This window comes from Canis lupus, chromosome 37 (assembly GCF_011100685.1).
Source record: "Canis lupus familiaris isolate Mischka breed German Shepherd chromosome 37, alternate assembly UU_Cfam_GSD_1.0, whole genome shotgun sequence".
In the NCBI taxonomy this organism is placed as follows: Eukaryota; Metazoa; Chordata; class Mammalia; order Carnivora; family Canidae; genus Canis; species Canis lupus.
Window position 1 is genome coordinate 26815573 of NC_049258.1, and position 144179 is coordinate 26959751.

Here is a 144179-nt window from a genome sequence, read left to right on the forward strand (position 1 = left end):
TTTCAAGATATACCATAAACTGCAGTAATCAAGACAACGTGGTGTTGGCAAGTGGATAGATATATAGATCAATGTAACAAAATAGCTAACCCAGAAATTGACCTGTGAAAATATATCAGCTGATTTTTGACAAGGGTGCAAAGGCAATTCAACAAAGAAAGGATGTTTTCAATAAGTGGTGTTGGAACAATTAAATACCACATGTAAGAATGAATCTCCACACTTACTTCATGGTTGATATAAAAATTAACTCAAAATGGATCATGGATCTACATGTAATCATTAAAAAATAAACCTTCTGGAAGAAAACATAGGAGAAAATCTGCATGACCTTTGATTTGTCAAAAAGTTTTTTTTTTTTTTTTAGATATGGCATCAGAAGCACGATTCATAAAAGAAAAACTATAAATTATACTTTACCAAAATTAAAAACTTATGGTCAGCTAATTACACTAGTAGGAGAATGAGAAGATAAAGCATAGGCAGAGAGAAAATATTTGCAAGTCACATAACTGATAAAGAATTGGTATCCAGATTATATGAAGAACTCTTAAAACTCAACGTAGGAACAAATAAGCAAAAGACCTGAATAGACTTTACCAAAGAAGATATATATATATATGACAAAGAAATGCAAGATGCTTAGCATTATTTGTCATTAGGGAAATGTAAATTAACACCATAATGATATATCACTGAACACTTATTAGAATAACTAAAATAAAGCATACTGACACTATCAGGCTCTGGCAAGCCTGTGTGGTACAACTGGAATTCACAGAAACTAAACTTGAATATTATATTATGATACTCTAATAGCATTGTTGTAAAATTCCAAAGAACAAGATCGAGGTGCAAATTGATATGAAAGCTTTTGGATAAGGTTTCTATGAACAATGTTTATTCGCAGGTAGATACTGTGAGCAATTTCCACAAGATTGATAGCAATTAACATTTTAAAATATGGTAATGTGAATTCATCATAAATATATTTTTCATGTGCTTTTAAGTCGAGTAATCATTGTAATTCTCCTTTATTGATCGAAAGGAGACTTTGGGTTATTTTTTTCTATATGCTAATATTCTATTTTTTATTGTGGCATTTGCTACATTTTTCAAAAGTTATAGTTTTCTGTTTGACATCACATCATTTTTCAATTACTGAATCCAATTTCACATGTACTTATGAACTATTCTATTTAAGAGAGTTCAGATATTTTGATATTTGATATACAGTTCCAATGGCCATTTGATGAAGTCACTTTGTTCACTAACCACATAATTACTATGGAAATGGATAGAAATATATAAAAATAAATGATGATTTTAAATGACAATGAAGACAAGAAGTTAAACCATGTGACTGAAAAAAAGTTTCTTAGAAATTATTTTGCATGGGTCACAGATGAATGATATTATCATTGAATGTGTGCTGCTCCTTTCTCCTGCATATGGTTCTTCAATTATAACAGGCAAATGGGTTTCCTGGGTTTCCCCATCCGTCTTTTTCCCCCAAGTAGCATTATAAGAATAAGTGTGGTCAGTGGAATTAATTTATCTACACCTTTCTGTGAAATTTCTTCTTTTAATGAATTTCTTCTTTTAATTTAGTTAGAACTGGTTTTGTTACCTAACAGCTTTGTAACCTTGAGCATCTACTATCTATCTGAAACACAGTTTTCTTTTACATCCAAATTAGACTACTTACAGGCTTATGTGAAAATCAAATAAAATGATGAGAAAAAACATAATGTCTAGCACATTTCTTAACTAACATTAGTCAATAGTTTCTTCTCTCCCTCCTTTCCTTTCCCTGGTTCTGCTGAAACTATTGTTTTTATTTTTTATTTATTTTATTATTTTTTTATTTTTTATTTTTTGACACCCAGGAATGGTGGAAGCCTAGTAGAATGCATTTGGGAAAGAGTAGAAGTTTATGATCTATTTGATCAGCCGACATGAGTTGATACCATATAAACTGATGGCTAAAGCCTCTGTTATGCAGCAAAGTTACTGATGTTATATAAAATGATTCTGGAAAAAAATCAAGTCAATTTATCATACACTGAATGACACTTGAATCTTGTATAAACCCATATGTTACGTGTGTGCTTGGAGACACAAATATGAACAGGGCATAGTCCTTGCCCTGAAGGTGCCACTGATTTCATGGAGATATAAAACAAAGTATAAAGCATCTATAAAACAGTGGAAAATAAAAAAAAAAAAAGATCCCTGGTTGAGGTATAAACAGTGTTTTCTGAGGCAAGAACAAGGAAAACTTCTTTTTGATAGGAATTTTAGTGAGAACTACTCCAAACAATTTGATAAACAAAATGACAAAAACAAGTTCCTGAATTTTTCCCATTGTTCCACATTCTCATTTCACACAATTTTGATGTTCTACTATACTATACATATTAAATAAGGTGCCAGGTTCAGGCTAAAAGATGGCATTGTGAAAAACAAAAGAAAAAAGTACCTCTATCCAAAAACATGTTAATACTTTGCTAAGAAAGTCATGTAGATCACTTGGCATATTGGTCAATGAACTCGTTCACTTATTTGAGAAAATCTGTGCTGGGGTGACTTAGAGGCGATATATACCATGTCCAGTATAGTGGTAGTACTAAGAGTAGTAGCAGCAGCTGTGTGTGTGGGGGTGGGTGGGTGGGGGGTGTATAGAGTGCCACTTCATAAATAAATCACCTGCATTTGTTTATTCAGCGGGCGATACTATTTTTCTCTTTAAGTTATGTTTTGTTAAGAGTTCCAATTTTTTTGCATTATATTTTTGTTTAGATACAATTTACATACAACAAAGTACACAGATATTAAATGTATTGTTACATGCATTTTTCTGAAAAAAACTTTTATTATTTTAGAGCAGTTTTCATTTCACAGCATAATCAAGAGGGAGGTAATCACTGAATTTTGACAAATGCATATATCTGTGTAACTTACATCAACATCAAGGACAGGGGATCCCTGGGTGGCTCAGTGGTTTAGCGCCTGCCTTTGCCCTAGGGCGCGATCCTGGAGTCCCAGGGTCGAGTCCCACGTCAGGCTCCTGGCATGGAGCCTGCTTCTCCCTCTGCCTGTGTCTCTGCCTCTCTCTCTCTCTCTTTCTCTCTCTGTGTATGTCTATCATAAATAAATAAATAAATACTAAATAAATAAATAAATAAATAAATAAATAAATCTTTAAAAAAAAAAAACAAAACATCAAGGACAGCATGTATCCATCATCCCGGAAAGTTCCTGAACCACTTCTGCAGACAATGAATGTTCTGCAGTTTATGACCAGAGATTCTTTTTTTCTTATTCTAGAGTTTCTTATATGAATAGAATATTGTATTCTTTTGTGTCTGGCTTCATCTACTCGGCATGATACTTTTGATATTCAACTATGTTGTTTGGATACTAGTTGTTTTGTTTTGTTTTAGAGAGATAAAGAGAGCATGTGCGCTCCCACGTGTGATTGGGAGAGGGGGCAGAGAGAGAAAGAGAGAGAGAACCTTCAACAGGCACCATGCCCAGGTTGGAGTCAGATGCGGGGCTGGATCTCAGGATCCTGAGATCATGACCTGAGCCAAAATCAAGAGTCAGACACTATCAACTGAGCTACCCAGGCGCCCCAGCATACTAGTAGTTTGTTCTTTTTATTTTTGAGTTGTATTCAGTGATATGATGATAAATGTTTAACAACTGACTCTTAAAAAAACAAAAAAACTGAATGCTAGGATTTGTCAATTTTCAGTTCTTAAACACTCTGAAAGTAGCAAATTTCATGCTATTCACATATCCTCATTTTGAAAAATTCCCGAAAATGAACTGTCAGTTCTTATGACCCAGCATGATCTGCAGCCAGCACAGCAGTGGTCATCTTCCTTGTATGAATATAGCATAACCTGCTTATCAGCTGAACTCTTGATGTAAATACGTGAGTTGTTTCTACTTTTGCATTGTTATGACTCTAGCTCCTATGAACATCCCTATGTAAGTCTTTGGACGAACATGTGTTTCCATCACTCCTGGGTAAATACCGTCCAGTTGAATCACTTATTTGTAGACTAAGTTTAACTTTAACTTTGTGAAATAGAATTGACGGTTGTCCAAAGGTATTATAACATTTTATACTTCCAACAACAAAATATATGGGGTCCAGTTGCTCCAAATCCTTGCCAGTATTTGTATTGGCGATCTTTCATTTTAACTGTTTTGATGGAAGTCATGTTTCACTGTTTTCTCTTACGACTAACGGTTATGAGCAGTACTTCATGTACTTACTGGCTCTCTCCATATCTTCCTTTGTAAAATGTCTGTTTAAGTCTTAAGGAACATTTTCTTTTCTTTTCTCTCTTCTTTTTTTTTTGTCTGTTTATTATTGAGCTGCAGGAGTTCTTTACATACTGTTGACATCAGTCCTTTGCCATATACCCATCTATCAAGACACAACGTAGGAGAGAGTTTTAGTATGTATGGGTTGTATCTTGGTTATTTTTCTTTATTTTAAATTAATAAACTTAATTTTTAGAGCACTTTTAGGTTCACAGCAAAGTTGAATGAAAAGTGTAGTTACTGTATTATTTGTGTTTCTTCACACACTCAACTCTTCTTTTTTTTGGATATCTCTCATATGATTTTTTTAAGATTTATTTATTTTGGAGAGAAAGAAAGAGGGGGGAGGGGCAGAGGGAGAGAGAAAAGGACAAGCAGACTCCACGCTGGGTGCAGCCCAACCTGTGGCTCGAATAGGACCCTGGGATCATGACCTGAGCCAAAACCAAGAGTTGGACATTAACCAACTGCACCACCCAGGCACCCTGGTACTTTTTGATAACCAAAAGTTTTTGAAAAAGTCCTATTTATAATGTTTTTAAGAAGTACTTTCTGTGTCCCAAGAAATCTTTATTTCAAATTAACATAAATCTTTTATTATGTTTTCTCTTGAAATTTTATTCTTTTAGATTTTATATTTAGGTCTATTAATTATTTCAATTTAATGTTTGTGTAGGGTGAAGATTAGGGATTGAGATACACATGACTACTGACTACTTTTGATATCCAATTGTTCCAGAATTATTTGTATAACAAGTTTCTTTACCTCCATTGAACTGCTTCGGAACTTCTGTTGAAAAACAATTGACCACATAAGTGTGGGTCTAATTCTGGACTCTTTATTCCATTCAATTAATTAGTTTGCTTTGTATCAATATCTAATTCCCTTAGTTACTATGGATTTATATGCAGAGTTGAAGTCAGATATTATGGATCCTCCAACTTTGTTTTTATTTTTTTTTTAATTTTAGGTTATTCGATGTTTTCCTTATACTTTAAGTCTTTATATTCTATATATTTTAAAATCAACTAGTTGATTTCTACAAAGTGATCTACTTGACTTTGATTGGGAAATGTGATCATCTTCAGATCAATTTAGGGAGAATGACCCATTAACAATACTGAGTATCCCAATCCATAAATCTGACATATTTCCTAAATTTTCATTTGGGTCTTTAATTTCTCTTAGCTATGTTTTGTACTTTTCAGTATATTTACCTATATTTGTTAAATTTATCCCCAAATATTTTTCATTTTATGATGTTATTGCAAATCAGATTGTTTTAAATTCTGTTTTCCAATTGTTGATTATTGTTATGTAGATTTGCAATTGGGGATTAATTGATATTAATCGACCTTATATTCTTTGATCTATCTAAATTCACTTATTAGTTTAGTAATTTTTTTGAAGGCAGTTATTTTACTGTTGGATCAGCATGATCATATCAAGGCTTGGATTTTAGGCTTTGATGGGTTGGGTTTCATGGAGTCCTTACTGTTGGGCATGGACTTTGCTAATAAGGAATGGTCTTTCTAGTGTTTTAGCTACAGGATGATTATCTTAGTAAGTCTAGTTCACTCTGACTGGTGGAACTCTAATATTTCCCTATATCGTGCAAGCTCTAAAATCTCCCTTCTGCTCATAGCCCTCAGCAGTCTTGAAGATTCTTGTGCACTGTATGTACAACTTAGTATTTGGCCAAGGGTAGAGAGCACAGCTTTATACTTGGGTAGTTGGAGCATCTTCTCTGTACAACTTTTTCCTCTTTATTCTCCTGCTCCATAAATTTCAACCGCCACAGTTGAAACTCTAGTCTCAGTTTTCTCTGAGCGGTGAGTCTACCACTATCTGTTTGGCTCCACTTCCTTGTACCAAGGTTTGAAATGTGGTCCCAGGCAGAAAACTCAGATAAATGTGACATTCACCTTTTATATATACTTTCTCTTAAGGGTTAAAGACCTGCATCTCTGGTTTTCAATCCATAAAAACGATTGCTTCATATATTTTCATCCAATTTTATAAGTATTTCCTGTGAGAGGTCTCTTGTGATAACCTCTTGTCTGTCAAATCCAGAACGAGAAATATGCTAATAGAAGCTTTAAAAAAAAACCCATAAATTTTATGGTTGTTTTCTGCAAGAAAATTGTAAATTTTTAAAAACCTTTCTCTGTTACTCCTTCTGCTATGGTTTTAGAATTGTCTTTCAAATTGTGCCAACTTCAAGTAACATCTGTGAATTTTTTTCTTTTTCTTGCTTCAAATCTTCCATATACACTGTAATTCTTCCACAAATTACTCCCTCACACAATGAGTTTCTATATGAACTTGCCTTGTTTCATGCATTCAGTTTTTTGAGACCTCAATTGTTCGCTATATTATGATGAGCACATTAGGAACTATGTGGAGAACTCATTAGGATTTTAGTGCTTTCCCAGAAGAACTGTGATGGTAGAAACTTGCAGGGAAAAGCTTAATAAAGTATATTTTACAATTTATAATTTTATGAAGCTGTAATAGGATTTATTGTAAAGTTCCATAGAATATGATTAATGCTAGTCTGCACAGACTCAGTAATTATTTTGAGATAGATTTAGTTGATTTCTTAACAATTAATTGGTTCAGCATAGGATCTGTTTGATTTAATTGCTAATAGAGTCTAAAACAATTTGACCATATTTCAGAATAAGGAGATAAGGTTGATTATATGTAGATATGATCACAATTCGTAGATCACTAAATTGAGAAATAGCTGCTCTAGTGTTTCGGGCCGTCCTAATAGTTAATTGGGTCACTTTGTAGTCAATTCCATTGAATGATGGTTGCTCAATAATCATTGATTGAACCCAATACCCTACAAAAAAGACTGAACTCAGAAAACAGGAGAAAACAAGAAAATCAAGGTTACACTTAGTATATTTGAATGAACTTTCTAGGGCTACTATATAAAATACCATAGACCGAAGGCTTACACAACAAAATTTTGCTTCCCACAGTTCTGGAGGCTGGGAGACCAGTCAAGGTATCAGTAGGTTTGGTTTTGCTGAAGGCCTCTTTCATTGGCTTGCAGACTTAGCACTGAGTCCTCACCTGACCTCTTCTCTGGGAACACACACATCCTTGGTGTCTCTCTCTTTCTTATAAGGACATTAGACATGTTGGATTAGAGCTCCCCACTCTAGGACTCATTTAGCCTTCATTACCTCCTTATAGGCACCATCTCCAAATATAGTCACATGGGAGTTAGAGCTTCCACATATGCATGTAGAGGGGGACATAATTCAGTCCACAATAATACCCATGTTACAGTATAAACATATACAGGAATACACATGTTGTGGGGAATCATGGAGATGACATAACTTCTGGTTGACCCAGGAACTGGCCCCCGCAATTAGAGGCTCTTCACCTCCTCCCTTACTTGGAATGTGAGTTCTGCTTACCTTCCCCACCCCCAGAGGCTCCTTTAAGGACATGGTCTTGTGATAGTGATGTGGTGTTGAGAACATCTGTGTGGTATATATGACTGAACACAGTTAGGACCTCTATGTAGGGACACCTGGGTGGCACAGTGGTTTGGCGCCTGCCTTCAGCCCAGGGCGTGATCCTGGAGACCTGGGATCGAGTCCCGCATCAGGCTCCCTGAATGGAGTCTGCTTCTCCCTCTCTCTGCCTCTCTCACTGCCTGTGTCTCTGCCTCTCTATATATATCTCTCATTAATAAAATCTTAAAAAAAAGACCTATATATAAACTTTTAAGATGTGGTGGGCAGTGCTGAGATCTATTTACTTGCCTTGTGGTCACCTGAGATATGCCTAGTATGTGAGTTAGCTTGCTTGTTAAATCTCCCACCTTACAGCCTGGAGTGGCCTGCCTCTTTTTCCAGTCTCTGCTCTCTTGATTATGTAGACATAATTTAGATCACACCTGGGGAACTCTCTAGGATCTTAGAACCAACAACACATTAAATAAACACACACAAAAAAAATACTAAGCTATTCTGCTCTTAAGTTTTGTAAACAAAATTGAAAATATGTTTATAAAAAGGACATTGAAATCTCACAACCAGGTGACAATGATTTTAGGATCAAATGAGATAAAGTAGAAAATATGTGAACAACTTTGAAATTTATAACACATGATAGAAACATAAGGTGTTAATTCATAAGGCATTCACACTCAGGCCTCCTATGTTCACTTCTAACTTCCTCTCCAGAGATACACTCTAAAGGAAAGACCTTTCCACCTTAGTGTGGATCTAAGTTCATTTTTTTCCCTTTAAGATTATTTCTTAATCCATATTACTAGCTATAAGCTTTTGCCATCTGGTGACAAGTTTTGGGAGCAGGAGTACTTCCAAATTCACATAAATATATTTTGTGTATGGTTAAGTTTAGTCCATGTAGCAGAAGTCTCAAAGGCAGCACATGACCTAGAATCCCAAGAAGGATGGCTAGCAAAGAGAATCTAAGGGTTTTTTGTTTGTTTGTTTGTTTTTTAAGATTTTATTTATTTTTGAGCTAGAGAGGGGCATGGAGAAAGGCAGAGGGAGAGAGAAACTCAAGTAAATTCCATGCTGAGCATGGAGCCTGACAGAAGGCTCAACCTCATGATCCCTGAGATCATGACCTGAGCCTAAATCAAGAGTTGGATGCTGAAATGACTGAGCCACTCAGGCACCCTGAGAACCCAGGTTTCCAGAGTCTCTGGCTATTAGAAAAGTGTAGTAGGAAATGTAATGGAAAATAGGCAAACAAAGAGCAATACGGGATTTTCATTCTAGATTATTTTGAATCCCACTCTTGAACACTACGGTCTATTTATTTCAGCACTAATTCATGCTTGAATATTTGCTCATGTAGATTTTGATCTTCTGCAAAGGTTACAAACCAGTTGCAATCTGGTCCATGGTCATGTATGTCTGTCTAGGGTTTAAAATTCCTTTTATTTTCTCCTTACATTTTTTGAATTTGGGGAATTACCATATAAACTTAGATATCTGGATTCTCTTAAAAACTTGAAAATATCTGACCACCACACCACAGGCTCAAGCATGTGGAATTGAATGGCAGTTATATTTTAAAAGGACATACACTCCCCTGTTCATCACCATCCTGATATTTCTCTTTCACTCATGTCTGTTCTCTGCTCAGACCCAATAGCTGTTTGAATCCCTTTATGTCTTAATGATAGAGAATTCCCATGTCTGAACTCAGATCTGAACCATTCTCCTCATAAGCACATCCTTTCATGATTTTAGACCTTCTATTCCTTCATACCAAAGAGAAGAGATTATTGGCTGTTTTCCCCAGGTTGGCCTATCTATTGAAATATATTCCTTATTTGGGGAAATTTCTATAGTTGAAACATGTTGATTAGGGAGAAAAGATTGCCAGTGTCTTCTCAGAGTCAACCACATTGTTATTTGCTATTCACCCATAACAAGCTCTTAGAAACTTTTACCATGGTCTAGAGCACCTGAACTGGACCTTGCCAGTATCACAATTGGATCTGACACAAAGGATCCACACTAGCCTTTCTCTAGCTTTCACCATTGGGTAAGAGGTTTTCAGGGTCAAGGATACATGGCTACTAGGCCCAATCATCCTACCCATTTCTGCTATTCTAGATCATGCTCCTAAAATCCCTTACCCCAGTGACCCAGAGCCTATTTGTTGGGCCTATATAAGTTTTATTCTCTGGTTTGTCATCTCAAGGGGAGACTGACACATCACTGTGAATATTCCTAGGATCAAGGAGTGCCAAGAGTAAAATATTTGGGAGGCAACTCTGCCACCTATATGTGCTCTGGGGTGTTCACATACATATGCATAAGGTCGCTTCCAGAAAAAAATGGAGGGCTGGTTCCAGCCAAAGATCTCCAGTTATAGTCTTCCCCACCAGGTTCACAAATGTTAAGGATAACCTCTATCCCCAAGCCTTCCTACCTTTCTAACCTCCACTCCTGTGTCCCTGGCCCACTAAACTCCGTGTTCTTTCTGTCCCTCAAGCAGATCCAACTTAACTGAATTTGTACATGCTGTTTCCTTTCCTTGGACTGTACTTGCCCTGATTATTTCTGTGGCAGGCTCCTTCTAGCTATTCAAACCTGAGCCTAGAAATCATCTCCTTTCCTAGACCCTAACCCCAGTCCTAATCATTTTCCTTCATTTTAGCCTGTTTTCCTTATAGGGCATTTTATAATCTGCAATGATCTTTTAAAGGCATTTACCTATGTAATGTTTACCTCTTCCTACTAGAATACAAACTCCCTGAGAACAGAGAGTTCGTCTTGCCTACTGTGGTCTCCTCAGGATTTAGCGGAGTACTGCTCAATAATATTTGGTTAGTGAATGATTGACTGAGTGACTGAGTGCATGAATATTTGCTGTCTCTGTGCCATATTAAGTGAACTACATGTAAAGTTAAAAATAAAGTTTCCTTGCTAGTGTTAATCAGGTTAAGTACAATAACTCTCTGGTTTAAGACTAGGTTTAGGGATCCCTGGGTGGTGCAGCGGTTTAGCGCCTGCCTTTGGACCAGGGCGCGATCCTGGAGACCCGGGATCGAATCCCACGTCAGGCTCCCGGCATGGAGCCTGCTTCTCCCTCTGCCTATGTCTCTGCCTCTCTCTCTCTGTGTGTGTGACTATCATAAATAAAAAAAAAAAAAAAAAAAAAAGACAAGGTTTACTTATCAATGATGCTATATCACCACTGTGGGTTGTTGGGAGCTTGATCCTACATTGTCCTCATTCTGGGATCCAGATTGACAAATTCTTCCCTATCTGAGCAATAATGATCACCATGGCATAGGGAAAGAGAAAAAATATCAAAGCATTAGCTGGCTCTTAAAACATCTACTGGAAGTACCATCTGTCAGTTTTGCTCAGATTTTATTGGTCAGAGCAAGTCACAAGATGGTGCCTGACTTTAAAGGGGCTGCTTTGACGAGGACAAGAAACATGTGGTGAACAGCCCCAACCATGACCACATGTCTACTTGACAGATCCTTTCCTCCCACTTTGTATAGGATATTTAGGATGTTATATTTATAGTATATTTTTCTTAGCATAGACACAGCTTATGTTTGTGATACATGCCAACATCTCATTCATGAGTGGTCATTAGTATTATAAAAATATATATATTTTAAAAAGTTGAATCTTATTAAAAGTAAAGGCTACTTTCATACATATTTATTTTTCCATATTGTAGTTTAAAAAGATGTTTATAACTCTTTAAAATTGGTCTTAACTTTGCATCTGATTCTTTTACCCTTTTAAATGTGATTGCCTCTGACATATCCACCAATACATTTAAAATAAAATGACAGAAAATCAAGTGGGTTATTTCCCTGCATACATATGCTTCCATAATAAAATTATTCCTGCCGAGAAAAACAAGTTTGCATTTTTCAGTTGGTCACAATTGGTGAGAACAGAGGGTCTATACATTTTTAATGGAATGTTATTTCTCAAATTTTCTGACAAGTGCACTCTCTCCCACAATTAAGTCAGCAATCTTTGATTCCAAGCTTTCATTAAGAAGCCATGTGATACATGGCACACAGAAACAGCATCCTGCAGGTTGCTTTAATCTCTTATCTCTGGCTTCTCCTTTTTCTCTCTCTGCTTGCCTCTTCCTAACTTCCAATTATCTGCTCATCAGATTCTGTGTAAACAATTTGAGTGTATGCAAGAGATTTAGATAAATTTCATTCAAATTCCCGCATGGTTTGCAAACAAAAAGAATTAAATCAACATTGAAAGTTTGCTCATTTGAGATCTTTATTTTCCTATCTTTATTATTCTTTTTTAAATTTAGGAGATAGTTTACCTATTTTTAAAGTTAATATAAGCCTTTGGGTCCAAGTAAATAAGAATTTTTTGGTTTTTTTCTTTGAAAGAAGAGTCCTTTAATAAGAGTCTGTGTCATAGAAGATTGGCTCCACACGACAAACTGCCAAATGGTTCCAAGAAACATCCTAATTTTTGTCTTTAATCAAATAATTGGATGTGGTCTATTTTTACAAGAATAGTCAGTAGAGCCTAAAACTATTTTTAATCTAAATAAGAAGTTGGAAAGATAGACCATAATTTCATAGTTGTCATAAAATGTTCAAAGGGAGGTAATTCCTCATAATATTCTAAGGAATACTTGCTGTCCATGGCAAATTGAATATTTGTAAGTATGCCTCAGGGATTTCTATGGAACATTTTCTCATCTCTATAAAAAAGCAAGGAGGAAAGGATGATTAATATGTATTTGAGCCTCCATATATGCTAATCACCATACTATATACTTTACTTAATTCATCTCATTTAGTCCCTCACCCAGTAAGCCATGAGATCTAGATTATTCTCATTTATCTTTTTTTTTTTTTTATTAAAGGGGTAAGTGTGTCACAGGTTTGCAGGTTTAGGAAGCTAATGGAAGCCCATCTCATAGTCTTAGACTTAAGAAGGTTGGTGCCCCTCGTGGTGTCAAAGCTGTTAGGACATGCTCTCTTGTGCCTTCGTCTTCAAATATTAGACTGACCAAGGATTTCAGATATAATTTAAATTACTTTATCATGTACAAGTTCCACGGTGGTTGTATAAAATTGTAGCCTGGTAGAGACAAATATTTATTGTTCTGTTACCATATTCATTTATTTTTATTGATGACACTTTAAAATATTTAATTTAGAATAGTTAAAAATATTGAAAATACAATAAACAAACAATATCAGTAATGATGGGCAGCCCAGATGGCTCAGGGTTTAGCGCCGCCTTCGGCCCAGGGCGTGATCCTGGAGACCCGGGATCCCCATGTCGGGCTTCCTGCAGGGAGCCTGCTTCTCCCTCTACCTGTGTCTCTGCCTCTCCCTCTCTCTCTGTGTGTGTCTCTCATGAATAAATAAATAAAATCTTAGAAACAAATATCAGTAATGATGCTACCACAAGAAAGAACTGAGTTTTACATATTGATGTATTTGCTTCCAGTCTAATTTTATGTCTGATATATAACGTTGATACTATGCTTATTTTAGTTTTTACAAAAGCTAGATTTTGCCATACATAGTTTTATGCTTTCCTTTGTTTATTTAAAATTTCATAGTTAAGATTTTTTTGGCATTATTCATCATACTCAAAAATGCAATTTTAATAGCTATATCTTTTTTGTTGTTTATGGGTATGCAATGTGATACTAAATACAGCTTATTCCCCATTGTTTCAAAGATGCTATAGTGTATGGGTATGTGCGTTTGTGTGTGCTAGAGGGACAAAGAGAGAGGAGAGAGAGAATGTACCTGTTCTCTACTTAGTCCTCCAGATTTTCTCAACTTCATTCCTATAACAAGTCAGATTATCAAACCACATATTTTAATTCCCCATGAAGGATGTCATTCCTGAATCATGGTTTAGTATTATCTCTGCAACAATGATTAGAATTCTACATTAAAAAACAGCAACATGAATAACATTGCTGTGTCCTCAATAAAACTCGCATCAAGGCATTATTCACCGCATGGATGAAGCCCATGAAATATATTCATGTTGGATACTGGGACTGCATGAGAGACTGCTTCTCCTGAATCACAAGGATGCTTTTTTTGACCAGTTAGTTGTGCTCAGTGCATCTTCCTTTTCCTCTTGGCTATTAGGAAATGAACCTAAATTTAATGCTCAACTATAGAAAATATTTATAGTCTAGATCTGCACTGTCTAATATGGTACCCACATGTGGCTATTTAAATTTAACTTAATAGAGATTAAATAAAATTTAAAATTCCATCCCTTAATCAAACTAACCACACGTCGCTATTGTTTACCATATGGAAAAGCACAGATACAGAATATTTCCATCATTATAGAAAGTTCTATTGGACTGTACCGGTCTAGGTTAAGGATCAAAGCATACATTTCTAGCATGCCACACAGCTTTATATTTAATTTTAACTTATACAATGTAGATGATTAGCTGCTTTTTATTGCATGCTACCTTCTATTACTTTTAGAATTATGTAAGGACAAATAATGGGATTAAATCTGTCCTTTCAGAATATATTACCATCCTAACCTATATTCTTACAATGTTGACACCCAACCATTAGGATGACTGGATAGATGATCAGGCTTACAAAGGAACTTAAATCCTTTAATTATATATAGGTGTTTTAGATTTATCTGACCACATTTGCACAGGCCTTGTTCACATATATTATTATGACCCTCCTATCCTTACCCCTCACCACCCAGGCTCATTTTCTACATTGTAATAAATATACTAGTACGGGCCTACCAAGGACCATTAGGATAATGCTGGTAATGATGAAGGTGAGTAATTCTGCGCTTCTCCTTCTGCCGTGCTACCTGTGTCATGGTCACCAATAGTGGACATACCTGTAGGAAGAAAGAATTCAGGGAAAAGCAGTGTCAGTTCTGGCTGGATGACATAGAATGTTTTGTATACAATTTGGGGCACTAATGAAAATCAGAAAACCACATTCATATTTAGGAATTTAAAATTACTCATAATTTCTACTGATTTGAGATGGCTCTAAAATAAATCAATAGCACATCTTCTTTAGGGCTGATGGTGGCACTTTGAAAATGCTTGGATATAAATAAAGCAAACGTACATTTCCTTGGTCTGACTATGTAGTCACAGAATGCTTAGCCATAAATCAGCATAGGCCACTTTAATTTCATTCCTTGCCTACATAATCAAAACATGAAGCTCTCTTTTCTTTAACACATAATTCTCCTCAATCATTACATAAATTGCCATATATCTTTATAACAAAGTAAATGCCTAGGCTCAGCTATGATTTACAGATTGTGTAAATTATTAGCCATATGCTTGTTATATGCCATTCTGCTTATAAAATATGCATTTTAAGTAAATACACCTATGACTACAAGAGAGAGGGTTATTCATTACCATTTAGATGTTTTAAGTATCTTCTCCATCATAAGAGCAAGCAACTTCCAGCTGGGTTGTATTATTTGTCTCCAATACATTTTTTTTCTTATGGTTTCATTATTATAATCTACAAAAGTGGATAAGGGTGGGCCTTTGTAAGGATAGCTTCCTACCATAGCTATCATTCACTATGAAAAAATCTACTGTTTTTTGGTTGCCACTTTTCACTTTCAGCAAAGTGTCATTTGACTGAATTATTCATTTGTTATACTTTCTGGGTGCCAAGATGCTTTTTATTATTTGATGCACCACTAATAATAATAATATTATTATTATTACTATTATTATTATTAATCATATTCATGAGGCTTGAGAAGGGATCAGTTTCAAAAGAGTAATGTTGATTGGTAATGAAGTGGCATTATTCAGTTATGAGCTGGTACCAGAATTTTTCTGAAGGGCAGTGATGTTTTGGGTGGTAAACTACTTTGTTGAAGACTTCAAACCGTTGCTCAACAATTCAGTTTATATGGATTTCTCAGAAGGCACCAAACCTTCTGAAGTAGACTCTGGGGCAGGTAGAAGTTAGGGTTGGGCATGGATGGCTAAGGAAGCTCTGCATAGAGACAAAAAAAAAAAAAAAAAAGGGAAAGAAAGAATTTGGACCTTGGGGTGGGACAATCTGGGGGACAGCAAAAAAAGCAGGAAAAAGATACTGAGAAGGGAATATTGAATGGGAATAGCCAAGGGCTTCTAGTCGGACTCCTTCATATTGCCCTAGAATCTTCAGCAACTTCTTCATGCTCTCAAAAATCCTAGCGGGAGGAAATTTTTTTGCATGTGGAAATTGGTGGAGAGGCCAAAGAGTTTTTTATGGACATCAGTAGACATAGGGGTACAACTGAATAAGGCGTAGAGATGCAAAAACCAGAGTCAGGAGAGCTACGGAGAATCAGCCCAAGAATCAGTCCATGTTGATACCCATAGATCTAATCCTCTCATTGCATGGATGCACCAGTTTACTTAGCCAGGCCTCTACGGGGAGAACTCAGTTCTTGCCAGTATTTCTCCAGTATAATCAGTGTTGCAAAGGACACCTACACATGTCTCCTTGACCATGCAGAGCTTCCCTAAAGAATGTAACTAGAAGTGCCAAAAACGGCAAAAATGGTTCTTGAGAAATTCATGAGATACACTCAAATTGCCTTCCAAAGTAGCAGGGCATGGTGTGTTCCAACACACAGTATAAATGAACATTTTGATTTTCAGTGTATGGAAGTTCTCCTTTACCCTCACTTTTGTGAACAAATGATATTATTACTCTGGGTAGGGAATGCTACCTTATTGTTTTATTTATTTGTTTACTTATTTTTTATTTTTATTTATTTTGCTGATTACTAGTGAGATTGGGCAACTTTTAAAAAATGTATTGGTCATTAAGTTTTCTCTTCTGTGTTTTGCATTAGTTGTTCTTTGGAAGGCACTTTAATTATCTCCTTCCTATCCATTTTCACATCTTTACCAAAAGACTCCGATTGAGATCTCAATATATCCAGTTAAGCTTATTTTTTATTTTCCCGTGAGGCTGGAGGTAGTCATGTTACCTAACTTTGGCTAATGGGGAGTGAAAGTCACTGAACCTTCCAGACAAATTTTTCAAAAGATGTATCGTTTACTTTTTGTCCCTGGAAATTCCCTTCTGTGTTTGTCTGGAATACAGGCTATGCCTGGAGAAGGAAAAATAGCCTGTGATATGTGAGAAGTAAGGCTACTGAACAATAAAGGAGCGGAGTCCTTAATGATTTCTTCAGGTGGCTATGCCCACCCAGACGACCTCCTTCTAGACTTCTGATTTTGTGAGGAAAACCAACCTATTTGGCTTAAACCTCTCTAACTAAATTTCTGTAATAAGTAGCAGAATTTCATCTCATTAAAATCACTTTTTCCCATTTATAATTTGTTTTTTTTCTCATTGATTTCCAAGAGTTTTGTTTGTTGTTTGCTTGTTTCTTTCATGTGTTCTCGATACAAGTCCATCATCAGTTATATCTGCCAAAATACCTTTTCTCAAATACTGTTATTTCATTCTCGCTCTTTCTCTATCTTTATTATGGGTTCTAGAAAAATCACTTTCCCTTTCTAGGCTATGGGGCCATCTTCTATAAAATGAAGGGTAGAGAGTATCTAAAGATTTGTCTAGTCCTGGTGTTCTGAGTCCACGAACACATGCCTAATAGACCTGTTGCCGTCCAGCAGGACAGAGCAGTGTGGTCTGCCACAGTCCTTCATCTTGATAAAGCCCTTTGTATCCTGCCAGATAGATCACACAATCCAGACTGATTACTTCAGAGAGCTTTCTAGTTAGCTTTAGAATGATCCATTTTTTGAGCATGTGCAGAAAATACTCTTATAGGCTTAGAATTGAAAATTTCCTTATGCTATCCAAGGGGGGAAAATGGGAAAACTTAAAAAAAAAAAAAACAATATTATAATATTGTAGAATATCTCCTTTTTAAACTAAATAAACATATGTTGTCAATAGAACTTGAAAACAGCATATTCCATTGATAAGTAATAGAAGAAAATGGTGAGTGATTTTTTTTATGTATTTCAGCAATACTCATTAAGTTATTATAAAGGGAGATTTATTGAAGTAAAATAGTTTGCTAGCTGTCAAGTTTGGATTTTATTTAAGAACATATTGTCTGGAGAAATCTTGAGAGACAAAACAACAACAAAATAGCAAAACACAGCAAGCAGGTAGATCATATTGAATGTTCTTTCAAGGTGATCTGTTTTCCATGATTACTATGAAGAGAAAATGTTGATTTTTAAACCTCCTCCTAAATTTCATTTTTTTCCCCTTCATGCTTGCATAAAAGCTAAGGCAGAAAGGATCATGACAAATAGTTGAGATGAAACTAAGAGAACACCTTTGGATGGAGTCAAGGCCGTCTTGGACATTAGCCTGAGGATGTCCGCACTGACATATTTGGTCTGTCAAAGGGCTTTATACTACTCATTTCTCAGGATGTGCTGTGGAAGGGGGAGGAGCCTGCCAAGCTGTCTGGAGCTACAACTCTGAGGTTGGTAATATTTATGTGAGAACCTCCTGCATAAATCTACTAACCCGATTCAAGCAAATGATATGTGTGACTAATGAAGTCTTGAATTTACTAAATGAGGAAAAATTACAACAAACAAGAAAACTCAAAACTCAGCTTGTTAATTATTCCTGTTCTTCCCTTACAACTCTGCCTATAAAAATTCTTCTAAGAAGTGCCTGCTTTATATCATCCTTTATCCCTGGAGTCATTATTTTTCTTTTTTTTTGTAACACAGAGTTCCCCTGGACCCTAAAGTTTTCTGGAACCTAATTAAGGAATCACTAACATTGTTCCTAACTGAGCTGGGTAAGCAGTTCCTGATTTTCAAATGATAAGACTTGGGCCTTCCTCTTTCCCTTGCCTCCCAATGAAACATAAAGGCTTCTTCCTTGGCAGACTGCAGCCCCTGCCCCTGCCTTCTCCCTGGTTGTGGCAATGCTGTACCTCAAGCCGTGTCTTGGCCCTGCCCCTTCAGCACTAACCATGAACAGCAGCCACATGACTGAGACACCTCTTGGGATATCTTATCTCTCCACTGTGGCCACTTGAGTCTGGATTTCATACACTTACAATTCTCTTCTGCTGCTGGTAAAATGGCTTTTCTTATCTAGGCACACCTCACTTCTTTGTTTTGTTGAGAGGCAGCAGTAGGTGGAAGAGACCTGATGTTTATTTGTGTCTCTGATAATGCAGTTAAATCCAGCCCTTTCTTCCACAGGCCTATCTGGGGAGTAGTTGGACAGAGCGGAGCAACCTTCCCTACCAGGTCTCAGGCCCTAGTGCTACTCTGGCCCTCATCCCAGGCTCCTTCCTCACTGATGAAAAGGACTGTCTCTGTACACTTCTACCCACTACATCTTTCCAAGAATCTTTCATCCTCTCCCCTTTCTTCCTATTGTCTATCAAATATGAATATATTTATCTGAACTACAGTTTGGGGCAGGACTCAATGATTTCTTCTTCTGTGTATGTTTTTGTTTGTCTAGTAGAGTAGTAATGATTTCCATACTGGCTCATAGAGGTCTTTGAATGAGTTTTTGAAGATAATGATTCCTTTTACTCTAGGAACAGTACAACAGACACCACTGGTGCCCCGCCCTATATCCTTGAACCACCTCAATTTACGAAGAGTGCTGGTGAAGTGTTCTCAGTCCACTGGAAATTTAATTGATGTAAGTTCTGAGATGACATCTCACATGATAGAAACCAAACAAAGCAACATACACAAAAAAACTGCTTAGTCTACTTTGTTGGAATAATTTGCTGAGTAATTAATCCTTTCATTCCTTCTCCACGAATTAACAAGTTATAGATGCTAGCTTTGGTTTCTATGCTATCTGTTCTGTTCACTTATGGAAAAACAAACAAACAAACAAACACCTGTCCATCATTCAAATTTTCCATCATTCAAATGTCCATCATTTGAATGTCCATCATTGTATGCCCATCATTCAAATTGTGCACCCAAAGAACATGTTTCCATCATAGTATTTTTATTGTCTTTTTTTATGTCTGGTAAGATGCTCAAATTCTTTTTTTTTTAAATTTATTTATTTATTTGAGAGAGAGAATGAGCAAGAGCAAGAGAGAGCACAAGCAGGGGGATCTGGCAGGCAGAGGGAGAGGGAGAAGCAGACTCCCCACTGATCAGGGAGCCCAATGTAGGGCTCAGTCCCAGGACCCTGAGATCATGAACTGAGCTTAAGGCAGAGAGTTAACTGACTGAGCCACCCAGGTGCGCCCCAAGATGTTCAAATTCTTAATCTTTATTCAAATGATCCTAAATAGCCTTACTTGTTGAATTTTAAATATGCATTTAGAATAGTTTTGCTTTCAGAGCCATCACAACAAGATATTACTGAGAACTAAGTTGAAACCATTGTATTAGAGTGATCACTTGTAAAGTTTTATCTTTTCATTCTGGTACATGTACATATTTGTCTTCATTTATTCAAGTTTCTTAGTAAAATAGATTAGTCAGAGTTATCCAGAGAAACAGAATCAATAAGATATGTATATATGTAGAAAGAGATTTATTTTAAGGTATTGGCTCACAGGATTTTGGAGGCTAGCAAGTCCAAATCTGCAGTGTCAGCCAGCAGGCTAGAGATCGGGCGGGGGGCGGCGGGGGAGGCTGTGGTGCAGATAAAGTCTGAAGGCAGCTCTGCAGAAGAATTCTCTCTTACTCAGAAAGACCAGTCTTTTTGTTCGAGTCAAGATTTCTTCTGATAGGATGAGAGGCCCCAGACATAATGAAGGGCAATCTTCTCACTCAAACAATTTTAGTCTCACCCAAATACATTCTCTAAATTGACACATAGAATTAACCACCACAGTAAACTTTTTCTAGTTTTCTTCAAATCTTGTGCATGATTTTAAAATTCATTTCTTAATTGTTTTATATTTTTGTTTGCTATTATAAATTGGGATTTCTTTCTCACATTTTGTTTTTAAATAAGACATTCTGGCTTAAGTAATGTATATAAAACTTGTAGCAGAATGCTTGACACATGGGAAGTACTTAATGAAACCTCCTAGTACATACATTTATTTTGCATTTGGCACCTAGGTACTCATGTACTAGTTTTAAAATGGTTTTTTTTTTTGTTAAATCTTTTTTTTTTACATTCATAAACATTATAATCTTCAAATAATTTTACTTTTCACTCATCCTTTCAATAAATGCATTTATTTCCAACTTTTCACATGTTGCTTTGGTTGAATCCTCACAAACACATTTCAATAATATTAATTAGGGAAGGCAATTTAGTCATATCCCCAAGAATAAAGGGGATCTCACATAGTCAAATGTTCTTTTTCCCCCAAATTATCTTTGTTTTTTAAAGAACAGTTTTTCTTTTTTGGTTTTCTTTGCCCTTTTTATATTCATATTTTTCCTATTATCAGGTGATCCTTAGTTGTCTATTTTTAGGAATGTGATAATAAAAAGCTCCGTGGCAACTTTTTGTAAATAGATGAGGTTTTTTGATTGATGAACTTCATTGTAGAGTGAGGAGGATATGAAATTTTCATGATGTTATGGGATCGATCTTTGAATGTCAGAAATGAGGGCCTTTTAATTTAACCAATTTTCTGTTCTTTTTGATCACTTAGCTTAGAAACATTAGCCAGCCTTCTAGGGGTTTTGTATAAAGAGAAAATGTGGAATTAACTGTGCAAATTTTCAATTCCTCCCTTTTGCTGTCATTTCCATGTCTTTTTCTTTTCTTCCAATATACCTATAGAGTTTCTGAGTCTCAACTTTCTGAGATTCTGGAGGGTAGAATAACAGTTTCTCACTATAAATTTCTAATTGAAGTATTTTCAGCATTACATTCCTTTGCCTTACTTCTTAGATCCATTTCTCCATCTCCATGATTTGATTCATCTAGAAATATTAATTTCTAGAAAAACATCTTTTGCCTTTAAACTTCCTTCAAAAATTGGTTTCATTTCAGTATGATCTCAGGAGGTAAGGTAATAAATCATATGGAATTAGTATTATCATATTAATTGTTTTTTTTAATTGAGTATTGTTAGTTGTCTATTTAAGAGAGAATATTTTAAGATGTGACAATGTCCTTTTGTTTCTAATTTTTTAAAAGTTTTTATTAGAAATGTCAACATCTTTTGGAAAATCTTTTGGAATACTTTGTTTTATTATTTTTCATACTACTTTGATATACCAAATCATTAGATTTCCTTCCTCATTTTCTTAAACTCTTTAGAGCTAATTGAATATTGCTATGTTCTAGATCCTTCTTAGATGATACAAAAATAAATAGAAGACATCTAAGGCTATCATAAAGCTCCTAATATCATTGAGAACCTTTTTAAACAACAAAGTTATAATGGAACAAGTGGAAAATAGATGTACAGGGAAATTGGGATCACAAGAATTAATTAAAACTGAGAATAATAGGACTTTTACAGAACTGTTGCCATTGGAGTTGGAATTTGAGGGCTGAAAATGAATTTTCCATAATGGAGAGCAATGATGGGCTTGCAGTGATATTCTTGGTTAAAGGAACAGCAAACAAAAAACAGAAGTGTGAAAAAAAAAAAAAAGCAGGATCCACGGAAAATAGCAAATAATCTCTAATTGTTTTCTAAGGTGTATGGAAGAAGAGATGTATTACAAAGTTGAATTGGGGTCAGACAATGAAAGCCTTAAAAATTTTTGTCTTTATACCATGGGCACAGACATTTAGACTTGTCAAATAGTTTAAAAAATAGTAACATGATCAAAACTCTGGTTTACAAAGATAAACCTGGGGAAAGTGCAAAGGATGGCTTGACAAAGTGACAGATCAGAGGCAGGGGCCTGTTAAAAGTCATTGCAAGAGTTCAGAAAGAGATCAAAAGAGTCCAACCTAAGGTATCAGATGTAGTAATTGGAGGGAAGGAATAGAGCAGAGAGTCACTCTGAATGTACAAACGATAGGAATCATAAACTAATTGGATATAAGGATTGAGAAAAATGTAGAAATGAGAAATACATCAAATTTTTCAGCAGAGTAACTTGGAGAGGGCTATAGAGTTATTTCCTGGGAGAGCAAACACATGAAGTGAACAGAATAGTCAAAAATTTCCCAAGTGAAGTAGAGTTCTAGCTTCATTTTATTCCACTATGCCTAGGAGGTTCTAGAATTTGATGTAGAACAGCTGAGATTGACCTAGGCTAGAGCGAGAAACCATATTGTAGAAACACAAATAGTGAATGTGATCAGAAACAGTGGCTCTTCAACAGAGGTGGTGAAGCCTGAAGATAAGATCTGTACATGCACACACACACACACACACCATGCACACACCATGCACACATGAGTAGTATGCACGAATAGTATGCAGTTTTATTAAAAACTGAATTAATAAGAATCTGGATATTTTCCAACCCAGGACTGAAGATGTGCAATTGCCTTTGCCTTGGAATCACCACTGCTTTAAAATGATGCTGAGGGCACTGGGGTGACTCAGTCAGTTGAGCAGCTGCCTTCAGCTCAGGTCATGATCCAGGGGTCCTGCGATCAAGTCCCACATCAGGCTCCCTGTGGAGCCTGCTTCTGCCTCTCCCTCTCCCTCTGCCTGCCACTCCTCCAGCTTGTGCTTTCTGTCAAATACATAAATAAAATCTTTAATAAAATAAAATAAAATAAAATAAAATAAAATAAAATATGATGCAACTGTGTCTGATTATGCAAGTTAGGTTTGGACTAAACAAAGGCAACTCAAGCTTCTTTCTTCCATATACTCACAACAGAGACTTCTTTGGAAGTCTTGGGTTTTGTTTTGTGTGTGTGTGTGTGTGTGTGTGTGTGTGTTTTGGTTAAAAAAACATGATATTTATTTATTTATTTGATAGAGAGAGAAAGAAAGAGAGAGTGGGGTATGGGGTGAGGAGCAGAGGGAGTGGGACAAGCAGACTTCATGCTGAGCATGAAGCCTGATGCAAGGCTCATGATCATTATGACCTAAACTGAAATCAAGAGTCAGATGCTTAACCGACTGAGTGACCCAGACATCCCTCTTTGGATGCTTTAATAACTATTATAGATCAGTCCACTGTTCTGGGCTACTGTAGAGTGAGTGATCCTCTCTGGCTGACTCTGGTCAGTAGAACAAACTCCTCAAGCAACAGAAGGCTGCCTTGTGCCATCAACGGCTAGTTCTTCCTAGAGGCATTGGTGCCTGGTAAAATAAGGGCAAGTGAGGCTCTTCTTGTGACTGGAATTTCTGTAGAAATTAAGCTTTGTCACTCTGATTCCTAAAAACCCTATTTCCTCAGGGCAGTAATGTGGCTCCTAGAGAAAATAAACAAGGGCAGGAATGCATTCTTTCCAAAAGAAAAATTTCTAACTCTCCATTCCACTTTAAGTATCTGTTTTCACCAAATGATCCACTCACCCTATCTAGATTGAGCTAACATAACTGTAGCCATAATTTGTTAATTTCCCTTTATTTAATTCCTGACCAGAGTGACCATCCCCCTTTCCCTAAAAATCCTCAAGCCACATGTTGTTCTTTAGATATATCAACTTTCCTTTCTTTTACTTTCCATCTACTACTCTTCTTGAAATTTTCAATCTCTAATTAGATTAATTAGTGAAGAATTTCCTTGATGTTAATTTTATAACCACACTATAACTTTGTTAAAACATTCTTGTTCGATATAATTCCCCTTGGGTCCTACAGTGGCCTGGAGAAGACCCTGGAATAAAGAGATTCTGAGTAAGGATAACAACAAAATTTTGCTAGTCAGTCCAAAGACTTATGGGTGAGAAGCTTCAGGAAATATTTGTGGTTACCCTGTGGTGTTAAGCAAAACCTGTGTTCTCCAGAGCTCTGTGATCTTTATAGGGTGACTATTGGGGCCAGACAGATATTATACAGTCACTTGGTGTTGAAGCCAGAGATTTGCATGAGGCTCTTCCCTCCCTTAGGTCCTTGACATATTTTAGATGAAGGCTTCCAGAACAAGTGTCCCAGTTGGTGTGGCATCATGAGAAAATAATATGCTTGTTGTGTAACAGATCACAGAGTTTCCTTAATGATATCCAATTTAATTTTCACCAGAAAGTACTTTATATACTGGAAGAATTAGTCACTGTAATCTTTTATAATCCTTTACTTTTGTATATTACTTTTCAATTCATAAATCTTGGCACACACCTGATCTCATTTAATCCTTCTATGACCCTAGGCTTTATTAACCTCACTTTGCAGATGTGGAAGTTCAGAACCACCGAGATTAAAGCAACCTCCCCAGGTCTTCTTCTCAAGTACTTTGTCCATTCAGCCACAATTACCATGTGATCGAGGACCTACCGAGTTGGTACAAGCCACAGGTTTGGCTTCAAAAAAAACATTATTAGATTGAGGAGCTCTTAGTATTTCTTTAGAACTCTGCTGTATGTTCCTCAGTCATGATGTTCTTATATCATGCATACACATCCTTTCCCTCCTTGCCTTAGTTAGAAACTGCTTACCCTTCCAGTCTCAAGTGGGTTGTTGGTACCTCTCAGAATATTTCTCTGACTTCACTGACCCCATCTCAATCTACACTCTCCTAGTATGATGGATTTCTTTTTTGTGTGATTATATGTTTAATGTGTATATCCCCTTGGAAGCCACTGTATATCCATTGAGCAAGGGAAATGTGTTTTTACTTATTATTATGTCCTAGTCCCTAGCACTTTTGAGCCCATAGTAAATGCTTAATATATATTTGTTGAATGGATGAATTAATAATTAATAATTAAGTCTTACTTGAATAAGTTGACCTGTTTGTGATAAAAGCACTAATTTTATAATCCAGAGCTGGAAATGTCTTTAAAGCCTTTTTCCCCTACGAAGCACATTTTCTTATTGTGAAACAGACCATGATCCAATTCCCCTGGTACTTACACTATTCCATGGAAGTAAATGGAGCTACATAAAATTAGTTAAGTCAAGCAGAGGAGTATTTAAGATATTTCTGTTTGAGCACATAAAACTAGTTTCATCCAGAATGAATTAATGAATCTATCAAACATGTCAAGTTTTTTTTTTTCCCCCAAGAAGGTTAGCCAGAGAAAGAATCTCATACAAGGATCAAATTCATTTCCAAGTATACATTTCAGCTCAAGTTAAGGGTAAATATATCTCAGCTGGCCCAAAACATAAATGTCAGCTTGTGAGGCATTTATATGACATGCATAAACTTCTCTCATGAGGATGCTAAATTATGAACTGACAATCTGATTTTTCAATTTTGTCTTTGATGCTAATGCTGTAACAGAAAAGTACACATATATTGTTATTTACAGGCAATCTGTCACGAAGCAGTTTGAGTGGTGAGACTGAATTTATCGTGGTCCATTCTTTTGATAATGCTAATAGACCAACCGATGAAAGCCAGTTCTAGTCCCACTCGGCAGACAGAATGAATGAGGCAGAGAACACTGATGAATTAGATGAGTTAGCAAAGTGTCTCTTGTGAAATGACTTTCTTGCATTGACCTGTGATATAGGCTCTTCTGCGAAATTTTGTCCTCATGACAAAGTAGATTTGCAGCGATAGAGTCCTTGTGGAATCAGGGAAGAGCTGTAGGAGGCGGCACGTAGATTGCTGCATAGAAGCCCCATTGCTCTAGCATAGGCAGCCTCCAGGCAGGGAAGAGCTAGAATTTGGGAGAGCTGGGTTCCAGTTCTGGTTTGCAGCAGGTTTCTGCATGAGCATCTGAAAATTACTTTACTACTCTCAGTCTCAGCTTTTACGTCTGTAAAATGAGGAGGATAGATTCTGAGTGATTCCAAATGTGAATTTGTTGCTGGGTTGCATCAGGATGATCTGGGACACTAAAAGGCAGGTTCCTGGATCTTATCCAAGACTTAACAAATCAGAACCTTTGGGAGACGAGTCAGAACCTGGGAATCCATATTTTTAATAGCTCCATAGATGATTCTTAGAAATTAATGAAATACAGATGGAATAATTTCAGCCACAATGATAAGCTTTGGCTCCCATGTTCAGCAACCTAATCACAATCCATGTCCCCAGGGCAGCAACAAGGATGGCTGGAGGTATCCCTGGGTTTGATACAATACAACTGTTCTCGGGATGTACTGCCTGGATTTTCTAGGCAATGTATGATTTGAAGGATACTGAAATATACTGTTATTAGTCTCTTCAAGGTCCATAAATTCCGCAAAATGGAGATGGGACATAATTCTGCCAACAAAGGTAACCCCTGGAAAGCTTCTGAGAAGAGGGCCCCCCAAAGTAACTTGAGTCTTAGGAGGTTATCTCTCGTAGCAGACTGGTGGCCCAGCTGGAGGGAAGAAAGACCAGAGGCTGTTGCTACTGTCCAGGTTACCAGGTGATAAGCACCAGAACCACAGCAGGGACCTACTATGTAAACTGACCCAGAGTCTGTTAAACAAATATTGCCATTTAGAATGAATATTGGTGCCGCAGAGGCACCATTTGTTTTTCTACACATCTTTATATTCTTCTATACCACTGGGTTTCTTATTTATACATTTAAAAAATATATGTGCTCTCTTAATATACCCAGGTGTGGTGTGTGCCTGTACATGTGTTTAAGTAAGTTTTACCGGTGTTTTAGGAAGAAGAATCCAGAACTGGCAGGAATTTTAATGGGAATTTAGGATTGGAAAAGTGACACTTTGAAGACTTGCATTTCTTCCATTTAAACAACAGATTCATGGTTAAGACATACTTTTCAGCATACTGTGTATAATTAGCTTTGTTTCCTCTGACAAGCTTTAAATATAGAGCCAAGATAATGCTTTTTAGTTAATACCTTTAGGCACAGCATTTAAAAAATCAAAATAATTTTCCATTTAAAATCTTTAAAATTACAAAGCTTCAAGAGGCTAGAACTTTAAAAAGTCAATTAGGTTTGGATATTTAGCTCAATTTGGCTTTTTTCTCTTTGTATCTCTAATTGATAGCTTCTGATTAAAAAGAACAGTTATACAGGCTGATGCTAATCTGCATATTTATACCTCAATTTATTCTCCCAAAATCTCATTTTAAAAAATTTGTAAGTAGTGGAAATCTCTGTGAGATAGCTTTAGCCTAACCTACTTGGCCACCAAGATGCTAGTTCAACTGGTAACAGTTGGTATTTATGATTATACCTTTTGCAGTCAATAGGAATCCTAGCCATGGTTCCTTCAAGATGTTCCAAAGGGTAGCCTTTTAGGGAGTATTGCTCACTCTGTTAGAATGTCAATCAAAGAAGCTCCTGCTTTTACTTTTTGGTTCTGTGGCCATTTATTGAGATACCATTGTGAACTCACTTCTATACCCAGTGGTTTCAGACAAAGATCTATGAGCTGCTTGGAAACACAAAGCCAGGAGCAGGGTTCATTTGAAATTTTCTAGTTGAAACATGTGGTATATTAAAGTTCACTGTGCAGGTCGTGAGCATTCGGATCGCCAGCACTGTGACCTCGCTGTGTGGAAGAGAGATGCTACAGGAAGGAAGCTGACAAATGAGCAGCATGGATCCCACATTCTGTTAAAATCAAATAGGACCTTTCCCCTTTGTTGGATGCCTTAATACATGAGAAATAAGCCAGCAGGATGCCCACGTCTGAGTTACTCATCCATTTCACCTGGCTCAAAGAGAATCAGTTCTCATCACTTTTATTCAACAAGAAAAAATTCACCACGAGGCAGCTCATTTTTCCAAGAGAAAGCAAAATCTTACATAACTTAAGAGACTAAAAAGTAAAGTTTTTTATGAATTTTAATGAAGGATTTCTCTTAAAAACCCTTGCTTTTTGCCAGCAGGTGTCCCAGTATAAGAGAAATAATGTGGGCCATGCCATCAAACAGACTTCAGTTTTAATCTCTAATCTACCACTTACTAGCTTTTGACTGCACATTACTTATATTCTGACCTTCAATTTCCTCATTTATTAAATGGAGATAATGATAGCACCTCACAGGCTGTTCGGAGGATTAAATGAATAAAGTACCCATGCTTAGGTTGTGTGAGCCTGTGAGTAGCCCCTAACAAATCCCCGAATTGTCTCAGAAACACACGTGTGTGTGTGTGTGCACATGCACACATGCATGCACACATGAACTTTCTGTCATAGGGAAGTATGAGCTGGCAGTTGAGGACCTTGTTTTGTGTTGTCTCAACCTCTTTTTCTTTTTATGACTTTCAGCAGAATTTTTACATTCATTCTCTTTTTCTCTAAGCCAGTTTCCTTATTAAAATGGACATAAGACCTTCTACTCCAGGTGGATGCTATGATAACTAATTGAAATAATCTATGTAGAGTGCCTAGGCAGCTACTCCGAGAATGCTTGTTTCCTTCCCCTTTTCCCTTTAGGCCTTTTTTCTTTTTTTAAGATTTTATTTATTTATTTACACAGAGAGAGAGAGAGAGAGAGAGAGAGAGACAGAGATGCAGGCAGAGGGAGAAGTAGGCTCCATGCAGGGAGCCCAACGTGGGACTTGATCCCAGGTCTCCAGGATCATGCACTGGCTGCAGGCGGTGCTAAACCACTGCACCACCGGGGCTGCCCCCCTTTAGGCCTTTGAACATAGAGAGAAAGGGACAATGGAAGATTAAATGTAGTATGTTTCATGCTTGCAAAATTATTCCCTGGTCATACCAATGATGATTATATTGAATACCTATTGATTATTTGGTCTGAATAGTTCAAAGCACTTAGATGTATTACCTCATGTAATCTTCACTGCATCCCTTTCTGAGAGATACTATTATTATCCCCATTTGAGGGATAGAAAGATCCAGAGATTAGGTTGCCCTCCTAAAATCAAACATAGCTCTCCTGGATTCCAAAATCAATGTATTCAATCACTTGCCCTTCTACTTCCCTAACCAAGTATATTTGTCCCTTCATCATGAGTACTATTTTTTTTTCATTTTTATCAATCTCTGGATTTAGATCAGAAGAAATACTAACTTATAAAATGTACAAAACTTTAAGTAAAATGTCTTTAGACTTACTCTAGTCAAGGAGGTATCATTTTTCAGCCTGAGTATTTGGTTGTTACTTATGTAGTACATACTTGAGATGCACTTAGGAAAAAAAAAGAGAATTGCACCCTCATTTGCATTGCAGTAAAGGTATATGGTTTGAAGAAGCCTTACCCTTAAATGATTAGACAGCTTGTGTGACTAATAAGAACATTGTCCCTTTAGAAGAGTGGGACATCTTACAAATACAAGAACGCTCAATTAGAGTTTTAAATTAGAATGTAATTATGTGCTTGGATTTCTTTATTCTTTCTTTCTTTCCTTCCTTTTTTCTTTTTTTCTTCCTCTTTAGGAAGAAAATGAGAGAGATTTTAATCTTTCAGGTGGCCTCATTTTGGTGAAAAAACAATTTTAGGAAGTCCTTAATTTTAATAAGCTGCTCTGCATCTTACTTAATTTTGGACCTAGTCCAATCCCTGAAGGACTAAGAGCGGATAAGTTTGCTTATACCTGGATTTATAAATAACTGCATTTTATAATTCAAAACAGGGATGAGCTGTTGATATGGATTATTGCACTCAGTAAAATGAAATTGTCAGTACGCTTAAATATGCAAGGCATGTAATCAGGCATGTCGGGAAATAGCCCATGCAACCTCTGAAACAAAGGATTTGCCTTTGAGACCATGACTGTACAAAAGCAACCATGCTCTTTATTTAGGAAATAAACTGGAATATGGATAGTTGTCTTAACATGGAACCAAGGGTACCCTTTGTCCCTAAACACTCTCTTTTATAGAGAAGAACAACATGGACGGTACAGAACAATGGGGCTGTCTGTCAATGTATTTGTTTTGAAGTTCTCCATTCTACCACTTGGAATGGCATGAAAACAACTACTTGGGGTCAGATCATGTGAACAGTGATGCAAGTTTTAGCACATTTCAACAACAATTTAGTCTGAAGAGGACATGAATAGCCATTTGTTCAACTTGGACCAGTTCTCTCCTCTTGGTAAGTCTTTAATCCCATGACATGGGTTATTTGTTGGCTCTAGTCTATCCTTTGACTTTAGACACTTTCTGATAAGAACACTAGTAAAAGCTAGAAGTTAGATTCTGCAATGTTCTGGATATGGTTGCAAATACTAGAAGTTTGTTTCAATCTAATGCTGTCAATATTATTAGGGTAGGTCTTTTCTCTATACTATGGATGATTGAGGAGATAAAGTGACTTTTAGACCCCACAGCTATTATGTGGTAGAAGAGGGGGTTGTCTATCTGAACTCTTGGTCACACAGGTATATTGACTCACTAATAAAGGTGGAGCCTCACATACTCCGTCAGCCTTCCTTTGCAGTCAGACTCATTGTAAAGCTCTAGCGGAGTTTTTCTAAAGCCAGTTACACCAAGGTATGTTTAGTTAGGATAAGTTTCCTAGAATCCTAAAAATTCAGAGTTTGGAAAAATGCTAGAGGACCCACCCAATACCTAATTCTCTAAATGTACACGTAAAAAACAGAGGACCAGGAAGGCAACAAACAAATATACCACCGCCACCAACAACAACATTTTTGCCGAGATTGACTCAGAGAGTTAGCAGCAGAACTGAAATTAATGCTCACTCCTTCCCACTGTCTTTGAAACACTCTATCTCCATATTCCTTTTTTTTTTTTTTTTTTTTTTTTTAAAGATTTTATTTATTTATTCATGATAGTCACAGAGAGAGAGAGAGGCAGAGACACAGGCAGAGGGAGAAGCAGGCTCCATGCACCGGGAGCCCGATGTGGGATTCGATCCCGGGTCTCCAGGATCGCGCCCTGGGCCAAAGGCAGGCGCCAAACCGCTGCGCCACCCAGGGATCCCTATCTCCATATTCCTAGTGATGTATTTGCATCTTACTGGTTTCTAAGGACACATCACAGAATTTTCCAGAAAGGGAAAGAGAAATCACATTTTTCAAAAGCTGTTTTTTTTTTTCTTTAAAAACTACTTAGGGATTTTAAAAATCCTTGTTGAGAAAATAATTATAGATGAAAACACAAATAACTGGGATGCTATTTAGAGACATCTGAAACCATAGGAGGAGGCTGAAAGTAACAGAATAAACAAGTCACTAAATGCAGGAGCTAAAAATGGTATTTAAAATCATACTGTTTAATGTTTTCCAAGAAATGACAAACATAATGCTCAGGTAGTGTGATGGTTTTGGTGACATAAACAAAATTTTATAATTTATTTTATTGGTATCAGTATATATATGCATATGTGTGTAGCCAACTATGTATATTCCTCTGTGCATATTTTCTGAGCTCTTACTGTATATCAGGTATTGTACTGAGAAATATGCATGAACAGAAAGGACAAAGATTCCTGCCTTCAGGGAGCTGACATTGGACTGTAAGGATTGTCCATATAGCTTAGAGGCTGTTTTAAGCTTGAAATCTTCTGGTCCCCGAACACACTGGCTCATCTCACTGTTGCCTTTAACTATAAAAGCCAGGCTCTCTCCACAGGCGTGAGTGGCTACAGCCCTTAGCTAGGAAGAGAGAAAAAGCCTTTCAGCATAACCCAGGTTCTATTACAATAGATGGGCCTCATTAGCCATTCTCAGCTTCATAGATAATGCAGTCGTGGATGGCATCGTTTGGTCTAGTGAAGAATTGCCCAGGAGATTGTGTTGACATCTGAGATTTATTTTAATCCTTTTTTTGCAGATTTTATAATGAGCATTGTAACAAAGTACACCAAAGAATCATTACATGTCTTATAAAATCTTAATAATACAAAAATTAGAAATGTTTTTCATGCATATGTTCAATTTGTTCAGAATCTACAGATTTCACTTGGCTGATTAGCACATAGTACCCTGTTAGGGGACATTGCCTTTAAGAGGTCACAATTTCTGAATTGCTACGCATATTTGTGTTATGAATATTTGCTTATGTTTACAGGCTGTTACTGTAGAATTTTACAGTTTGGACAAAGGAGATATAGAATGTACATATACCTGTGTATGAGGGTTCTTTTATTCTCATGTATTCACTGTTTACTGATTGATTTCTTCAAGCATAGTATTAAATATAAAGAAAGTAAAAAACAAAACAAACAAACAAAAAGGCCTTAAAAATGAAGAGGTTTTCCTGATTACATGAACCAAAAATATAATGTTAAAAATATCCTAGAATCTCCCAAAATTCTTATTATGATTGTATCAAGACTCTATTATATTTATGGGTATTATTATTATTGTATTTTACCCCCTACCTCTCTCCATATAGTCCAGAGGATGTGTACAAACTTTATACTCCTTCGGATATTCAGGATTTTGTTTCCTAACATTAAAGTCACTAAAAATTTATATTAAGGGAAAGTGAGAGAGGCAAGTGCTTTAGGAACATGCCAGGTATAACGGGAGCACAGTGAATGAGAAGAAAAAGTTATAGAAGTGCCCTGTCCATTATGGCAGCCCCTGGCCACATGTGGCTGTTAAACACTTGGAATGCGGCTAGTCTGAATTGAGATGAATTGTATGCATAACACACTTTGGGTTTCAGAGCTTGCATGAAAAAAGAAATGTAAAATATCTCATAGATAACTTTTTATTGATTACCTGTTGAAAAGATAATATTTTGGATATATTGTATCAAATAAAATAGATTATTAAAATTAATTATATCTGCTTCTTTTAACTTTTTCCAGAAATTTTTAAATTGCACTTCTGGCTTTCATGCGGCTCAATTATATTCTGCTGGAAGCACTGCTATAGAAGATAAGATATGAAAGGTGATAGAAGGCCCCATCTTTTAAGGCTTTGTAGGCCATTGGAAGGACATTTGCATTTGCTCTAAGTGAGAGGGAAGCCATTAAAGGATTTGAGCACAAAATGGGCATTTTCTGCCATTTTTCTAACAGGATTGCTCTGACTACTTTTATATGGGCTGTCGCAGAACAAGGGCAAAATCAAGGAGATCCCTTGAGGGGCATCACAGTAACGCAGGATAGAGATTTTCCTGGCCTGGGTAGCAACATAGAAGGTGAGAAATGGTCAGATACAGAGAGTTTTCTGATATGTTCAAAGTGGAATGTGAGAGAAAGCGAGAAACTGAGTATTAGTCCTCAGGGTGTTTGTCCTGAGAACCTGTTAGGATTCAGTTGTCATTCACTGAGATGGAGAAGATGGGACAGAGTGGATTTGGACAGAAGCTCAAGCATTTAGTCTGGACATACCAAGTTTGAGATGTGCTTTGGGCATCCAATTGGAAGACTAATGAGGTGGTTTGATAAAAGAGTAAGGGAGAGGCCTTGATAAAAGATAAACTTTGGAGAATCTTCAATATAAAATTGGTATTAGTGCCATGATTTTTGGATGGTATCACCAAGGGGTTGAGTAGAGACAAAGAAGAGCAGAATTTAGAGGAATGAACGTGAGGTCACTCAGAATTTATGAGCAGAATCATTGATATAGCTACTCTGCAGCATACTCTTTCATGGGCCCATTCGTGGTGCTCACTGGAATAGTCTTATCCAGAAGGAGATACACCATTATAACTTTTAAATCTCCTGTTTATTTTGAGCGGAATAGCTATAGCAAGAAGTATGTTATTCGATGTGAGGAAGTCATATTTAAGGTGTACTCCTCCATATACGGATATGAGTTATCATTTAAATAGACAACTTACATTGCAATTAATTCTGAAAGATGTTCTGATTTTGAGAAATAATTTGAAATTCCAGTGATCCCAAAACCATAGCGTGTCATCAATTATCTCAAAAGTTACCATCCTCTGATTTCTTAGTAAAATTCTTAGTTTTATGTCACTTTACTTTTTTAAAAAGGTTGTACAGTGCTCTGAGATTCAAATAAAATGACAGGGTCTTACAATTCTAAAATAGTGACATAGACTTTCTGAATATGCATTTTAAAGTGATTTTCAGGAACTCTTGACCTTGTCTTCTAGAAGATAGACTTCTTTATGTCCACTTGCTGCTGAAGTTTGAATCATCACTTCTGAGGTTTTTTTTTTTTTTAAGATGTTATTTATTTATTCCTGAGAGACACAGAGAGAGACAGAGACACAGGCAGAGGGAGAAGCAGGCTCCATGCAGGGAGCCCGACGTGGGACTCGATCCTGAAACTCCGGGATCACGCCCTGAGCCAAAGGTAGACGCCAAACCGCTGAGCCACCCGGGCGTCCCCACTTCTGAGGTTTCTCAGCTTTTTTCTCACTCTGAACCTGATCAACATGTCTGTTTCTTAAAAGTGAAGATTCCATAAAGGGATAAGGAGAAGCTAAGACCAAAAGCAGAACAATGCTATCATACTACAGAATAGCCAGGATGTGATGTGGAAAGTTAGCTGCTTCTCCCAGACATAGAAGTTGTGTGTTTTTATTTTTTCTCTGTTCATCTAGCTAGAGAGTGGATAGAGTGTGGGGAGGCTAAGAATCGAGACTCTGGAACTCTGCTGGAGTTCGGATGGGGTTCTTCTATACACAAGTCATGTGAATGGGGACAGAATTTTAATCTTCTCTGCATTTTAGGTTTCTCATATATACAATGGAAATAATATTAGTTCCTATATCACAGGGTTGTTGAAAACATTAAAAGAGGTAATATATGTTAAACAGTAATAATTCTCAGCTAAGAACTCTATAAATATTAACTATTTTATCTATCTATCATCTATCTATCAGCAGCAGCAGCATCTATCACGCTTAATACTATAAAAATGCTATCATCAAGAAACATTTGTTCTTATTTTGCACAAAAAAACGGTTTTATTTATTTATTTATTTATTTATTTATTTATTTATTTATTATGTATTTTTAAAGATTTATTTACTCATTTTAGAGACAGGAAGAATGAGCAGGAGAAGGGCAGAAGGAGAGAGAGAATCCTGAAGCAGTCTCCAACTGAGTGGGGAGCACAACACAAAGCTTGATCCCAGAACCCAGAGATCATGACCTCAGTTAAAATCAAGAGTCACCTGCTTAACCAACTGAGCCACCCAGGTGCCCGAGGAAACCTATTTTAGGCTGTAAGCCCCATCCCTCTGGGATTCCAGAAAATTGAGATGTCCTTAAATTTCAGGCTTTGTGGTTTTCCCCACTTCTTAGACTCCTCAAGCCATTAGTCATACAACTATATGACTTTAATTCAAAGCCACCCTTTTCACAGTCCTTTTGATTTCTTTATATCCCCATCTTCTGCTGTTCTTGTGCTGTGAACCACACTGTCATTCCCTCCGGGAACTTCCATGATTTCCAGATACCATGAAACACATAATTTAATAGCTCAAGATAGAGTAACCACAATCACATTTAATTTCCTGCCTGAAAGAACAACAAAACGATGGATAAAATATATAAAACAATGTTTTGTGGGATGCTGGACATCAGGCAGTGAAGTTAAGTGGTTCTTGAGAGGAAGCAATATGAGTCCTATGCTTGCTCCAGCTTATTGTCAGGAGAGAGGTTCCAGTTCCAGATGGAAGGAGGATCAAGGCAGAGCCTGATGTACTCCCTAGGTTGAGGAGATAGATCTGAGAGTCTGAGAAAACCAAAGCAGCTAGAGTTTGCAGTACAGAACTCTCGAAAGGAGGGAATGCCACAGGGGGGAAAAAAACTGCAGGTGGTTCTCTAGAATTTAACTGAATACTGATATGCATATACATGTAAGGAACTCTCCAAAGCTGAGAAAAGAGCCACTTGAAAGGATTAGACATAACAGTGTTCAGCAGTCAAACATGACTGGACTAGTGCTTGTTCTCATCAGCCATAATAGAAAACCTGAAGATTCATAGGTGATAGGTAGAGTACTTAGTGAGATCTTGCCTTAGCAGTGGGAAAAATTAGTCTTAGACTGAACGTTGCTCTGATCTCATATAAGAAATCTTAAATGCAAGACACAAATGACCAAACTACTGCAAAATAACTTAATTACATTCTAAAACAAAGCTTCCAAATATTTATAAAAATATAGAATTATCTCGCACCAACAACATAACATTCACAATATTTGTCATTCAATAAAAAATTACTAATTATGAAAGAAGCAAGAATATTAATCAGTCTAAACCCACTCAATGTTGACATGGGTGGAAAAATTAGCAGGGAAGAACATAAACATAATTATTATATCTGTATTCCATATATGAAAAAAGTTAACACATGAGAAGTATGAAAAAGAGCAAAATAAGATGCTTGCTGTTGAAAACTATAATGTCTGAGATGAAAAATATACTCGATGGCATTAATGGCAGATAGACATTGTAAAGAAAGATCAATGAACTTGAAAGCATAACAATTAAAAACAATTCAAATGAAACAAAAAAGAAGAAAAAGAAAAGAACATTTGTAAGCTACGGGGCAACTTCTAGTGGTTCGATAATTGTAATTAGAGTCTCTGAAGGAGTGAAGGGCAGAAAATACATTTGAAGTAATGACTGAAAAATTCCCAAGTTTGGTAAAAACTAAAAGTCCACAGATTTAAGAAGCTTGGCAAATCCCAACCACAAGATACACGAAGAAAGCTACATTAGTGTGCATAATAGTGAAATGGCTCAAAACCAATGATAAAGAGAAAAATCTTATAAGTAGCTGGGGGGGGGTAAATTACACAATGTACAGAGGAACAAAGGTAAGGATTATAGAAGATTTATCATCTGAAAGAGTGAAAGCAAGAAGATTATAGAACATTTTTTAAAGTACTGAAAGAAAAAAAACACTGTCAATTTAGAATTCAAGACTGAGTGAAATATCTTTAAAAACAACATTGAAATAAGGATTATATATATATAGTTAAAAATCTCTATTACCAGCAGATCTGCAGTATGAGTGTTAAAAGGAATCCTTAGAGAAAAAGAAAGTTTTACTAGATGTAAATATGGATATATGCAAAGTAAAGGAAAGAACCAAAACCAGTAATTCCATAGGAAAAAAATAATAAAAGTTTCTCATTTAAATCTCTTTAAAGAAAATTAGTGCAGGACACCTGGATGGCTCAGTGGTTAAGCATCTGCCTTTGGCTCAGGGAGTGATCCTGGAGTCCCCAGATCGAGTCCCACAGCAGGCTCCCTGTGTGGAGACTGTTTCTCCCTCTGCCTATGTCTCTGCCTCTCTCTCTCTTTCTGTGTTTCTCATGAATAAATAAATAAAATCTTTTTAAAAATAAATATAATTAAGCTTTAAAAAGTAATTATAAAAGTGTAATGTCAGTTGTATAGCATATGTGAAAGTAAAAATATGACAATAATAGCATAAAGGTAAGAAGGGAGATATGGATGTTACTGTAAGGTTCTTATATAAGATGTGAAGTGGTAATAATATTTATGATAGTCACTCAGAGAGAGAGAGAGAGGCAGAGACACAGGCAGAGGGAGAAGCAGGCTCCATGCACCGGGAGCCCGACGTGGGATTCGATCCCGGGTCTCCAGGATCGCGCCCTGGGCCAAAGGCAGGCGCCAAACCGCTGCGCCACCCAGGGATCAAGATGTGAAGTGGTAATAATAACACATGAAGATAGATTGTGACAAGTTAAACTGTATACTATAGACTAAAGCAACCAGTGATTGATTGAATACACCGTTTTTAAAGTATATACATACGTATGTATGTATGTATGTATGCTCTATACCCAACATGGGACTTGAACTCACTACCCTGAGATGAAGAGTCAAAAGACATGAACAGAAATTTCACCAAAGAAGACAGACATGGCCAACAAGCACATGAGAAAATGCACGCGTATCACTTGCCTTCAGGGAAATACAAATCAAAACCACAATGAAATACCACCTCACACCAATGAGGATGGTGAAAAGAGTCACGTGTTCTGACTGACCAAGCCAGGTGCCCTGCAACCACTAATTTAAAGAAAGAGTTATAGCTAACAATCCAACAAGAGATAAAAACAGAATCATAAAGAAAAATGTAGTGTTTAATGCATATTTTGCTTTGAATAAAAATCATAGGATTGCACATTAGACTTCTGGAGATCTATTCCTGTATGAACAGAAGAGTTAATTTTGAAGGGAGAACATAAAAGCACTTCAAAAAGCTTGAACTTACACTGGTCTCCATCATCTTTGTACTGCAAGTAACCTGAAAACACAAAACACAATACTTATCTCAAGACTGTTGTAGGAATTAGTTGGAATTTCAACAGGAAGTAGAAGACTTGAATCAGGAAGCAGCCCACTTCCTTTGCTGCATATGGCGGATTGCAGACTTAAGTGTTGGTGCTCATTTTCCAACATTCCTCACCTACATGAAGGCCCCTTTATCCTACAGGAAGTTGATGTATGGAAGGAGGTTATACCTGAAGCAGAACCAGTCTTAATGCCTAGCCTATGTCCATTAAAATAAATGTAAGTTTTATAAAATCCTAAGAACAAGAAGTGGGTACTACCTACCTACTTAGAGTATCAACAGTGAGATTGCTGTGGTCAGGACAGGAGATGGACCGACCTGCCTATCAGAGAACCAAGACCAGCAGAGAGTTGAGAAGTAGGTCAAGAATCAGATATATAAACAACATGTCTGCATACGGGGTGGCTAACAGACCCTTTCTCATACCTGTTTGAAAAATACCTGACTCACTTGATGGGATGAGCACTGGGTGTTATACTGTATGTTGGCAAATTTAATTTAAATTTTAAAAATGTAAAACAAACAAACAAACAAACAAACAAAAACAACCACCACAGCAAACAAACAAAAAACATGACTGTTAAATATTTACTCCCCTGTCAAAATAACAGCAAATGAAATACAGGTTTTGGTCTTTATTTTCCTGTAGAACTGGAAGGTATTATTTGAAGAAAATAATGTAAATAGTGACCAGTGCCAGTGACCTAGAGAAAAACCCTTCACATTCCACCATCTAAGGGAGCGTGCCTCCAGTATCATGGTGAACTCAGACCCTTTTGTGCTAAATTAAAGCATCCAGCAAATAAACTCCACCCAAGCCTACCTAGTCCTCAATAAGCCTTTCTCTTGCCACATTTTAAATGTGAAAAGATAACAAAGGATCATCAGGGCTTTGAGGAAATAATCTGTACAAATAGAAAAACTTATCAAAAGGGAAATGAAAAAAAAAAGAAAAAAAAAGAAAAAAAGAAAAAATAAAATAAAAAAAATAAAAAAAAAAGGGAAATGAGGTGATTCAGGAACAGAGGGACAAAAAACAGTCTAGGCAATATTTATAAAACTTGAAGGAAATTTTACACATATGAAGTAAAATACACTTTTCATTTACTGTGTTTTAATATGTTATTAAAAAGGAGTCATCAGAAAACAAGAAAGAGCTCTTGGACTTTTAAAATATATTTGTCAAAATAGAAAGAAGCCAATAGAAAGGTTAGAAGGAAATGTTTAAAAACAAACAAAAACCCCAAAATGTAGAACATTTAGAGTCAGAAAATATGAAAGAAAAGTTGAGCCCTAAAATGAAGATTAGATTGTTCCAGAAGAAGACAATGAAGAAAAAGGAAAAGGAGAAACTGTCCATGTGCCTGAAGTGTCTGTCAACATTTGAAGAATGGGAAAATGGGTGAATCTTGACTCTTTAGGAGCAATGTGAGCTTGGGCAAGTTGCTTATTCTGTATATTTTACAAATTTTTTACATTTGTCATAAGTGCCCTTTTAAATTAAAGGATTGTTATAAAATAAGACATAGTATACTATAAAACATGATCATCGCTATAGTGATTAGTATGAATTTTTAAAATGGTGGGCGACTCATACGCAGTCTCTTATACCCATCATAAATGCAAGCAGATGGTCCTAAGTCCTATTGAAGGGAATGTGCTTTCTAATTAAAAAAGAAAATTACTTCATGAAAAGGGCTCTCTGCAAGGACATAGGCTAGGCTACTCAGGCCACGTAAAATTATGACAGAGTTGATACACGGTTGAAATTCTCTTTTCTTGTCAATCATTCTCTTCTCTGGCTGCTTCACTTCTGGCATCATTTAGGAACAAACGAGATGTACTATGTTCCAAACTACGGAACCTTGGGGAACTTTGATGAACATACAATATAATTCATCTAAAAAGATAAAGCCGTAAGTGCAGATAGATAATATAATGTTGATCTCTACATTTTCTTTTTTCAAATTTAAATAGAAGCTGATTGAAGGCAGGATCAAATTATAGTATCCAAGGAACTTTTCCCAGAAACATGTATTTTTAACAGCTAGGAGAGACCTAGAGATCATATAATGTAATTCAATTCAGCATCTTCATTTTTGAGATCAGGGTATTAATTAAGGCATTCGTTGATGACATTCATTCTTAATGGCAGGGCCAACTCTTCTAAACACCTGCAAGAGTGTTTTTTCTGATAATTGTTTTTTCTTAATTTTGAGTGTCCTATATATTCTGAAAGGAAAAAAAACCCATAAGTTTATAGCAAAAAATAGGTATTTCAAGAGAAATACAGTCTTAGGGGGTGAATAATGTGTACAGAAGGTGTTGAGTACAGCAAACGAGCAATTAATGGAATTGAAATGTATTCCTTAGTTATTTAAATAAAGTGATTGAGGGGGCACCTGGGTGGCTCAGTGAGTTAAGCCCGGGCAAGAGTCCCGGGTTGGCTCACATCGGGCTCCCTCCTCAGTGGAGTCTGCTTCTCCCTCTCCCACGGACCCTCCTTCCTGCTCCTGCACTCCTCTCTCTCTCTCTCTCTCTCTCTCTCTCTCAGATGAATAAATAAAATATTTTAAAAAGTAAAATAAAAAGATAAATCAAGTGAGTGAGGACATATGTTCTTATATGATATCATGAAGGCATTCTATTTGCTCATCTTGTTATAGCATCACCAAAGGATATTTTATTTTCTATCTTTCTTTCCACTTTTCTTGGTTTAATAATCCTTTTAAAGGAAAAAAAATCTTGCTAAAATTGAAGTGAATACATTTAATGTAGCATAATCAGCTTCTAAATCTACTTAACTGGAGCCCCATCATGCATTTAGTACATTGAATGAATGGCACAAATGGGAAACATATTATAATGAGGACCGGGTGAATTTCGTGAGACTAAACTTCACTCTCCTGAAATGTTCTTAAGCATCTGATTTTGTAGTCAAGTATAGCTCAATTTGCATACTTCTTTATTTGCATTTGACCTAGACACCTGCATTACTTTTTGGAGATTTCTACTTTTATGGTGCTTTTGAACACTTCACTGCCACCCCACTATGACAAAATGCATTCTGCTTGCTGTGGCTTGTTGAGGGGAGCACAGCGGGATCATGTCTAACCTTTTACTTTTTTCATTTAAATTAGAACAAGTTGTTTACTATATTACAAAGGTATTTTGCCTTTCATAGGTTTGCTTTCTCATCCAGTTTTTAAAAACTTCATGCAGTTTTAGAGACATGGGCATTTTCTGAAAATAGAAAGCAAATAATACCTGTTGATATCACGATTGTTCATGTGAATATCAATGGGTCCCCACTTCTGCTGTACTAATATTAGATCACATTTTTCTGTCTTCACTGGCCTGGAAGAAATAGACATCCAACACTCGCATGCCCCAAGTAGAACCTACCAACTTCCCACTTTGCAGCCAAACAACGCATCGCTTCAAATCCCTCTGTTGCTCCCCGTTCTGTCCAAATTGAAAACCTGCCAGTTACCCTTGATTCTTTGCTTTCTCACTCTCCTGTATCACATCAATCACAAAGTGTGTTTGAGTCTACCGCCTTTAGATGTGCTCCTGGCTCTAATGCCATCCCCATAGCCATTGCCTTAATTCAGGCTCCCACCACCTCTTCGCTGGACCATTTCAACACCTGTACTACTCTACTTCCTGCATCCAATGTCCCTCCTTCCCAATGCAGCAACTTTTCCAAATTTACATTTAAATATCACACTGCCTTGCTCAGAATGCAAAATCCAAAATATCCCAACTGCCTGTAGGGTAAAAACCAAACATTTTTCATGCCATACATCACATTTGCAAAATCTGGCTCCTGATCGCCCCTTCAGTCCCCTAACTCCCACTGACTCCTCCTCAGATATTACTCGTTGGCCATATGGAATTTCTTCTTGTTGCACCAGGCTTTCATGTTCTTCTGAACTCATGCATGCACTGTGCCTAGAGTTTCCATTTCCTGACGGCATGGCTGGCGGAGTATGTCAAGAAGATTAATGGGTTTCAGAGTCCAGGCAGCAACATAGGGTCTGCATTGCAGTGTTCCAGCCTGTTAGCTCTGGGACCTTGGCCATATTACTTAGCTTCCTCAAGTCTCAGTTTTCTCATCTGCACAAAAGTAAGAGTAATACTGTCTGCCTCACTGGATTCTTGTGAGGCTTATGCGTGCAAATGGTGCAGTAAGGTGTCTGGCACATGGTGATCAGTGAATGCTAGCTATTATCATTGCTAATAATTAGGAATAATTGTGTCATTATCATCAAAGAAAACAAAGCTATTAAGGACATCATGTTGTGTCTCCTATGAACTGCCTACAGCTATACTTGATAGCTATAGTAAAAAGAAAAAGAAGCTATGCCTTTTCTCCACTATGCTTTATTTTTTTATTTTTTTTTCCACTATGCTTTAAATAATCATCTAATTTGTAAGTCAGATCTGTGGGATAATAAACACCATAGTTATCTTCTACGGATGTCCATGGATAGGGCTGAGAATTTGCAGTCACCCAGAAAATATCGACTGCTAGATATTAAGGATTCGATTAATAAATTGTCAACTTCTGAGACTCACTGTCTTCTTTTACAGGACAACCTCTACAAAGGTGGATTTCAGAGAGTATCTCCTGAGAGGTAGAAGGTGCAATCATAGCTTTAGTCTAGAAAACTCTGGTCCACACTCTGCCTTTTGTATCCTGGCTTGTCATTTCTGTTATTCTTACTTTGCCTCTGGGTTCAGACCTCAGAGCCTGCCTGGAGGGTAGTGGGGGTGGCCAAGAGGTGCCCCTGATTTTACAAGTTCTTTAAACCCTTCCTCCAGGGCTTGCCCAAAGGACTGCATGGCTTCATTCCACTCCTTCTCTCTCTTTCTGACAACCTGACAGCTCATGTTTTCACTTTCTTTGTGGTCACAGTTACCTCTGCTATTGAAGTGACCCTTTTACCCCCCATTCCCAAAACAGCCATCAGCACCTTCTCACCAGGCCAGAGGGCAGGCGAAGGTCTCCGTTCACTATTGTTTGAAATAAATAATTATTGTAGTTCTTGGAAGTAGATGGTCAAAATGTAAGTCAAGCAGGAGGCTACACTGAGCCAGAATCCTAGCTGGAGTTCCTCTGATCTAAGAACTTATGATTCTAGGTTTAGAGGTCTTTTACTTTAAAATCTCCCATTGACAAATAATAATAATAATAATAATAATAAATTGAAATAAATGGCACATATACTCTATCTCTTGTTTATAGTAGTAAGTAGGCTATCTGCCATAATGAAAAGCAAGAGTTAGACTCTAGTCCTTCAACATGACCCCTAGGAATCTTCCTGGTGTAGCCCAGTCCCCAGGCTCTGCATCTTATTTTCCTCAGAGCTGGCAGCTATGTTGAAGACCTGCCTCAAAGAACAATCATGATTTTAAGAGGGAAGTGAAATTAAGAAGCTCTTGTCATATGCCCTTGGACAGTTTCTAAGAGTCCTGGGATCCCACTAAGATGCCTTAGTGGCCACAGAAGGGTAGTGTGGAAGAAGGGAAGAGGGCTGAGTCTTTGGCATGGAAGTTTCCATTAGAGCTCCACATTACCATTCATTCATCTAACAAATGTTTGCTGAGCCCCTTCATGTGCTGGAACTGTGCTACATGCTGGTGGTGCCGGCAGTGACAGGCATGATCTCTACCCTTTTGGAACAGGGGTTGGGGAGTGCAGGTGGAGGGTGCGGGTGGGTGCAAATATTAGCAAAATATTTTAGTAAGTGATAATTCTATGAGAATATTAATAAAGCACTTATAAACAGCGATTTGAAAAGGTGCCTCAGTTATGGTGCTATACTGGGGAGGGGCAAGGCTCTGCTAGAAAGATCAGGAAGAGAGCTTTCCAGGTAGAGAGTAGACCACTACCATCTGACCACTATAGGGGGCTAAGCCAGAAGGGAAACAGCATATTCAGAAATCAAGGGAAGGGAAGTATGTGTTGGAAGGAAAGGAGGCATCTAGGTCACAATGGCTTTGTAGATGACCATTTAGAGTTTGAGAGTTATTCTAGTCTACTGAGTTTTAGGTCAAATTTCATAAAGACAAAGGGACTACAGCAGAATGGGTCCAGTGAGGAGAGAGAAACCCTACAGTGGTTTGAACCGAAGAAGTTTAATATAAAGAGTTATTAACTATGATCTAAGAGTAACTGTAAGATCCCAGGATCTGTAGCCGGGCCAGGTTCTACTGGATCTTCTTCCATCTACATGCCTCACTGTCCAGCCAGCACCCCATAAACTGTAGGGAGCCTCTTCCTCTTGTGTGTCTCTCCAGCACAACTTACTGAGTAAGATTAACATCATGCTCACTTTAAAGACCCATTTAAAGGAATTTCACTGTTTATCTCACAGCATATGTCAAAGGGTTGAGAGGCAATAAATTAATAGCTAACACCCAGGTTCAGCGGCTGAAAGTAAGATAAAATAAAAACCCTACTCAGTGGTATCCAGTTAGCTTGCTAATGTTCCTTGCTAATATTCGGGGCTCTCAGTTCTGACATCTGTGTTTCGCAGAAGATGCGTTGCCCCCTGCCCTTGTACCTTGCTGTTTTCCCCAGATTTCTGTATGGTTTCCCGAGTCTGAGTGCCTGTTTTAACTTTCTTCCTAGTCCTCTTGGGATGAGGGTCATGTTCTTCTGTTTTTGCATTCCTCTCCTGGAGCCTCCCCTGAGCTCCAGCTTAATGTCTGACATCTCACTCTCACTGATGGATTTTTGAGAGCGAGGCCTCCTCCTGCTGCCAGCCTAGGTTCCTGGGAATCACTGCCCTGGTGTTTTTGGCACATTAAGCCACTGCAGGAAAGACCATCCTCTTAGCAGTGCCTGACCCAGTGTAGTGGAAGCTGCCCTGTTCCGGAGGAAAGAGCCTGGGCTCAGTCATTAGCTCTGGTTGCTCCCTTGCAAAGTTATTGTGAGGAATATGTGGAAAAAGAATTTAAAATTTAAAATATAACAGTACTTAGCACAGTGCCACCCATAGCAAGAACTCAAGTTCATTTCCTTCTATCATAAAGTGCAGCTCTCAATTCTGCTCTGAGCCTTTCCCAGCTCGTTCCGTCTTTTGGTAGTTACCCAGATCCTGGCCAATGTTTCCAAAAATAAGCCTAACAACTACGACAATGGTAGCTGTTTATTGAGCCTGTTTTATTTTCCAAGGGTTTATAAGAATTAATTCATTCCAACATTAAAACAGCATTTTAAGGAAATGCATCAACACCTTTGAATCAGTGAGGAAATTGGAGCTCGGACAAGTTAAGTAACTCATGCAAGGTCATCCAGCTAGTAAAGAATGAACCTGGGACTCCAGCTCATGTGTTCCTGATTCTGCTGTTTACACTCTCAACTAGAGTGGCTTCCTAAGATATAATATCAAGAGCTGATCAGCAATCCTGTCTCTAAGGATGTACTCGGGTCTCACATTGAGCATCTTTTGTGAAAGGCCCTAAATCCTGGTATTTCAAAATCTTATTTGTGGATAATGATACTTAGCAGTGTTAACACAATAACATAAAGAGTAATTGGTAGATGTTGTTAGAGGAATGTTGACGAGGAGTCACTTAGGCGTAATCACAAGCCATGATCTTTAGCATCCTTTTTATTTGGCATTGACCTTACATTATTGACCAGCTTCATGGCCATTAATTCGGCTGGCTCAGGTTTTACCATTTCCAACTACATTTTTGCAAGTTGGTGGTATAAGTTATGTTCGTCATAATGCATCTATGCTTCCAACTGTCATTTTAACTGAGAATTTGAAAGGTTAAATTAATTCAACCTTCGATGACACCTTTTTCATACTTTTATTATAGCCATTAATACATGGTATCATGATTTATTGCGTATGTGGCATCCTAGGTATCTCCATTTGAACTCTTTGGAGTAAGGATTATAATTTTTTAGTTATCTCCAAATGAAATGGCTCTGGTCAGTGCCAAACATGATATCTAACATCATCAGTGGAATGTAAGAGATTATGCCAAAGTGTTTCATGTACTCTGGATAGACTGTTGAGATTAGGTTTTGAGGGAGATGCTTAAAAACCATGAGAAGCTATTTTGAGCTTTTAGGAGTTAAGCTACCTAATTTCACTTCTCATTCTACCCTTTCTCCACTCTACTAGTTCCATAGCTATCACGGCTGCCTTTTCAATCACTTCAGTTCTCACATCTTGGCTTCATGCTAGCCCCTGTATAGCCACAGCACAAGAGAAGAATTCTGAAAGAGTTGTTCTTTCCTTTTCAGGAGGGAAGAGGTGATGTGAGGAGTCAATACACATAGTTTGCATACTCATGCTAGGCACAGAACTCTGCAGAACAGTTATGGGGAAGCTATTAGTACCTCGGCATTACAGCGAGGCAACTAAAGCTCACAGATTGAGTACCTTTCCTAGGTCACGTGGCTGGTAAATAGAAGGTTCTGGATTTGAAACCAGGTTTTGACTGGCTCCAACTCCTTTTGGTTTCAGCCACAACAAAACTCCTTCCATGGTTGGTAATCAATCATCCTTTCCCTTTCTCATTAGAAAAAAATGTTCCAGTAAACATTTAATTGATACTAACAGTATTGGCATCTCTTTAAGTAACAGTACAATTTTAATTGCATTTCATTTTATAACTTTGTCATCAACAAAAATTGAGCAAGTGGAGGACTGCTGCATTGGTGCTGGGAGCAGCTCCTGATGGGCATCAGAGGCTGAACAAAACTGGGTGATGGGAAGCAGATCCTGAATGGGACAAACATGGTAGCCCCATCTACATGTTTAGGAAGATGATAAGAAAGAATTAGGCCAATCCCAGAAAAAAATTCATAGAGGAGCTGGGACTTGGCTCATGTTTTGAAGAAAGAGACATAGCTTCTCCTCCTTATATAGTGGGGCTGTTGAAGGGAAGTCATTATGTTGCTGTTGAAACCAACTTTGCAGTAAATATAGTGTAACACGAGGGGCTACGTCACTGCAGTGAGAGCAGAGAATGGGAGAGTTTTTCCGTGAATGGAATCATCCTGTCTTGTACTTGGGAGCTTGTGGTCATCTGGGAAAAACTTGCTCATCTTTCTCCTTCCCTTTCTTTCTTTCACTACCTTTCACCCCTGAACACTCCACCATCCTTTCTTGCCTACAAATACCTATAAAGGAAGCAGAATCACAGAATACGGAAAATTTAGGATGCTCAGAGATGCAAGGAGCCCAACCCATGATTCATCAGGTGAGGAAACTGAGGAACATTGAGTTGCCTAAGATCACACATTCAGTGTTGGGGCAATTAATTCACCATTCAATTTGTTCATTCTTCATGTATTTTTAAGTACCTGTGATATACCAACAACTGCATTATGTGGAATGAATGAATGAATAAATGAATAAAGTGTTGAGCAATCCAGATTCAGGTCTTATCCTCCAGGAGTTTACACTTCAGTGGAAAGGAAAAGTGAAGATTTGAGCTCCTGGCCAACTCCTGTCCCCCAGCCCCCACCTTGCTTACATTAATCAGGACTTGAAACCATTCTCACATCTTCTCTTTGGTAGACACTCTGGACTTAGATCTCCCCAGAAAGCTCAAAAACTCAGAGACTTTTCACTTTCTTGGTTAAGATTTCAAATTTGAGGGAGAGAATATACCTGGTTACTTCACAGTGGGAAAAACTCGAGGGAAAGTATTTCTGCAGTAGGATGAATCCTCTGGTCCCCATTTGCCCTGCAGCGCTTCACTGGAGATGTGTTCAGCAGGAGAGTAGCCCATCACTTCCTGGCAGGGTCCTGAACCTCCTGGGCTTGTCCTGCTTTTATCTTGTCTCATTGCTGGTGCCCCCCCCCCCTTTCTTTGGTCTGCAAATGTGGCTGATTAAGCTATAGTTAGTCATTATTCCAATGAACCTGGAGAATTTCTGTTGCTTCCTATTATGAACTCCTATCACTAGTCCAACTTTATTAAAACCTATAAGATATTTAAAATGAATACATCAGTAATACTATATAAAAAGAGTTATCAACTCATGAGAAATTCCTCCTGTGTTCATACAGATGTGGCAGATACATGTGAAAAATTTCCTCTTCTTAAGCTTAAGAAAAAAAGCATACATTTTATGATCCACCCTCAGAATTACAAATTCTTCAGAGATTCTAAGACGAGGACCTCCTCCCTTCTTAAAAAGGAAGTCGCAATTGGGTAGGGGAAGAAAGAGCGAATGGAACTGGAGAAATCTTGGCTTTCAAGTTCCAAAATGGCCCTCAAGAAGTTAACAATATTTTGGCATCTCTTTATGTTGCTAATGTACGAACATGCAAATGTGAATGGGGCTGATACACTCTGTTCCTACTTCGATTAACAGAAACTTAGATTGCCCTAAGTTATGCCATTGTGTCTTGGGCTCTAAAAAGACAATCCAAACTGATGATAGTAGCAAAATTATTTGGAATAAAGATTTACTTTAAACCACTGCCAACCAGATTAAATAACGTAGATATTACTTTTCTCTATTTTATTTTTCATGACTTGAACTGTTACAAGTGTACCCCATCCAGCTCCATAATTGCCTAGCAGATTGTTAAAGGGTGATTTTAGATTGGCGCAGATGGTGCCACCTACAGCCAGTTCCTCAGTCCTTGTTTACTCTGCCAGTGGCCTTGGTCATGATCTTCTAATAGCTCATTTAGAAGAGAAGAGGGAACCGCGGAGGCTTTCTGTTCACAGTTCACTCACATCCAGCAGCCAATATTATATTGCCATGGATACAATGGTGCAAGGGGGTGGGCAACTCCTGATTATGCCAATCCCATTTCCAAATTATGACTCAGGCTACATTGTGAAAAGTGGAGATATCCTGTACACGTGGCAAAAAATAAAGTACTAAAATGATCACAGCAAATACCTGTGTATCATATATTCAAGGCTGCAATCATTATTGCTGTATAGCCTAGCTTAATACTGTAGAAAAACCTGTTAAGATAATGTCACCGCTGAATTCACTGAAATGTGTAAAAGTGACTGTTATGTTTCTGGGCTATTGTTATACCTATATGTGCTATGAATGGGTTATCAGCTCTCTGGCACTTTTCCTTTACCTCTTCACATAACATGTAAGTCTCAAAAATTTCTTGAAGGGTCTGTGGGGTACTCTGTTTGAAAGCCCTTTAAATATAATCAAGAGATATTCAAATACTCTTTACCTTAATGATCATAATTGTTCTCTTCTCCTCCTCCTCTACTTCTTCATCCTCTTCCTCTTTCTCCTTCTCCTCCCCTTCTTCCTCCTCCTCCTTCTCCTCCTCCTCCTCCTCCACTAGAGACAATAGAAGCATATTTTGGAAGAACCACATGGAGACAGTAGCAAAAAACCACTATCCTTTGCAACCTACTTTCCACACACACACACACACACACACAAAATGTTTGACATTTTAGAGAAAAAAAATGTTTGAATGTTTATATATTAAAGATAATCAGTGTCAATCTCCATCAAATCGTCGGTTGTACCCTTTGCATGTCTACACTAGCAACATAGTGGGCATTTTATACAACTGCTAAGATGATCCAAGCCTCTGTCTGATTTTTCCAGATAATTAGAGAAAAAACATACATAGAATATGACATAATTACTGGATAATTATGGATGCTTTCACACATGATTTCATCCTGAGAGAACAATCCTGGCTTATATTTTCAACTATGGACTCTGTTAGATGGTTCTAAAATTATTGAGAGAAAGTGAGAGAGTGAGTTTGAGACAGGGAGAGAAAGGAGAGACTCACAGAGAAAGAGGGAGCCAAGAAAGAGAGAAATGGGAGCAAGAGAGAGAGAGAAATACCCAGGAACATGTCATAAAGAACAATAAAAAAAATAAAAATAAAAAAAAGCATTGTTACTTCTGGTTACCCTTTGAGAAACCACCAGAGGACCAGAGAAACCACCAGATATTTAGTACAGTGTTTTGGTCATGTTATTATCAGAAATATCCTCCTTATGAAAACTTTGCTCATGACAAATGAGCACCTAAGAAACTCATTCACAACCTAGTATTTAGTCCCACTTTGGAAGCTAACAGAGGGGAAAAAAACACAAAAAAGATTTCATAAAGAGGACAGAGTTAAATAAGGTTTAAATATTTTCAATGAAGATGTTAAATACTCTATGTAAGATGTAATAAATTTGATGTTAAGTATTTAAGAATTGCTTAGTACAGAATATCAAATAAATACCTAAAAATGATGATTAATAAATAAGTGTAGGGATACCTGGATGCCTCAGTGGGTTAAGCATCTGCACTCAGCTCAGGTCATGATCCTAGGGTCCTGCCATCGAGACCTATGTCCTGCCTATGACCTATGTCGAGGTCCTGCCTATGACCTATGTACCTATGTCTCCTTGCTCAACAGGGAGTCTGCTTCTGTTTTTACTTTTTCCTCTGGCTCTTCTCTCTCTCTCTCTCTCTCTCTCTCTAAAACAAATAAAATAAAATATTTTTAAAAAATTAATAAATAAGTATAACACCTGAAATAAAAATCTAAGAGAAGATATCTTTTTTAAAGAGAAAGTATCTGTATTAAAATCACCTTCAAGGGTGTATTAAAATTATCATATAAAACAGAGAAAATCTATGATACAGAGAAATTTATATTCTTTATTTTTAAACAACACAATCAAAATCCTAAAGTGGCTCTGGCACTTGTAGCTGATAAATCATTAAAGTTTATCAGAGAAATAAAATTAGGCCAAAATTTTGTCCATCAAACACAATGTCTCTGACATTGTAACGAATGACCATGAAGCTGGCCAAGTTTGAATTTCCCTTTTCGTATTTTTCTTCTTGTTCTGCAGGATGTTTCTAGAACCTTTGTCCAAGTTTGTGGTTGTTATTGTTGTTTTAAATAGTATTTATTTGGAGAAAAATAAAATAAAAATAAAACATAAAAATGAATCAACTTCAGATAATTTTTAAGATTAAAAGAGAAAAGAAGGAATAATGGTCTGCATTCTCCTGAAAAAATAATTTTTTTTTAATGTGACATGCTTTTTATATATACCATTTCTGCCTAAGGTAAAGTGAGAGAAATGACAATGACAGCTCTAGGTCATGATAAGAAGGTCAATTGCTTGTCTAGACACTGTCTTTGATAACAGTAAGCATTTTCAGATAGCCAGGGAAAGCATATCCCTTTCAGAAAGGTAACTGGATAGGTAATGTGATCTTATATTACCAATAATTGGCCCTGGAATTAAAAGTAGACATTTTTTTTCCCTTCCCTAGCTGGCTTAAACAATGAACCAGATATCAGCTGCTCTTTCATAAATGGAATTCAGGAAAAGGAAAATAATTCTGGCTTTAATCAAGGTGACGCATTGTTATGGACCATCTGAATATGTTGCAGAGTCATTATCATGTTAGATACTATGTGAATTTTTATAATGACCTCTTTTAATCCATTATACGAATCTATATGGACTAAACAGGATTCACACTCAGTTTTATTTCTCGTTCCTTAATATCCTCCCTTCTTTCATGGTTATGATTTCTTCTGGGATCTGCTGTCATTTATTTGTTTCTACCCACATTTTCATTATCAAGGATATATATATATATACACATATATATGTATATATTTTTATATGTGTCTATAACGTTAAGACACACATATATGTATATATATGTATAGATGTATATAAAAAGATGCTAAACAGGCAGCTTGGGTGGCTCAAGCGGTTTAGCGCCGCCTTCAGCCCAGGGTGTGATCCTGGAGTCCCGGGATCAAGTCCCACGTCAGGCTCCCTGCATGGAGCCTGCTTCTCCCTCTGCCTGTTTCTCTGCCTCTCTTTCTGTGTCTTTCATGAATAAATAAATAAAATCTTTTTTAAAAAATGTTAAGCATATATTATATATAATTATATTTATATATATTTATATATAATTATGCTATTTTATATATATAATTTATATATATAATATATATATATAAAGGTACTAAGCATTTCTCTCCTACTCAGTTTCTTCTTCTTGCAAAGGTGAGCTTTGCTGATACTGAGAGAAGAATTCAGCCTGCAGAAGCATGCTGGAGCTAGCTGAATTTAAACTTCATCAGGTTACAATGCAAAAATATCATGACAAAAGAGTGTGTTTCATCTTGTCTTTTGATGAGCACAGCACAAAGTAGAAAATGTTCCCTTTTAACACAGACTGCCAAATTTCTAAACTGGCGCCCTAATTACACCCTTGCAACGTGAAGGCTTGTCCATTTGCACATCAGTGGAGAGGAAACACTGCAGCACTCCGGAGGGCTGGTGCTGTCAAATGAACTAGGAGAGTGGGGAAATGACTCTTTTCCTTTGAATGTCTTTTTTTCCCATTTTATTCTGAAAATTTCCAAACGTATAGCCAAGTTTGAATTTTTTCAAGTGAACATCTGAATACCGTCCACCTAGATTCTACTGTTAACATTTTTACTACATTTTCTTTTTCACATATCTGTCTCTCTGTCCATTCTTCTATCTGTACATCAATCCATCTTATTTTTGTGATGCATTTCAAAGTGAATTGCAGTACTGTTCCCTAAATACTTCAGCCTGCTATAATGGCTTTGATGAAGAAAATGGATGCATTTCTCTCGGCCAACTTTGAAAGAGCAATTTTAGAGAGGCGAATAAAGGTAGAGGAAATTATTTTCCAGGAACAAAGATATGAAGAGAAATAAGTTTTGAGACACCACACAGGGTCATTTTATAGACCACTGTTCTAGTCCTGCTGGAATTTAAATCAATATGCTCTTTTTTCCCCCCTTCTCAGTAGCAAGAGAGAATTGTTCACCATCAGATTTATGTGACACTCTTTAGAATCAGCAACACATTGGCATTAACTTGGTACCAAGTCGTGCTTAAAATATGAGAATTGCTAGCGGATTTTGTTTTTATACCACCAAGCAGATGTAGGACAATTTTGTCCATCTATGCTGTTGAACACAAAGAATATAGATAAGACGACCTGAGTTTAGAGTGAGATATAAGTTATCCTTTCATTAGATCATAGGTCTGCTAAAACGAAGAGCATTAAATAAGGAACAAAATAATTGAGACACTCAGTCCTCTCTGCAAATTATTATGTTGCTCTTCAGTGTGTAATGACTTAAGCTTAATTGGTAGGAGATAGTTGACTAAGGTACAAGCAATGTAGGGGTGTGGAAAAGGAGTGAAACAAGGAGTTTCACATGGGAGATGCTAGAATCATCCACTGAACAAGAATTCTTGAATTGGAAACAAAGGTAACTTATACAGGTCTCAGTCTGCCATATACATGGAATGAGAGAGGATTTAACTAGAGGATACTTCTTGTCTCAGTAATTCAGGAATTGATACCATGGGGCAAGACAGTGCATAATGTAAGATGATTATAAGGTGCAGCTCGTGTAGCAAAAAGAACAGACTCCTAGTGCCTGGGGGTAAAGGATGATTGGAGGTGGAAAACAACCATAGAAGCATCAGAGAGGCGGATGGGGCCAGTTCCAAGGCTGAGCTGAAGAAGAAAGACTTGAAAATCCACCAGGTTTAAATAAGATGGGAGAGGATTTTGGAGGATGGTAAAGGAGAGAAAACTGACGTGATAATTGAAAGGAGGGGAGAAAATGCTGAGGAGTTAGAGTAACAAAATACAAGATAATGCACCCCTTTCTAAGAAGCACCATGGGACGTGGTCTCCACTAGCCCCCAGAACTGGGAGCTCTTATTCTTGTTTGCCCAGAAACTGCTACACATATTGATTGCTGAATAGATCAGCTCTCCTACCCCCCAGACAGTGTTCCTTAGTTCCTCTGTTCAGATAGATCTGCCTCTAGAGCTACACCACATCCACCAGGGGACGCTCACACGGAGGGGCATCTGGAAAGAAGAGAAATGTCATAGACAGAGAAATATCACCTGGACAAATGCCAGTCTTCTAATTTATAGAAAGAGTCAGTGATTCACCCAAGTTTACACAGCAAGTTAATTGAAAGCAATGGACTCAATCTTGAAAGCTTCTAGTCCAAATTGTTCAGGGAAAATAAGAGAAAGAGAGAAGGTGTTGAAGGAGAATGTTGGGAGGTGGGGGCGGAGGGGGGCATGAAGAAAGGAGGGATGGGAAAGAGGGAAGAAAAAAAAGAAAGGTAAAACATTTCATAGCCATAGCACCCCCCTTAAATATTGGTTTTCTTTCCTCTGTACAAATTAAAGGGGCATCTGAGTGGTTCAGTCGCTTAAGGGTCTGCCCTTGGGCTCAGGTCATGATCCTGGGATTCTGGGATCCAGCCCCTTGTTGGGGGGGGGGGTCCTGCTGAGCGGGGAGTCTGCTTCTCCATCTCCCACTGCTCCTCCCCACCTGCTTGCACTCTCTCTCGAATAAGTGACTGAATAAAATCTTTTAAAAGCTACATATAAATAAAAACAAATATAAATAAATCAAAAGCAATTTGTTTTAAAATGTATCTGTACGAGCTAAGTATTCCCCCTTATGAGCAAACTATATTGCATGTAAGACTCTCTAATTCTCTCAGGCTAACCAAATGACTTGATTTGTAATTTCTGTAGATGTCCTTGATTTCACCAACATTCTCATTAAAAAGAAAAAGATAAAAAAAAAAAAAAAAACAACCGAGATTTCAAAATGTCCACAAATTCTAGCATTGTAACTTTATTTTCCCCCATCCAGTTTCAGCTGCAGACATTCCACCGTCCTCCAGACTGAAAGCTATGGCCGGGGATGAGTGAGCTCACCTTGCGGAGGCTAGAAGCTGCCCATGGCAAGTTGCACAGAGTGGAACCACACAGACACTTCTACCGCCTTCTTCCTCTCTCTCCTACTCTCTCTTCTTCCCTATATACAATCATTATAACATGTATACATATTTTAATAAAGAAAACATCAATCCCTGAGGAATTAGCTCATTTAGGTAACTTTCCTTGCAATTTTTGTCGGAGGGAAAAGGGACTGTCACTTGAAATTTCCTGGAAGGTTCTTCAGGGATCTGCAACATAATAGCTCTGCTTTGCCACTCGAGGACCATCCCCTCAACCAGCCCCTTAGTCTCCCTCCTTTTTGACCATCCCGTGATGCCCACTGCAACTCCTTGCTCCCAGAGTGTTCTTTATTTTTTAGAAATGGTTTTAAATTCATTATATGAGAATGCATTTCTTCTGCTCTTCTTTTTTTTTTTTTTCTCCCAAACTAGAAGTCAATGATAATCTGTTTTATACTCACCTTTTGCTGGAACCCATCTATTGTCTACTTGATAATGGAAGAAATTTGAATTTTAGCAAAGGCCATAGTTTAGAATAGATATAACCAATGAACAGCAAATATAGCCCCTAGAGATTTTGAGAACAAAAAAATATTTCCTACATTATTTATGTTTTTAAAAAAAGTCTCTTTTTAATACCCAGAGAGAGATTAGTGAGGTAACTCAGATTTAGAAGTTTTTTATTGAGTCTTTGCCAAAAAGGGTCATATGAATGTGCTCTTTATTTTCACACTATATATGAGATTTTCCTATCTATGTCAACAGAGGTTGCCACGTTGTGTAAAAGATAGAGGGACCATAAGGTTAATTATAGAATATATTTTTAGAAATAATAAATGATAGACAAATGCAGCTTTTTTTCTTTGCTCTGCATATTTCCTAGTCTTTATACAATTTATTCATCCATCCCTCCATCTACCAGTCCATCTATCCATACTTGGCTGACATATATCTGAGGCATGTGCTTGCGTTACAAAGAAGAATGAAACATTTCCTGCCCCAAGCGTGTGGATAGTGTAATAAAATGCCCTGTCTCTCAATTTAGGGTTCGCTCCCATAGGCTCTGGCAGGGCAGTCCCCCAAACCAGAGGATAAACATGGCACCTTTCAAGCCTTGAATTTCACTCTAAGCCTAAACCCTCGAGAAAATAAATGTATAGTTTATTTGAATATTTTGGTGGATTCAAAAAATATATGGAATAAAGACAACATTTGTGTAGATTTCAAAATGTTTAAGAGTCAAGAAAGAACCTGAAGGACGTTCTGGGAAATGGTGTAGCTCTGGGCAGGTGGAGCCAGCTTGGGAAGGGCCTTGAAGGCTATGCAGATGAGCCTGGACTTGATCCCAGAGGCTCCAGGAAGTCACCGATAGTGAATCAATGCAGTGAAACTCCCAGAGTGGTTTCACTCTCCTCTGTAAGCTGATAGCAGGCATTGTTTAAAGCTCGCTGAGGCAGCAAAATAAATTGGATATTGTGCTCTGGTCTGTGAGTCAGAAGACCTTTCTGGTTCCACTAACCACCGATTACGTGAGTGAACTTGTGCAAGTGCCCTGGCCTGTCTGAGACTCTCTACCCTACTGGAGACAGAGACAACCATCTGCCCTTTTACCCCCACAGAGACATTTTGTGTCCCAAGAGGGACCACATCCATGAAAGCCCTATATAAATATAGGGTGATTCGCTGAAGAATACTTGGAATGCTTATTAATGCATCACCTCCACTCTAGGGAATAAAAGCAGTCAAAAACTATTTTCATAATTTTTTATAAGTGAGTTTACAAATCCCGCCTTTTTTTTTTTTTTTTTTTTTCCTAATTCACTTAGCAGCCCTTAGTCGAGGGGTTAAGGGTTCATGTCCCTTCAAGGCTATTTTTATAGGATCTAAGCACAGGCTCCAGTGTGGTAGTGGTAAGAGCTCAATAAACGTTTCTCCTCCTTCTGTTCCTGTGGCCACATGCCTGCCATCTATCCCTGTTTATCTCCCACCCTCCTTCTCTCCCTTTTTCTTGCCATTTCTCAACTCCACATCCAAAAATGATACTTTGATCCTGCGCAGTATCCACTCTTTGGATTGAAGACTATCTAGACGTTTCTGCAGAGCCATTTGTCTTGAGGGTTCCTGACCACTACCCTCTTAGTATTTTTTCACCCCATACCCAGATCTCTCAACAGCCAAGTTAATCCAAATTTCTTTCGTCTTTTCATAATTCATTTATTTGTTTATACACCAAGCATTAAATGTGTCCTTCCACACCAGCACTAGACTCTGGAAGAACAACAGAGAAATCAAAACTTTTTGTCCTTGACTTAAATGCTGCTGAAGAGATGGGATAAACAAACCTGAAAGAGCTTACTTGTAGAGTAACTAGACTAAGGGTATGAACTAAGAGTTCTGGGAGTTCCGAGCAGGACCGAGTAACTGCCTAGAAGCATCTGAGCAGGCTTCATAGAAGGGGTGGCATTAAAGAATCCTTGTTTATTTATTCATCTAGTCATTTGTACTCCAAGCTGTCCCCAAATGACTTCAGATGGGTCGCAAAATTGCAAGCAATCTGTATAAAAGTGAGAAAATCAGGGTATTGAGAAAATAGAAGAAGAAAATAAAATGAAGGCAGGGCGAGATTGGTCCACAGCAGGAATGGAGTGAGGTCCTGACACTAGAGTTGTGTCACAGATCTGAGCTAAAGCAAAGCCAAGGAACATCTGAAATGAACCAGAGGGTGCTTCAGATAAACACGAATCGGCTCAGAAGACCTCAACTAGTCCTGATTCTAGGAGACATTTCCTCGGTGCCCCCGTAAAGAGAACCTTCTTGAAACATGACAAACCATACTTCTGAACGACATCACTACAGTCCACAGAACAGCAAGGTTCTCGGGTCTATTGTCTCAACAGCCCTCGATGGGGGCTGAAGGCATCCCGCCCGTGCCAAGTTCAATAAGAGTAATTAATTCTGTGTTGTCATGCACACAATGGAGAACAATGAATGCAATCTTGCCAGGTCGGGCTCGCATTTGGAACTGAAGAAACAAGAGGAACAATAGCATAAAGTTGTGAAAGTGCGCACAGCGGCTGTAGAGCCACGCAGAGCTGGGCAGGGTGGCGGCCTAGGGTGTGTCGGGAGCTCTGCTGTCCATAGGATGATCATCCAAATTCCTCAGCATGACAAACACGGTCCTTGATGAGCTGGTTGCCTTCCTACATTTCTTGCCACACCTCATCTCCACCCTTGAACCATAAAATTCCATCTTTCTGAACTTTTCTTTTCTTTTTTTTTTTCCTGGATATTCCATGCTCTTTCATGCCCACATACCTTTGTTTGGGCAGTTCCCTCAGCCTGGAATGTTCTAATCTTCCACACAGCTAATTTCTCTTTCCAGGTCTATTTCTCTTTCTCTGTCAAAGCTGACTTCTCCTGTCAGCTCTGCCAGGAACCTCTCAGGCTGAGTCTAACGCTCCTCCTTTGGATTACGTGATGCTTTTGCTCTATTCTCTTTTTTCCCCTATGCTCCTCTTGACCTTTGTAATTCTATGTGGATATCTTTGCTTCTTCTCTGGTCTGCAGCATAATGGTAAGATTCTTTCTGGTTCATTTTTATTTTTTTAAGGTTTCGTTTATTTATTTGAGAGAGAGATGGAGAGAAAGGGAGTGCAGAAGGGAAAGGAAGAGGGAGAGAGAGTCCCAAGCAGACTCTGCACCTAGTGTGGAGCTCAAGCCCATGACCCTGAGATCATGACCTGAGTCTGATGCTGAACTGTGCTACCCAGAAGCCGCATCATTTTTATTTCCCCACCCTCTGGCAGAATGACTTACCTACGTAGGCACTTAACAACTATTTCTGGAAGAAAGGAAAGAAGGTGAATGGGTGATAGGCAGGAAATGATCCTGGCAATATCACCGAAGACCCCATATCCATGCTAATGATCAAGGACTCGATTTTATAGGAGATGGAGAACCACTGAAGCTGTTTACATAAAGAAGCAAGGGGGGCAAGTCAGTATTCAGGAAGGATAACTGGCAGCACTGCGTGGCTGGACTGGGGGATCGGCAGACCAGTTGGCTGATGCTCATTGCAGTTACCCTGGTATGAGTTAGCTCAGCCCTGAGCTGACACAGGACAATGAGCACAAGGAACCACTGGGGGTTAAATTATCAAAACCTTATGATCGGGGTTCTTTTTTATTTTCCCCTGAATCTGCTTTAAAGACCTTGCCTGACATGGACTTCACTATTTCGGCAAATTCTTTCCCACCCATCATTTATTATTTTTAAATTGTGATACAACACACATAAAGGGCATTGATCTTAAATACACAATTCAATGCATTTTATATATTTACACAGCAGTAACCATCGCCCTGATCATGAGAGAGTACATTCTAGCACATCAGAGGACTCCTCATGTCTCCTCCTGTCAATATCACTCCCCAAAATGAGCTATTCTGACTTTTCTCACTATCAATGAGTTCTGCTTGTTCTTTACTTTTATGTGCAGTAGTTACTCCTTTGTTGTCTGCCTTCCATGTTGTTGCACGTGACTATAGTTCATTAATTTTCACTGATGCATAATATTCCATTTTGTGAATACATCAAAAGCTTTTAATCTATTCTGTTGATGGATGTTTGGGTTATTTCCAGTTTGAGACTTATTATGAATGAAATTTCATTATTTTAATATCTTAAATTGTTCCATGAGACCTACTCTGGCTATAAAAGGCAGTTTATATATTGGAAAAAAAAAAAAAGTCTTAGATTTGGAGTCCAGCCCTGGCTCTGACAGTTATTAGCTTTATAACATTGGCAATTTGCTTCACAACTCTGTCTCAATTTTATTTTCTGCAAAATTGGAGTAACTCTCTGAATTCAGTTGATTTGAAAAACCAGGCTGGGCCAGACCTCATAAAGGGGATGGATGTGTGCATGAGATATCAGGAGATGAATCTGATTCACTCACTATTGTGGCTGCTGAGGCTGGCACGCATTAGACGCCCCCAATTATTGAATTAGTAAATGAAAGTTAATAATAGTTGGCAATTTCACCTTTAGTCTTCCCTGTCTAAACAAAAAGCCTTTCCTGTAGACTTTTGAGTCATATAGCAAACCATTATAGGACTCATGGGTAAGTGATTAAGATATTCATAATACACAGACCTGTTTTAGAGGCTTCTACATTTATTTTAGCTGGAATTTGCAATGTGGCCGTTGCTCTATTTTTACTGTTTTCTTGGTCATTGTTTCCTTAACGTGACATTCTGCAAATAGAGGAACTGTTGACAGGCTTTGTGCCCTGTGGAGCAGGCTCACCGCTGACTCATGATTGAGAGCAGATGTTCCTTCTCCGTTTCTTTGCCTTTAAGGACCTGTTCAATCTCCATTCGACCAAATGCACTTAGCTCTTCTTACTCACTGTAAATACTAATAATATTTACCTAACATAGGAGTTGATTTAATATTAGCTGCTTTGCGATCATGTCTTTCAGAGATACACTGTTACTGCTATTTTTGCTTAGAAGCTTCTGGGTAAGGCCTCTGTTATTGGTCATGTACATAGCGAGAAAACAACTATTATGAGTCAACAACTCAATCAACCCATTGTTTTGGCTATGTGGCGCCGAAGCGATTGGTTTGGGTCCTGTCGAAAAATTGACAGTTTTTTGTTTGTTTGAGGAGGAAGCTCACTCTGAATGCAACTAATTTTTATACATTGTATTAGCTAAAAGAGGGATATTTATGGAGGCAAACAATGAAAATTTGTTAATTTTGGATACTCTTTCCTCCATCTCTTAATTTGGGCCTCTAATACGACTTCTAAGAAATACGGTCTAAGGAACTGTGAAGCTAATGAATGGTTAGAGGGGCATTCAGCTCTCTACTAAGCACCAGACTCTTCTCTCCAGATGCCAGCTGGGCAGCCCCCCTTTGGATGTGCCCTAGGACGTAAAAATTCAGCCCATCAAAAACAAGCTCTTGTCTTTTTTCCATACTTGTTCCATCCATTTTCCTCTTCTTGGGGACTGACAACAGTTAGTTATACAATCTCGAGAGTCCTCTCTTCTATCCCCCACCCAACTATACCCCTGGGAGCCACACTGACCCGTCACTCAGTTCTGCGGCCCCAACCTCTATACCCGCCTTATCTGTTCCCTTGTCTCTAGCTCCCCTTCCACTGTAATAACTCAGTCCTTAGCAATATTCTCCTGGGTTATTGTCGTTTGGTTTCTCTACTTCCAACATCAACCCCCTCCTGCTTTTCCCATGTTTTTTTCAAAGTGGTTTTACTAAAAACAATATTAAGTAATGCCATCCCTCTTTAAAATCTTCCACTGTCTTTTGGATGCCTTCTGAAACAATTTAATGACTCCTTTGTTGGCATGGAAGGTCTCTTTGCATGAGGCGGCCCTGGCTTGGTGTTCTAGACTCGGCCCCACGCCTCTCTGATACAGGTATGTCACTTCAGTAATAACAAACTTCCTCAATTGTGCCATGCAGTTGCTGTTTTGTGTGATTGTGTTTTGTTTTTCCTTTTAATACTTACACAACTTATATATGATTGCATTCTCATCATACAAGATCCAAGCATCCTAAACTATACAAGGCACAATATATAAAATCTTTTTTTTTAAGATTTTATTTATTTATTCATGAGAAACACACAGAGAAAGAGAGAGAGGCAGAGACATAGGCAGAGGGAGAAACAGGCTCCATCCAGGGAGCCCGATGTGGGATTCGATCCTGGGACTCCAGGATCGTGCCCTGGGCCAAAGGCAGGCACTAAACCACTAAGCCACCCAGGGATCCCCACGATATGTATCTTATTCCTCTCTACTGCACTGCCTTTCCCCAGCACCTCTGTATCTACACATGCTCCCCTCTTTCTCTCTGAGGCTGTCCTTCCATATCTTCTTGAAGACACCCTCCCAACCTCCCATAGTCAAGTGGAACACTGGCTGCTCTGAGACGCCCCTTTCTAAAATAAGTGTGCCTTTCTAGACTTTCATTTTAGCCTTTAGAATCCTGATTAGTAGCATTTACACTTGTCCTATAATTATTGATCTCCTTGTCTTTCTCCCCAGCTAGAAGGTAGCTCCTCAACGGAAGGGAAAGTTGTTTTATTTGACTTCGTGCCCCAAAATCATGCTCAGTAAATGTTTGTTGAAAGAATGAATGAGCAAATTGTTTAACTTGTCATAGGGTGCTTTTGAAGTATGAGGCAGGAAATAGCCACAGAGAAAAGGACTTTTGAGTAATGGAAAACAATCTTCTCTGCACTGATAAGCTCAGAACATTTTCTTTCTAACTTGAAGTCATTGAAATATAAAAACCTTTTCCATAGCAGAAGTGCAGAACAGGAGGCATTTACAGGGATTTACAGGATGTCAGGCCGTAGTGGGTATTCGGTGTGGATTAATGAACTAGTAACTTGGAAAAAAAGATTTGAAACAACAAATTCTTTAATTATATGTATGATGGCTTCTATGTAGGTAGCTTATATATCAAGGCTTAAACTCTGAGGCTTGCATATGGAGAGTCTGATTGTCCTTTAATGAGAATATCGCATTAAATGCCAGATGCAATCAGTTTGGCTTAGACTGGTGTGGGACGCTAGGGATCAGACACATCAAGAAAGCAAGGCCTAGGGGCAGCCCTGGAAAGCAGTATAAGCCCTCCCGCCTGTGAGTTTTCACAACAACCTCAAATCACTCTGGTAAACAGTACAGTCAGGAGATGCTCACTTGTGATTATTCTTTGTAAGCTGCTGAACCCATTTATGTTTAAGTTGACTTGGTTATATGTGCACAACTCATTCCGGAGTGTGAAGCTATATTTCTTTGGTTGTTCTGATCAGGTTTCAAGTCAATGAAATCCAAAACTATTATCAGAATGGAATCTGAAGCAAATAGGTGTAAATCATATTGCTCTGCTGGTAATCTGATTGGGTAAGGGCAACTGACTAGTTCCAGCACAGGCCCGTTTCATGCCTTTATAGTACACAGTTAAAAATGAAAAGTTACAATAATAAAATGCTATCTGTTTCTACATGCCAGTGGTCTTTTATTTTCAAGGTATATTATTTTTTCTAACTGACCTAAATCAGCTGATTATATATAATGTATTAATATATTATAATGTCCTTAGGGGGAAAAAATAAAGAGTGCAGAAACAAGAAGTCCTGGGAAGAAGTGATCCACAGGCTGGGATGGATTGTTACATGGATTTCATTAAAATTAGGGCCAGGGAGGGTACCTGAGTGGCTCGGTCAGTGAAGCATCCTGCTTGATTTCAGCTCAGGTCATGATCTCAGGGTCAAGATAGAGACTGCCCCTGACTCCACGCTGGGTGATAGATTCTCTATCTCTCCCTCTGCCCTTCAGCCTGCTATCCTGCTCATGTTCTCTCCATCTCTCTCCATTCTCTCTCAAAACAAAACAAAACAAAACAAAAAAAAAACAAAAGCAAAAAACCATAGAGCCAGGGCTGGCTCCTGGGGCAGAGGCATCAAACAAGATTGGACAATGGTAACAATGATGTTTCACAAACAAGTTAGAACCAGAAAACTTTTTAGAGTCCTAAATGCAGTGTAGTGGCTACTAAGGCCAGGTAAATATCCAGAGATCAATGACCGTGAGAGAACTTAATGGATAAATATAAATATTGCCTAAATTACCTGCGCGTTTAGTCTTGGAGCGTGCTATTTTCAAAGCACATGCACTGAAAATTGAATACAAGTTAATCAACTGCAATGAAAATGTATTAACAAGATGAAATTATTGAAATGCAGCATAAATGATGTAGTCCACTGACTGGTGACAGACACATGAGAAATGTAAATGTGAAGCCTGTGCAAATGGAAGCATCTGAGATTGCTTTCCAAGTGGAAGAAGTAGCCTCCATATGTTTGCCTTCCCATCTCCTTTCCTTCCCTCCAGGCCTTAAGTTGGTGTCAGTTTTTCTTTATGTTCCCAGACCCAGGGAAATAATTTTCCTCACAGGCATCAGGAGGCCGACTCCAATGTACCCCTCCCACTCTCTGTATCAGCTGGCCTCTCAGGACTCTGACTCAACTGACCATTTCAACTTGAATATTTCTCTTCTCTTGTCTTATCTGAGGTCATTCCTTGTTGTTTTCTTCATTCTTTGGTTTTCTTTGGTCGTTTTCTCAACTACTCATTTCTAGTCCCTTGTCGGCTTCTTTCCCTCAGACCAGCCCTTGTGTTTTCATGTGTCCTGGCCTTGTTATCAGCCCTCTTCCACTGTCACCCTACAGGCTGGCTGAGAACTTAGCCATTTCCAAGGTGTGAGCCATCAGTCACAGAGAAGTGACACACAGAACCCTGTCTTTTGCCCCTACCTCCTCCTCTGTTCTTTTCTGACTCTTCTGTCCCCTCTCAGATTCTCTACAGGGGCACTTCATTGTCTCCTTTCAGTGGAAGCATTTTCTCCAGCCAAATTCTTCTCTTTCTTATTCATTTCCCAGCAGAAATAGCTCTTTACTCTGTGTAGTTGCATAAGTAAGCCAACTTGTGTTCATCTTTGATTCTTCATTCTCTTCATTCCACCCACCATACTAAAGTGTTCACCAAGTTCTATTTCACATTCTAAGGCCTTCTCCTCTTCCTCGTCCTCTTCCCCCTCCTCCTCCTCCTCCTTCTTCTTCTTCTTCTTCTTCTTCTTCTTCTTCTTCTTCTTCTTCTTCTTCTCCTTCTCCTTCTCCTTCTCCTTCTCCTTCTCCTTCTCCTTCTCCTTCTTCCTTCTTCTTCTTCTTCTTCTTCTTCTTCTTCTTCTTCAAGATTTTATTTATTATTTCACAGAGAGAGAGAGTGAGAGAGCACAAGCAGGGGGAGAGGCAGAGGGGGAAACAGGCTTCTTGCTGAGTAGGGACATGGGCTCTATCCCAGGACCCTCAGGGATCAGGACCTGAGCCGAAGGCAGCCGCTTAATCGACTGAGCCACCTAGGTGCCCTAAGGCTTTCTTCTTAAATCCATCCGCTCTTGAAGTGCCTGAGTGGCTCAGTTGGTTAAGGCTGGGACCCTTGATTTCAATTCAGGTCATGATCTCAGGGTCAGCAGATCGAGCCCGGTGTCTGGCTCTGTGCTAAGTGTGGAGCCTGCTTAAGATTCTCTCTCCTTCTCCCTCTGCCCCTGCCCCACCCTCCTGCATGTGTGCTCATTCTCTCTCTCTTAAAAGAAAAAAAAAAATGAATCTCCTCTTTATCTCCTTGTCAGTATTTTGGCTTACACCTGCATCTTCTCTCACCTTCCCTAATTTCTGCAGGTCACTCAGAATTACCACCTCCTTTGTGATTTTCTTTCTTCTCTCTCTTCCTCTCTCTCATTCATCCTTCATCCTTTGTCCGTAGTAATTCTGCAGAAATGCAATTAGGATCACATCCTTCTCCAGATTTAAATGTTTATGTGGTTCCCATTCACTCTGTAGGTTAAAATCCAAACCACTCGGCTGGACAACACCAGACAATAACCATGCACCTCTAATTGTCCCCAATCCCACCTTACTACACACGTTACTACTCCCTGCCCCTGTCCCTCCTCAACCACTGCCACAGCACATTTCTCCTCTTGTACGTCTCCCTCTGTCACGTTGCTTTTCCATCCATTCTCTACCTGGTGACCTCTTCTTCTCCCTCTAAAATACAATTCAAGTACATCCTCCTTTAAGAAAACTTTCCTGTGGGTAACTCTTATCTTGGCTGTCTCATGATCTTATGCACATGCTCCCATCATAACACTTACCAGACAGACGGCATTGTGACCATCTGTTTACCCACCCGTTTTTCCCATTAGGCAGAGATCTTACCATTTTTTTCAGATATGACACATTTCACAGATGACATTCAATAGTGCAACACATTTCAACCGGTATTCCCCACAAGGTGGCTATAACTTCACCATTTTTTTTTCTCTCTCCCAGTCAGGAAAGCATATTATAATAGGAGTGATAGTAACAGATGATAATGACCTTGGATCTGTCTGTCTACGCATACGTATGGACTTATTTATATTTCAAATGTCATTTAGAGCTCTCATGCTGGAGTCAGACTGCCTAGGTTTAAAATCCTGGTTTCTCCAATTACTACCCAAAACCCAAAATGAATTATTTAACCTTGATAAGCCCCAGTTTCTTTCTCTGTTAAGCAAGAATTATCATAGTATAAAGGACTCGAGTAGATTAAAAAAAAAAAAGTTAAATGAACTAATTCACATATGGCAGTGTGTATGTGAAGTGTTCCCAGTAAATCTTCTCTATTAGTATTAGTATTATTATTACTACCACTCAATATGAGTTGATCGATTACTCCTGCAGTGGATCATAGTAACTCTTATTTTCCTGGCCCAGAATCTGACTTCACATGAGTGCTTTTGTGAAGAGACAGAAATAGTTATCCCTGAGACTTCTCTGAACTTCAGTTACTCATGAAATTGGAAAAATTATGCCCACGACATTAGGCAATATAGAAAAATAGCACCACTTGGAGCATCAAAGACATATCGTTCATACAGTAGGCACTCACATGCTCCGTTCCTTCCCCTGGCCAAATCTGCCAGCCAGGGGTCAAGGAAAGGGCAGAGCTCTTCAGATTTCCTGAGGCAGAACTGTGTGTGGAGGCTATGATGAAATCAGCTTTGTTCGGCTTCACAAAGAGAAAAGTAGGTCACCAGAAGAAGGTCCATCAACTTGAACACTGAAGAGAAAGAAACATGCCTGATGATTGGAAAGGAAATTCTTTAAGTGTGAATTGCTCCGAGTACAATATAAACCTTGTCAGTTATGGGATTCCAGCTGTTGTTTTATTGCCTTTAATTTCCCATTAGTGGCTCAATGTCTGGGAAAGGTATCCGGCCTCCAGGAGAGGAACTGAGGTCGGAACTGTTGTTCCTGTCTCTGCCAACATTTTGAATAGTGTTTAAATGAAGCCATTCAAAAGATCATCTTCTTCTAGAAGGAGAGTTTGTGACTAAAATAAGCTCTTTAAGTGCCCTCTTTCCCTCTCTAATCTCTCTTCCTCTGTTTCACCTCCTACCCTCACCAGGAGAAGAGAAGCTGAGATAATACAACAGAGTCATTACAATGTAGTACCAAGCAGGTGGGTGTTCCTACCCGGGAGGCAGGTCTTGCAGTGTTTGGGTAGTGGAGGGTAGGCTTTATCATCTGATTTTATCTGTTCTGCTCCATGGATTAAATGCCTTGTAAGTGCAGTGCATATTGCCAACCCATTGGGGTTGGGTGCACACTTAGTCTAGCACTTACCCAACAGATTACTGGGTGGGATTCAGTTATGTTTACTGGCCCCTGAGGGTAAGAGATTCCTTTAGTAAGCATTATGAAGCCAACCAGGGTCTAGACTTCATCTTAGCTGTAGAGGGAAGAATAATGAAATAATAATAATAAGAAGAATGAAAACTAGCATAGATAGATAGATAGATAGATAGATAGATAGATAGATATTTTTGGACCCATAGTTAAATATTTTTAATTTATGTCATCACATAAATTCTCACAGTATCAAAGTGGGGCATATCACTACATCCTCTTGAGATCAGGATTCGAAGATTCTGAGAAGTGGAGAGCATATAAGCTATAAGTGGAAGAGAGAACTTGAACCCACATTTAATTAAATCACTTTTTTTTTTACATCGTGCTTTTGCATTCATCCAACTTTTCCTTTAGAAAGAGGGAAGTAGATTTCTTTCCTTCTAACACTAAGAACTTGTGCTGCAGCGGAAACTGAGGTAGTAACAGGAAGAGCTATACCCTGTTCCTGACTTTTACTTTGCTGGGTCTTCAAATCTGAATTTTCCACTACCAAGTGTGTGTGTCCAGAGGCAGTCATTTCTGGAGCCTTGTAGGAGCAAGGATTCCTTTTTATTTGTACCCTCCAAAGACATTACGATTTCCATAGAAAAGATCCAAAGACTCTCTGTCTTCCTCAAATGCCTGATTTTCAAATCTGACTGTGGGGTTTCTGAGGGTCAGGTAATGAAATACAGGTGCATTCCTCTGACAACCAGAATGTGAAGGTTACAAACATTTGGTTAGAATATTCAGCACTTATAAATGCTAACCTTGTAATAGCGGCGTTCTTATTATTCCAAACCCAAGAGTCAGGATTTCCTGGTCCAGAGCACTAATACGAGCCATATTTTTTCTGTTTAACCACAGACACGATGGTCACCTTAAAAGGCCTGAGGGTTAAATCAATTGCCGTAGGTTGATAAAACATGTACATAAAAACACACAACAGCAGTTAATACCTAAAAGGCTAAATGAATTCCACGAACATTTTTGTTAGAATCTGTGGTTAAAAAGCAATCACTTTGTCAGCTTCTGGTCATGGCTTATGATTGAGAGAAGCAATCAGCAACTATTAGTTGGGGGATATTGTTTTCTATTAAACAATGCATGAATATTGTTTATCTTGTAGATACCACTTGTCCCTGCTTAACTCTACGCATTTCAACTATTTCCAGTTAATGGATGGGTTATTGTGGTGTTTCGTTTTTAATCTTGCAATTTATACTAATGACATTCCCATTATAAACTCATTCCCCAGCTGGCTTTAAAAAATAATATACAAACAGTTACATTTCTGGCAATATTTTCCCCATACCATTACAGAGCAGATATCAAAAGTCAAAATACTGCAATATTTTAGAGATTACTGTCACGTATGGCTCCCATAGCAGAGTTGAGGCAGATGGTGGTACAGAAGGGGTGGGAGACCTCGCCTCCCATGTTCTCAAAAAGCAGAACGAAGCAGACATGACTCTGCCAAAGCCTTGCAATATTTGGCCCCAAATAAAGTTGGACCTTGTCCTTCTGTTTCTCCATCCTTTTCCCACCTTCTGTGTGGAAACCGTGTCTGTCTCAGTCACCATGCTGTTGTGTACACTCTGCCAACACAGGCATGTGTGCATGGCCCAAATCATAGAATCCAGGCATGGGATGAACCACTATGGCTTTCTTTCTCTACACGTCAGAGCAGAAGTGATTGACAGCACCTCGAGATTAGGGCTTAGGGATTTTTTTCCAGGATGGAACTCTGAAATTCTACTCACCAGTAATTTTTGCCAATTGAGCTGAGAATTTTCTTTTATGTCTACGAGATAGGTGATTACTGAGTTATATAAAAATTAACTGATAAAAATTAATTGATTCATCCAAATGGTTGGCTCCTGTGGTGCCAATCATCCTGAGAGAAGAGTTTTAGGGGCATGATAAAACTTCTATTATCAGCTCTAAACCTTGATTTGCTTAAAATAAAGTCTCTATCCTAATGATAGTCATTGATACCTTCATACCTATAATCAAGACACAGCATTTAATGATAGCAAGCTTCATGGTGTGTGAGCCTTAGAACTGAAATATGTAGAGAAACTTTAATTTGTCATGTTTTAGTGACATTGTCCTGGCAGCAAGAATTAGCCTGTGTTTTGCCTTTTGTTAATTTTATGCTTTTGCTTCTTTTCAAAAACTCAAAGCATGGATAGTTTGACATTTTTCACTTAATTCTGTCATTTTGGACAGCCAGTTTGGGTAAGATGTACAGGTTCCTTAGTCCTTTGACTATAATTAAGGAGTGATGGAGAAGTGAACAACAGCCATGCTTAACTCTCCTTTGGCAAAATTTTGAAATCATTGAAAAGTACATGACCTCAGTCCTTTTCCTCATTGTGTCCCTTTTCTTCTACATTTTTCTCCTTTACTCCTCAGTAATGCCATGTTCATTATGTATTTCATCCCTATGGAAATTTATTCTTAAGATGCTGTCCACATCGAACTTGAGTTATACATTTTTCACTTGGTTTATTTTAAATCAAAGTCAATGTATCACCTCTCTTGGGAGAATTGCATTTTGTTCCTTATCTATAAATATTAAGAGAGAAGCTTTGAACATTGATTTAGAATCAGCAAATGAAGAACCATAACAAATCTTTAAAATGTCTGGTACATTCTTACAATTCATTTATTCATTTGTTTTCATTCTTTTAAAAATATTTTTGAATGTCTATATGCTCTCAGTGCTATAGCAGGTGTTAGAAATCAATAAGATATAGTTCTTTCTGAAAGTGATTTACCCTAACAATCTAGTAAATAAGGAAGTAACTTAAATAATGTAACGGAAGTAAAGAATTATAATGCAAAGGTACTGTCTTTATAGGGTGTGATGCTGATGAAAAAGAGAGGACTCTAGTGTATCTGATGAAATAAGTCAGACAAGGCTTTATGAAGGGAGTTATATTTAAGCAAAGTGCTAAAGGAAGTGTATGTGTGTGCCAGGGAAGCAGAGCGGAAAAAGCATTCAAGGCAAAAGTGTTGGACGGATGAGGGAGAAAGGGTGTTCTAGGGATAGAAAAGCCACAGCAGCATGAGGTAGTATTACACACTCACAGATCTGCAAGAAATTCACACCCTTGGCATATGAAGGGCACAGAAAAGGTTTTGGCAAATGATGCAGCTGGAAAGAAGTTAGGGGCCATTTATGATACATGGTGTTGTTTACTCTGGATTTATTTATGACCTTTGTGCAACCCTAGAAATATCCATTTGATGATGGCTGTTATGGTGGGTATTTTTGTTTTATTGTAGTTCAGACATAATGACATTTTCATTTTCCTGGTCTACCATGGCAAGAAGCTGGAGCTCCTTGTGGCCAATGCATGGGAAACCACTGAAGGACCTTAGACAGAGATGGGGTGTGACCAGAATTGCTTTCTCAGCAGCAAGATGGATAACAGATTGGATAGAACAAGGCTGGTGGCACAGAGCATCAATTGTACATACTTGAAATATCCTGCCCAACAGAGGCTGGATACAGTCAGTAATAATAAGGTTGTTTGAGATCTTGAGTAAATAGAATTAACTGGATTTGGTCACCAATTGAATGCGGGACACGAAGAAACAGTTCAGAGGAAATTCCAGGTTTCCGGTGACGATGATTGGCATTTCAATGACACAGAGAACACAGCAGGAGGAAAAATTCTGTGGGAAAAGATGAGCTAAGCTGAGGGCATGTTGAATTAGGGGGATGAGTAAGATATCCCAGGCAATCACTTTGTAGACATTCCATTACAGGGATCTGGCGCTCCGGAGACGAGCTCAGGCCAGAGACACAAAATGCGGAAGTTAACCAGCATCCAAGTGTCAAGTTATTGCACAGGACTGGTTACCCAACAAGCATTTAAAGGGCCAATGAAAAGAGAAGAGGGCCAATGTTGAAACACTGTCTAATGCAGACACTTAAGGAGAGAGAAGAATTATCACCAGAAGAGATTGAGAAGGAATAGTCAATGGTGTGGAAGGAGAACTAAGGTGGGGAAAGGAAGAACTCTAGAAGATTCAGAAGAGAGACTAGAAACTATGAAATTGTTAAATCAGAGTTGTAATGCACAGGGGAAAACTTATGTAGAAATAGAGTAAGAAAAGGCGGTGGCCGGAGGGAGGGTGGGGTCAGCAAAAACAGACTTTCTTCTTTATTGGCTTTATTCACTGAAAGTGCAGGAAGGATGCATATGTTGAAGGGACCATGACAGGAAGGGGTTGCCTGAGCAAGGATGGAGAGGCTAGAAGGGACACAATCATATTTGGATTTGGGACTTGGTGTGTTGAAAGAAAGTGTCAAGAGATGTAGTCAGCATCCAGGGAATGCTAAGGAGCTTGAACTTAATCTTAGAGGCAACATCAAAGCACTTTAGGCAGGGCAGAGATAATTCCAGGGTTGTGTTTTAGAAAGAACATTCTGACAGCTGTATAGAAAAAGGTTGGATTTGAGCCAGCCCAGGAAAGGAGATCAGTCAAGAGGTTGGTGAAATCCTGGCCAGAGACAATGAGGACCTTCAGGAGGGTATGCAAAGTGGGCACCAACCCTCTGACCACAGTCAGAGATTTTGTTATCTGTCTTTGATAGAATGTTTCTCTTCATTGGATCCTCGTGTTCCTAAAATAGCCATCCGCGTGAGCAACCAACCACTTGTCTAAGAGAGCTCAGAAGGTGACTCTCCACTGTGGCAGCTTTGTATGATGATCCTTAGCCTTCCAGGGGACATTTCTATTTTCCACTTCCCTAAGGCTATGACTCAAGTCTTGAAGGAGGGCTGTGGTTCCAGAGGCAGAACTTTAACTCAGCTCCAGGAGTTCATCTATGTCTGAGCCCCCTGGAGGCCTGTGGTACACAGCATCTAGACCCAAAAGACAGGTTCTGTCTTTCCCCCATCCTTCACATAAGAGAATTACTGACAGGTGTCCTGCATCCTCCTTCCTTCTCCAGTCATGGGTTCAAACAGGTGACCTGTATTTAAGGCAGTGGTTTCCAACTAAGGACAGTTTCCTGTACCCTAGGGACATTTGGCAATGTCTGGAAACATTATAATTATCACCTCTAGGAGGAGGGGGGTGACTCACTACTGGCATTTCTGAGTAGAGGCCAGGGGTGCTGCTAAATATCCTATGATGCACAGGATAAACCCCTACCCCTTCAAAAACAAAGAATTATCTACCCTCCAAAGTCATTAGTGCTTTAGATTTTGCTTTAAAGGACTAGGGTATTCTTTTCTTAAGGATAAGTTTGTTTTGTTTTTTGTTGTTTTGTTTTGTTTCACCACCTATTATAAAAATATGCTTTTCAGGCTGTCTATTTCCACCCATGCATGCATCTCCTACAAAGTGAAATGGAAGATTTAATAAATTGTTTGCTTATGTCAAAGCAAAATTCTAAAAGAATTTTTACTCAATTGCTTATCTAATCTTTTTTAATGGTTTAAACTATGCCTATACATGCTAAAATCCCCACTATAGTTGCATCTTGGGCCATGCATAGATTAAAAATGAAATCATGAAGGTAGGTTATCTTATCAGATTTTGACCAAAAATATTTTCAAGTACCCTGTAAACTTTTTGACTATGTACTCAAACTCTGCTGAATCATAGAAGGTAAATATTCCCTCTTGGAATAGAATCTAAAAAGCAAATGTCCCAACCTTTGTCTTTGTCCATTGAAATTTAGGCAATAGGTATGGGACACTATCTTTAAAAATAGCCATTATCCAACAGTTTCTCCCAAAAATATTATCTTCACTTCTTTTTATTTACTGAGGAAAAGACTGTATGTTACAATCTTCTCTTCTAAGATATTTTGAGAAAAGAACAAATTCTGGTAAAATGCAATAGATCTGGTAAAAGGTAGGAGACAATTCACACATCTCACAATTGACTAAAAATGTGCTAGGTTTATATAGGAAATATGATCTGCCTTCTTAGAAAAACTTCACTTAATTTTTACCTCATCCTTACTTCTATTTTTTCCACTTATTATTTACAATGTTAAAAACAAAGTTCTAAGAAAATACTGCACTTATCATCAACAAAAAATATGTCAACAGATATTTAAGCATCTAACAATTCAAGCAAATGGTTAAAAAGAAAAAAGGGATTCTCTGAGTTAGGCGTCTACACTGAAATAAGCTAACTCCTTTGGAATTGCTCATGGAGAGCAATCAGTCACATGGGGAGCCTAGAAATGGATTCTGGGTTGCAGTCAGCTGTGTCCAACCACTTGGCAGGATGTTGATCAGAACTCCTTTTTTAAAATGTATCTAAACCTGATTTTAAATTTCATCTCACAATTTCTAGAAGGGCACACTACTGGCACCATATTTTTTTCCTTTTGACCTTGAGGAGGATTACCAACGAGAGGCAAATCCTACAAAGTACAAAAATTCAGTTCTTCTAGGGTTATCATTTTTTTTAAAATAAAGTAAAAATCTGGTATTATTGTAGAGAAACCTGTTACTGTTTTTTGTTTTAGAACACATTTTTAATCTTTGCTGGTTATAGAAATTCAAAATAAGGGGCCATTAATCATTTGCTTTATTAAGTACCCTATTCTCTGAGTTTCTATCATCATATACCTATCTGTCATTGCATTTATCATGTTGAATTTGAATTATCCTTTATGTGACTATCTCTCCCAGGAGAGTATAGAACCTTGAACTAAGGAGTCCTTTTATTGTCTTATTTTTTATTCCCAACATCTAGTCCAACTATAAAAAAATGAATGAATGAATGAATGAATGAATGAATGGAATCGGATAAGTGAGTGGATGGCAATGGACCACTGAGAGGGTACATGGAGAAGAGGTTGAAAGCAGTATTAACTTGGATCCAGAGGCACCTGAAACATAGATTATTAATAGTTTTCAATCTATAAAAAATAAACAGCCTCAGGGCAAATGATGCTTAGGAAATTCTGAGTTTATTTTTTATGAACTGAAGGACTCAGAGCTTGTACTATGCCCGTGTGCATTGTGAAATTTTGGTAAAGAATAGAGTGTATATCATTTGACTATGTTTGTTAGTTGACTATGGAGCACCTAGTATCTTTTCTGAAAGTAATATTCAGGGAAACACATTTTGGAAAATCGCTAGCTTACAGCCAAAGGTCTTTGGTGCATCATATTTAAAAGGAAGTTAGAGAGCCATTTATGAGAAAGAAAAGAAGGAAATGGAAATTTGGTAGGGAGATTTTTGGAATATTATCTTCAGAGTAGGTAGTATGGATTTCTGAAAAAGAAAGGTTTTTTTAGAGAACTGGGAAATGGGTTGAGTTCATTGTCATAGCAAAGGGAAAAAAAAAAAACTAAAACAAAAACAAAACAAAAACCATCCCCCCCCAAAAAAAAACAAAAAACAAACCCCCCAAAACAATGTAAAAAGATTTAGAGTGGAGTTCCCAAGCTAACCTACAGGCAAATTATCCAATTGTACCGATTTTCACCATTTTAACTTCTTCACAGTTATATGTGAAGATGGATTTAACTACTTTTGTGTTGCTTAATCAATGCCCTAAATAATATCTGTACTCTTGCAAATGTTCCCGCTGTGCAATCAGCACCCAAGGCTCTTCGCCTCATTCCATTCCTGCCACAGGAGTCCTTGCTGGCCTTCCAACATGCAGAACACACTCACGTCTGCCATCTTTCCCTTGTGTCTGGAGAACTCTTCCTTAAATACTCTCCTGACGTTGCTCTTCCAAATGGGTACCTCCTCAAGGATTCCTCTTCTAAAATATCCTGCAGCTGCTCCTTTTGATCTTTATTTTTCTTCATAATGCTTACCACTGCCTGGCATGTCGCTTACTTGTACGTGGTTCATTTTCCTTCACTGGAACGTAACCTTAGTAAGGCCCCAGGAGTTAAAGATATAATGGTGAATAGAGATGATCCTTGCCCTCAGGGAACTGCCGGACTCAGGTGAATTTAGGTCTCTCTCTCCTCTGCTCCCAATGGAGAGTTCTTAGCACCTTTGGAACTAAGAAAACCAAGAATGATGGAGTCATACTAAATCTTCTCCAAATTTGCCAAAGGTGTGAGAAAAATCCTGGTCACAAAGCTTTTCACAATGTTATTGTGAGCTTAATGCGATGATGTGTCTGGACCAGCTCTTTGTAAAAGCTGAAATGCTGTAGAATCACATATCATTACTAGTGTTTAACCAGCACTTACTTTTCATTTAAGCTTCTATTTCTGATCCAAATTAACAACAAAAAAAGCACCCATCTTTCAAATGAATAAATTGTCCCTAGGCATAAATTTAGTACATTTAGAAACACATTAGCAATTTCAGGTCCACCAACTTCTAGAATTCTAATGCAGGAAGGGACCTTAGCGATCACCTAGTGCAACCCCCTCATTTTCGTATTTATGCTTATGGCACTAATTATGACAATCCATTGCAACGAACTGTGATTGAGAGGCACTAACAGACCCAGAGGAGTGCTCCATGTATTTGGCCTTTAATTGGTGGTTACAACTCAATTTTGGCATAAGAGATATTTTTTCTTTTCTTCCTTTTACCCCCTTTCTATAAACACATAACCTTGGTCTTTATTATAAAGAGTGAGATAAGTAGTTCTATCTTATAAATTGGTTGAATTTGTCTTTCTTTGCTGAAGTACATTTTGCTATTTGAAGGAAAATAATCTGGATTGAAAATTGCTCCTTCCAATGTTCTGAACCATTCCGATGTCAATATTTGGTGTCAAAATTCAATGGGCTTCATAATCTAGTTGAATATCAAATGGAAAATAGTGCAATGATCCCACCAGAGAAAGACGAATGTATTCTTGTATTAAAATGCATTTCAAGAACTGGTACAGTGGTCTTCTTATCGAGCCACTTCAAAAGTGAACTTGTAGAATTATGTGCAGGCTTTTGTTTGTGATGCCAAAGGCTTTAAGAAATCTTTATGCTATTCTTATAAATCCACTGACAATTTTAAAAAAATCCATTACCATAATTAATAGTCCATTATCATGGAAATGGTCATGTAAAAGAGTAAAGAGTCATCTTGTTTTTTGAAGTTTTTTTAGGGGGTGGAGGTAAGGAGAGAACTTGTCCCCTTTTCAAACCTTTCTATTCTTGATCAAGAATAGTTTCTTTAATGAAATTCAAGATGGCTGCAATAGTGTTTTAGCCAAAATTGTCACACAAAATTTGCAGGCTTGACCTACGTTTTTGTTATAATTGTTTTAACAAAGTTTCATGATACATTGACAAGAGCAAAATTAATAGATTGAACGTATTAGGAACAGCAAAATAATACTCTTTACTTGGATATAAACTATATTGTATGTCGTAGTTAATATATATTTGTATATACTATACTCTTTTTTTTAAAAGATGTTATTTACTTCTTTGAGAGAGAAAGAGAGTGAGAGAGAGAGAGACAGAGAGCAGGCATGCACACAAGCAGCAGGGAGGGGCAGAGGGAGAGGGAGAAGCAGGCTCCTCCCTAAGCAGGAGCCTGACTCAGGGCTCGATCCCAGGATCCTGAGGATCATGACCTGAGCCAAAGGCAGATGCTTAACCTACTGAGACACGAGGCATCACATATTTATATCCCATCTTAAACCTCTTAATACTATGCCCTCATACTATATACTCTCAAAAATTGTACTATATTTAAATGGCTTTTTAATTCCTCAATTCCCAACATCTGGTTTAACTAACTCTTCTACATGTGTTCACTCATCACTTTGGGACTGTAGACATAGACTAGGCTGTTTACCAAATGGATTTTCAGGCAAAGCTCCATTGGTAGAATCGAAGTGAGGATAACAATACTCACGCATCATACCAGCGTATGACTAATAACTCCAAGCAATAAACTGCTTTAGATAGAGATCTGTGTTTAGTAATAAAAATATAATCATAAAAGTGTAACTGCACCGGAGTTTCTGTCCTGCCAAGCCAAGTTACCATCAGCAAACATGTTAATGCTTGACAGCATATTTCAGCACCTTGATGTCAGAAAATAAGGAAATGCCAATTTTATTCAGAACTCAACAGATTCCACCTACTTAGGCATCTCCCAACTTGTGGGCTGAATGCAATTTTAAAATTCTGATTGCTCAATAACTGATAATCATCTTTTAGAGATTGTGTCTCTTTTTTAAGAGGCAAGCAGTAATTTGTAGTAAAAGTGGTTCTTAAAATGAAATGTTTCTAATGTCTTGTAGTTTTTTAATACCCTGTAACTTTTTTTAACAAGGATATTTTATGGCAGATTCATTCGTTTCTTTCTCATTCCCTATGTTGTACCTTATCCCACATGTCAAGACAAATGTTTCCTATCATCAAGACTACTTTATTTTTTTTTTATGATTTTTCTTTAGTCATTCATTTCACAGACATGTGTTGTGTTTCTTTATTCAGACAGGCAACCCTGTATTAGGAGCTAAGGATACAAAACTGAATGAAACAGAGTCCCTCCCCACCAGGAGCATACAGAGTGGCAGGGATAGGCTTCACATAAGTAGATACTCAATAATATAATTGAGTTATGAACAAAAACAGTGAAAATTCAGATAATAGGGCAACTCACAGCAGAGGAAGAAACACCTATAAAGAAAAACATTAAAAAAAAAAGAAAAACATTAGCTTTAAATCTAGAGAAGAAATAGAAATTTTCCAAAAATAAGACAGAAAAATCTACGTTTGATATGGAGAATAGCGCAACTAATGCACAGAATGGCTTGTGAAGGGACATTCATGTCTAAGAAATGATGCAAAGTTGAGAGCACCTGGTCTGGAGAGGCCAGTTAGGAATGATGCAGGGGGAAATAGGTGGACAATATTTGAATGGGCTTCTTATAGGCAATGACAAGGCATTTGGGTTTTATCCCAATAACATAAAATATTACATGGAATTAAAATACTAATTTAGACTTAAAAGAGGGTCTCCTGGCTTTTCACCTGTCCTGGCTTTTCATCAGCATTCTGGTTGGCTTCACTGACATCACCTGCATATCCAAGAAGTGCTTTAACACCAGAATTGCACAGTTAGTGGAGAACAGTCTGAGCACAAGACTATAATGCAGATTCATGAGTTTACCCTGAATGGCAGCATCCAAGAGATGCTCACACCAAGCCCCAGAGAGTAGGTCCACAAAGGGATCAATATCCAGAGCAAGGCTGGAGGATTGATTTTGGAACTTTAGGACCAAATCATGAAGCATATCTCTGTGGCTGTGGCCATGGTCCTACACATGGGTAGAGGAGGTAGGTGGCTGCGTGTTGAAATTTAGGACACGTTAAAATAAATAAGTGGCCCAAGGTATCTAACAGCTACCATTGGAGCCATCCCGCTGGGGAAGGCATTGTCCCCTGAAATTGCCATTAAAACCCAAGCACGGGCCCAGAAGCTATTCTATGGACATTTTAAGTGTCAATAGTTCTGGCTTCCTGAAGGACACCATGTGTTCAATGACTTCTCAATTTGAAGGAGATAGTAAGTAAACTGGGACCTGAAATAGTGTATCTTCCACCCCAGCTAAAATAAGAGAAAAGTGGAAAGTTAGAAGGAGGCAGAATGAGAGACTAGATAGGATTAGGGACAGCTGTAGAAGGGCTTTGGTTTCTCCTGACCTACCTATTATACCACTATTCTGAAGGCTTAAAAGCCTGCTCCACTAAAAGTCATGGAAACTGAAAGGGAAAACAAAAACTAAAAATAAATAAATAAATAAATAAATAAATAAACAAACAAAAAAACACTGTGGCTGCCTAGTTACAGGTGTCTGTGTACTACCAGGCATTATATTTGAGTTGAGTCCTCTTCTGAGACAGAGAATCCTCAGCCCTCTCTAGATTCTTGCCATTTGGTTCAGGTGCCATCAGTCTTCTGACATCACCTTGGTTCTACTTGTCTCCCTGGAGTGGAAACATCTTTCTTATATGAACCTAATAACGTATCTCCCTGAATTTAGACTGACTTTGCAGTTGCCTCCTTCTCCAATGTCCTAGAGAATTCCAGGGTCCCAAACAGAGTGGACTAGACCTTGGCATCTTTTATTATGTGCTGGTTGTGTGTCTGACAACTGTCATTAGCCAGAAAGCAGCCTGACCTTTACCTTAGTGGTGACCTCTTCGCATCTTAAACTCATCTGTGCTGTTCATGCTTCTAATTGCTTAAGACAGAGTCCTCCTCCTCTCCTATACCAAAGACCCTTGTACCCTTCTTTCTACCTGATAAGCTGCTGCTTTGTATTCGAAAACTCCTCCTTTGTTTTACTTGCATGTACAGAGCATTAAGTACTGACCTCATTAACTAATCAAGTATTTGATCCCAATTATTCCATCCATTAATTCCCCTGAAGTGTATGCGAGTGAGCAGGATTGGGGGGGGGTGTGTAGTAGGAGTGTTCCAAAGCCCCATCATCACCTTACTTATTAACACACATGAACTAAAGTAGTAATTATTATAAATAGATAATATTTACTGGATACTTACTGGTGTCAAGCATGTATATGTGTTTTACATTTTACAGTTTTAGCTTTGAACATAACATCACAGCCAGGACCATAGAGCAAGTTGGGGCTAGTACTCCACATTTTCTAGGTAAACTGGGAGTTTAAAAAGTGCATTCTCAATAAAACAAAAAGGTACACGAGCTCTGATGAGCCAGAGGGTGAAGCTTTTGAGCAATGTTATAAAATAAGCATTTTTCTTCAGCATTTCTTTCTTAAAACAGCAAAGTTGGAATATAAAGACAAATTTCTTAAGCCTCCTAGAAAGCTTAGTATCTAAGGAATGTGAAAAGAAGCATATCTCCAACCTGTGCTTTCTTTTTTTTTTTTTTTTTAAGATTTTATTTATTTATTTATTTGATGAGAGAGAGAGAGAGAGAGAGAGAGAGAGAGAGAGCACAGCAGGGGCAGAGGGAGAAGATGCAAGGCTCCGTCCCAGGACCCCGGGGATCACAACCTGAGCCAAAGGCAGATGCTTAGCCACCTGAACCACCCACGTGCCCTCAACCTGTGCTTTGACCCACTTTTCAGGATAATAACCTAGAGATTGTTCCTTAGCTCCTGCCCCACAAAAATGCGGTGAGGGATTCTTCATTATCATTTCCACAATTCGTCAATATCCTATTTTCAATTCTCCCATAGAGAAGGAATTTCTGGCCAGTAGAAAAGAATATGAAAGAGCTCTCTGTATATTATATTCCACTAAATACCCATGATTTCATAAGAAAGCACTCAATTTAAACAGCCGTCCTCCAGGCTCTGATCAGGATATTTCCTCTTAAAACTCAACAGTCTCTTTTCTTTTTCACAGAGAAGTGCCAACTCTTAGACACAACAGCCTGTTTTCAGAAATTCAGAGGATTTCCTGACTGACACGACATCAAATCTGTAATACGTGATCTTGCCAAAGTAGTGTTTTGGTTTGTCCTCAGAACCCACGTTATGTTTTAGATCATTATCAGCAAGCACATTACTAAAGATCTCTGAAGAGTTAAAAAAAGAATCATATAATATTGTAGACAATGTTGACATATTTTCCTTTGTATATCTTTAACCGTATTTAGAATAACCATAGAGCTAAGGCTTTTGCTAATTGTCTTTATTGGGGAGCAATTCAAATATTCTTGTTACCTTAATGATATTCTTTTATTAGAGAGAAATTTTAAAGAGACTCATATCATAGAATGTCCAAGTGTATAAATATTTGAGACTTCAGAAAGCTATTACTCTGTAAATATGTCATTATTCCGATGATTTCTACTTTCTTTATCTGAACGGTTGAAATGTAGACTCCACCTTAACAACGATTATTGGATAGCTATATCTACCAATTTGGTATTCTCTTTTTGCTATTTACCCCTTTCCATTAATGCAACTTTTAATGCCTGGTGCCTCCACCTCATGAAGAGCCCCTTAGTGCATGTCTTAGGGTGGATTGTTATTAAAATGTAATGACTAACAACCCCCAAATCACAGGGGCTTAAAATGACAAAGGTTTATTTCTCACTCATACTACACCTCCATCCTTTTTTTTTATTACATTTTTATTTTTATTTATTTTTATTTATTTTTATTGGAGCTCAATTTGCCAACATATAGCATAACACCCAGTGCTCATCCTGCCAAGTGCCCCCCTCAGTGCCCATCACCCAGTCACCCCCATCCCCCACCCACCTCCCTTTCTATCACCCCTAGTTCGTTTCCCAGAGTTAGGAGTCTCTCATGTTCTGTCTCCCTATTTCCCACTCATTTTTTTCTCCTTTCCCCTTTATTCCCTTTCACTATTGTTTATATTCCCCAAGTGAATGAGACCATATAATGTTTGTCCTTCTCCAATTGACTCATTTCACTCAGCATAATACCTTCCAGGTCCATCCACGTGGAAGCAAATGGTGGGTATTTGTCATTTCTAATGGCTGAGGAATATTCCAGTGTATACAGAGACCACATCTTCTCTATCCATCATCTTCTGATGGACACCGAGGCTCCTTCCACAGTTTGGCTATTGTGGACATTGCTGCTAGAAACATCGGGGTGCAGGTGTCCCGGCGTTTCACTGCATCTGTATCTTTGGTGTAAATCCCCAGCAGTGCAATTTCTGGGTCGTAGGGCAGGTCTATTTTTAACTCTTTGAGGAACCTCCACACAGTTCTCCAGAGTGGCTGCACCAGTTCACATTTCCACCAACAGTGTAAGAGGGTTCCCCTTTCTCCGCATCCTCTCCAACATTTGTGGTTTCCTGCCTTGTTAATGTTCCCCATTCTCACTGGGGTGAGGTGGGATCTCATTGTGGTTTTGATTTGTATTTCCCTGATGGTCAGTGATGCGGGGCATTTTCTCATGTGCGTGTTGGCCATGTCTATGTCTTCCTCTGTGAGATTTCTCTTCATGTCTTTTGCCCATTTCGTGACTGGATTGTTTGTTTCTTTGCTGTTGAGTTTAATAAGTTCTTTATAGATCTTTGATACTAGTCCTTTGCCTGTTAGGTCATTTGCAAATATCTTCTCCCATTCTGTAGGGTGTCTTGTAGTTTTGTTGCCTGTTTCTTTTGCTTTGCAAAAGCTTCTTATCTTGGTGAAGTCCCAATAGTAATTTTTGCTTTTGTTTCTCTTGCCTTCATGGATGTATCTTGCAAGAAGTTACTGTGGTCAAGTTCAAAAAGGGTGTTGCCTGTGTTCTCCTCTAGGATTTTGATGGAATCTTGTCTCACATTTAGAGCTTTCATCCATTTTGAGTTTATCATTGTGTATGGTGTAAGAGAATTACACCTCCATCCTGAGGAGGCTCTGCAGTGCACTGTCCTCACTTAGGGACCCAGGCCACCCAGGACCGGACAATCTGATATATTACACATGGTGGTGATCAAGGAGGGGACATGGTAAATGACACAACGATTCTTAAAGGTTTCCATATTTAATCACTTTTGTTCACCTCCTAAAAGCCAAGAACAAGTCTTATCTCAAAGAAATGGGGAAGTATGTGCTTGGAAGAAGGAGACCTAGATGTAACAGAGAAGAGCACTAGAAGCCCAGATGGTCTTATTAACTCTCCATTCCACATGCCCAGTCACCTTCCTTGTGAGACAACAAACTCATGGCATCAAGCTCAAAGTGCTGGCTCTCTGGGCAACAGAATGGACCAGAGGTCTCTACCACAGGAGGTATGTCTGGGCCCGTTATGCTCCACACAACCATGACCCAACAGTGGAACAAAGACAAGATTAATGATGATGAACAGCTGCCTTCAGACAGAAGAATAGGAGACACACAGCAGACATGCACTGGCTGTAGTAATTCTAAAATCCTATTACTCAACTATTTTTTTTTAAGATTTTTATTTATTTGTTCATGAAAGAGAGAGAGAGTGAGAGAGAGAGGCAGAGGGAGAAGCAGGCTCCATGCAGGGAGCCGAAAGTGGGACTCCATCCCAGGTCTCCAGGATCAGGCCCTGGGCCGAAGGCAGGTGCTAAACTGCTGAGCCACCCAGGGATCCCCTACTACTCAACTATTTTGAGGACTCACTTGATTAGGCACCAGTTTCACTTCCTGGGAGCAGCTCCTTATCTTTCATTCTCTGTGGCCTCTGGTTCAGCCCTCCAGCAGATTCTTCCTCTGCTATGATCCTTCTTCACATCTGAGGTGAGCCTCCAAAGAATATGCTCTTCTTGATGACTGAGCAGCCCTCCCTCAACTCATGCCCTTTCCCCAGACAGCAGGAAGTCCACAGGCCATTTTTTAAAATTCTTTACTGAAATTCAGTTTAATTAACCTATAATGTATTCTTAGTTTCAGGGGTAGAATTTAGTGATTCATCAGTGCATATAACACCCAATGTCTGCTACATCAAGTGCCCTCCTTAATGCCCATTACCCAGAGACCCCATCACCTCCCCAGCGACCCTCAGTTTGTTTCCTAGAGTTAAGAGTCTTTCACGGTTTGCCTCCCTCTCTTTTTTTATCTTATTTTATTTTTCCTTCCTTTATGTTCAACTGTTTCGTTTATTAAACTCCACACGAGTGAAATCATGTGGTATTTGTCTTTTTGTAAATGATTTATTTCACTTAGCCTGATACCATCTAGTTCCATCCACATCATTACAAATGGCAAGATTTCATTCTTTTGGATGACTGAGTAATATTCCATTATGTATACACAGGCATATGTATATATTTAAAGTTTAAAGCCATTTAAAGTTTTAAGCAGTCTTTCAATCCAGCTTGATGGTCTTTTTGAAAGTACAACTTCCTTGAAAACTTAATTGATTTTTTGTCTACTTCTGTGTGAGCCCTATTTTCAAATAGCCAAACCTACTGATCTTTTGAGATATAATTTTCTTATGTTCTAATAATATGCCTTGGCTTTCTCATCCCCCTGCCTTTGAGCCAATGTAGCTGCTTTGAGCCAATCAAACTTTGGTAGAGGAACCATAAACTTAAGTGTCCTTTTTCTGAGTGATTTCCTTCAACTTGGTGGATTTAATGAACACCATATTCTCATTGAGATCTTTACTCTGAAACTTTGTAATTCTTTCAGTGAGTTTAATCATTGGCATGGTGGCCACACCCTCAAGTTTATCTTTGTGGAAACTATACACTTGATTGGCCTTGGAGTACTCTCAGTTTTTTTAAGGTTATTTTTTACATGCTGAGTTGAGGACTTTGGTCAATATAATGGTTCCATTAGTACAGATTTAAAATTGATTTTCTAATGATTTAGGCCCTAAAAGCATCAAAACCAAAACTTGGAAAATTCATTGGATGTAGAATAAAAAACAAAATTATGCTTATTCATAGGGTATGAAACTGTCATTAAATCCCCAAGTTCAAAAAATTTCTGGTAACCCTGAATCTTTGATGAAGAATGTCCAGGGGCTTAGGTCAATATTTTTGGATATAAAAATTACATACTTTTATAATATACTCATTTTTATTTCAGTTAAAAAACTAATATAACATTGCCTGAAATATTTCTATGACTTTTCCCAATCCTGTATCTAATTGTTTTTAGCAGAGTGGGGAGGATTAAAAGCTTGTCCCATAGAACGAGGAGATCTATGTCCCCTCCCCTGCATATGGGCTATCAGATAGACTATCCAATAAAATGTAGCAGGAGTGATGTTCTGTAACTTTAGAACTGGACCTTGAGAAATCTGCAACTTCTGCTTTTGCTCTTCCAGAACACTGCTTCCTGAATGTACCCTTCCCCACCATGTAAGAAGTCTATATGCAATCACCAAAGATGTCCCTTTACACCACGAGCCTTGCCTTTCAGCATGCATGCCCTAGTGAAGTTCCATTTGCTGGAATCTGGGCTGGCCCAGTGATTTTGCTCTTGACCAATGGAAAGTCGCTAAAAACTGCTCAATCACTTGGAGGTACTGTCATAAGAAGTCTAGAGACATTTTGTCTGGGCCTCTTGAAACTCTCATTCTTGGAATGTTCTATATAAAAACTCAGATGCCAGGATGTGAAAAGTTAAGGTCACACAGAGAGGACACATAGAAGCACTTATACCAGTGGACAGTCACAGTGGAGCCTCTAGCAACAGCTGGCATCAACTTCCAGTCAGGGGTCTAAGCTTTTAGAGCATGTAGCCCAGTCAAACTTTAGGATAACTATCCTCATCTGGTATATGATGGTTATGCCATGAGAGACCCCAATGCCATGATAAATAATAATAAATTATTATGTTGTTACACAGCAATTGGAAACCTGGAATCGAGTTTAACTATTCTGAGACCTTCATGCTGTGAGGAAACCCAAGCTAGCCACGTAGGGAGAGGAGGCCATGTGCGGAAACATAAAGAAGTAGTTATGTAAGTGACATCTTTTTGGGCTCTCCAGACTGGCTAAGCCTCCAGCTGAAAGAAGGTGACCCCAGCTATTAACCACGTGGAGCAGAGGAACTGTGTCACTGAAGCCTACCTTAATTCCTGAGACCCCAAATCATGAGAGAGTAAGTTGCTTTCAACCATAACATTTGAGGGTAATTTCATTGCCCCATGATATAACCAAAAGACAGACTCTTTAGAATTAGGTCAATATATTTGCTAACTAAATCTTTTAAAGTCGTGTTTTTAAGATATATCTATAAATTAACAGGAATGACAGACAGAAGTCTAAGGATACTTTGGAATATATGCCTGCATGCACAGGGAAGAAATTAGATAATTTACATACTTATGGCCAAAGTGTTGGGTGGGAACGTTGATGGAAATGGGTAGGGGAAGAGACTTGGTTTATCTGTATTGGTAGAGGACAGGGGCAAGAGGTGATGTAGAGGACGCAGGTCACCTGAGACTCCCAGCTATCTGCCACAGCACCAGAGTAGTGCATTTGTGGGCTGCTGCTTCTCCCACCTCTTTCCCTTTGACACATTTCTTTCTTCACTCCTCCATCTCCCTATACACAGTATATCCTCTCTCTTCACCGAGATGCCCGCCAGCATGCCGAAAGTCCACCCTCACTTGAACATTAGGAGAAAACCAAAGAGCACAACCCAGGCATGAGTCCACGTCTGATTGATCACACTTTCCCCAATTACCCTTTTTTCTTCCAGTTACTCTCCAGATCCACACTCCTCCTCCAGATAACAGGTGCTGCCAGGACCAAGACATCCGCTCACTCACCCACAGCCCCCTGTGCTAGATCCACTGCAGCTCATACGTACAGCAGGAAAGAAATGAGTTCATGATATTAGTTGCTCCCCTAAAATCATGTCCGTGTTACATCTTTTTACATTATCATCCTGGTTTGAAACCCACTCCTTTCTAGAAAGTTCCATCTTCAGAAGTTGCTTGGTTACTTATGAACAGTGTATTCTTGGACCCAAAAATCCCAGAGGTAATTTTATCTGAACAACTGCTAACTGAACAGTGTAACTGAACAGATAATACAGTAGCCGGCTCTGCAACCATGGATGGATGACAGCACGGGTGCCCAGGGGCGCTGCTGTATTTGCTGAGAGTCCCACACTCCCAGAGCACTGACACCGTCCCCTTCAGTCGCACCTCCAGAGACAGAATGCTTTTCTAGCACACTTACTTGTCTTCAACCATGCTCAGGTCGGCTCTGCAGAACATGGCCTGAGATTTCTCATTTCTTCCATTAAAAAAAATAAAAAAATCTAAAGTATGCAAATGTTTAGCCCAGAGGAAGAGCTGGCACTTTCATCTTCCAGAATGTAAAGGAAGCAGTGGTGAGAACTGCTAGTCCGGATTTAATTCTAACCTACGAGGAAGGACACTTCAGGGGGCTGACAGGCACTCCGAATAACAGGAAACTTAGAAAAAAAGAAGTGACCTCATCTCAGAGTTTCTAATTATCAAATAAGAATATAATGAGTATATCAGATACAAAGCCGGGCTCTACAAAAGCAGACTTCAAGTTTCCAAGGGGGGAAATATATATATATATATATATATATACACAAAATAAATATATATATATATTTATACACACACATATATAAATACATGTCTCAATTGGCTAGAGAGTCTAAAGTAACGGGGGGGGGGGGGATGAAAATTCTCAAAATAAGCAAACCAGGAACAAAGGGACAGAAAGGGGCACAGGACGGCAACTGCAAATGTTTCCAAAGAGGAAGACATCTGCGGGAGCCTGGAGCGGAAGGTGTTAGCGAAAGAAATTAATGTGGCTGCACGAGTCATCTGCAGCCACTCACATTTGAAAACACGGGTAGAAAAGCCGGGAGGAAGACTGTGTGGACCACAGCAAACAAACAAAACAACACTCAGCAAGCAGAGTGGCAAGGAAGGTAAGGTGTTAGTGTAAATTAGGGCTTTCAGAAATGCTCCGAAGGATTAAAGGCCTTTGAATGAACTTGGATAGTGAGAGATAGGGAAGACCATTGAGAAGGGTCCTTAAGGGGGCAGCCCGGGGGGCTCAGCGGCTTAGAGCCACCTTCGGCCTAGGGCGTGACCACAGGGTCTCGAGATCGAGTCCCACATCGGGCTCCCAGTGCATGGAGCCTGCTTCTCCCTCCGCCTGTGTCTCTGCCTCTCTCTCTGTCTCTCTCATGAATAAATAAATAAAATCTTAAAACAAAAAGAAGAAGAGGAAGAAGGAGGATCATTAAGAAGGGCATCATTAAATGCCCACGTGTGGAGGCCAGCACATGAGCAGAGATGGGGGACGACAGCTGTAATGATAAGGAAGGGGCATAGACACTGGTCAGGGAAAAGGGACAGAAATCCAATGAGGCTATAACCACAGTCTTGAAAAGACCCTAATAAAGTGGGTCTTTTCAGAAGAAGAAGAAATGACAGACAACAAAATAACAGAATTAATAAACAGATGTGTTGCCTCCAGAATTCCTAGAAGTAAAAAAGGAATCCAAATGATAAAGAGCTAACAAACTGTATTTAACTAAAACCAGTGTCTGAGCTAGATAAACAGTTTAGGACAAAACAGCCGGAAACTGCTGTCCTCTCTGAGTGCAGGCAGAGAGCTGCCCGAGGGGAGAGACGTGGCCAACGTGGGAAAAGCCGGAGGAGAAGAGCTTCCGGCCCTCACCATCCCAGGTGTGCTCTCCGGCCGGCGGGGTGGACCTGACTCGGGAATCCTGGTGGGACTACAGGTTGCCTGGCTCTGCCTCCCACCTGCAGAGTCGGCATTTTAACCAGATTCCCCGGGATGGGCCTACATGTTGATGGCTGAGGAGCTCTGTTCTGGAAAAATACAGACGGGCAAATCGTTTGGTTTTCAACACATGCCAGTTCTGTAGGCTGAAGCCTTCTGAGTTTCGATGCTAGTGTCCGCCGGGCTGCAGAAGGAATTCTTCAAGAGCTGGTTGATGCACACACTGAAGGGCTGTGGGAACCTCCAGGAGCCGCAGGAGACCTCTGAAAACCAAGCATGCAAACCAAACCTACTTCAGAGCTTAGGAGCTTGGGGTGGGATAGCAGAGAGAGCCAGCCAGGTACTTTGTTTTTTTGTTTTATTTTGTTTTGTAAGGGGCACCACAACAGAAATGTTAAGGACAAAGGCTCTGGGGGGGCCTGGGTGGCTCAGTCGGTTAAGGGGCTGCCTTTGCCTCGGGCCATGATCCCAGGGTCCTGGAATCAAGGCCCGCATTGGGTCTATGCTTAGTGTGGAGCCTGCTTCTCCCTCTCCCTCTGTCCCTACCCCCGCCCCATTTGAGCTCTCTCTTTCTCTCTCAAATAAACAAAATCTTAAAAAAAAAAAAAAAAAAAAAAAAAAAAAGAACACAAGTTCTGGTGCCAGATTACTGGGTTCAGATCTTAGTTTTTCCACTTACTATGTGACTTTAACTAATTGGTTAACTTCTCTGTGTCTCAGTTTACTCATCTGTAAAATGGGGGAAATGACAGTGCCTGTTTCATAGATGCCAGTGACAATGGCATGAGCTGCTAAAAGTCAAGCACTTCTAAATGTAGTGTGGAGCCTGGTTTGGATCCTGGAACAGGAAAAGGACGTTGGTGGAAAAACTGGTGAATTCAGATAAAGTCTATAGTGTAGTTAATAGCAATGCCCCAATGTTTTTCTCTTAGTTTTGACAAATGACCAGGGTTATATAAGATTTAACGATAGGAGGAACTGAGTGATGGGTGTATGACACTCTTTGTACTATGTTTGCACCTTTTTCATAAATCTGAAAGTATCCCCAAATAAAGCATGTTAAAAAAAAAAAAAACTTTTGTAAGACAGTACTCAACCATGGAATAAACAGTAATGTGAGCTATTATAATTGCTATAAAATTTTATTTATTTATAGTCCATATGTAGAAATCTAAGGATTTCTAATATAAGCATTAGAATCTAAGGATTCTAATATAGGCAGACTAATCCTGATCCAGCGATAATTGCTTGATTGAAGATTTAGAAGATGTAAGTTCCAGATTTTGAGATCGCACAAAACTGTGAGAGAGCCAATGTATCGAAGGCTTGTATCCACTAGGTTTCTTCTCAGTAAAAGACTCCAACTGTAGCTTCGGTGCAAATTACAAAATCAAAAGAGACACAGAATAATGGGCCTTGGGAAGGATGGGGTCAAGGAAACCCTGGGGATGTCAGTGGCAGGAAAGAATGGACAGTTGGAATGGCACTCAGCTCAAGGATGGGTGGCCCATACTAGTTTTCACCTCTGGGCTCCTCCAAGACTCATGGTCTAAGGAGCAAAAACAATTCTTTGGCCCAGCCTGGGTGGTATATTCCTTCTGGAGGCCAGCACATGAGCAGAGATGGGGGACGACAGCTGTAATGATAAGAAAGGGGCATAGACACTGGGCAGGGAAAAGGGACAGAAATCCAATGAGGCTATAATCACAGTCTTGAAAAGATCTTAATAAACTGGGAAGGACCCTAATGACAGAAACTCTGGCTTCAAGGTTAAGTTTGTTTTATAAAGGAAAAAAAAAATAAGCTAAGAGGTTCTAACTATCTGCAAGCAGAGTGTGAACCAACCTGTCATGTAGTTGGTCAAATACCACAACATAAGGAGGTTGGAGTGTACATCCAGGGGTTAAGTTTCTCCTGATGTCAGCACTAATTAGAAGGGTCTAGTTTCAGTTCTTGATTTTAGTGGGATATTTTCCGGTCTAGAATAAATAAGGTAGTGTTCCTGGAAGTCCTATAACTGTGTTTGGTGGTCTCCAAGGTGGGATCTATGCATTCCAGGGAGGAGCAAAATAACATTTTTGGGTGAAGGTACAATATTTGAGCGACTGTTAATATTTACATTTCTTTTAAAAAAAAGATTTTATTTATTTATTCATGAGAGACACACAGAGAGAGAGAGAGAGAAAAGCAGAAACACAGGCAGAGAGAGAAGCAGGCTCCATGCAGGGAGCCCGATGCGGAACTTGATCCCGGGTCTCCAGGATCATGCCCTGGGCTGAAGGCAGGCGCTAAACCACTGAATCACCCAGGGATCCCTATTTACATTTCATATAGAGAAGTAAATTCATTAAACTTAAGTGATACTTATTCTACAGATTGCATTGCCACTGGGGTGCTCCCTAGGACCAGAGGTTAGGTGGTTGTGTGTTACATATAATGCATCACGTGTTCTAACCAAGCACGAGTTCTACCCTGGTCTCATGGTCTTTTTGTGGGCTGTGACATAATTCAATTTAAATGGGCCTAGTGAGGTGGGTTCAGGAAGTAACATGAGAAGGTTCTCTCAAAGAGGCACCAGATCAGGGGGCGCCTGGATGGCTGAGTTGGTTAAGCATCTATTGATTTTGGCTCCGGCCTTGACCTCAAGGTCCTGGGATTGAGCCCCACGTTGGGCTCTTTGCTCAGCAAGGAGTCTGCTGGAGATTCTCTGTCTCCCTCTATCTTTCCACTCTCCCCTTCGCTCTCTCTCTCTCAAATAAATAAATCTTAAAAAAAAAAAAAGAGGTACCAGATCAGAATTAGCATTAATAATGGTAGAACAAAGAAACCGAAATGGAAGAGCATGTACTTGTGTTCCCAGCACAAATTCCTCATTAGCTACATTGAAAGATAAAGAGCAATAATGATCTAAATATATCTGCAAGAAGTTGGTCAACAAATTCAGAATTGTCAAGAAGGGTATCCGGACATTGAATTTATATCTACAACGCTAAATGATAAACCTTGCTCTAAATCGGCAGTTCTTACACATGGTGCAACTTTGCCCTCGAGAGAACAGTTGGAATGTCTGGAGACATTTTTGTTTGTCAAAATGGGAGATGCTGGGCTCCTGGGTGGCTCAGTCAGTTAAGCATCTGCTGTTGGCTTGGGTCGTGATTCCAGAGTCCTGGGACACTGAGTCCCACATCGGTTTCCCTGCTCTCTGGGGAGCCTGTTTCTCTCTCTGTCTCTGCCTCTTTCTCTCTCTGTGTCTCTCATGAGTAAATACATAAAATCTTTTTTAAAAACATTTAAAATGGGAAATGCTACTGGCTTCTAATGGTTAGAGGCTAGGGAGGGATGCTGCTTTAAAACTTCCTATGTACAGGGCAGCCCCCTACAACATAGAATTTTCTGGTCCAAAATGTCCATAGTGCCAAGAGTGAGAAGCCCTGATTAAATGTGTATTGTTGGGATCCCTGGGTGGCACAGCGGCTTAGCGCCTGCCTTTGGCCCAGGGCGCGATCCTGGAGACCCAGGATTGAATCCTACGTCGGGCTCCTGGTGCATGGAGCCTGCTTCTCCCTCTGCCTTTGTCTCTGCCTCTCTCTCTGTGTTTCTTATGAATAAATAAATAAAATTTTAAAAAAAATTAAATGTGTATTGTTTACGATATTAGCGAATGATAGAACTGCATCTATAATATATATAAAGAAACATATATGATACATACTGCATACATATAAAGTAAAATGTATGTTATATATATGCATAAAATAACATAAAATGGGCAGTATGTGCTCAAAATACTTTTACGACAGGGGATTGTGAATAAAAAAAAGAACACCATTGGAATAGCACATAATGGCTGCTTGATACAGGTTATTGTTTGCCTTTATTTAAAGAGTGGTTAAAGTTTTTGAAACCATGTCACAGAAATTATTGAAGGATCTGTGATTGCAGGAATTGAAACAGAAGATAAAGGAATTATGTTAGCTGTCTTCAAAAATCCAAGAGTATTTTGCAGAAGAAAGATTTGTCTTAGCAGTATTTTTCCAGAGGGAAGACCTAAGATCACTGGAATCAAACACCAAAATATCAAAAAACTATTTCGATAAAATAGAAGGAAGATTTTTTAAAGACAACTTAGTGGTTATGCAATGAAATGAGCTGCTATACTAGAGGAAATTCTCGCTTGGGATGGGACATTGGCCAAGATGAGCTACGTGGGCGTCAGCTCAGCAATTCTGCAATTTTGTTCTTAAAATAAATGAACAGCTTTTCAAGCAATTTCTGTTGTACTCCAATGGGCCACCTAGGTGTTTAAAGCAGAGGTCTCAAATTTGTGGTCCTCAAAAGTGTGTTTTCCAAAATGGTGTTTAAAAACATTTTAAAATTAATACCCAACATTTTAAAAGCAAGAGACTTCCCATAAACAACCCCTATTTCCGTTTTCTCTTCAGTACAGGAAGATAGGGCAGCACCAGGCCCACGTTCCTACATGGCAACAATAAGCTGGGAATGTCCCCTTTGTTCGCTTCTGTAACTTGCCTTAGCCCTAGAGAGTTTGAGTCTCAGCGCTGGAGAGTGGTTGATAAAATCAACTCTAGTGCCATATACTCTGGTGGCAAATCCTTCTGCCATCATTTACCAGTGGTATAACCTTGGGTAAATTACTTAAATTTTTTTTGGCTTTGATTTTGTCATCTCTGATATGATAACAATGATACCCATCTCATAAAAGTGTATAGAGATGAACTGGATTCACTAGAAGCAAAGTCCTTGAAAGAGTCCTTGCCACACAGCAAGCGCTCAGTGAGTGTCTGTGATTGTTATTTGTGTTTGTGGCTCCTGGTAGAAAGGCTGTCTGCTTGCCTTTCTTGTACAATTCTCAATGGAGTGTTTGAGTCAACGTTGTTTCCTTGATCTGACATTACCATCTAAGTGCATGTCATGCAAGGAACACAAGACGTTTCCATCCAGGCTTGGAAAAAATAGTCCTGACCATTTTAAATAAATGTCAGATCTTACAATTGGTTAAAATAAAGGAAAGGTGTGGTTGGGGGAGATGGGAAAGGACTGTCTGCTTTTTTTGCTAGGACTTCGATTATTTCATGTCAGAAGCTCATAGTGGAAATATGAGTCTACAAAACAACGTCGGGGAAGCCACAGGCACCATCACTATTGTGTGGTACAATGATCCCAGAGACGAGGAGGGGGAAACTCAAAAATGCAATTTAGAGTGGATGAAAGAATAATATTTTTTAAAAAACATGTCTTAGATCACTGAAGAATAACTTCAGTTCCCAGGGACCACTATAGCACCATTTCATCATCTAGAATATTCCAATTAGTTGATCTACAATGAAACATGAGTGAGTTAGGATTCTATTGTCATCTTGCCTAACTGAAATTAAAGGTTTATTTTGTATTACTTTTTTTTCTGTAGTTTTACAGAAAAAATTGAAAAAAATGAGTAGCATCCATTAGAAAATATATTGGATTTAGTAAATTTTTACCATTGAACAACAACTGCTTTTGGTATTGGTTATATAACCTTCTTATTTTGGGATGGGGCTGAACAGAGATGGCATACATACCTTCCAACCCTGGTTGCTATTCAGAGCAAAACCACAAAGCCCTGAAATTGCAGGTTCGTTCGCTCTCCCGTGCTTAACAATCTCCCAAGGAAGACAGATGCATTTTCCAAGATAGTGGTTTCATCAAAGAACAGCCGATAATGACAGATAAAGAGCTGCCTGGTGGCTTTTTCAAGGATTTACTGAATACTAATAGGACACAGATTTGTCTGAGAAGAAGCCTTTGTGGTCAATGATTGCCTTGAGTCATTAAGCCTGGCCACCAATTGTTTTGCCCCACGGGATCTACTTTACCCAACCATGGAAAAAATAATAATCAGATATATTTTTTAATCACAAAAAAGAAGCTGGAATTTGAAGTATGTACATGTTTATGCAATAATGGGGAAGATTTGTGTGCATGTCAAGTGATTTCTGTTTCATGGCTGTAGTCGTTTGTTGTACGTGTAGGAGGCAGAATGAAATGACCCTGAATCATATCCTACTAAAGGGAGTCTGAATCCCCACCTGGATTTAGATAAGTGTATTTTAATGGAACCACTTGTTCACATCCCTCCTGAATTACACAATTAAGCTTTCCGTGTTGTATGGAAAGAAATGTTAATACATGTTAACATATACCTTATTATGTTCTGCTTTATAGCTTTCTCTCATTATTTATAATACATGGGTCTTGCCTTCCCAACTATTGTATCTATTCCATGAGATCACAGATCTTTGTAATACTTCTTTTCTTCCTCTATGTTGATGCTACCAGACAACCAGGCACATAGCATAGGTTCAAAAGCCTATGCTGAATGAGTGGCAAAGATTGTGGATGCAGGGGGTGATAGGAGGAAAGATCACAAGGTTCCAACAGAAGCTGAGTTTTCAAAGGATTAAATGATGACTTACTTAGAAAGGCACTTGTCTGAAGGGAAAAATAGAACTTCAAGAAGGTGATGTGTCCTAACACTATTGAGTCAGGAGCTTCAAAACAACAATGGATAGTTTTGAATGATGGAGAAAAATCTTTAAGTATACCTAAATGGTATACTTCTATTATTTTATTATAATAAAATATGGAGAGTCTTCGAACCATATTCAATTTCCTTAAGACACTATGGATTAAGATAATGGATTAAGAATCAGATACCGTTCTTTGAAACATTTATAGACACATTTGCTCCCTCACTTTACGCTGTTTTTAATCACCATTGTTGTTGGCTTATTTAGAAAGATTTATTAAAAGATAATGATGACAGTGGTGTATTGTTGCCATTTTTACTATCACTAATCATAGAAAACATGTTAACTATTCTTCTGGAAACTTCTCACCCCCATTACTTGTATTGTCAATGAAATACATTGTCTAAAAGTTGGCATCCCATAAAGATTTCAATCTGATATCTTAATATGTTGTCAGTCAAATGTCTGCACTGAGGTCATGAACAGCCAAGAAGTAGAAGTGATGCCCTCAGCCCTTTTTATGAAGTTGTCAAAGGGAGAGTAAACATAGCACTCATTGTTTCATAACTTTTACAAAAAGCCATGGTGAATTTTATGTAAACACCAGCATCTTTGATAATGTAAGTCATCTACGGTTGAGTGGAAATGTCATCTTTCCTGCAGTAGGTAAGTGATGAACTTACACTGTATCAGGACATACTCAGGCCCACCTGTGTTTGAGTTGCTATTATAAAATCTATGTACCATTGAGGTCCTACTTAGAGAATTTGAATTCATGGAAGCAACCACCTTGTGAGTCAGCACTTCAATACATTTCTTTAGTGCATATTATCAGCTATGCATCCTCTACTTTTGTACTAATTTCATAAGAGAAGGGATAGTGACTTAACATTTGAACAATTCTTATGGGTCAAGCTTTGTATAGGGCTGTAGTACTTTATCAATGACTCTTCAACAATACTGACCTGTGATTATCCTCATTTATACAAGAGGAAAATGAAGCATGGAGAGATTAAGAAACTTGCTCAAGCGACACACAGCTAGTGAATGTGAGAGTTAGAATTTGAATCCAAATCTATTTTAAAACAAAACTCATGATGTTTGTCCTTCTTCATCTCCTATTAAAAATATAGATTTTCAGGGCGCATGGGTGGCTCAGTCAGTTAAGCATCTGCCTTGGGCTCAGGTCATGATCTCAGGGTCCTGGGATCGAGCCCTTCACAAGCTCCTTGCTCAGCGGGGCAATCTGCTTCTCTCTCTCCTCCTGCTCTTGCTCTCCCCCTCTCTCAAATACATAAATAAAATCTTTAAAAAATAAAATTGAAAAAAATTTTAGATTTTCGAGTTTTGCAATTCTATCACCCTAATTGCATTTGCTTTTTATATCGATAAAACTAACATTTACTGGGTGTAGACTACATTCCATAGGTTCATGTGCTAAGTGCTTGAAATGTATTTTTTTTCATTCTCATAACAGCCCTGCAACGTAGGTATGATTATTATAATTCCTATTTTATAAAAGTAGAAACTGAGGCATAGGAATGCTATCTAAATTGCCCCAGGACTAGTGACTAAGAAACAGGAAACGAGGATTTGACCCCGGGCAGCATGTCTTCAGAGTCTGTCCTTGTAATGACTATCTTCAACTGATATACTCCATATGCCTTACCATCTTGAACACAAGCACAGACTTAGCTCCGACCTTGAAGTGTGCCAGTTAGGATATTGATATGTAATTACTAGTAGGGACTCAAAATAGAGCTTCTCTGGGTGCCTTACTTCAAAATAGTTGATGTACCAGCTGAATTGGACTGAATAACATTTTGCTATGAGTTTTATATTTTTAGGCACCAATTTTTCCTATATTTTAACATTGTGTCTCTGAAAGAACAATTTTTATCTATACTATTGAAAACACAAGTGATCTTCAATATAATATATGTGATGTTTGCCTATCAAGTTCTGTTTTTTAGTTCAATGTAAATTAATTACAGAAAATGTATAGGTCAAAGTGGGTTACAATATAGTTAAGATTTCCCGTTGTTTTAGACGGAGGACTCAAAGTAACATCTTAGTATTGCTTTGAGTTTTAAAATAAAATAAGTGGGCATCTTGCTTGCCTTTGAAGATCCTTTTGCTAATCTCAGATTGCTGTCTGAAATTTTAATAAGTGATTCAAAATGTGCTTACACAAAGAACCTTGTCCAAGTTGTCTGTTTCTGCCAAATTAAACTATTAAACTAAGTAACTTAATTAAAATCCTTTTAGCTTTTAATCAATATTTTATTTACATTCATATTTCCTGGGAAGCTTGATTAGTTTTCTGGATGTGATAGTTATTTCTCTCCCATTTATCAAAGGTTGTTTTTTAAAGAAGAAAGTCTTCTCCTCCAAGGCCATGGAGCCAGGAGGAAGCTGAGGAGGATACCTTTGACGCATGCCCCTGCTCCCTCTACTAGCTCTAGGTGCACAGGCAGGTGGGCAGAGCACCCACAACTTATTGGAGAGACTCTAGCAGCTGTTTGAGAGACAGGCATGGTGGCATTGTCCTTTCACTCTTCCCTTGCAGAGACCCTGGAAACATATATGACCGTGATCACAGGAAGTAAAGACCACACTGTGCTGCCCAAGCCAAAAAGTAGGTTTTCCTATTCTTTATTCTCAAGAATTAAATAGTTTTTTAAGATCTGTGAGAATAATGTCTTTTCTGTTCCCCTGCCACCTTTCTCCATGCCTAGTTCCATTGGAAAAGTGTTGCCCATTTCTCAGAAGCAACCACTTCTAGCTCTTTTTAGAAATTTATGTATCAGTACCTTTAAAAGGCGTGCTTACAACCTCTCAAGTGTTTAGTTTAGTCATACCTACTCATTTCTTAGTGTAGAGAATAATGACTTATTTTAATCCACACCCTCACCTGGTGCCTACCCAGATGTATCTACATGTTCTAACCACACACCTCATTCTCCCAATGGAATTACAGCACAATTTTGGTTAAATAAGTATTTAACATTGACATTTCCATGACCTTGTAAGCACTATTCTCAACTAAATCACTAGTATGCTGTAACAACTCTCCTTTCTTGGAAAACTCTTTGTTTTCCTTTAGATCAACTGTCTTTCTTGTTGTTATTTACGTAGGTTTCTGTGTGCTCATCTAATTTAGTTTCAAATTCTCTCCTAATTGATAAAATCTCCCTCAAAATATATCAAACATATAGCATTATAAAATATTGTCTTCTTGGAGGCAGCACTTGCAGAGCCTTCTGACCTGCCCTAATCCAGGCTGGTTGGTCTTTGTGGGTGGCAGTACACAGGTGCCATTCTGAAATCGGTCTTCACCATCCTGGAGAGTCATTCATCTCTCTAAGGTGCTGGGTTCCTGCTTTCCTGCATTTCAATCTGCGACTTTGTTGGATTTCTCTCATGTCTTGATAAAGCACATTCTCCTATAGTAAGTTGTCTGACATCCAACACATCTGAAAAAGTCTCCATTCAATTCTTGTAGTTAATTAATAGTTTCTTTGGGTGTGGAATTTTAGGTTGGCGTGGTAAATAGTTATTATACAAAAAACAAAAACAAATTAAAAAGAAAAAAAAACATGTAAAACAGCATCTCCCACTCCACTAGGAGGTCTTGGAATGTGACTTTGATGTTCCTCAGAGAGGTGAGGTCACTATCCCCTGCCCTAGACTCTGGACAGACTTAAAACTATGGTGGTAGTGATACTAGGTGACCTTCAACAATGAGACACATAGGTTATATGGGTCTCACTTGGCTTTTTGTTTTGCTTTGTTTTGTCTTCCTTTGGTACACTTGACTCTTGGAACTCAGAAAGCACACTAAGAGGATGCACAAACCACTCTGTGGAGATGCCCATAAGGAGAGGAATCCATAGTAAGTTATCAGTTTCCTACCCAGACTATGATTCTCATGACCACATGAAGTAAATTATTTTCTGCCCCAATAGCCTGAATGGATGCAATACACTCCCCCTTGGAACTTTTAGCACATTCCCCAGTGATTGAGAAATAAGATCTGAAGATGAGGGTCAGCGTCAGAAGTCCAACAGGTGATTCTAAGATTCTAAGCAACAGTCATACTTTAGTGGTTCTCTCACTTTGAGGAGTGGCACCTTATATCTCCTTAGAGCAGCACAACCTCGTATCTACTCAGGGATTCCTGACTTACATCCCAAGTCTCACCTACTATATTGGTGTGCCTTTTCTAGAGAATTGACTATATGCAGGAAGAACTTAAAAAGATCCTATGGGTCTACTTATCTGGCTCTTCATGCCCTTCCTGATCTAATTCTCTCCTCTCCACAGTGCTAACCAGAAGCATGGCTGAGAAGCATCAGGCTAGGCCAACAGAAAGACCAAGTGATTTCTGTGTTGTCTTGAAATTGCCAATCCATGAAGGCGAAGAGCATAAAGCTTGTGTCTTCCTTAGTCTTGTCCTTGACTTTCCCTGTCCTATCAGCTGCTGTCCCTAAACAATTGTGTTGGTGTCGAGGCGGGTGTTCACCTGCTTTACATCACATCACAATGTGTTTTAGGATCAAAATGTATTTTGGAGATTATTTAATCCAAAAGCAAAATTTTAAGAGATGAAGTCCTTATATAAGTCCATCTTATATAAGATATAATAAGTCCTTATTATAATATGCCTATATTATATGACTTGCTCCAAATCACATAGTCAGTGACAAATCTAGAAATCTGATGTGGAATTCCTGACTTATATTCTAAGTCTAAAGTACTTTATTGATTTTTATGCCATGAAAATATAGGGTTTGAGACAAATAGTTGCTTTAAAGTTTATCTATAAATGAAGTTTACAATTATGGGATATACTCAAATTTCTTTCACTTTTTCAGAGTATAGGAAAATTTTTCTGGTAGCAATTGCCTACACTACATTCTATGATCATTTTGTTTGAGTTCTTTCTTTGTTAATTTATGTGTCCTTGATTGTCAAGAATTCATTATCTTTTTACTGTTTCTATGTTCAGGGCAATTTTACAACATACACTTTGTAAATTCTTTTTGTTTTCTCTACAATAATTTTCAGTGTCCTCATTACCTACAGACTAGGGGAAAAAAATAGCCACTTCACAGCCATCCTCAAAGACCATCCCTTGGGACTTCCCCCACTCTAAATTACAATGTTCTTTTTATTTGGTATATAACTTTAAATGCAGACATTCCAAGAATAAATTGCAAGGCGTCCTTCTTTTTAGCTCCTCTTAGAAACATTCTTAGAACTATTCCTGAGCAATATCTTTCTTCGGTAGTCCCCAAAGATTGTGGGAAATCATTAGATAACAGCTATTTCCATTATAGTCCTCTCATCTCAGCACAGCTGGCCATATACATTTTATTTTGCTTGTTCTGACTTTCGAAATTACCATTAAAACTTCCTTAAAAAAAAACCATACACTGTATTGACAGGAAAAAGGGAATGCACAAAGCTAATCAAAGAGTTTTATACTTTTCATATAGTATTAGGATCAAAATTAAACTACAGTGTTCATGACCAAAGATTTTTGTTTGCTCTTATTTTGCATTATGTAAGGCTCCACAAAGAATGGCATGTGTGCTGTTTCTCTCCTTTCCAGAACCAGGGAAGACATTAAAAATCAGTCACAGAACTCCACTGTGAAGACTCAGAATCTTTCTTAACACAGACCCTAGATAGCCACTAACAATCATATATGCGAATTTAAAACCCATTCAGCTAATCTATATTTTAGCTATTCTATGTATCTTGAAAATAGCAGACACATGAAATTCTAAATATAAACTAGGAGTGGATTAATATATTATTACTGGGTTTTTTTTTTTTGTTTGTTTGTTTGTTTGTTTTGCCTATTGAAAGCATGGTTTTAGCTTACAGAGACTTCCCAGAAATTCCTCTTCCCTTAACATAAAAAAGACTTTCAGAACCTTATGATTCCTTGTGGTAAAATGAAATAATGAACTGAATTAGGTTTCTTAGTTTTAAAAATATGTAAATCTCTTCTTTGAGTCCAAGAACATTAGCTAAGAAGAAACATCTAAATAGTGACAGAAAATTAACATTTAAATCAGAAAAGACACTGCCAATTAAAAATTTTGCCAAAAAGAAATGTCTCTAAGACAATTATGTCTTAAAATAATACAGAAAATGATATTTTCAAGTTGCATAATTCTATTTACAAAAGCATTTAAGTAGAATTAATGCATACTCCATATTTCTATCATTAGTAAAATATGAGACTTTTTGGTGGAATCAGATCCATCATGTAACTCGATTCTGCATGTGACTTAATTACTCAAACAGCATCTAGCTTAGACAAACCAACCAACCAAGCAACAAACAAAAACCATACAAAACAGCAAACAAACACAACTGAAAAAACAGTTGTGACTGAATAGGGCCAATGAAAGGAAAACCTTTGAGGGTTGGGAGTCAGTAAATATGGACATTTTCCTGAGAATTATGGTTCTAATTTCCCCTCACCCCAGTTAGGTCCTTCTCTCCTCTTACTTGATCAGCACTAAAGGGAATGCATTTCAGTTGGAAGGAAATGGAGAACATGATCCATTGAAGTCTACAAATCTCAATTTCTAGAGAATCTGTCATGTTGAGGAAAGGTGGCGATTAGGTTGACCTTCCCCAGCAGTTTCTTAGACAGGGGAAAAAAAAATTAAAATAACTCAAGGTAGGCCACCTCAGAGTCACTACTGTACAATACCCCAGGAATCCGACATTAATAGAAACTCAAAAGAAGAGAAAGTGAGCTGATTAAACCTCAAAGCCCTTGGGCAGAAATTAGCTTTAGAAAGCTCCTAACCAGCTCTGTTTGTGACGGGCTGGGTATCACCCCAGGTTCAGCAACAACCTTGTGAGCCTGAAATATAAATTAAACCATGTAAAATGAATGAGGATAAGCTTTCTCCTAGAGATACAGATTAGGTGTACCTCATTTATGAAATGATCATATTCCTGAGGTTTTAATAATTTTCACTAATTTTACAGTAAATATTGGTGTTAGCTCACTCAGAGAGAAGCACATAAGACACATGACAATTAATCATGAATAGTTTTTATGATGCGAATTTTAGCTAAAATTTTTTCTCTTAGGGGCAAAGATTAGGATCTTTAATTAGTAATGATAGAAATGCAAGTGTGGGCTATTACCAGTGTTTCAATTCTCCTGATGGGATGGTACATCCCTTCTGCAAAGTGACTTGCTTCGGCCACTGTTGCATAAGGCAGAAAGTGAGTAGGACTAAGGTGTTCACTTCCAGGCAGAAGTCTTGGTGAGATAGGGTACATTCAGCTATGTTCCTTTCTCCATGACGCAGGGGCATGATAAATGTGGAGGTTCTATCATCTTGAGTCCCTGAGTGAGAGTGGCATGGAGCAGAGCCACCGCCAGTCTAAGAGACTGATTTAGCAAGACTGAGAAATACACTTTTATTATTGTGAGTCACTCAGATTTAGGAACTGTTTGTTATTGCAGCATCACGTAGCCTGTTCTGACAGATATGAAGGGTTTCTCTAGTATTTGGGCAGCAGCTGACTTGTATGACGAAAAACCAACAATGGCAATTTAGCCAGAGAGAGTATTGGATTGAAAATTACTTAATTTTAACATAACCTCTCCTCAATACCCTACGATCAGGCCAGTGCAAATGTCTCTAGTGGCTGAAACTCTTCCCTCGCGATTTGTGGGCCCTCCTAAGCCTTAACATTGAACAGACTGATCTGGGGTCTGGTGGGGGAAGACAATCAAATCCAGTCATTCAATGTGAAGGACGAAATGGAAGGAGGAGTTGGGTTTACTGGAATACATGTTAGAAGGAACCAAGCGGTCCTATAAAGTGAACTATAAGGATTTCTAAATCCATTCTGAGGTTTGAAAATTCAGTAAGTTTTATTCCTATGTATTGAGAATCTATTATAAAGAAAAGCTATTAGACTGACAAAGAATCAAATAAATGAACAAAGGAACCACCTCTGGACAGACTATATAATTATAAGGTCATGTTATGTGAATTTTTCAAAAGTCACTTCTGCTAAATTCATGGAAACTTGTCCACCTAACCTTAGTAGCCTCAAATATGGATGAACCCCAGTAAATGACAAATGACACCTTGATGTTAAAGCTCTGCTTTAGCTACTTGCAATATTGTTATAATTACTCTATGGTCATTAAAATTCCTGTATTCTTTGGTTCCATATCTTATTTTAATAGTAGTTAGGACAATCTAGCATGTGCTTAAGAAGCACTGGATCCATTTTATTCAGATCCTACTTATCATATTAGAAATTTTCATCTTTCTTAAATAGTTATGCTTTCCTTTTATTTATTTTTTTGATATCCCCTTTTTCTTAATTACTTTTTAATATTCTTGTTCTTAAATTTGGCTTTGGTCTTTGAAGGAACTGCTTTCAAACTATATATTTATACTTTCTTGATTCTAAAAACATTTGTAGAGACCTTTTTTTAAAAGATTTTATTTATTTATTTATTAGAGACACACAGAGAGAGAGAGAGAGAGAGAGAGAGAGAGGCAGAGACACAAGCAGAGGGAGAAGCAGGCTCCGTGCAGGAAGCCTGACGCGAGACTCAATCCCAGGGCTCCAGGATCACACCCTGGACTGAAGACAGCACTAAACCGCTGAGCCACCCAGGCTGCCCTGTAGAGACCTTTTCTACTTTCTAGAAAACAGTCATAAAATCAGGGAGAAGTTGATTAAGTGGATATAATTCAGAGGCTGTAGAGTTACATCTCCTAAATCAGGTAAATGATCCTTGATTATTCTGTGTGTTATTAATGCTTCTGTTGCAGGTATGTGTGTGTTAAATACAAATATGAAAACCTAAGTGAAAACACATTGAAATCTATTACTTAATTATTCATATTTTTTTATTTCCAACAGCTTAGAAATTCTACAGACTCTCACCATGAAGAACTCACGGTTCTCTTCTCTGAGCCCCTAGAGACATTTCATCATAACTCTGTTGATTATCCCATTGCATTATGCATCTATATGGTTTGTGTTCCCACGAGATTGTGAGCTTCTTAAAGCTAGTGATGATATTTGGTTTTCTTTGTTTTCTAACTGCCTGGTCTGAGTATGGTTCAGGGGAGGTATTTAATCACTGATTCCTGAATGAAAGAATAAATGCATGAATGAATATTACATCTCCCCTAACTATAGTTTAAGTTTCTTAAGATCAAGAATGGTATGCTACACTTCATTGAATGTTTTCCTTAAATATTTTTTAATATTACCAAAAACGGCTCTTACAGAACATGAGAGAATGAGGAAAAGAGTCAGGTCCAGAGATTTTGTTAGGTTGTACTTAGATTTAGGAATTAATTCTCCTTTCTTTGTTTTTTGTTTTTTTTAATCAATGCCTAGGTGAATACAATGGAATACTACTTTGTAGAAACCAAGGATTTCTTTAATAGAATATCTGGAAGAAAATCAATTTGGCTTCTGAGTCAAGCTAAGAATCAATGGTCATAAAGTTCTTTGAGACTTCTCTACTTAAGAGGTGATATCAGTGTTCCTTACCCTAGAACCTGGGTGGGCTTATGATGGTTTCAACCACTAGGGAGTACAGCGGAAGTGGCATTGTGTAACTTCCACATCTAGGCCAGAAAAAGTCATATAACTTTTGCCTCGTTTACTAGAACACTTGTCATGGAGTACTCAACTGCCATCTAGGAAGCCTAATCAACCAGAAAGAGCTACACTGAAGATGGACTGGTGATGGGCTTTTCTGAGCCAGTACAGGATGGCCTCAGCACATCAAGCTCCATCTGCACTGTTATGGTCCTTAAAAATAGATGCTTACTGAGACCTTCATGAATTATTCTGATTCACAACATCTTGACCCTTCTCTGAATTTTTAAAATTTGTTATCTGTGCCATTCATTTGACATTTAACCACATCTTTGTCTTATACATGTTTCATATTTATATCTTTCTTCTTTTTATTTTATTTTATTTTATTTTATTATTTTATTTTATTTTTTCTCCTTTTTTATTTTAAAAACTATTTTGTAACTGTTTGATATATATATATATATATATATATATATATATATATATATATCTTATTTTTAAATCCAGAGCATAAGTTACTTGAGAGGTTTTTGTATTGTGCCTCTCAGCACTTCCTCCACATCTTGCCCCTTTTCAATAGATGCCTGCTAAATAGTTTTTCAACATGTAAGTCATGTTTAAACATTTTCCCCACTTTCCTATACAAGATAAATGCAGCTTCATATTTTTTATTTACATTCATAGCTGGCAAATAATCTAAGCCTAGGTGGCTATTTTGCTTGTAAGGTTGCTACTATTCCAAATGACATCTGTCAGTTTTATTTACAGTTATTTTAAATTACACATTTCCAATATAATAATAATTAACAAGGGAAGAGTTTGAGAAAAAAAATATTTGGTAGAGTTCTGTATTTAGGTAAATTCTCCAGGAAATCAGTTTATAATGTAGCTTACTTTCTTCTAATATAAGTGATCAGATTACAAAATACTGACAGAGCTACAGACTTAAAGAATAATTCACCACTTCATTGTTTACAAGCACAAATGCCCAAACTGATTACAAAATATGCTTCAAACAACTGCTAAATGGCTCTTTGGTTCATTTTTGTGTCTAAAAAAGGGAATATGAATATTGTTGAATGTTCAAATTATGCAAGTGACATTCATTGTAGAGCATAGTATTAATTACTAACTGAATCAATGAGAAGAACAAAAGCAATTGTATGACTCAAAATACAAGGTTGGGAAATTTATCTGTGTGTATATATGTTTATTTTCTGTTACTCTAATATCCTGAATCAAGAGATAAATGAGTATTCATCAAAATGAGCCAGTTTATGGGAAATCAGTGTAATGCAGCATCCTTGCCCCAATTGGAGCAATTTAGATAGAAATAAATTATAATGGTGCTCAGGCTTCTGGGCACATGCCAGAAAGTGTTCATTAGCTGTCCCCAGAGGGAATCAGGACATTGAGAACAACTCTATCTGGTTGGGGCTAAATAGCCACAGCATTATCACAAATAATGTTGATCGGTAAGAGTAGTCATGGTTTCAAGACCAAGAAAATGAAAAAGAAAATTATTTAACTAATATATGAATGCTCTAAAAACTGAGTAAATAACTTTTCCTTCTAATGGCTGCATTTACACTGAATTTGTGCTGTGTGTTATTGTTTCTCAAAAAGAGAAAAAGTGAAACACCAGCAAAGTATCTAGGAAGTAGGTTGAAAATTAGCAGCAGAATAAATCCTAATGCTATAGAATTATTTCCTCAGTGCAATAGCTGATCTCAAAAATGATTAATGAAATGTAAGAAAGGTAATGAAATGTGCATACATTTTTAAAAAGACTCCTATGAAAGAGGAAAGGCTTGGGGTGCCTGTAAGTATTTGGAACCCATACTCTGATCCCAAACAGTGACCTTGGGAGGAGGAATATTATCAGAAAGAGGTGATTAGCCTTATCAAATACACCCATGCCCCAAAGTATGGCACAGAAGTTGGATTGACAGCCTTATCAACTGGAACAACAGCTATCTTGGTGGCAACTAGAAAAGATGGATGATTAACTGACGGAGGATGTTCTCAAGTGCCTGGGATTTTATGAAGGATCATTGCACCATTAAACAGCAAAATGGTTTGTGTGTGGGTGGTGGTGGTGGTTGTGGGTTCTTAGTACTTGAGAATGAATTTGAATTTTATAAAAGGCTAGAAGCAAACTGAAATGTAATTGGTTCCAGGGAAATAAACAAATGCAACATTTCCTAGATAAGTCAGTCGTGGATTGAGATTTACACTCACTATGTTGATTATATATGTGTGCATTATATAATTTGATGGAAAGCTTCTAAAAGGTACGCCTGAAACTCCTGATAATAATTATCTCTGAGAGGTGGCATGGTAGATCTAGGGTGGGGTAGGACTCACTGTTTTTTGGCAAAATTTCTGTAGTATCCAATTTTGTCAAACCAAGTACATGTGTTAGTTCTAAATAAAAAAATTAAGAATGAAGACCTCCAAATACTATATGTTTATATATTTTATAATACTCTTGTTTATATATCACATTACATAAATATATACATATATCAGTATTTTGATATCTAAAATAGCTTCTTTTTATAGATTTGTATTAAACTACCACACTAAAAATCTGAATTCTATACTAATTGTTGATTTTTTTTATTGTCTTTCATAAGAAGAAAACTTTATTAAATGAAGGACATGTTTAATAATGGTCAAATAGTCTGCTATTTAATAGGACCAGAGACAGATTACAAAGAAATATATTCATTTTAACTCATTTTAAATTTCTCTGTCTCTGCCTACCTATAATACTCTGGGGAAAAAAAGAAAAAGTTCCTTTTTGTTTCCAAATTTTACCTTTACTCTCTTTTTAGAATTCAGCAGGCACAGAAAAAGTTGTATTTCCATGGACACTACTGAATGTGAAATCCTTTTTCAGTCAAAATGGACTAATCATTATTCTTCTCTTGAACAGAGGTAGATGAACTGTCTGTGCTCTCTGAAATTGGAGCTAGAATATATAGAAATTTAAATACAACTTCATTTACACATGGGCCACTTCTCAACTAGCTCCTTTTCTGCTGGAGCATGTCTACTATGTAATGTCTAAAGATCTACTCAAGATGGCTTAACGAAAGAATTTTTCAAAGCTGATTTTCAAAAGATTTCATATACCACACAAAACATAAATCACAGTAAACAAAAAAAGAATAACAAATATTTTAAATGGATTTTTAAAGATTTTCTCTAATATTAAATACATTCACAATATTCAAATTCTTGGCTGGGTTGATATTACCTTTTCTTAGCACCTAAATTTGACCAAAAAGAATAAATTATTCTTTAAAAATAACTTTGCCCATTAAAACTAATCTTTTCTTTTGAGAGAGAGAGAGACAGAGAGAAGGAAAACCATTGGTGAGGATAAGATGCTATGCCCTTACCAGCTGACCCCATGTGGACATAAGTTCAGTCAAAATGAAAAATGGGATCCAACCTGATATGTCATTGTTAAGTGGTCTAGCAAAGGTCCCATAGCAAAATTTGTCCCATTGATAAATTTGATCAACTCATAAGCTAAGAGTCTGGTTGATTAGATCTACTTTCTTTACCCCAGCTTTATAGACATCAGTTTTGATTTTCACCTTTTTGCTCAGTGAGAGAAACGTGATCAGACACATATTAAAAAGCAGTCAGTGAAATACTGAAGATGTCTGTTTCTTGATCTGAGTGGATGGTAACTTGAGTGCATTCACCTTCTGAAAATTCATTGTGCTTATACTTATGATATGTTCAGGTTTTATAAGTGTATGTTATACCGAGATTTTTTTTAAGTTGTTTTTTTTTTAAAGTCAGTATCTTCTAAGATGTGTTGATGTGATTTTTATCCAGAGGCAATAAAATTGATCACAAAGATATTTTGATGCCTCTTCTATCATATTTTTTTTCTGACTCATGCCCAAAGCACAGACTTTTTCTAACCAAAAGATTTGTTATGAATAAAATTGTGCTCTCTCATCTGTGTAGTTTTACAATTCCTCTACATAGCCTCTTGAAATGAATTTCTTCAGCTTTGTCACATTAACACACAAGGTGGTCATGCTGAATCCTTGGGTTGTGACTTGGTTCATGAGATTTGGCTTTATTTTTAGAAAGGATTGTTTTCTGCTTAAGCACAGAGGAGAGGTAAATACAAGGAAATCTCAACCACAAGTACACTAACATTTTCCACAGATTTAAAATAGTGCCTTAGGTAGAAAGTTTGGTTTATGAGTTCTGAAATGTTTGAAACAAATTTGTGGTGAATAAGAACCTTCTTCAGGATCCAACTATTGTTGCTTTTTCCAAAAATTGGGATACAAGAAATTATTTCCCCAAATTCTATGGTTCTTGAGACTCCTTCCCCAGGAATTCTTTTTAAAAGATTTTATTTATTTATTCATGAAAGACACATAGAAAGAGGCAGAGACATAGGCAGAGGCAGAAACCGGTTCCCTGTGGGAAGCCTGATGGGAGACTCCATCCCAGGACCCCAGGATCATGACCTGAACCAAAGACAAATGCTCAACTACTGAGCCAGCCAGGGGCCCTTTTCCCCAGGAATATATGAATACTTATTGTGAATCTTTCATCTAGTATATGATTTTTTTTTTTTACTTAAAAAAAAATGACCAGTACTATGTTTTCACATTGCTTCAAAGGACAGAAATAAATAGTCCAATGTTTTGGTAAATAAAAGGATGAATGAAAGCTATGGTATGCCTGACAATGTTAATTTTACCCATTATTGCCATCATCATCATCATCATCATTACCACAATGGTTATACTTATTGATTTCCCTGCCAAACAGGATTCTAGGTGTTTTGTCTCTACATACTAATTCATTAGTATTAACAACCCTGTAAGTGATCACTGCTATTAGGTTCATTTCACAGATTGAAAAAACAGAAGCAACAAATTTGAGACACTAAGGTAATGATAACCAGAAAATTAAGGATAAAGTAATTTCCTGTGGAAGAAGACAGAATTGGGCTAAGGACATAAGGGACTCCACAGATCATATTCTTTCATTTCTTGTACTAGATAAGAAGGTTCATGTACAAATGTTCTATCACTCTCATACTTTTTGATTTACTTATAAATATTATTTTGTATCTAACCAAATCTTTAAAAACAAAACCTAAGGCAGAAAGGCTCAGAATACTGGTGTCAGTGTCGTCTATACAATAATCTCTCAAATGGGTGGCATTTTGGTACGTCTATAATTTAAAAGTGTACAGATTTAGTTACTTTAACGTAAAAAGGGCAAGGTGTTATGAATATGGTATTTTTACAATATGATCCCAACACCAAAACACGAAAGTAATTTTAGTGTAGTAGAAACTGGGAATCAGAAAGAACACGTCTAGTCCTTCTGAAATTGAAGTTAAGGAAAGCACCAAACAAAAAGAATTCAGTTGGATTGATAAAGGCAAAACAAAAATTTTCAGGGAGCCAAGAATAAGGATTCTAGATGCAGAAAAGGTTAGACTAGGTATAGGGAAGATGAAGGGAAATATCCAAGATGAAATATTTTAACTGATTTCGAGTCCATCTCTGCTTTATTGAAACATTTCACAGACTAGCAACAGACTAAAACAGATGATCTTCAAGTAACTTTTTGATTGACCTCTGCCTGCCTCACCTAGAAGACAACAAATTTAGTTTTTAAATAAATTAGACATGAAAATCTCTCCTACCTAATTGAAATATCTAATATTAATCTGCACACATATGAATAACACTGCAAATAATTCAAAAGTACATTAATTAATGAGAGGAAAATTAAATTACAATCTGGTGACCTATTTGGTACGTGATTCAAAAGGATTATAGGTATGTATCAAAATTGTACATAAATTTGCATGATATTAACTGTGTTGGAAAATGGGGACATATTCATTATTGAACCTCAGCAAGTGTCCCATTTAGGAACAGCTGAATTAAATGTGAATTCTTGGCATCTAGGCTGGGGATAAGTAGAAAGAACTCAGAAGTAAATAAACTGTTCTGATCAGATTTGCAGGATACTAGAAAAATAAAAACAAAAATAAAATTAAAAAAATAAAAGAGCTTCTGAGGCTATGTCAAGTAAGTTATCCTCTAATTGCAGCTTGACTACAGCATGAGTTTGGGTCCAATTAAACTCATTCTAAACCCCTTGGTTACCTCTTTCTTACCTCCCAATCTCTATTCAGAATATTTCATAAATTTTTATTTAATTGAAAATTTTTATAGTTTTGATGGAGGAGAAAGTCTTTTTTTTTTGGCGTTTGATCAGATGCTATGAGAAGTGTTTAAAGTACTGGAAAAAATGATAGTAGATGTTCCAGAACTTAACAGACATTTTTCAACTGATCTTATTGGATCCACTGTTTTTATTGACTGAAATAGTTCCTGGTAAGTCAGAAGAGCAAAGAAAAGTCTTTTGAAATACGGCAACATAAATTCAACTGATTTTCACCCAACCTAAGAGTGAACAACAGCAACAGAAACCATGATGTACTACTCACTATATAGACTCCACCTGTGAAATTTGATGTTGAATGTCGGCTTTAATTTTAATGAATGTTCAATAGTTCAATCCAATTATAATATTGGATATATTATATATATATAATTACTTATATAATAATATTATAATATTATAATATATAAACTATAGTCTAAGGTTCTGGAACCAAAATTGTGTAATTAAACTGCATCAATACACATCCAAAATATGCATTCTGATCACCCACATAAAAAATGAATTCATACATTTAAAGAATTTTGTGATCGGAATAAATATTTAAGTGTAGTAAGTATATGAGTGGCAATATTAAACTGGAAATTAGAAGGTATTAATTTCAGGATAGTTTTGGCCACTTTAACAGAGACAAAATACAGGTGACATGAATAGATTTATTTCTCTTAGGTAAAGGCTGAGCTGGTAGGTGGTTCATGGAGGTTTAGCATCTCTGCTTTATAAAACCAGCAGGGCCTCAGCTTCCATCTGAAGTGCTGCTTGTCCATCTCCTAGTGCTTAGTCCTCACAAGAATGGTTCAAAATGGGCTCACTCTGGCCACATATTCTATACCCATCACACATCTACATTAGACAGAGGAAAGAGGGAAAGAGTAAGCATCTTTCTTTCAAGAACAGGACCTAGAAGTTTCACACACATCCATTCTACTCATCCATTGGCCAAAACTCAGTCACATGGTAATATAAGCTACAAGGAAGTCTGGGACATCTAGTCTTTGGGAGAGTAGCCACATAGGATGGAGCTAGGAGTACGTGGCTCTTTTCCTAAAAGGAAGAAGAGAAAACTGGATATTGAGGGGAAATTATTAGTCTCTTAGTTTCTTCATCTGGGAAATCAATTCTCTCATCCAATGACACTGTTATTTTTCTATGACCCAACATTAGCTTTAGCTTATTCTTTGGGAGTCACTCTCCCTACCCTATGCACCCTCTACAGTACCGTTGTTTATTGACATATTTGGAGGAACCCCATTCACTCCCAAACATCCTCCAAAATTTGGCTTTCATAGCTCTTGAAATTCCCACTTATTCTTTAGAGAAAAAAAAAATGTATATTTTGAGTCAGATTGACCCAAATTTGAAGCCTATTAGTTGAGTGCCCTTAAGCAAATGCTTTAGTATCTTTGGATCTACATTTTCTTCTTTATGAAATGGGGTAGTATTATCATCTGAGATTTAGGGATAATATATGTAAAGTCCCCTTGATTACAGGTATTATAGTATCTTCAGATAGCCCCTATTTAAATACTGAAACATGTGTAATTAAATTAAGGTAACATACTTAAAATAGACTTAGGTAGTACCAAGTTCATCAAAAGTACATGTTAGAGTTTTTACGAGAACAGCAATTTTACTTAGTTTTCATCTCCTAAGGTTTTAGATTTATTTCATTCGATTCTTTTGGGAACATAAGCTGCTTTCAAATTATCAAACTCCCTTTTAACATCTTACACTTTCACATCTCTGTTTTTGAGGGATGTTAGTTTATACTGTTCTTCTAATGTCTTTCCTGGCTTCATATCAGGTTACTGCTGGGAATAGAATATGTGTGTGTGTGTGTGTGTGTGTGTGTGTGTGCGCGCATGTGTGTGTACACATATACGTGTATGTGTAATGGAATTCACTAGTAAAGTACTCCATCATCTTAATTCAAAAATGTGCTGGAAATTTGCTTTTCTGCCAATAGATACTGAGAACCACTCACTTTATTCTTTTTTAAAACATTTTTTAAAGCAGTTTCCACTTGATGAGCGCCTGGAATTCTGAGCAAAGCCCTGTTAGAGATTGCAAATCCAGTAAACAAAGGCAGCAGTGACACCTTGTTAAAAGCAGCAAATACAAAATACCCTCAGGGGAGAATGTGTCTGGTGTGTTCTAGGAGCAGAAATAAGGAACAGTATGACTGGATGATAATGAAAGGGGGAGAGAGAATCATCCCAGAGGAAGTGGAAGAGGGTCATGCAGGGTCCCGTAAACCATGGCAAAGTGCTCCCATTTTATTTCAAATAAGATGGTAAGTCTTTATGGACTTCTAAGAATGGCAGTGCTATGATTTGTGACAGCTGAATGCATCCTTACATCTTGGCCACATTTTTTAAATAAAATAATTCAGTGATAGTTCAATAGTTTGACTTTTGCCCTTCAAATTATACAAAGTAATAAACTTTGCTATACCACATTCAGTAGTACCTAATTTACTTATTTATTGAGTTGAACCTATTAAATATCTCCACAAGCAATTTTAGAACAAGTTGTTTCTTGCTACCTGTTGAAGTTATTGAAAGTAAACATGCATGCACATGTACACGGCGTTTTTGATTTCTTTAGATGTTCTTAAACTTTTAGCATGCCAGCTGTGTACTAGTGTTAGAGGAACTGACGTTAATAGTTCCATCATCAGAAGTCTATATTGATAACTTTCTTTTATATTGATAACTTTATACCATTCTTATGGAAATATTCCTCCCAGATTTGGACTAAAATAAATTTGGATCACAACCTGAGCCAAAGGCAGATGCTCAACCACTGAGCCACCCAGGTACCCTCAAATTAGATTCTAAGATGATATGAAAAATGTTAGCTGCTTCTTTTTTTTTTTTTTAAAGGTTTTATTTATTTGAGAGACAGAGAGAGAGAGGAAGGGAGAGAGCATGTGAGCAAATGGAGGAGCTGAGGGAGAGGGACAAGCAGATTTCTGCACTGAGCTTGGAGCCAGACCCAGGGTTTGATCCCACCACCTCGTGATCAGGACCTGAGCTGAAATCAAGAGCAGGTGCTTGACCAACTGAGCCACCCAGGCACCTGTAGTAGCTTTTCTTAAAGCGAACTTATTAAAAGTGATTAATTTTTAAAACTGAAATATGATGGGATTAACCTCTGTTTGTTTTCTTTTCTCCCCATTCAATAGTACATTTAAGGACAAGACTGCAAGTGGAACTAACACATATTTATTTGATTTTTAGACTCCATATAGTTAAACCCATGATTAATAAGACAAAATAACATGAAAGACTGGCTTTGCTTCTAATTTCAAATACTGTAAGTGTACTCATTTAATAGGAAAATGTGGACTTATTCCTATGTCACATGGTACAAAAGAGAATTTATTTATTCATCAATAAATATTATCTGTATTCTTAGTACTTCAAAGAATACCAACCACCAGCAATGAATGAATATGCTTAACTATATGAACATGAGTTTCCTTCTCATTTTTTTCTTTTTTTTAAATATTATTTATTCATGAGAGACAGAAAGAGAGGCAAAGACACAGACAGAGGGAGAAGCAGCCTCCTTGCAGGGGACTGATGTGAGACTCGATTCCAGGACCCTGGGATCACAGCCTGAGCCAAAGGCAGACACTCAAATGCTGAGCCACCCGGGTATGCTTTGCTTCTCTTTTCTAGACACAGAGCATCACAAGGTCAAGTGCAGATAGTTTGAGAGCTGCATCACAGATACATCGCATAGCAACTGTGAATGAAAATTGTATTAGTTTTCTATGGCTGCGTCAAAAATTACCTCCAAAACTCAGCTTAAAACAAGATTCACTTATTACATCACATAGTTTCTCAGGGTCAGGAAACTGGGTACAACTTAGTGGGCTGGTTCTGGCTGGGGAATCTCTCCTAGGGTCACAGTGAAGTTAACCAGGGCTATAGGCACCTGAAGGGTTGGCTAGGTCTGGAACACCCACTTCAAGAAGATTAACTCACACAGCAGTTGTCTGGAAGCTTCTGTCCCTTGTCACATGGGCTTCTCCATAAGGTAGCTGGAGTGTCCTCGAGACATTGTGGCTGGCTTCCCCCACAGAGAGGGGGGCAGAAGCCACAACTCAGAAGTACCACCTCATCACTTTGCCATGTTGCACTGCTTACCAAGACCAACCCTGACACGACATGGGAGGGAATAAGAACATGAATATTAGGAGGCAGGGGTCACTGGCTATCATCTTAAAGGTTGGGCACCACAAACTGAAGGATGAATGTGTGGATTAGTTTGGAACATACTTCCTCTTCTTCCTTCACCTCCTTCTTTTTCATTAAGAAACACAGACAATGTGGAGCATCTGCGTGGCTCAGTCAGTTAAGTGTTTGACTCTTGATTTCATCTCAAGTCATGATCCCAGGATCTAGGGGTCGAGATTCACATGGGGTTCCATGCCCAGAGTGGAGTTTACTTGAAAATTCTCTCCCTCTCCCTCTGTCCTTCCTGTTGCTTGTGTTCTCTCTCTCTCCTCCAAAACAAATAAATAAATAAATAAATCTAAAAAAAAAAAAGAAGAAGAAGAGAAACGCAAACATTGTAATCACTGTCAGTCATCTGTTAGCCACAAACCTAAGGAAACATATGCACTGATGCCCAATATACAGAAATAGGCTAATAGTCAAATCAACCTATTCACCTGAAATTTAGCATATGACATGTTCTCATGGGCAAAAGTCTTTAAAAACTTGATTTAGAGCCTAAAAAGAATATACATTTAAGCAAATATCACTTACTATTTTATTTAAAAAGTATCAGGCTGACAAACTTTATTAAATTAACAGTGACATTTAACTGTATTAGAGAGTTTCTGTTTGCTTCATTAGCTCAATAGTTTCTGGACACTATAAAATATAAAATATTTTAAAATTTATTTTAAGGAAATAATAATTCCTCATCATTTGAGCAAGTCTTTTCTTCTGATTTGCATATGAGTAGGCTCCTAGTAGGTGACGAATAAATAAATGATCAAATGAAATCTTCATATAGAAACTTCCATATATGAGTGTTTTTTTGAACAGTGCATAACAAAATGGTCTTTTCAAGTATTTTTCAAAGTGTGATTCATGAATCACCAGCATTAGAATCACTAACAAAGCTTGTAACAAATGTGTATCCTTGGGACATATCCAAATTCTACTGAATCAGAATCTCATGGGCTGGGTTTAGAATCCACATTTTAACAAGCACTTAGGTGGTCCTTATGCATATTAAAGTAGTCAAGCTGTTGATTTTTGCAATATACTTTCCAGATTTAGCAAAACCTTATTCCCCATATTTGTTCTAGCTAGGGCCCTTTGAGGACAAGATTTCCTTCCTTGGGCTTGGGCTCCATTTCTCTATGTAACTAGAACATGGAACCATAGCGTAGAGAAGGGTTTGTTCCCCTCTTGGGCAGGATCCCAGGGCTGGGTCCCACTTGAAGTCCTTGTAGGCTGCCTCATTTTTGGTGGAAGGAGAAGAATCTAAGAGTTTGGACTTGATGTTGGCCTAAGAAGTCAATGAAAGGCTCAGTACCATGTGGTGTTTTTGTTTGTTTGTTTGTTTTTTGTTTTTTTTTTTATGCTTCTAAATTTTAAATGTTCTCTATTTTTCTTTAGTGGACATAAGAAAGTGGAAATAATATTTCTACTAGTGGAAGTAAGAAAGTGACTTTGAATAAACAGTTTCCCCTGCTTCAGAAAGTTGTGTTTATCTCAGTGTGACCAATCAGTGAATTCCAAAAGGTTTATAATTTTTTGACTTCTATGGGGCAATCAAAGGCTAAATTCTAAAGGATTTGGAAATGTTAACTTGTAATACAAACTGGGTTGGCCCCAAGGCATGGGTTCAGAACCATAACTCACCATGTTTACAGATTATATCACTTGGTCTAGGGTGCTAGCTATAAACTCGCCACTAATTTTTGTACAGAGTGAATTACAGTCAGTCTCTTTCCTTCCCCCTGGTCCCTCCCAGAGTCTGAACTGTCATAACATATGGATTCTTCATCAGCCCTCAAATCTCACAGAAGGCTCCCCTAGAAGCTAGTCTTGAAATCAATAGGCAACCAGGCTTTCAGATGAAATATGGAATTACTATAGACGTTTTAAGAGGGAGAACAAGTGATTTCACTAAATGAATCCCCTATGTTATTCCAAACAGATATATACACATCTGCGATCTTTAATAGAAAGGGATAAAAATATAACATTCTGTTAGGTAACTTACACATTTGAAAAGGCACTCTTTTCTTCAAGGTATTTGTTTTCCCTTTGTTGTTACTTCTCCGTTCTCTCCTTTTGTGCTATAAAAGACACGCTTTGTGCATCTTCTGAGGACAGAATGCTGATAGTTTGGTTTTTCACAGTCTCCTCTTTCCCATCTTTCTCCACCCCCATTGCTTCTGTTCCATCTGTCCCTCTTCTCTCCCTAATAATTTGGCTGCCAAAGCTGTGGTATCTTTTTAATTTGGTCTAAAGAAGATAGGCTTGCTTTAAGACCATGCAAACAAGAGGAAGATGAATAGCTTGTGGGTCTTCCAAGCTGGCTTCTCCCCATGACCAGGCTGCACAGTTTAGGGAATGCCTGAGTCTTGAGCTGCCAAACATTGCCATCGAATCTCTGGTCAAAGGCATAGCAATTTTGGACCCTTCAGTGTAGTGAAGAAATACCCCTTATCTACTACTTGCCCGAAGCCTAGGAGTAGGTTTATTTTTTAGACCATTGTACTAACTAGATTATAGGAGGATAGCTACAGATACAGTTGTAAGTATCTTCATTTTGGAAGTGTTAAAAAATAGCATCAGGGATTAAAGAATGAAGAGGACTAAGGATAAAGCATATGATAAATATGCTTATTCTAATAAATATGTTAGGTGCATGTGAGAAAGTATTAGAGCCTGTATACAGGTCTCCACCTCTGGAACATGTGCTTATCTGCCAACACATCGTTAAGAACTATAACCCACCATTTTCCTGGGTTGCTGTAACTGATCTGTATGTGACATCATGGGCAAGGTCCTGCGAGAGATCCAGTAGTCTAAGGGGACATTAGGATAGGAGATAAGAAAAGATGAAAGTTTAGAGAAAAATGTCACACATTTTAAAATAGAAATAACCATACTCTTGACAAGTTCTTCTGGAAAAAAAAAAAAACGTTTTGGAAATCTTTTACATAATAATCAGTCTTGAGAAAGTGGGGAGACAAGGTATTACCTGGAAACAAATTTTACCATTTTCCTATTCCAAAATGCCACGTAATAGCTTACCAATAGACAAAGCCAGGCAGAACCATCCAGGAGAAGTCAATAATGAGGGCAGCTGTCCCCAGAATCTAGCAGGTCAGATTTCCCAGAATCCCTGCTCTCTCTATCCAGCTGCTACAGGAGCTAAAAGCTTTGAAAAAGACCCAGGCATGCAGCCAGATGGGCACAGAATGGCTCCTTCCAGATGTTTCTTTGAGTCTTAAATTTATAGTCAATCCCTAAGCACCCAACATTTTGCCAAAGCCAAGAACTGAGCTCTGTTCTCTCCCTTCCGTGCATATGCATTGTATAATCTACTTTCTTCTTCAGGCCCAACTTGGTGCTTACTATAACTTGTTATAATGTATACTAAATTGTGATTTTTTTTCCTTGTCCCAAAAGATTTTCCAAAAGTATGGTAACTGTCCTATCCTATGCCATCAGTGTAATAACAGGAGCTTCATCACATTTTATTGTGTCATTTATTTATGTGATGGATAATGCTGACAAGCACTTAAAAATAATTTATCTCAAGATTACCCACTGGTGAATTTTATTTCTCAGGTTGAAACTATTTCTTAATTGATTATAAGGTTGGTTTTTTTTTTAAACACCCACAAATCTCTCTGAATTCAATATTGCTCTATTACTTTGACTTCCCCTTTTTATCTATAGAAATAAAAAATGAGATAACAATGTTCTATCAGAACATTATATGAATATTGATATTTCTCAAAAGTGTGCTCTTAGTCTTCAGGCCTTCTGTAATGAAAATATGGAAAGAGCTTCTGGTTTCTTCGAAAAAAAATCAATAAAAATATCAAGACAAGGCATAATGTCAAGTAAGTCCAATAATCAGACCACAGCTAATGGCTAAAAAAATCATGAGGTGGCAAAAATGAAGTTTTATGTCTGTTCAGGTTAATAAACAAAGGACTGACTGATCTTCAGCCAAAGTGAAAATAATCTAGAATTTATTGTACACTCCATCAAGCTTTCTGAAAGGTCATCTAATTAACATTTTGTGTTAACTCTACTCTTCACCTTGACCCCGAAATACCGAAAATATGCTGCAGCCTATTTTAGTTGAAATTCACTGTGATTATAGATATGAATAAATGAAAGATGAGAAAATAAGAAGGGAGAACTTTTCTCTTCACTGGGGAAAGGGGGGAGGCATCAGAAGAGATGAGGACATTGAGAAGACAGCTGGATACTGAGATGAGATCAAGATGGAAGCTGCCAAGTGATCCATACACCTGATACAAAGTCAGATTAGTTCCAAAATTCCTAAATGGGAATGATCTGAGACCCAAAGCTGGAACTGTTCTCAGGACAAACAGAGTCTTAAGTCTTGATTTTATTAAACCACCTTATATTATATGCAATCACCTATTTGCAGAGTTGGCTGTTTAAATGAATTAGAGAAAATGCTTATATCAGAGAATATAGATGCCTAATGAAATATATTTCCTATTCTGTTTATCATAATGGTCCCAATTCCATCACTATTGATTACTCTCTGAAATGCTGACTTGTTGCAAATAGTTAAGGGGCTAGGGAATACAGAATGGGCAAGAGACATAAAAGGTTGATGAAAAAGTCAACGAAATGTTTATTTAATAAGCACCTACTACTTCAACATAATTTGTGTTGGAGGAGGGAGAAGAGATACAAAGTTGAACTTACTCTTTTCATTAAATAAGCACTTACTGAGTACCCGGTATGGAACATGCATTGTGTTAACAGATAGAGAGATCAAATGACAAAATACAATTCCAGCCCTAGAGAAGCTTCAACATTTCCATATCAAAGAGACAAGTGGACAGAATATAAAATTTCTCCATATTCATTTATTATTGTCTTAAATCTTGACCATAAATTCCTCACCCCCTGCCCCAACTCAGAGAAGTCCTTCCATGTGCACTCCTTCATGTCTGAAGCTGAAGCAGGAATTGCCTCCTCATACTCACGATGACTACCTGCCGACCCCTTTATGCCTTTTACCAAGGTTTTCTTCCAAGATCTGTATTGATTTTTATTATCAAAGTGGAGATGGGGTAAAATGGAGATGGGAATCAGGAACACTGAAAGTTCTTCCCTTCAGAATCTCCTCCCTAGAGATTGCGGTCTCCTAGCCCTCCTGCCCTGTTTTTCTTTTTCTTTTCTTTTCTTTTCTTTTCTTTTCTTTCTTTCTTTTCTTTTCTTTTCTTTTCTTTTCTTTTTTTTTTCTTTTCTTTTCTTTTCTTTTTTTCTTTTTTTTTTCCTTTTTTTGTATATTTGAATTCTTAGTACATTAATAACAGTATTTTTAAATGATTTTTTATTGGAGTTCAATTTGTCAACATATAGCATAACACCCAGTGCTCATCCTGCCAAGTGCCCCCCTCAGTGCCCATCACCCAGTCACCCCATCCCCCCCACCTCCCTTTCCACTACCTCTTGTTCATTTCCCAGAGTTAGGAGTCTCTCATGTTTTGTCACCCTCACTGATATTTCCCACTCATTTTTCTCCTTTCCCCTTAATTCCCTTTCACTATTATCTATATTCCCCAAATGAATGAGACCATATAATGTTTGTCCTTCTCCGATTGACTTATTTCACTCAACATTATACCCTCCAGTTCCATCCACGTTGAAGCAAATGGTGGGTATTTGTCATGTCTAATGGCTGAGGAATATTCCATTGTATACATAGACCACAGCTTCTCTATCCATTCACCTTTCGATGGACACCGAGGCTCCTTCCACAGTGTGGCTGTTGTGGACATTGCTGCTAGAAACATTTGGGTGCAGGTGTCCTGGCGTTTCACTGCATCTGCATCTTTGGTGTAAATCCCCAGCAGTGCAATTGCTGGGTCATAGGGCATGTCTATTTTTAACTCTTTGAGGAACCTCCACACAGTTCTCCAGAGTGGCTGCACCAGTTCACATTCCCACCAACAGTGCAAGAGGGTTCCCCTTTCTCCGCATCCTCTCCAACATTTGCTGTTTCCTGTCTTGTTAATGTTCCCAATTCTCACCGGTGTGAGGTGGGATCTCACTGTGGTTTTGATGTGTATTTCCCTGATGGCAAGTGATGCGGAGCATTTTCTCATGTGCGTGTTGGCCATGTTTATGTCTTCCTCTGTGAGATTTCTGTTCATGTCTTTTGCCCATTTCATGATTGGATTGTTTGTTTTTTTACTGTTGAGTTGAATAAATTCTTTATAGATCTTGGAAACTAGCCCTTTATCTGATAGGTCATTTGCAAATATCTTCTCCCATTCTGTAGGTTGTCGCTGAGTTTTGTTGACGGTATCATTTGCTGTGCAATAGCTTCTTATCTTGATGAAGTCCCAATAGTTCATTTTTGCTTTTGTTTCTCTTGCCTTCGTGGATGTATCTTGCAAGAAGTTACTGTGGCCGAGTTCAAAAAGGGTTTTGCCTGTGTTCTCCTCTAGGATTTTGATGGAATCTTGTCTCACATTTAGAACTTTCATCCATTTTGAGTTTATCTTTGTGTCTGGTGTAAGAGAATGGTCTAGTTTCATTCTTCTGCATGTGGATGTCCAATTTTCCCAGCACCATTTATTGAAGAGACTGTCTTTTTTTCCAATGGATAGTTTTTCCTGCTTTGTCGAATATGAGTTGACCATAAAGTTGAGGGCCCACTTCTGGATTCTCTATTCTGTTTCATTGATCTATGTGTCTGTTTTTGTGCCAGGACCACACTGTCTTGATGGGCACAGCTTTGTAGTACAACCTGAAATCTGGCATTGTGATGGTCCCAGCCATGGTTTTCTTGAAGAAAGACCATGGTATTTTGATAGGGATTGCATTAAATGTGTAAATTGTCCTGGGTAACATTGAAATTTTCACAATATTAATTCTTCCGATCCATGAGCATGGAATATTTTTCTATCTTTTTGTGTCTTCCTCAATTTCTTTCAGAAGTGTTCTGTAGTTTTGAGGGTATAGGTCCTTTACCTCTTTGGTTAGGTTTATTCCTAGGTATCTTATGCTTTTGGGTGCAATTGTAAATGGGATTGACTCCTTAATTTCTCTTTCTACAGTCTCATTGTTAGTGTATAGAAATGCCACTGATTTCTGGGCATTGATTTTGTATGCTGCCACACTGCCGAATTGCTGTATGAGTTCTAGCAATCTTGGGGTGGAGTCTTTTGGGTTTTCTATGTACAGTATCATATCATCTGTGAGGAGGGAGAGTTTGACTTCTTCTTTGCCACTTTGGATGCCTTTTATTTCTTTTAGTTGCCTGATTGCTGAGGCTAGGACTTCTAGTACTATGTTGAATAGCAGTGGTGAGAGTGGACATTCCTGTCTTGTTCCTGATCTTAGGGGAAAGGCTCCCAGTGTTTCCCCACTGCCCTGTTTTTCATTTGTTTGCTTGTTTGTTTGTTTGGTTTAATTAACCAGGGATGAACCTACATCTACATATTATAACCACCCACGATCTGGAGTTTACCTTAGGGTTCACTCTTGGTGTTGTGCATTCTATGGGTTTGGACACACAGGGAGTGACCCATATCTGACATATATCCATCATTCTATCTGAGAGATACTTCTACTGCCCTAAAAATCCTATGTGCTCTACCTTTTCATCTCTCCCTGCCCCCGACCCCTGGCAACCACTGATCTGCTTATTTTCTTCTTCGATTTGCCTTTTCCAGAACGTCATATAATTGGAATTGTACAGGATATAGGCTTTTCATGTTGGCTTCTTTCCCTTAGTAATATGTATTTAAATTTCCTCCATACCCTTTCATATCCTGATAGCTCATTTCTCTTTAGCACTGAGTAATATTTTATTGTCTGGATGTAACATAGTTTATTTATCCATTCACCTTCTGAAGAACATCTTGGTCTCTTCCAAGTTCTGGCCAATTATGAATAAAGCTGCTTATAAACATCCTTGGGCAGGTTTTTGTGTGGACATAAGTTTTCAGCTCCTTTGGGTAAATACCAAGGAGTGTGATTGCTAGATCATATGGTAAGAGTATGTTTAGTTTTGTAAGAAACTGCCGCACTGTTTTCCAAAATGGCTATACCATTTTGTATTCCCACCAGCAATGAATGAGAATTCCAATTGCTTCACATCCTTGCCAGCATTTAGTGTTGTCAGTATTCTGGATACACGCCATTCTCACTGGTATGCAGTTACATCTCATTGTTTTAATTGCCCCTATTTTTACGAGGACATACTCATCCACTCCTTTCAATGTGGAAGAAGCTTCGTAGAAGAGAAGGTGTTCTGAGCCAGAGTCTGTCTTCTAAACATTTATAAAATAGAATCGTTATCATTCTTCATATTCTAACACACACACATACCACCTAGGCAACGGTTTTGCTGAAAGCTGCTTGAAATTCCATAGGAGGGAGGGGCTAATGCCAGCAGTCAAAAGCAGGTTGCCAATGCCCCAGATAGAAAGCAGAAAATTATGTGGCTTATTGGTCAAAACAGCAGAAGTGTTGATCTCAGGATCTAAACATAGCTTATTCATCAGCACTTATTTAATAAATAATCATTCTATTTTCTCTTATACATCTCCTCCCCCACACCTCATAAACTTGTACCATGGAGGTGATGGCTTATGATATACACATAAGGTATAACGGGCACCTAGGACACTAAAAGTGACTGGTAAATTGTAAAGCAGTACCAAAATGTTAACATGATTATTAAATTCACAAATAGGGCAGGGGATAAAGGAAGAATTTTTTCACTGTAGAAGGGAGATATAACCACTTCAAAACCAAATAAGACAAACCCAGATATATAATTATTAATTTCTAAATAACAAAATATGGGGTTGGAGACACAACATAATTCAAGTTTAAAAATAAGAATAGGGGATCCCTGGGTGGCGCAGCGGTTTAGCGCCTGCCTTTGGCCCAGGGCGCAATCCTGGAGACCCTGGATCGAATCCCACGTCGGGCTCCCGGTGCATGGAGCCTGCTTCTCCCTCTGCCTGTGTCTCTGCCTCTCTCTCTCTTTCTCTCTGTGTGTGACTATCATAAATAATAAATAAAAATTTAAAAAAAAAGAATAAATAAGGGATGCCTGGGTGGCTCATTCAGCTAAGTGTCTGACTCTTGATATCAGCTGATATCAGCTCAGGTCTTGATCTTAGGGTTGTGAGTTCAAGCTCTGTGTTGGGCTCCACACTGGGTGCGGAGCCTACTTAGAAAAAAATACAGTAAAATAAAAATAAAATAAATTAAAAATAAAATAAATAAAAAACAAGTTCTCTGTGCCATCATTATCAAGGTCAAGGTGGCCAGAGCCCTGGCCTCCAGGTGGTAATTCTGAGTCATTCTTTAAACTCCAACACACACACAAAAAAGCACCTTATGATTCTGTCTGGGGTAGTGTCCACCTCTTATGTTGAAGGACTTTAAACCAAATTACAATGAAGGTTCTCCTGAGAAAATATTAACTCCTCTACCTATTAACAGTAAGTTACTCTAAACGTGACTAGAGAGTCACTGAAAATCTTAATAGAGAGGTGAGAGCATGGAAGGAACACACTGGGGTACATGCATCATCCTTCCATGAAGGAGGACCAACGTGAATATGAGAAAGGTGTGGCCCTTACTCTTGGCCAGTTTTCCTCAGATTAGTACAAGGCCAACATTTATAGGGACAGTATGTGCAGGCCTACGTAGGGTTGTGTACAGAGATGTCTGTGGCCTTATAAAGTCAGGGGAAAATGCCAAGACTTAAAAGGCACAGGGGGACATAGAGGATAGGGCAATTGTGTACAAAAAGAATGCTCCCTTAAGAGCAAATATAGAAAAATTAGGCACATGATATTTTATATTTTTACACTATTTTCTTGTGAGTGTGCGTGGGCCATGAATGTTGGAAGAAATTGGAAATTTTGGTCAATGAATATCAGCATTTATATTATTTCTTGTGTGTCTTAAACTTTTCCTTTTGCTCCCAAACTTATAGAATTCCATAAGTCACATATTTGGTCAAACTTCTTAATTTTCTTTTTTTCCAGTTTGAATTTTTGCAGCTGACAAGTGTTTCTGCAAACTCTGTGGTAAGAGTAGTCAGCGCCCGCTTCCTAGTAAAGAATTGTTATAAGACATGGTTGTCCTCCCAGAGGCTACATTCCTTGTCTTACCCCTTGCATTTTTAGTAAGGCCAAGTGACTGGATCCTGGCCAATGATATAAGGGCAGAATTGGTGATCACCTTTTATGAGCCTGGCTGTGTCAAAGAAAACCACGTATTCCATTCTCTGCACTTTCTTCATGCCAATTGAACATTGTCTCCCAGAAAAACCTCTGGAACCACGTGTTGAAGGTTTTGTCAGCCTGGATTCCTCTGTCCCTGATTTCAGCTGTGGTCTGGATTTTCTGAAATAAATAAATAAATAAATAAATAAATAAATAAATAAATAAATAAAATAGATCTCTATTTAAAATCATTTGGGGACTGCATAGAGTATGATTTTGTGTCTTTTCTTACAGAACCTGGTATCCTTTGGGTTCTCAATGAAAGGCACTTCTATTTCTTTTCTGTTCTGAGATGACAGGAGGGAAACCTTCACTGTGTGGTTCTTCTCTCCCCAAACATTCAAATCAAATCTTATGGATCCAAAGAGCTAACACATTACTTCTTCGTTTGCTAAGAGGCCTGTAAATACCATCTAGTCAATTCTATGTGACTGGCCTCAGATTGCTCTACAGAGACACATCCCTGATGGCATTTGCAAGAACAAGCCTAACAAACCCTGCAAAGACATGCTGAGACCCTCAATTCATCAACAGAGAGTCAGGACTCCACTTCAAGAAGATCCTGACTACAGTGGTTGTTCTTTAAAGGTCATTCACAGTTAGTGGTAACCATTATGCTATTTTAATGGGATTCTTAAACTCACAAATGAAACAAGGCATTTTTGGGTTTTTTGTTTTGTTTTGTTTATTTTTGATTATGCCTTTTTTTTTTTTTTCCTTCTAAGCTTTCAAGAGATGACAGGGCAAGGGCAAAGGTGGCTTATCCTTGTTATCCGAATACCCTGAAAGCTACAAGACACAGGTAACAGTAGGGACCAGTGTGGCTGAAAAGAAGGGGTTTTACTCAAATAAGTATCTATAGCAAAAAGAAACACTGGTAACAAATACTTCTACCAGCTACAGCCTATTTTCTGATCATGAATCCTGAGATGTATTTAACAGAAGATATCTAAATGATTAACTTCATAGAGAGCCATTGACAATGTTCAGTCACATAGAACAAACTTAAACTAAGGGACAGAGGAAAGGTCCAAATCAAGAAGAAATTGCAAAAGCCATTGCTGTGGTTCTATTTTTGCAGGATAATTAAACCGATTTAAGGAAATGATGGGATTAAGAGACAGAAATTGAGAGGTCATCTAATCCACCAGTTTTTCAAAAGCCAATCCTCTGATCTGTGCTGGTCCGAGATAATGTTCTCACAGTTAATGGCCAAATGAAATAAATTAGGGAAATGAATGAGTTCTTTAACAAAGCATTCAACATAAATTATTGCTCTATATCTTACAATTAACGTGCTTCCTAATTTTTATGTAGAAATATTTTTCCTTAAAGGAATTTTAGTCATAATATTTGAATTGATTATTGATTTTGTTTGTAGTATCTTTGACCAAATGTAAAGTAATCCTTTGTTCCTTCTTTTTTTTTTTTTTTTGAAATTATACTGGTTTTTGGAATGCTATAAAGCATTCATTGCATTCTTTCTCTGCATTCAAGAAGGACTTGTTTAAACTTGAATACCTCTTTTTTTTTTTTTCAGAAATGGACGAAATTTTATAACATCCCTGGATAATACTTGTCTATGCTAAAGACATTACACCATTAGAAATGCTTTTTTACCTCTAATATCAATCCCTCAAAGGAGGGTTACATTACAGAACTTGTTTTTCTCCTCTCCAATAGCACAGAAATTGAAAGCTGAACACAAGACACTTAAAAACATCTAGTTGAACTGTTCGCTTTGATGTGAAGGTGGAGATGGAGGCATCCGACAGTGAAGGCTGGATCTGTATCATATGACAGGGTAACTGCACCAATATCGTTTTACATCTTGTCCAAACTCTTTCCTATCTACACATGGGCTCCTTCCTTAATCTGCAGATCCCATTTGCCTGGCAAAACCTTTTTAAACTTTGGCATGATTTGGTTCACTGTGAGTTTTGCCTAGACCATGACTCTACTCTAAAAATAACAATGCTTAATATAAGTTACACACCATCTGAATATTAATCGTATACTCCTACGCGTATCCCATATGGAGAAAGCCTTCATATGGGGCAATACTTGCCAACATGAGGATCATGATGCCAATGGAGGGAGCTATGATTGTATTGGTTGGGCTTACTTCAAGTAGTAGAGCAAGGAGAGCCAAACTAAAAATACTTTTTTTTTTTTTCTTAAAATAGCTTACACTTTGGGAAACAGCAATTTCTGATACTGTATCAACTGATACACAAATTAAAGCAAGATATGGAGAAAAATAACAGTGTATAATTTTTCAGCAAACTGAGCTCTTCCACATGCCATATTATGGTAAAATTCTAATATTCTATAGGAAATTAGGTTTTCTAAACATGATCCAACTCAAATCTGTCTCATTGAAGATAGGCTTTCCCCCCCCCGCAATGTTTCTACAATCCAGCTTCCTTACACCTGCACTTGTAAACATAGAACCATTATAGGGATGTTAACCTAACACAGTTGATGTTACAAGTTAGAGAGAGTGAGCATATGAAGTGGAAGAAATAAAAGTGGCACAGAAAATAAAATGTGAAATTGCTTCTGCAGTGTTGGCCTCATGACTTCATCTCTCAGAATCCAGAAAGGAAGCAACACTTCTCTCCTGGGTTGCTCAGCTATGAGGGTAGCTAGAGGCCCTGGGGAGAAGAATAGGCATATCCAGTGTGGGTGTCAGTATTGTGCTTTGCTTACCCTGAACATTGGTGGATATGCTTTTAGTAGATCACCATTTGACACTTCCCGACATTTAAAAAACTTGCCTCGGAGGAATATCCTGTTAGCGTGGGGAATGTATTATATAAATGAAAGCCTTTATGATGCCGTGATTTGCATGTATCATGTATACAGATGCACAAAAATATGTGTGGAAGTTTGTCCCCATAACTCATCTGTATAACTATGTATTTAAGTGAAGAAACCTATGTTCTTTTCCACTATCTTATTATGTACAACTGTAGGTGTGTTCAGGATCATTTACAACCCTGACCTATTCACTCCTGCTCCAGTAATTTCAGCTTCCTTACAACAAAGGCAAATGTGCTCATCCCATCTCATCTCCAGAGTAGTGTGCACAGTCTTATGAACACACATTGCCACAAACAATGCTTCCTAGTGTATGAAATGTAACTCATTCCTTCCTGCCTGGCCTACCTAGTTCAAAACTTCTAGGAGAAGAATGAGAGTAATCATTGAGAAGAGAAAAATCTCAATTCCTCTTGATATAGGATTGAGTTGGAAAGGTGTCTTCTCCTCACACCTACTGTTATGTTCTTAGGGAGATAAGACTTCTCTTTTTCTTATTTTTTTTATCCTTTTAAGCCTTTATATTAAACAAAAATATGCAATTATGACAGATAAGTATGTGTGTATAATTATTCTCAACAGAATTTTTTTCACAGTTGGATATTTAATCAATATGCATTTCTTGATAAAATCTTAACTAAGATTTAAGTGGGAGCTGTATACAAGTAAAATCGCATGGAAAGTAAAAAAAAAAAAAGAAGAAGAAGAAGAAGAAGAAGAAGAAGAAGAAGAAGAAGAAGAAGAAGAAGAAGAAGAAGAAGAAGAAGAAGAAGAAGAAGAAGAAGAAGAAGAAGAAGAAGAAGAAGAAGGAGAAGAAGAGGTCCTTAGCTTTGCCACTGCGATGTTTGTTTTGGAACTCAAAATGTCTGCTCTCGGCCGACTTATTTGCTAAGCAAGGTAAAAATATTGGATGGGTTTTGTTCTGTTTTGTTTTGTTTAGCAGATAGTCTTTTTGTGAACAAATATACTTCGACATAATGGGGGGAGGGTCAGCATTGTTTCCATCCCCAGTTCAATCTCTCCTTTCCCTCTGGATGGCAAGCAGCAAGGCTTAATAAATAACTAATTTTAGGAAGTTTAAAAGAAATGTTTTCCATAAAGTAATTCATTATATTTAAGGGCAAAAATACACCACTTGCCAAAATTAACTCTTAAAGAAGTAAGTATTACTCAGACACACATACCATCTCTTAACACACAGACATCAATATCTCTTGTAATATTTTCATGTTTCTGTTTAAAATTGACTGCTTGGAAGCTATTATTTCATGAAGGTGACATTGCCAAGCTATCCAGTGAATTGAGGCAAGGAATGATGGTCACGGTGCGCACACTTTCTGGCATTTGTGCCCACATCTTAAGAAGTGAACCATCATGCTTGTTCTCGGTCAACAGAGGGAGTTCTGTTGCTATTCTGAAATATTTCAGCAAAAAGAAGAGCACATGCATTCATGGTTTATCCTACTCTCCCCGGCTTTTACTCATGGATGAAGATGATTGGCTATACCAGGTGTAATGTGGCAGGGTCCACAAAAATTCTTCCAATTTCTCTTCTCTTTGCTTCTTATTTACCTACTCTACTGGAAAAGACACCAGCAAGGCACCAGTGTGGGTGGTAAGACAGCACGGTTTGAAATCCATGAACTCCGGAGCTAGATTTCTCAGCCTGGGAACCCTTTGTTGCTCCGATGAAACTACTGAACAGCTACTAAGAACCAACTGCTATTCCTTAAACAGCTTTCATGAGAAGTACCCGAAGTGAATAAACTATTTACCATGAGCAATATGATTAGTCTAATGTATGTAAAGATCCATGAAACCATCACCACAATCAAAATAAAACATTTGGTAACGCCCAAAGGATCCTTCATGCCCCTCTCGATAGAGTTCCCCCCCTCCCCATCCCTAGACAGCCACTGATCTTCTGTCACTGGATTATTTTACATTTTTTACAATTTTGTGTAAGTAGAATTACATAGAATATGTTCTTTTTGTCATTTATAAGTGTGAATTAGATCAAAGTGATTGATAGTGTGGTTTAAATGTTTTGTACCTTTGCTGATTAAAAAATCAGCAAAATAATTTGTTCAGTGTGTTATTAATTGCTGAGAGAGAATTGTGAATCTTTCTGCTGTATTTGTGAACTTGTCTATTTCTCCCTTTAATTTTTTCCATTTTTGCTTCATTTTGCATGTATTTTTAGGCTCATTTATCAGGCATGTACAGTTATAGCTACAATTACTCTGTTATCACTATGAAAAAAGTCCTCTGTATCTGAAGTAGTATGATATTTATTTGATGTGACAATAGTGACTCTACCTTTTCAATGTTAACTAACTCTTTTCATGGCATATCTTTTTTCCAGACTTCCACTTTCAACCTTTGTTTTTATATTTAAAGTGTGTTTCTGATAGGAAACTTCTAAAAGGATCTTACTTTGTTAACTACTCTGTTTATTTCTGCCTTTTCATGAAAGCATTTTAAATAAGATTTAATATGATTATTGACATTGTTTTCTGTTTCTCTCATCTGTTCCTCAATTCCTTCTTTTCTTCCTTTCTTTGGATTATCTGAATGTTTTTAGCATTCTAATTTAATTTAAATTTCCCTTTTTGAAAAAAAAATCCCTTTTTGGCTACATCCCACTCCCCTTTTTTGGAGGGTTGTTCTAGGAATTAAAATATACACACCTAATCTAATAAGTTTACATATAGTTGATATTATGTCATGTAAGTCAGGATCTTTATGTTACATTTGTCATATATATTACTTGTTTATACTTATAAAATCTGTATATTACACATATATTGTGTGTGTATATATATATATATATATATATATATATATACATACACACATATGTATTACCCTAGCTAATAATTCTATATTTATACATACATATTTTAAAAACTTAAAGGATGATATAGCTATTATATTTAATTATATATTTGTCACTTATGATCTTATTCCTTTATTCCCAAAGAAACACACTTTCCTCTGATATTTCCCTTGAAGAATTTCCCTTAGCATATTGTACAACAGGTCTGCTGGTGGCAAAATCTTAGTTCCTTACATCTGAGAATTATGTCACTTCTGAAGGATATTTTCACTATGTATAAAACTCTGATTTCACCTTTTTTTTTTTTTTTCCTTTCAGCACTTTAAAGATGTTGCTCCATTGTCTTCTGACCTCCACACTGGCTGATGAGAGATCCAATACCATTCAAATCATTGCTACTCTGTATTTAGTGTCCTTTGCTCTAGGCATGTTCAAGATGTGTTTGTCTTTGGTTTATCATTCTGATCGCAATATGTTTAGGGCATGATTTTTGATGAGTTTACTTTGCTTGAGTTTAGCTGAAATTTTTGAATTTATAAAGTGATGTCTTTCACTAAATTTGGGACATTCTTGACTATTATTTTCATACTGTCCTGCTCCAAACTCTTCTTTCTTTACTTCCGGCCCTTCTCTTACTTTCCTTTACTTTAGCAATGTATATGTTGGAATTCCTTTTATATAATCTCATAGATTCCTAAACCTGATTTTTCTTGTTTTTTTTTTTTTAATCCTATTTCTCTCCGTTCTTCAGGTTGAATAATTTGTATCAGTCCATCTTCAAGTGGATAGTCTCTCTTTGTCATCTCTATTCTGCTAATTATACCACTCAATGACTTTTTCATTTCACATGCTCTATTTTTCAAAAATTTTGATTTGGTTCACTTTTTTATATTTTCTATTTCTCTGCTAAAATCTTCTTGTTTTTTGTTTCAAGAATATATATATATTTTGTATTATGAAACATATTATAATGGTTGCTTTAAAGTTCTTGTGTGATGATTCCTATACTTGGTCATCTCAGGGCTAGTATCTGTTGATTATCTTGTCTCTTGAAAATTAGTCACATTTTCCTGGTTCTCTGATGTTAGGCAATTTCAGAGTGTATGTTGGATCTTGTACATGTTATGTTGTTTAGGCTCTGGGTCCTCTAGAGAATGTTGAAGTTTATATTTTAGCAGAAATCAACTAGGCTAAGTTCTGACTGAAAAACCTCTTCCTCATCTTCTGTGGGCTGTGTTCAAATTCCAGTTCAGTTTTCAAAATCTTTGCTATGGTTCCAATTTGTCACATGCATATATAGGGCAAAGAATAGCCAAAGAATCTTATGGATTTAGATACATCAATAATGGTTTGCTTCTTCTGGATCTTTTCTCTCCAGGATTTGCTCCCATAATGTTCAGCCTACAGGCACTCCTTATGTTGGTCCCTCCAGCCAGAAAAGAAGGGTATCTTTTGGAGCTTAGCTGCCAGTACCACCAAGATCATACCATGTAGACGTCCCTCATCCAAAGTAAAATACAGGACAAAAAAAAAAAAAATATATATATATATATATTTCATATATATTAAACTCATGATATAATTTTCTAAGATTTGACTCACCTCAGTAACCTGTCTGCATAATTTTTTGTTTGTTTTCTATCTAGAGTTTTTAGCTACAATCAATGGAATAGATGAGCTGAAGTGAATCACCTGGAGTTGAAATTAAAACTCCAGGTTTTTTTTTGTTCAGACTTAAATGCTTATATTTTATTAACCATTTTGGTGTTAAGAGATTTTACTAGGTCTCTAGTAAGGAGAATTGATCATAAGAACCCCATTGTACATCATTTATAGTTTTGTTGTATCTAATTAGGCTTCAATTAACTATATGATAATGTGCTTACAATTTTAATTTTTGAATATTGTTTCCAATGTTGCTGTCTGCTGCTTCCTTAAAATGAAGTCCCAAACTTAAAAAAAAAAAAATCATTCAATTCTCCATTAAGATCTCAGAATAAAATTTTTAGGTACTCAAAACAGATAGATGGCTACAAACAAAGTCAGTGGTGTGATATCCCCATCAGATTATATGCAGTGTCTCTATTCCCTCACTTGAGTTAATGGCATTTTAGAATGTTAGAATCAGAAGAATGCTTCCAAGTCCATTTGTTTTCAATATTTTATAAATAAAGTACTGGAAAAAATAAAAAATGTAGTGATATCTTTGAGAGCCTAGAGCTGATTAATGACAAACTCAGGCTTTTACCCATATATCCTGATCAATTCCATTGGTCTAGTCCACTTCCATTTCTCAATATCCATTTCTTTAAACTAAAAGAGTTATATATTTGGGATCTCTTATAGAAAGGTCACTGTCGTACTCACATGGCCAAAATCCCTATTAAGTGCAGACATTCCTAAATGGGTTAGTCTTTTTCGGGGAGGCATATGATATTAATTACCTTGTTCAGTCAGCAAATAATGTTCTAAAGTGTGTAAAGTGTGTATCATTATTATTTTTTTTTAAATTTATTTATGATAGAGAGAGAGAGAGAGGCAGACACAGGCCGAGGGAGAAGCAGGCCCCATGCACCGGGAGCCCGACGTGGGATTCGATTCCGGGACCCCAGGATAGCGCCCTGGGCCAAAGGCAGGCGCCAAACCGCTGCGCCACCCAGGGATCCCTCATTATTAGCTCCATTTTCCAGATGAGGAAACTGGTAAGAGGTTAGACATATTATGCATCTTACTACAGTTGCAAAACAAGTAAATTGACCAACATGACTCTAAAGCATATTAACTGGCTATTCTGACTCGAAAGTTTATAGCCCTAACTCTATGAATTTCTGTCTCATGATCTAGCATATTGTTTTTATTTTTATAAATTAATTTATATGAAAAGTAATAAAAATGTCACCTTTAGTTTAATATACATTAAATCTCTTTTATTTAAAGGAATAACATTAAATGTAATACAATCCATCCTGAAAAATCTGGACTGTGATATATACATAGGCACCCAATAAATATTTATTGAAACAATGAGTGATACTATCACCTTGATCATCATCATCATCACTGACATTTATAAAACATTTATTATGTGTCGTGTGCTTTGCTCAGTTCTTCATATGCATTTTTAAAAAATTCTCCAAACAACTCTTCTGTTTTATATAACAGATGTGGAAATTGAGGCACAAAGAAATGTAGTAACTTTCCCAAGTTCATAAAACCAGTCTGGGGCAAAAACCCAGACAGCTTTGCAAACACTGCTTTTAACCAATATAAAAAGAAGAGCATATGTCAGTACTTTTTCAGGGAGGAAATGTCCCTAAATATTGATTTCATTTAGTAACACATCATTAGGCACCATTTGACATTTGTTATCACTTCATTATTTTGTTTTGCAATTTCAACACCCCCACCCCCTGCCATCATAGCTACTGTTCCAAAAATGGGATCAGTATGTAAAGATTCAATCCCACTTTCTGGGGCTCCTCACTTAATCACAGATATTTTACTCTTTCTTAAAAATTTTAAGTGGAAAGAGAACTATTTAGAAAAATAGATTAAATAAACATATATCTTTAAAGACAATTGGCAAAAACTTTTCAAGGACAAAGTAGGGTATAAATTTGTGCATTTACCAGTAGAATTCCTCATTTCCAGTTCCAGTGGGCCCCAAGTCCCTTCCTTATGATCAGAATGAAGTCACACATAGAATTGTTTCTCAATAGCTAGGTTCTCTGAATTTTAGAAGTAACTCACCTATACCTTTTGAATTGGCTTTCCCAATTATTGCATCCTAAGAAAATCTTTTTTCCTTCTTTAAACATATCCAAGAAGGACTCTTTAAGGGTAGGAGAATGATGCCTTCTTTCTCCTTAGATTCACTGTATGTCTTACCCTCAAATTGTTCAATAAAGCCTTACTTAATGAATGAATAAAGAAAGCCTCTAGCAGGCTTATCACAAGCATTGATAAATGTGCAACTAAAATAAAAAGAGCTAGAAAGCTACATATACTGACTTCCATTACTTCGCTATTCTACAATTATATTCTATAAAAGAGAAGAACCCTCCAACTTTTTTCTCCCTAGTCCTATCTTTGAACCTGGCTAGATGACAAAGTGCTAGCATTGCCCCTTTGTTTTTTGTTGCTGTTTTTTTTTTTTTTTCTCTAATTATCTCCTTCTGTTGGCTTTCCATTGTCAACTATTTCTTTGAAACGATTTTCTTGAATAATCACTTTTCCTTATCAGAGCAAAATATTCTGAATAAAAGTTAAACATGGGTATTGAACACATTAGTTCAATGTCATGATATCTAGAACAAATATAGGAAAAGCTATATCTTGATGAGAAAAGCTTAAGCATGAAATATCTTTCCATATTCTCATGTCTAGAAACAAGAATCTTTTGGCAAGTGAAAACGCAGATTTGTTTACCATGATGTCTGTGGATGTAAAAACTTATTAATTAGTAGAATTACAGGTGAATGAATATCTTGCTTAAAATAAAAGATTTATTCTGGAATGCTTGGGTGGCTCAGTTGAGTCAGTGTCCAACTCTTGCTTTTGACTCAGGTCATGATCACAGGGTTTCAGGATTGAGCCCAGTTCCATGCTGGTTGTGGAATCTACCTAAATTTCTCTCTCTCTCTCTCTCTCTCTCTCCCCCCCCCTTTGCCCCTCTCCCACTTGCTCTCTAAATAAATGAATAAATAAACAAACAAATGAATAAAAGATCATTTTATTAGCACCAAATAAATAAAAAGTGTGTGTGTTGGGGCAAGCAGGGGGGTGGGTGGTTTGGAAAAGGTGTTGGGTTCTGAAAGCTTTCGTGTACATTACACCTGAAAAATAAAATGCAAGTTAATCTGCTAATTTACAAGACATGTCCAAGTTTTGGATTCTGTGCTACCCTCCTCAGAACTTGTATGGTAACATATGTGTAAGTTAGAGATGGGAGGTATTTTCAATGAACCCCTCTAGGTTCTCTGAAACAATTTTGGCTCAGCTCTGCCCATTTCCTTCTTAAACTCCTGTCAGGTTTGGAGGTGTGCACACATGAAAGGAGCAAATTCTCCAGAAGGTTATGACCTCCTGTGGCAGGCTTTGTGAGATTAAAAAAAAAGATTAAGACCCCAGCTGTGTCCATGTCAACGAGTGAACCTCAAAAGTAGGGTCATTGACTAGAGAGAAAGTCTTAATTTTGTATAGTTTTTTTTTTTTTTTTTTAAGGTAGGGAGCACAAGGCAGAGAGTAGGGAGATGGTGAAATCTGGAATAAAAAATAGTTTTACAGGTGTGGGGGAGGCTGGAAAAGGTGCCTTTTTGGCTTCTTAAACAGAAAAAGGAGAAAGCAATAACCAACAGAAGATTCTTAATGATCTGAATACGGTCACAGATGCCTGAGGCTGGGCCTATTTCAGGCCAATAATGAGCTTTTGGGCTTGTGGAATCATTTATTTGGCTCTGCAGCCTGGAGCCCAAGGGCGCTGTTCATTAGGAAGCAGGAACTTTACCTAAGGGTTGTTTGTGTTGGTCTTTCTTGCCAGAATGAATTGTTCATTAGCAATGAGAGAAAAACCACCTCTCTCTATAGATAATGGTTTAAAAGAATTGTTGATTGGGATAGGATGAGCAAAGGATGTTCAACAGATTGCTAAAACCCTTTGATGGTAGTTGAGGGGCAAATAAGTCTATGCTGCATAAATCAATTCCAAATCACTGCAGGACTAACCTGATTTTAATTGTTAAAATGGCAATTTAACTTGGTCCTATGTTTCGGTCTAGTTCTTTGGGTTGATTTAATGATATAATCCAATAAACCGAGTGGTAATCTACTCGTTAATGCAAACTAGCAGCTATTAGTCCCATTGGATTAGTCCTCGCACCGAACTAAGACTGTCAACCACCCTGGGGATGGTCTTCCACCTTGGAAGCACATGGAGGGATGAGGATCAAAGAGGATGATCTGGGACTTGGAATTCCAAAGACTGGATGGATACACTGAGTTAGGGACAAAGGGGCGGGGCAGGGCTAGGTAGGGGGGGCCACGGAAGCAGGCTCACAAAAACCCTGAAGATGCTGAGGTAGGAAACCAGAGGTAAGGGAACAAGACAGACCACCCTGCCCTAAGGTGTGAGCGGGGAGGGTGTCTTGTTATAACAGCAGTTTGTAACCAACAAAAAATCATCAGATTCAAAAAGGAAGTAAGCCATTAAGGATGCTATCACTAGTCCTTATTCAGTGGTGATATCAATGGATTTAGGTTCCCTGATTAGGCTCTCAATAAAGGACCAACCCTACAAGCCCTCAGGAGCAACCCTGTAAGGAATCCCTCTCCCTTCTGAGAGCTTTCTGTCTCTTAATAAACTTGGATCCTTTGACTCACTCTCCTGTGTCCTCAAGATTCATTCTTCAACTCCATGAGACAAGCACCAAGCTCTCCCCTGTCAACACCCAGCCAAGCAGGGATTTCCATCCTGTCTTGTACAATGTTACAGTATAAAGGTTTCTTGCTTTTTCTAGGGCATTTGGGTTTAATAGTATTGGGAGGAGGAGCAACGATTTTCTTTCTTTGTGGAAACTCTGCAAGTAATGGTATGGAAATGAAAACATGGTTCTTTGTTTCTCCTTTTACTGAACTTCTCCAGAAAGTAATTTGGAGGGTTGAAAATGTATGTAGTCCGTAGACTATAATAAGATAATCTTAAAAAATAAAGTGAAACAAAATAAAACAACCAGAAATAAGTTTTCTTTCCAGATGGAGATTTTCATAGCCTGGAACCACAAGTACACAGGAAGGTTTATAGAACTGATTAGGGACGGAAGGCTCAGAAACAAATCCTGAGCTACATACACGGGGTTTGCTGCCAGTGACACAGGCGATTCAAATTTGGCTAATACTCTCGTAAAGGGTAGAAGCAATTGGCTGCTGCAAATCAGAAAACCAACTTTGTCCTGGAGGTTCCTTTTAATTGAGGTTAACTGCTAGGTTGCCTTAATTACTGTGCTTTCCCCCAGTACTCCTAGCGAATATTCCATTGGCCCTGACTCAGGCAATATTCATTGAAACGTGGTAAAATCACCAATGACTGAAAGAGCCAGCAACACACTGAGACAGCGCCTTAAAAAGTGGATTAATTCTTTCGAGGGCCCGCTGCTAAGGACGCCTCGGCAAATTGTGCTGCAGTAATTTAAGTAGAGCACATCTTTTGCACAATGTATCTGGGCATAGGGACGTGCAGATGCTTCCCCAGCCCAACGTGGCTAAGTCATAACTGTTTATGGGTGCCCTTGGTTTCTCGTTCCCAATTATTTTTCATCCCTTCCTTTTTTTTTCTTCTTTTTTTTTTCTTTTTTTTTAAATTAAAACAAAAGAAGACAGAAACTCTTCTCTGGCCAAATTGGGCTGGACCAAGAATCCCAATCCTTTAAACTATCTGTGATCCTAACAGTATTTAGAACTGCTAAGCCATCAGCAACGCCAACATGGAAATTCATCGCAGCCACCAGCTGCATGAACATATTTTTTTCTGGAGTGACTTCTGCTGCTGGTTTTTGATGTTACTGTATTTCCAGTGACTTCTATGGAGGGAAAAGTCCCCTATTTCTCTCTGCCCAAGGCCCCTGTGAATCTTTTCAGCGAGCCATATAGCTATTATAACTCTGGGAAAGTGTGAAGTTTTGTGAATGTAACATAGTAAAATTTGCGTGTGTGTGTGTCAATTTAGCTATCCTCTCTGCCTGCTTTACTTGGCTTATAATGAACCAAACTACCATTTTACTTGGCTTATAATGAACCAAACTACCAGTGCCAAGCTTAGCAATTGGAACTGACCACCTATAGAATCAGATTGAAGGAATGGGAAAATAATAGGGTATTTTCTCCAGAGCAAATGTTTGCCGTGTGCTCCGGAACTTCGAATGTCTTACAATTAAACAAAATAATGAGCTTTGAATCAGCAAAATTTGCTTTACTATGTAACCTGGTAACTATTTCCAATGACATATTTCCTAAAATTTGTCACTCCTTCCTGATATTGGCAATTTATAACTTTCATTTGGGACTTTCATTATAAGAGGCAGTATTTAGATCATTTGGAAGTATTAGGCTGGAGATTCAAATTGATTTCTTTTCACCAGGGGCATTTTCTTGGAACACTAATTTCTGGAGCACTTCATGTAGTCTCTGGATGGCTGCCATTTATCGATTTCACACCAATGTTTTCAAAAACTGAAAGTTCAGTTGTGAATTAATAAGGAATCTCCATAAGAAATACGCCAGTGAGCTAACCATGACTCTTCATCCACAGGCGTCATTTTAATCCTTACCAACGTAAGGGAATGGAAGGACAAAATAACCTTTAATTTAGTAAACACAGTAATGTACCCCAAAATAAAAGTAGTATTAACATTCTCACATACCCAGTAACCAGGGTTTAAAAATTCTAAAATATTGCCATTATTGCTTGTGATACATTTTTTTGAAGGAAATACAACATTAAAGAAAAAAAATGACACCATTAAGCCTCTTCCCCAAACCTTTTGACTTTTTCTTTCCCTAGAAATGACCACTATCTAAAACTAGCGTGTTTCCAGTTCAATAGCATGTGTGTACACACCTACGTAATTGTGTATTTGTTTTATATAAACGGCATCATACTGTATTCAACAGTCTTTATTTCACTCCTCCCCGCCCCAAACATGAGGCCTTTGAGATCTGCATTTGGAAACTTGTAGTTCTAACTTGTTCATTTTAACCACTGCGTAGTATTCTCTTATATCCCACGGTGTACGCATTGATTTTATTACTGATGGAATTAAGTTGTTTCCACCCATCTGGTCATTAGAAGCAAGTCTTTGAGGGACGTTCTTGACAAGTCTCCTGAGGCACATTTGTAAGGATTTCCCTGTTATCTATATCTAGAAGCTGTGGGCCTAGACCAGACACATTTTTAACTTCCTAGGTATTGCCAAATTGTTCTCCAAAGTGGGAGTAACAATTTAGTTTGGAAAAAGCAGTGACTGGAGCCCTGCATATTCATTAACTTTGAACATTTCCATGCTTAAAAAGTATTTTGCCCAGCTAGTCATCATGATATGAAAATCCAAAAAAGGAACTAATTTGCATTTTCTGGTACCCCATGAGACTATGCCACTTTTTGCCAATTGTTTGCCTGGGAACTGCCTTTTCTGTGAATTGCTTATGTAAGACCTTTGCCCTTTTACCCACGTGGTTGCTTGTACATGGTTCTTACAGGTGTACAGGATGATATTAAATTTGGGTACTATTCCTTTCTTGCACTCATCGTAAATATTTTCTTTCAGTTTTTTACTTGCTTAACTTTATTCTTTGTGCCTTTATGATACAGATGTTTACCTTTTAAAGTAGTCTTAATTATCTATTTTTTTGAGTTATGCCTTTAGTCAGAAACACTCTTCTACAGTTTATAAGAAATTCTATTAAATATTTCACTAACGACACTAAATTAAATATATATATATATAAATATATATATATTTGGTCTCTAATACCTGGAATTAATTCAAGGGTATAATATGAAGTAGGAATTTAATGTAGTTTTTTTTTCTTCTATAAAGAAAACTAGTTGTCTAAACACCATCCTTTGCTGACGTGTACTACTGTTTGTCATATATCTGCTGTGGCCATGCATGTTTATTCTTTCTATGGGCTCTCAATCTTGTGGTCTTGGCTCCTTTACCTATTCCTATATTAATACCCTGATGCTTTAATTACTTTTTTTTTTAAATAATTCTTGCTCTCTGGTAGAGTAAACCTCACATCCTTGTTCATTCTTTGTAATCGTCTTGGCTGCTATTAGATTTTATTTTTTAATGTTTTAAGTTTTAATAATAGTTTGCCTTTCTCTTAAATAATTTGATATTTTTATGTACTACGTAAATATGTACACTAGTATGGGAGAGAATTGGCGTGATATTAACTACATCCACAAACATGGTATATTTGTACATTTTTCTGTTCTTGTTCATCTTCTGTTTGATCTAGTCCCAGGTAGCATATAGATTTTGTTGATATTATCTAATTATATTTTTAAAAATGTTTTAAATGATTATTATGATAGTGGTGTTTCTATGATCACATGGATTCCAGCAACCCTCATGAACAATCTTATTACATCTTATTCCTTGGTTTTAGTTCTTTTGCATTTTCGTTATAGACAATTATTGTCTCTTTGCCTCTGAAAATTCTGAAAATTCTTATGCTCATTTCTTTTTCCTTTTAATTAGCACAGTAAGTACTGCCCAGAAAATGTTGAGTAGTAGAGGCAATACTCATCATCCTTATCTTATTACTGACTTCTTAAGATCTTCCAAACTTCCACTGTTAAGCATTGTTTTATGTAGATATTTACTAGGAAAGGGAAATGTCTTTGAATTGATAACTTGCTAAGGACTTTATCAGGAATGAGTATTGATTTGAACGAGTATTTTTTCTGCAACTGTTGAGATGATGGTGTATGTTTTGTACTTCTTTTTTTTTTTTTAAAGATTTTACTTATTTATTCACGAGAGACACAGAGAGAGAGGCAGAGACATAGGCAGAGGGAGAAGCAGGCTCCATGCAGGAAGCCCCATGTGGGATTCGATCCCAGGACTCTGGTAGGATCACGCCTTCAGTCAAAGGCAGAGACTCAACCGCTGAGACACCCAGGGGTCCCTGTTTTGTACTTCTTAATCTGTTAATGCGATGAATGGTATTAGTATCCTGCATTGTATGCCTCTTTTTTTTTTCTGAATGTTCCTACTTGATCTTCACATATTATTCTTTTACAGATTGTTGAATTTGGTCTCCTAGTATTGCATTTGATTTTTGCATCTGTGTCCACAATAAAATGAATTTATACTGCTGTTCCTGCCCAATCTCTCCTTCCTTCTTAACTCACTTCAAATACAATAGGAATTATGCATTCCTTGTAAGTTCAGGAAGACTTGAAACTATTTTTATTTTTTAATGGGTATGTGTACAAAAAGTTTTTTTTTTGTTTTTTTTTTACTATACGGAAGGTGGCAATTTACCATAAATTCAATTCTTCTAATGTTCTTATTTCTCTAATCAATTAATATATATTATGTAACAAATTACAGCTAATTATGATTTTCTAGAAGGTTGTACATTTATCTACATTTGAAAATTTATTGACATTAGGTTTTCTCATAGAATTATTTTAAAAGTCTAAAATTTCACTGTATTTGAAATTATAGTACTTTTCATAATATTGATATTGCTTCTCTGTGCCTTTTCTCTTCTATCTTATATTACTTCTTCTAAAACTTTGTCTATATTTTAATATTTTTGTCTTTAAGTATCGTAAATGTATAAATTTATCTCTATGAGTTGAAAACCATGCATTCGAAACAATATTTCTAGTTCTAGTCCAGTAGCACAGGTTCATCCTAGTTTTCTCCCTTCCTATATTTGTAATTCCTTTCTCCAATAGTGAGAAACCTACCTCCTATTATTATTAATATGTTTACTTTTTGAACCAGTCCCCTTGTTTCTGACCAATCTCACATCAATGCTACTACACTGTCCATTGAACAGAAACCTCCTCACTCTTCCCAAGCTCTGACATCTTATGCCAGGCCACCCCCACTGCCATCATGTTAGTGTGCTCTTTTTACCCTGATGGGGCTCCAATTCCCAGTACTGGACATCCCATTGGGAAGGCACCTTCCTCATCCTTTCCAGGTTCTAAAACTCCACTCAAAATCATCCATTAGTATGGACACCATTGTTAGCCTGTTTGGGCTCATGACTCCATCCTGTGATGCCCTCCAAATGAAGGGGAGGCCTTCTTCACTTGCTTGGGGTCCACACTCCATGCTAGGCTGCTCACACATGCAGCCTCTAGTCTCAATCTACTTGGCTCCCCTCCTCAGTCTGCATACACTCCCTGCACTGTTATCCCTCTTACCACACTTGAGCTGTGACACCTTGCCCAAGTCTACACACCAAATACCGTATCATCTCTCAATCCCCAATCCAGTGGAAACCCTCCTACACTGCTTGTTCTTTGATACGTCATACGAGGCTACCTCTTGCATAGATGTCCCTCCTTATCCTACCCTCACAAGGCACCACCTTCTATGAATGTCCTATTCTCATCACTCTCTTTGGGCTCCAAATCACACTCTTGGGCACTGTGGCTGAGTTGAGTACAGCACAGACATCAACCTTGGTCTATTCCATCCAATGGCTTTAAGCTTATATTTTTCACCAAAGGAAAGAGAAAGTACTAAAAAGAGGAAGACCACACTTAAATTTTTAACCTACATAGTTAGCAAACTCTAAAGTTAATGTATATTTCTATGCTTCTCCCAAATAAATCAAGAACCCTAGGAAAAATTTTCTCAAAATTCCTCTTTCTTCCT

At 37.8% G+C, this 144179-nt stretch overlaps 1 long non-coding RNA gene across 1 annotated transcript; it reads left to right on the forward strand.

Annotated features, from left to right (window-relative positions):
• Positions 1–30569: 30569 nt before the first annotated feature.
• On the forward strand, positions 30570–105678 carry LOC119867906. The gene is made up of 3 exons (XR_005384994.1): positions 30570–30839; positions 98280–98348; positions 104642–105678. It is a non-coding gene; the product is annotated as an uncharacterized LOC119867906 (long non-coding RNA).
• The last annotated feature ends 38501 nt before the right edge of the window (positions 105679–144179 follow it).